The sequence below is a fragment of the Meleagris gallopavo genome, chromosome 22 (assembly GCF_905368555.1).
Source record: "Meleagris gallopavo chromosome 22, MGAL_WU_HG_1.1, whole genome shotgun sequence".
NCBI classification, from domain to species: Eukaryota; Metazoa; Chordata; class Aves; order Galliformes; family Phasianidae; genus Meleagris; species Meleagris gallopavo.
This window is the reverse complement of record NC_139425.1, coordinates 13,993,123-14,135,799: the sequence shown is the minus strand read 5'-3', so window position 1 is coordinate 14,135,799 and position 142,677 is coordinate 13,993,123. Positions and strand designations below refer to the sequence as shown.

Below are 142,677 nucleotides of genomic sequence, written 5' to 3'. Positions count from 1 at the left end.
AGTGCAGCACAAATTTTTTCAAATACCCACCCCACCGTCCCCACATGATTCCCCAGGCTTTTTTTCCCCCTTTGCTTTGGTTTCAGGGGCTGTTGGGGCTGTGCTCTATCTCCACATTCCCCCAAACCTCACTTGGGGCCAATTTGGGGACGTTCTTTCCCTTTGGGAATGTTGGGGGCAATGCAATTGGAACTGCCCTGTTTGGAAAAAACCAAACCCTTTTGGGACCATTCTTCTCTTTGTGCTCTTTTTTTTTGTTGTTTTTTTTTTTTTTTTTTTTTTTAATGATGCTAAAAAAATTTACATCAAATCGCTCTTAAAAAGTGTAAATTAAAAATTTGTTTAAATTGCCCCTTTTTTTTATTTCTAAAGGGTTTTAATCCAAGAAGGTTTACATAAGGCATCCCTCATCTTAGTCCCGATTCTGTAAGAATGTGGGATCATGATTTGTGAAGTTGTTCCGTTCCCCAGCGAGAAGCTTTTTTTGATTTAATCATGCATATTTAATCAGTAGTGCCCTTGGAAAAGGAATATATTTCTTCATGTTTGTATTTCTTGCAGACAGTGTGAAGCGTATGGGGGGATCCACCCCCTGTTCTGCACAACCCCTGGCGACAGGTCGCGCTCCGGACACAATCCCCGCCATCCCCATTTAGCGAAGGGTTAAGGGGGGTTTTGTGGAAGAGATTATAACGTGGTGAACATGAGTGGTTTCCATATTTGGTATTTAAAGCACTGGCAGGAGTCAGCTGTGGACAGGCTGTCTCAGACACCTACGGGAAGATGAAGGACATTGGTCAGCTTAGCAACTTGAATGGAACCTGACGCTTTGGGCTGGCCCCACCGCCTCTGGGAATCCCTTGCCCCCCCCTTGCTCTGCAGCATGGGGTGTGACTGTCTCACCCCCCCTTTCCCGGTCAGTCTTTAGGTTTAAAACATGTATACATCATTTTTATGGACTTCCCCAACTTAAAGGGAAAAAAATTTTGGGGGTTTTTTTAAATTTTTATTTATACAAAGCCCTTGTGATATTTTAAACTCAAAGTAAAATTTAACTTTTTCTTACTGCATTCTTTCCTTAGGGTTCCTTCTGTTAAGTTTTTCATTCTTTCTTGGATTGATCCCCTACCATCGCTGTGGGATGCCCGCCCAAGCATTCCCAACCGTACTGGAAAAGAGGGTTTGAAAACAAATTTGGTGTCAGACTAACTGGCCACATTGAGGACAGCGAGTCCCCTTTAAAATGCGATGTTTGGAAAACCCTTTGTTTAAAACCTTTGAATTTACTGGGCTTTCAAGCATTCCCGGGGGTTCGCAGGTATTTATGCAAGGTGGGATTTTTTTTAGGGCAATATCAAAAAAGACTTCCTTTTAATCTTGATCTCAATTCACTACCCTTTTCAGATGAAAAACCCTTTTGCCCTGCCCCCCTTTTTTTAAACTTGAGAATGCTAAAATTCTTTGTTTTAATGGTGCTTCAAACAAGGAATGTATTTCAATTGTCTACTTTTACTACTGCGGAAAACTGTGTTGTTTATAGGTTTAACACTTTGTTGAATCCTCACCTTTTTAATCCCCTCCCTTGCACCTTATATTGAACCAATGAGATTTACCCCCTTTCTCAAAAATCACGTACAGTTGCATAAATTTCCCTTTTCCCCTTGCAAAAACCCTTTATATTTTTTTTCTATTGATTGAATTTTCCCTTATTTTAAAAATGTGGAATACCTTAAAATGGCACTGTTAATCTTTTTGGATAGTCGATATTTATAGTAAAGGGAACTGTTAAAAAACATACTGTCAACCCTTCTGTTTTGTAAAAATTTCGTATCAAGAGAACTTTTTCAAAATGGGATGAATCCCAAAGAAACTACTTGTTTATCCTTTTCCCTTTCACTATCACGTCCCCTGGGGGCAGGCCTTTCAAAGCGACTTCTTTTTAATTAAAACCATAAATTTAATTTGCGAAGATTAATTTTTTTTCTATTTAAACCCCATTGCTAGGGGAAAGGGACGTTGGGAACACCCACAATGGTCACCACCAGCAAGGTGGTTTAGACAAGCGTGTCCCCTTTTTTCATTGCTCTAGACTTTTTTGACTTACTTTTTGTTTTTTAAAGGTCCGGGGGGATTTTTTTCACTGAAAACTAAGTTTTTAAAATACCCCCAACCACAAACACACACACAACCCCAAAAAGCAATCCTTTTGTTATTACATTTATTTACCCATGTCTTTGTACATTTTTTATTTGTTAAAATTTTGAATGATCTTTTTTTTTCTTTTTTTTTTTTTTCTTTTCAGTAAAAAAATACATATTCAGAACAAACCGGCATGGTTCTTGATTTTGGGATTGGGGTGAGCGAGTATGGGGAGGGGGGGGGCGAGGTTCCGGGGGGGTCTTCCCATTTAAAACTCCAAATCAATCTACCTATTAATTAACTCAAATCCAAATAAATAAATACCTCCCTTTCCCACCCCCCCCCATACCTCCCCTTCAATTCTTTCCCAATTCTTAAATAAACCCAAACCCTTCCCCACATCTCTAAATCCCTCTAATCCTCCCCCTCCCATAATCCAATCCCCCAAAATAAAATTCCTTTCACCTCTTTCAAACCAATCCAAAATTTATTTAAATCCCTCCACCCCATCATTATACATTACCCACAATAACCATTTCACATACTTCATTATCACCCAAAAACCAAAACATTAAACACAATAAACCCATACCCCCATACAATCCCCTAACAATCCCCTATATATATCTCAAACCCATAACAATCCATAATTCAATAATACAAATAACCCACCCCACCTAAAATTCAAATACATCCACATATAACCCCCCAAACATCAATACCCATCCACTATCATAAACACACCATATCCACATCAACACCTCTTTAAATTTAACTTTAACTTTAATTTAACTTTAAATACTTTAACTTTAACTTTAACTTTAACTTTAAATTTACTTAAATTTAACTTTAACTTTAACTTTAATTTAACTTTAACTTTAACTTTAAATTTAACTTTAACTTTAACTTTAACTTTTAACTTTAATTTAACTTTTAAATTTAATATTTAACTTTAACTTTAATTTTAACTTTAACTTTAACTTTAACTTTAACTTTTAACTTTAAATTTAACTTTAACTTAACTTTAAACTTTAACTTTAAATTTAACTTTAATTTATTTAACTTTATTTAATTTAAATTTATTTACTTTAACTTTAACTTTAAATTTAAATTTAATTTATTAAACTTTAATTACTTTAAATTTAAATTTAATTTAACTTTAACTTTCTTTACTATTTAATTTTACTTTAACTTTAACTTTTAACTTAACTTTAACTTTAACTTTACATTTAACTTTTAACTTTAACTTTAATTTAATTTAATTTAATTTTAAACTTTAAATTTAACTTTTAATTAACTTTAACTTTAAATTTAAATTTTAATTTAATTTAACTTTAACTTTAATTTACTTTAATTAATTTAATTTAAATTTAACTTTAATTTAACTTTACTTTAATTTAACTTTAATTTAATTTACTTTAACTTTTTAATTTTAACTTTAATTTTAATTTAACTTTAAATTATTTAATTTTACTAATTAATTTAACTTTAATTTACTTTAATTTAACTTTAATTTTAACTTTAACTTTTAATTTAATTTAATTTAAATTTAAATTAACTTTAATTTAACTTTAATATTAACTTTAAATTTAACTTTTAAATTTAATTTAATTTAACTTTTAATTTAATTTAACTTAATTTAACTTTTATTTAACTTTAATTTAATTTAATTTAATTTATTAACTTTAAATTTAACTTTAATTTAATTAACTTTATTAACTTTAACTTTAATTTAATTTATTAACTTTAACTTTAAATTTAATTTTAATTTAATTTAACTTTAACTTTAATTTAATTTAATTAATTAACTTTAACTTAATTTAACTTTAACTTTAATTAATTTAATTTAACTTTAATTTAACTTTAATTTAACTTTAATTATTAACTTTAACTTTAAATTTAATTTAACTTTAAATTTAATTAATTTAACTTTAATTTAACTTTAATTTAACTTATTTAATTTAACTTTAATTTAAACTTAACTTTAATTTAAATTTAAATTTAATTAACTTAATTTAATTTTATTTAACTTAACTTTAATTTAATTTAAATTTAAATTTAACTTTAATTAATTTAATTAATTTAATTTAACTTTACTTTAATTTAATATTTAACTTTAACTTTAATTTAACTTTAATTAATTTAACTTTAATTTAACTTTAATTTAAATTTTTTAATTTAACTTTAACTTTAATTTAACTTTAACTTACTTTAATTTAATTTAAATTTAACTTTAAATTTAACTTTAATTTAACTTTAATTTAACTTTAAATTTAACTTTAACTTTAACTTTAATTTAACTTTAATTTAATTATAACTTTAACTTATTTAACTTAATTTAATTTAACTTTACTTATTAATTTAAACTTTAATTTAACTTTAACTTTAACTTTAACTTTAAATTTATTACTTAATTTAATTTAACTTAATTTAATTTAACTTTATTTAATTTTACTTAACTTTAACTTTATTTAACTTTAAATTTATTAATTTAATTTAAATTTAACTTTAATTTAACTTTAATTTAACTTTAATTTAATTTAACTTTAATTAAATTTAACTTTAAATTTATAACTTTAATTTAACTTTACTTTAATTTAATTTAACTTTAACTTTAATTAATTTAACTTTAATTTAATTTAATTTACTTTAACTTTAATTTAATTTACTTTAATTTAAATTTAAATTTAATTTTAATTAACTTTAATATAACTTTAATTTATTTAATTAACTTAACTTTAATTTAAATTAACTTTAACTTAACTTTAACTTTATACTTTAATTTATTAAATTATTATTATTTATTACTTATTTAAATTATTTAATTTAAATTTTTTAATTTTAATTTATTATTAATTATTAATTATATTATTAATTATTTAATTTAACTTTAATTTTATTTAATTATTTATTTATTAATTTAATTACTTAATTTAATTTAATTTATTAATATAATTTAATAATTTATATTAATTTATTTAATTTAATTAATTTAATTTATTTATTATTTATTAACTTATTATTAAATTAATTAATTTATTATTTAATTTAACTTTATTATTACTTTAATTAATTTAATTAATTAATTTAATATTAATTAATTATTTATTATTATTACTTAATTATTTAATTTATTAATTTAATTTAATTTATTTATTTAATATTTACTTATTTATTTAATTAAATTATTTAATTAATTAATTAATTAATTTAACTTTAATTTAATTTAACTAATTTAATTTATTATTTAATTTATTATTTAATTATTTATTAAATTTAATAATTTAATTATTTAATTTTTTAATTTAATTTATTTAATTTAATTTAATTTAATTTAATTTAATTTAACTTATTTAATTATTAATTTATTATTAATTTATTAATTTAATTAATTAATTAATTAATTTATTAATTTAACTTTAATTTATTTAATTTATTAATAATTATTTATTTAATTTAATTTAAAATTTAATTTAATATTAATTTAATTTAACTTAATTTAATTTATTAATTACTTAATTTATTTATTAATTTAATTTAATTTATTTAATTTAATTACTTTAATTTAACTTTAATTATTTATTTAATTAATTTAATTATTTAAATTTAATTAATTTATTTAATTTAATTTTATTAATTTTATTATATTTAACTTTATTTTATTTAATTTAATTAATTAATTAATTTAATTTAATTTAAATTAATTAATTAATTTAATTATTTATTTATATTAATTATTTATTAATTTAATTTAATTTAACTTTATTTATTTAACTTTAAATTTAATTAATTTAATTTATTAACTTTAACTTTAACTTTAATTTAATTTATATTTAATTTAAATTTAACTTTATTTAAATTAAATTTAACTTTAATTTAACTTTAACTTTAACTTTAATTTTAACTTTAACTTTAATTTTAATTTAATACTTTAAATTTAATTTACTTTAATTTAACTTTAAATTTAACTTTAACTTTTAATTTAAATTTAACTTTAACTTTAACTTTAATTTAACTTTAAATTTAAACTTTAATTTTAAATTAACTTTAATTTAATTTTAAATTTAATTTAACTTTAACTTTAACTTTAATTTAACTTTAATTTAATTTATTTAACTTTAATTAATTTAATTTAACTTTAAACTTTAAATTTAATTTAATTTAATTATAATTTAAATTTAACTTTAATTAATTTAACTTTAACTTTAACTTTAACTTTAAATTTAATTTTTTAAACTTTAACTTTAATTTAACTTTAATTAATTTAACTTTATAACTTTAACTTTAATTTAATTTAATTTAATTTAATTTAACTTTAACTTAACTTTAACTTTAACTTTAATTTAACTTTAATTTTTAACTTTAAATTTAATTTTTTATTTAACTTTAACTTTAATTTAATTTAACTTTAATTTAACTTTAACTTTAATTTAACTTTTAATTTAACTTTAATTTAAACAACCCCCACCCCACACCAAACCCCAAACCACACCAACCCCAACACCCACCAAAACCACACCCAACAACCACACACCCCAACCAAAACAACCAACACCACACACCCACCCCAAACCCCACACACACAAAACCCACAACAAACACCACAAACACCACCATCACCACAACCACCCCAACAACCCACAAAAAACACAACCAACCACACAACACAAACCAACCCACCAACACCACCACACCCAACAACCACACCACCACCCCCCACCAAACCCACACAACCAACACACCCACCCACAACACCACCCACCCACCACCAAACCCACACCACACCCACCACACCCACAACCCCCACACCAACCAAACACCCAACACCACCCAACAACCACACCACCACCCACACCACACCCAAACACCACACACCCACCACCCAACACCAACCCTACCAACCACCCCCACACCACCACCACCCACCCAACCACCACACCCAACCCCAACCAACACACCCACACCACCCAACCCCAACAACAAACCCCCAACCACACCCCACCCCAACCACCCAACAACCACCACACCCACACAACAACCACAACCACCAACACACACCACCACCCCAACACCCACCCACCCCACCCACCAACACCAACACCCACCCAACACCCCCCCACCACCCCACCACACCCACCCACACACCCCAACACACAACAACCACCAAAACCCACACAAACACCAAACACACCCCCACCACCACCCAACCACACCCACCCACCACAAACACACAACCCACACCACCACACACACCCACAACACACCACACCCCACACACCACCCCACACACACACCCAACCACCACCCCCCCCCCCCCCCCCCCCCCCCCCCCCCCCCCCCCCCCCCCCCCCCCCCCCCCCCCCCCCCCCCCCCCCCCCCCCCCCCCCCCCCCCCCCCCCCCCCCCCCCCCCCCCCCAAAAAAAAAAAAAAAAAAAAAAAAAAAAAAAAAAAAAAAAAAAAAAAAAAAAAAAAAAAAAAAAAAAAAAAAAAAAAAAAAAAAAAAAAAAAAAAAAAAAAAAAAAAAAAAAAAAAAAAAAAAAAAAAAAAAAAAAAAAAAAAAAAAAAAAAAAAAAAAAAAAAAAAAAAAAAAAAAAAAAAAAAAAAAAAAAAAAAAAAAAAAAAAAAAAAAAAAAAAAAAAAAAAAAAAAAAAAAACCCAAAAAAAAACCCCCCCACACCCCCCCCACAACCAACCCACACCCCCCACACCAAAACAACAACCCCACCCCAACCCAAACACCCCCACCCACACACCCCACACAAACACCAACACCACAAAAACACAACCAAAAACCACACACACAACACCCCCAACCCCCCCACAAACAACAAAAAACACCAACACCCACCAAAACCCCCCACACACAAACCCCACACACACACAACACAAACCCAACCACACCAACCCACCCACAAAACCACCCAACAACAACTCACCCACAAACCCAACCAACCCACCCACCCACCCACCACACCCAAACCAACCCAACCCCACAAAAACCCCAACCCACACCACCAACACCCCACAACCAAACCACCCCACCCACCAACCCACAACCACCACCCCACCCCCAACCACCACCCACCAACCACCAACCCCCAACCCCAACCCCCCCCCCCCCCCCCCCCCCCCCCCCCCCCCCCCCCCCCCCCCCCCCCCCCCCCCCCCCCCCCCCCCCCCCCCCCCCCCCCCCCCCCCCCCCCCCCCCCCCCCCCCCCCCCCCCCCCCCCCCCCCCCCCCCCCCCCCCCCCCCCCCCCCCCCCCCCCCCCCCCCCCCCCCCCCCCCCCCCCCCCCCCCCCCCCCCCCCCCCCCCCCCCCCCCCCCCCCCCCCCCCCCCCCCCCCCCCCCCCCCCCCCCCCCCCCCCCCCCCCCCCCCCCCCCCCCCCCCCCCCCCCCCCCCCCCCCCCCCCCACCCAACCCCTACCCACAAACTCACCCACCCAAACCAACACACCCAACCACCCACACCACCCCCCCCCCACCCACCCCCCACAAACTCCAACCCCACCCAACCAACACCTACACCCACCACACCACACCCAACCACAAACCACACAACCACCCCACAACCCACAACCACACCCCCACCAACCCCAACCACCCCCACACCACCACCACACCACCCACACCACACAAACCACCCCACCCACCACCACCCCACAACACCAACCACCCAACCACACCACCACCCCAACCCACCACACCCAACACACCAACCCCACCACCCACACCACCAACCCCACCCACAACCAAACCACCCAACACCCAACCACACAACCACCAACCACCACCCCCACCACCACCCATAACCCACCCACCACCCCAACCAACCAACCACACACCAAAACCCCAACACCCCACCCCCAACCACACCAACCACCCCACACACACCACCCAACCCACCCACACCCAACCCAACCCACCACCCCACACCAACCCACCCCACCACCCCACCAACCACACCAACCCCCAACCCACACCCACCACCAACCCACCACCACCCACCCAACCCACACCCACCACCACCCACCCACCACCCCACCACCCAACAACCACACCCACCACCACACACACCACAAACCCAACACACCACCACACAACCACCCACCACCCAACCCACCAACCACAACCACCAACCCCACACCCCCCCAACCACCACACACCACCACACCCCAACCAACAACCCACCCAACCAAACCACCACACACACACCCCACAACCCAACCAACCAACACCCAACCCAACCCAACACACACCACCCCCACCACACCCACACACCCAACCCACCCACACACACCCACACCACCAACCCAACCCCAAAACCAACCCACCCACACCACCCCCCCACCACCCACCCCAACACACCACAACCCCACCACCCAACCAACACCCAACCAACACACCACCAACACCAACCCAACCCCCCCACCCCCAACCCCAACCCCAACAAACCCACCAACCACCCCCAACCCACCCAAACAACCACCCCCACCCCCACACCAACACCAAACCCACCACCCAACCCAACCACCACCCACAACACCCCACCCCCACACAACCCACACCCCACACAACCACCACCCCACCCCCACCCACACAACCCCACCACCACCACCACCACACACCCAACACACACCACCACCACCAAACACCACCCCAACCACCACCACACCCAACCCACCCCCCACACACCCCACCCACCCACACACCACCACCCTAACCCTAACCCTAACCCTAACCCTAACCCTAACCCTAACCCTAACCCTAACCCTAACCCTAACCCTAACCCTAACCTAACCCTAACCCTAACCCTAACCCTAAACCCTAACCCTAACCCTAACCCTAACCCTAACCCTAACCCTAACCCTAACCCTAACCCTAACCCTAACCCTAAACCCTAACCCTAACCCTAACCCTAACCCTAACCCTAACCCTAACCCTAACCTAACCCTAACCCTAACCCTAACCCTAACCCTAACCCTAACCCTAACCCTAACCCTAACCCTAACCCTAACCCTAACCCTAACCCTAACCCTAACCCTAACCCTAACCCTAACCCTACCCTAACCCTAACCCTAACCCTAACCTAACCCTAACCCTAACCCTAACCCTAACCCTAACCCTAACCCTAACCCTAAACCCTAACCCTAACCCTAACCCTAACCCTAACCCTAACCCTAACCCTAACCCTAACCCTAACCCTAACCCTAACCCTAACCCTAAACCCTAACCCTAACCCTAACCCTAACCCTAACCCTAACCCTAACCCTAAACCCTAACCCTAACCCTAACCCTAACCCTAACCCTAACCCTAACCCTACCCTAACCCTAACCCTAACCCTAACCCTAACCCTAACCCTAACCCTAAACCCTAACCCTAACCCTAACCCTAACCCTAACCCTAACCCTAACCCTAATACCCTAACCCTAACCCTAACCCTCTAACCCTACCCCTAACCCTAACCCTAACCCTAACCCTAACCTAACTAACCCTAACCCAAACCCTAACCCTAACCCTAACCCTAACCCTAACCCTAACCCTAACCCTAACCCTAACCCTAACCTAACCCTAACCCTAACCCTAACCTAACCCTAGCCCTAGCTCTAACCCTACCCTGGTCTAATCCTAGCCTGCTCTAACCCTAGCCCTAACCCTAGCCCTGCGTCTAATTCCCTACCCTAACCCTAATTCCCTAGCCCTGCGTCTAATACCCTAGCCCTACTACTGCCTGCTACCTGACCAACTTCACTGAGTCCCTCTGAGTCTACCGCTGTCCACTTACCTTCGACACCTACCTTCTTCTGTTCCCAGTCCTGACGGTGACAATGCAAGACACAACACAGTAAAATGACGCGAGTATTTTATTGCAGCATTATTTCCACAAGACATGACTCTTAGAAGCATATGCACAATATAACAACAGCAACTAGGCATTTACAAGCAGAACATGGTACACATATTCATTACAATTCCAAAACTTAGTTGATGAACAGCATACACATTCCATACATGGCAGGATACAATTTAAAGGCGCAGCACACACTTTTTCAATACACTTGCAAGACATTTTTACAGGTAACAGATAAACCAGGAAAAGATCACCAGGCCTACATATCCCATGAACAAGATTACATTACACCAGCATTTTATACTGCAACCCACCTCAAAAGCAATGAAGGTCTCAGCCCGTCCAAAACAAAATGCAATTCTCATTTCGGCTGCAACTCGGTGCAACTCTCAGAGTGGCCGGAAGAAGACAAATCGCCTCCAATGGCCCTCAAGCCTTGCTTACAGGGTTGGGTTAGCCCTGCGGTACAAACAAACAAAGCAAAGCTAACCCAACCCCGTAAGCAAGGCAAAGCTAAAACCAATTTGGTTTACATAAATTCAATGCAAAGCTAAAGCCAATTTCGTGGAGATAAATTGAATTCACATGCTGAAAACAGCACAATTCTGAAAATGGCCACAAAGGGGCACGAGTCTCAGACTGGCCAGGAAAGAACACAAATCGCCTCCAACGGCCCTTGGGCCTTGCTTACGGGGCTGGGTTAGCCCTGCGGTACAAACAAACAAAGCAAAGCTAACCCAACCCCGTAAGCAAGGCAAAGCTCAAGCCAATTTGGTTTACATTAACTGAATGCAAAGCCCAAGTCAATTTGGTTAATGCAAAGTAACTGCAAAGCTGAAGACTATTTTGAATAGATAAATTGAATACGCGTGCTTAAATCAGCGCAATTCTCCAAATGGCCACAAAGGGGCATGAATCTCAGACTGGCCGGGAAGGAACACAAATCGCCTCCAACGGCGCTTAGGCCTTACTTATGGGGTTGGGTTAGCCCTGCGGTACAAACAAACAAAGCAAAGCTAACCCAACCCCATAAGCAAGGCAAAGCTAAAACCAATTTGGTTCACATGAATTGATTGCGAAACTGAAACCAATTTAATTGAAATAACTTGGATGCACGCAGTGAAATCACTGCAATTCTCAGAAAGGCCACAAAGGGGCACGAGGCTAGAAATGGCCGGGCAAGAACACAAATTGCATAAATAAGAAGCTTTCATTGGCCTGACAGTAGAAGGGCCCAAAGGAGCGGAGTGGATGGGATCGCTGAGCTGAGGTCATTGAATGAACTACAGTGAGACTCAGTGCCACAAATCACACGTTGCCTGTGCCGACCTTGGACGGTGACAGGAGCTTCTGGAAGACTGAAAGGAAGACTAAGCAAAGGGAACAGACCGGGAAATACGGGTAACTGCTCAACTGAACCGAGCTGGTGGTCAGTGTGTCAGACCTGAAAAGCTGATGCGGTCCCAGCAGGGAAATCATCAACTGGAAATGTGGAAGACATCTTCACCTGTAATACAGAGAGACACGGTTTACAAGGAGGAATGCCGACACAAACAACACTCACCGTAAGCCCACCACCACAAAACATGGAAGCCAAACGCCACCCCAAGAAATGGCTTCACAGTAAGATCAGCAGTACTGGAACAAGGAAGCTATAGGATTTTTCTTAGACTTACAAAGGAGATTACACATGGCTTTAGTGCCCAATTAAAGGGTAGGTTCAAGGTTAATTTGGACGGTTACTACAATTATCTATACAGTCATGCTTACAATTAGCACTGCATTTGAGATTCAGAGCTCATTAGGATGAAGGTATTAGCCTTAGGTATATTAGGATTACGCTCAGAGTGACTGTTAGGAAGGCCAGGGAAAAGCAAGACCGAAAGTCAAAGGGAACTGCAGAGGGAACACAAAAAAAGAGGAAAAAGGCATAGACGACACACAATGGAAGGCAACATCAAAGGCAAAGGAATAGCAAAAGCAGGCTGAACGCCAAAGAAAAGGCCTCGTCAAAGGTCAGGCCCTAAGAGAAGGCCGCAGAGAACGCCAGAACAGAGACTAAAGAGAACACGCAAAGGAGGCCAAAATGGAGGGCGAAGTCCATGAGAATGCTACATGGAAGGCCAATGCAGAAGTTCAAGGGCAAAGGCCAAAGAGAACACGGCACAGAAGGCCAAAACCAAAGGCCAAAAAGAAAGCCGTAAGGGATGCCAAAACAAGAGGCCGAAGGGAAGGGGGCAAAGAAGGCCGGGAGCAATGGCGAAAGAGAACGTTGAAGGGAACGCCAAAACCGAGGCCAAAGAGAACATAACAGGGAAGGCCAGAACGAGGGGGCAAAGACAACGCTGTAGGGAATGCAAAAACAAGAGCCAAAGACAACGTGGCAAAGAAGGCCAAGGGCAATGGCCAAAGAGAACGCGGCCAGGAATACCAAAACTGAATGCCAAAAAGAACGTCGCGTGGAACGCTAGAAGGGAAAGCCAAAGGGAACGTTGCAAAGGCCAAGACTAATGGCCAAAGAGAAGATGGAAGGGAACGCCAAAACCAAAGGCCAAACAGAATGTCGTGGGTAACCGGACGCAGACAGAACGTGTCAAAGAAGGCTAAGGACAAAGGGCAAGAGAATGCCATAGGGAACGCCAAAACAGAAAAACAAGAGAACACAGCAAGGAAAGGGCAAAGGCACGGAGAATGCACGAAGAGTAAGACAAGCAACATTCGAGGCACCACGAAATGTAGAAATGAGCTCTGGAAACGCTACCTTGTGTCTAACTAAATAATAACTAAACACCGGTGGGTGTGCATTGCCCTTACCTGTTGAGCAGACAATTACCAATCAGCTAATAGAGTTCCGAGGCATTCCAGGAAATGCAGATTCCGGTTCCTTGCTGTTCCCATGAAGACCCACACATCTCCGTGCAGTCGTTACGGCACTCTGGAACACCGCAGCTCGGCTGCCACCTGTTGGACACAAAACAAAAATGAAGGCACTGCCCCACATACAAAGAGCTGCATCCTCCATATGTGGCTCCAACAATGGCACAAGACAGTGCTGTGGATATAATTAACGCTATTCATAGGGTTGAACTTACAGTTAGTTTAACAAAGTGTTCTGCATTACAATGACAAGGTTCCTTTGACAGAAAACATGGGGCATGATTTTTAATGCAGCATTTAGGGGAACAGACATTTTTAACATTGGGTAAAGAGTTTGGTTTACAGATACGCTGCGGGTTAACAAAATTATCATTAAAAATCCCATTCAGCTATGGGTTCAGGTCAAGCTTAACATGAACGCTGCCTCCCAGCCAATCCCAAAGAGCCAGAGGCAAACAGAAGCGCAACTCCCACGGAAAACCAAGCTAAATGCAACGCAAACAGCCGAGCTAACGCAAGGGCAAAAGCAAACAGAGCACCCAATGGAAAGCCAAGATGAGGGCAAGGGCAAGGAGAACTCAACAGAAAAGGGCAAAATATACATCCAAAAAGACCGCAGCAGGAAAGGCCAAGGGCAAAAGCTGAGAAAACGCATCAAGAAACGGCACAATGGAAGGCCAAGGGAACATAGGATGGAAGCCCAGGCAAGGGTAAGAGAAAACATGGTAGGAATCTGCCAAAATAGGAGGCGAAAGACAAGAAGGCAAAGAAGGCCAATGCAAAAGGTGGCCGATAGACCAAAACAAGAAGTCAAAGAGAATGCTGCTGGGAACGCCAAAACTGAATGCTGAAGACAATGTGGCAAAATAAAGCCAAGGATAAAGGCCAAGAGAATGTGGCATGGAATGCAAGAACAGGAAGGCAAGGGAATGCCCAGGCAAGCGCAAGGCCAAGAGAACGTGGAAGGAAATGCCAAGGATGATGGCCAAGAGAACACGGCACGGAATGCCAAAACTGAACGCTGAAATCAATGTGGCAAAAGAAAGCCAAGGGCGACGGTCAAGACAATGTGGCAAGGAACGCAAAAACAGGAGGGCAAGGGAATGCGCAGGCAAAGACAACGGCCAAGAGAAAGTGAAAGGAAATACAAAGGGCGATGGCCAAGACTACGCGGAAGGATACGCCAAAGCAGGAGGGCAAGAGAACGCGGCAGGGAACGCCAAAACTGAGTGCTGAAGTGAATGCGGCAAAGAAAGCCAAGGGCAATGGCCAAGAGAATGTGGCATGGAACGCAAAAACAGGAGGACAAGACAATGCAGAAGGGAACACAGAGGACAAAAAAAAGGAAAACGCTACAGCGAAAAGCCAGAGACAAGGAGAATGCAGAAAGAAAAGAACAGGCAGCCTTCCGAGCACCACTAAGTGCAATTCAGAGCTCTGGGAGCACCATGTTGTGCCATGCTATGGAATGGATAAACACTGGTGGCTGTGCATTGCTCTTACCTGTTGGGCAGACAATTACCAGCCAGCAAAGTGAGCTTCCGGGGCATTCCAGGAAATGCAGATTCCGGTTCCTTGCTGTTCCCATGAAAATCCACACATCTCCATGCAGTCGTTACGGCACCCGGAAGCACCGCAGCTCTGCTGCCACCTGTTGGACACAACAAATTAATGAAGGCACTGCCCTGCTTATGTAGGGCTGCACCCCCCACATGTTGCTCTACTAACAACACAAGGGAGCATTAGGGATATAATTAATGCTATTGATAGGGTTGAAATTACAGTTAGTTTAACAGCAGTGTTCCGCACTACAAGTACAACTAGGAGCACTTTGAAAGAAAACATGGCATTAATTTAATGACAGCATTTAGGATAAAGACATTTATAATATTGGCTTCACGGTTCGATTTACAAGTACGCTCCAGGTTAAAGTAATTATCATCAGAGCTCCCATTAAGCTATGGCTTCAGGCCAAGGTTAACATTAACGCTGTCTCCCAGCCAATTCCAGAGAGCCAAAGTCAAGCAGAATACCCACAGTAAACCACAGCAAAGGCAAAGCAAAGCAGGCAGCTGAGGCAATGGAAGGGCAAAAGCAAAGGGAAAGCACAAGCAAAGCAACGGCAAGGAGAGGGCAACTGGGAAGGCCAAAACAGGAGGCCAACAGAACGCAGCTGGGAAGGCCAAAGAGAACAGAGCACAGAAATAAAGGGCGATGGCCGAAGAAAACATGGAAGGGAACGCCAAAACTGAATGCTGAAGAGAACGACGCAAAAGAAAGCCAAGGGCAGTGGCCAAGAGAACATGGAAGGGAACGCCAAAACCGAATGCTAAAGAGAATGTGGCAAAAGAAAGCCGATGGTAATGGCCAAGAGAATTTGGTGGGGAAGACAAAAACAGGAGGGCAAGTGAATGCGCAGGCAAGGACAACGGCCAAGAGAAAGTGAAAAGAAATGCAAAGGGCGATGGCCAAGACTACGCGGAAGGATATGCCAAAGCAGGAGGGCAAGAGAACGCGGCAGGGAACGCCAAAACTGAGTGCTGAAGTGAATGCGGCAAAGAAAGCCAAGGGCAATGGCCAAGAGAATGTGGCATGGAACGCAAAAACAGGAAGACAAGACAATGCAGAAGGGAACACAGAGGACAAAAAAAAGGTAAACGCTACAGCGAAAAGCCAGAGACAAGGAGAATGCAGAAAGAAAAGAACAGGCAGCCTTCCGGGCACCACGAAGTGCAATTCAGAGCTCTGGGAGCACCATGTTGTGCCATGCTATGGAATGGGTAAACACTGGTGGCTGTGCATTGCCCTTACCTGTTGGGCAGACAATTACCAGTCAGCAAAGTGAGCTTCCGGGGCATTCCAGGAAATGCAGATTCCGGTTCCTTGCTGTTCCCATGGAAATCCACACATCTCCATGCAGTCGTTACGGCACTCGGGAGCACCGCAGCTCTGCTGCCACCTGTTGGACACAACAAATTAATGAAGGCACTGCCCGACATATGTACCTCTTACACAAAGCTGCGCTCCTATCTCAAGCAACGTGGCTGCACTCTGTGCACGATGCTGCTTACCACCAGAGAAGGCTCAAGTACCCAACAACATTTTTGCTTTCATCTTCTTTGGTAACTGCTCACTATACACTGCCCTCACCTTTGGTTTGGTAGGTGGGGATTGAGGAAGCGATGCCAGTCCCACAGACCCCTGCCCATCCCACTCTATGATGGGAGATCAGGTTCTAGACCACCTGAGGACCCGAACATTTGGGTCCTGACGAGATGAATCCCACAATTCCAAGACAATTCACCGCTGCAGTCACTGAGCCACTCTCAATGGTATTTCAGAAGTGGAGGCAGTCAGGTGAAGTCCCTGATAACTAGTAAAAAGGTGACAGCACACCAGATATTAAGGATAAAAAGTGTGACCCTGGCAACTACCACCATGTCAGTCTCACCCCTGTGCTGGGCGTGATCACGGAGCAGATCCTCCTGGAAGTGACTCTAAAGCACACGTTCCAGTGAGTCAGCACCCTCTGTACAAAAAGCTTCCTCCTAATAACCAACCTAAACCTCCCTGTCTCCGTTTAAAACCATTCCCCTTGTCGTATCGCTATCCACCCTCATAAACAGCCATCCCCCCTCCTGCTTATGTACTTCCTTTGAGTATTGTAAGGCTGTGATGAGGTCTCCCCAGAGCTTTCTCTTCTCCAAGAAAAACAACCCCAGTTTCCTCAAACTTTCTTCATAGGAGAAGTGCTCCAGCCCTCTGATCATCTTAGTCAGGCCTCACCTGCAGTGCTGCACCCAGACATGGGGTCCTCAGTGCAGACAGACACGGAGCAGTGGGAGCACATCTAGAGTACAGCCACAAACGTGAACCTAAGGATGGAACACCTCTGCTTTAAGAAGGGAGAGCTGGACTGTTCAGCCTGGAAAAGTAAAGGCTCCAAGGTGACCTGGTAACAGCCTTTCAATAGCTAAAGGAAAGAACAAGGGAAAATTGAGGTTAAATCTAAAGAAAATGTCTTCCACAGAGAGGGTGGTGAGGCAGTGGAACAGGTTGCCAGAGACGTAGTGGATGCGCTGCCTCTTTCAAGGCAAGACTGGGTCAGACTCTGAGCAACGTGATCCAGCTGTGGATGTTCACTGTGGGGGAGTCGGACCGCATCGCAAACCTACCTGCGTACAAGCCGTGTACCAACATAGGGCTCATGGTGTTCGTTACCTGCCGCACAGATCTCACACCGCTGATTGGAGGAGCCCAGGTAATCATTAAACCCCATCATGCTGCAAAATGAAATCAGAAGAGACACAGAACGTAATGAGAACAGTACAAAGATGCACAGAATGCCCTTAAAAAACACTGCATAGATGCAATAAACACAAAGCACTATTAATTACAGCCATGAAGTGGGAATACAGAGAAATAGAAAGAACATATTTGAAGCCCAGATGGGAGATTATGACCTGAGAACCACTGAAAAGGAAACAACACACATAGCTAAAACAGCTGCTCTAACCCAGCTTGAGATCCCCCAGAAAATCAGAGTTCACAGCTCTGAAATAAAGCAAGAATCTCTCAACCCTTTCTAAGTGCTCACCCCACACCCCAAAGGAAGCAGTCTCCAGATTCAGATGCTGTTCTTACAGCTACCAGCCCTTCAAAGGAATTAGGATCCCCCAAAAAGAGGAGATGAGAACCCTGAAATAAAAAAAGAAACCACTTACCCCATTCCAAGGACCAACACTCACCCACACTCTGAAGTGAAGGAAGCAGCTTCCAGGTACAAACGGCTACCACCCCCTAAGTACAGACAGGATTCCCTGCCAAAAAAGAGAAAACAGCTACAAAATAGAGAAAAAAAAAAATCACTCACCCCATCCCTAAGAGCAAGGCACACTCCAAAGGAAGCACTCCGCAGGCTCAGATGCTGCCCCTGCCCTTCCCAGCCCTTAAATGGGATCAAGGAGGGGTGGAGCCTGGCTCTGCCCCACCCACAGACAAATTGCCCCCAGCTGTGCTGCAGGGCCACACCCCTCCCCAGGTGTTCCATCACAGCTTCAGGTGGGCCCTTAAAGTGCCGGTACAGCCATAGGGCAAAGAAAATGAATAACGTGAAAGGCTGCCAAGGGAGGTTTATAGCTGGAGGACCTGCGATAACCCACATATTTTAATCCCAGTCTGTCCCTGATGCCAATTGGTGACTGTATGAAAACTGCTGAGTCATGGCCTGAAGCTCTGATTGATCACCTGAGGCAGCGATGAGTCAGCACGGAGCACAGCTGAAGGCAATCAACCGGTGCTGCCAGAAGGGCGGAGTCTGGCTCCGCCCCTCCTGGACCCATTTAAAAACTGACCAGCAGTGGGGAACAATCTTTTCTGGAAATCTACTGTGATAGAGTTTGATAATGAAGGCCAGCATATGGGTAAGTTTGCTACCTATTCTCTTTTTGTAATTATAATCTTCTTTGCCTGACTCTCTTGTTTATAATTGTAGCATCTTAATATTAATTAAGATATGCTTGGCAAGTACAGCAGACCAAATATACTAAAATTTATAACGTCTCTTTTCTTCGCAATTTCTATAAATGGGTCAAGGGAGAAAACACTGCACCCCTAGATAAAATGATTCCTGGGCAGGTCCCAGGACTTATGAAATCTCACTGTTCTGAACTAACAGTTAACATTGAAAAATGAGGTCCCCTACATGTTATGGGAAATATTTTTCCCAATACTGTTAAGTAGATTACTTTCATAGACTAAGCAAAGATACATTGATTACAAAAGAAAGACAATTACCTGCCTCCACAATGGCATGACCACTATTAAATACTTTAAATCATGCTGAAACGAGGAATAATACTTTAAAGAATGAAAACCAGCTTTTGAAAAACAATATTGAAATGTTAGAGCAAGAAGTTGGCATCTTAACAGGGAAGAACCCAATTCTACATATTCCAGTAAGTCAAGTTTGTAACATGTCAATACACGATGACCAGAATCCTGAATCAACAGACTGCGTTGACCAGGAAAATAAAAAAATCTAAATTAGATCTCGAATTTGCAATTTCAACAGATCCGCTACAAGTCTGTCCTGTCGTAACTCAGAAAACAAAAAAAGTACAGGACAGACCGGCAGAGCTGCTGCCTGATCAGTGGCCCCCTGCCCTCACGCATTTCCATGCAACAGCCCAGGCGTACACAGCAATGGAATTGATGGGTTGGGTACAGGGATTTTGGCAGAAGCTGTAGAAACTGTACCAGCTTGGTTATGAAGACGTGGCATTCTGGGGCAGAAAGTTTTTGGGTGAATGGCCAGAAAGTAAACAAGCTGGCCACCGTGACTGTGCATCCTGCTCTCAGGCAGAGGTTATATGCAGATAATCAATATCTTAAGGAAAACCGTCTATAACAGAATGGTTAACGGCACGCTGCCATACGGAATGGCCAAAAAAGTCCGATATACCTCTACATACAGGGATGTCATCCTTCATGAAGGACTGTATGGAAACTGCTGAGTCATGGCCTGATCCTCTGATTGATCACCTGAGGTGACTGATGAGTCATCCACGGGACCACAGGTGAAGGCAATCAACCTGTGCTGGTGAAATGGGCGGAGCCAGGCACCAACCTCCTGGATCCACTTAAGAGCTGACCACCTGTGGTGAATGATCACTTCTGGAGATCTGCTCAGCTGGAATTTGGTAAACGAGCCCAAGATACGGGTAAGCTTTCTATCTATTCTCTTTTTGTTATTATAACCTTCTTTGCCTGACTCTCTTGAGTATTTCATAATTGCAACACTTTAATACCCTAGGCAACTTAGGCAAGCCAAATATACATCATATCTTTTCTTTGAAATTTCTATAAATGGGTAAAAGGCGGAGAACGCTGTCCCCCTAAATAAAATGACTCCTGGACAAATCCCAGGATTTGTGGAACTTCCCTATTATGAATAAGCAGACATCACTGAAAAACAGGGTCCCTTACGTGTTATGGGAAATATTTCCCTGTACTATGTGGCAGATTACTTTTAGGGAGTTAACAAAGATATACTGATCACAAAAGAAAGACAATTGGCTGCCTCCACAATGGCCTGACCGCTATTAAATACTTGAAATCGTGCTAAAATGAGGAATAATACTTGAGAGAATGAAAAACAACTTGTCAAAAACCATATAGACAACATAGACTAAGAAATGGGCATATTAACAAGAAAGAAACCAATTCTACATCTTCTAATAGGTCAAGTTTATAACATTTCAATACACGATGACCAGAATCCTGAATCAACAGACTGCATTCACCAGGAAAATAAAAAAATCTAAATTAGATCTCGAATTTGCAATTTCAACAGATCCGCTACAAGTCTGTCCTGTCATAACTCAGAAAACAAAACAAAAAAAAAACACAGGACAGACAGGCAAAGGTGGCTCCTGATCAGTGGCCCCCTGTCCTCACGCATTTGCACGTAACAGCCCGGCCGTACACGGCAATGGAACTGATGGATTGGGTACAGCGATTCTTGGCAGAAGCCTACAGAAACAGTACCACCTTGGTTATTAAGACTGTGAGATTCTGAGGCAGAAAGTGTTTTGGTGAATGGCCCAAAAATACCCAAGCAGGCCACCGTGACTGTGCATCCTGCTCTCAGGCAGAGGTTATATGCAGGTAATCAATATTTGAAGGAAAACCAGTCTATAATAGAATGGTTAACAGCAGCCTGCCATATGGAATGCACAAATAAATCCGATATACCTCTACATACAGGGATGTCATCCTCCATGTAGGACTGTATGGAAACTGCTCAGTCATGGCCTGAACCGCTGATTGGTCACCTGAGGTGACCGATGAGTCATCCACAGGACCACAGGTGAAGGCAATCAACCTGTGCTGGTGAAATGGGCGGAGCCAGGCTCCAACCCTCCTGGATCCACTTAAGAGCTGACCACCTGTGGTGAAGGATCACTTCTGAAGATCCGTTCCGCTGCAGTTTGGTAAATGAGCCAAGGATACAAGGAAGCTTTCTATCTATTCTCTTTCTGTTATTATCAACTGCTTTGCCTAACTCTCTTCTTTATTTCATAATTGCAACATCTTAATATTCATTGATTATAAAGGAATCATGAGAGACTAAACACGATGGGCCAACAAATTAAGACGTGCCTCCAAGCCCGGCAAGCCTGGAAGGAATTGGAATGTTCTTTGACAGACCTTTAAAATAGTCACAAAGGGGGTAGGGGTTTAACCACGATAACTAGAATGGAACCTCTAGATAAGCTACCTGTCCTTGTAGGAGAGGGAAGAGCTGGTGAGAATCCACACTCTTGCATCTCAGTGAAGCGGGAGGAAGAATGCGGCGATTGCTGTGACGTTAGTAATTGTGGTAACACCTGAACATGCTCAAGACACTATTAGGGCTGCTGACAATCGAAAGGAAACCCGGCTCAACTGCCTATACTCTAACACATGCAACATAGGTAATAAAAAAGATGAACTAGAGGCCATTGTGCAATCAGAAAGCTGTAATATGATTGACATGAGGAATAACTGCAGCACCTGAAGTTCTGTGACGGATAGCTACACACTTGCCAAAAGGAACAACAAAGAAAGAAAGGCGGTGGTGCAGCCCTGTACGGTAGAAAAGTATGTGAATGTATGGAAATCAATGTCAGCGATGATAGGCTTGAGAACTCATGGGCCAGAATAGAAACAAAGATTGATAACACTTCTGGTATTGTGGGTGTCTGCTACAAGCCAGGGTGAGACGCTTTATAGACAGCTGGTACAGTCTCAAGCTCTCTCCCTCTTCTTCTTGTGGAGAACTTCAACTTCCCAAACGTGTGCTGCATTCATTATATGGCAGATACAGAACAGTCCCAGGCATTTCTAAAGAACCCAAGAAATAACTTCCAAATGCAGCCAGTGAAAGAACCAAAGAAAGCAATGAAAATCCTGGACACTGCTTGTTAATAAAGAAGTACTCGAGGGGGACATAAAAATTGGATGCCATCTGGGCCGTAACGACACAGAAATGCTAGATTTCTTGATCCTTCTCGATCCACGTTGGGGACAGCGGAACTGCTGCCTCAGACTTCTGAAGGGCAGGCTTTAACCTCCTTAGGATCATAATTGGGACAGTCCCTTCGGTGGTACTTTTGGAGAGCGTAGGAGCCCAGGAAGCTTGGGAATACTTAAAGTAAACTATTTTTAAGTTGGGAGAGCTGACAGTCCCAAGTCACAGAAGATGAGCCGACGGGCGAGGAGGGCACATGGGCTGAACGGAGACCTTTGGCTGCAATTCAAAAACGAAACCAAAGTTTACGTTCTCTGGAAAAGTGGGCGAGCTACTTATAATGATTACAGGTACATAGGGAAGCTGTACAGGGAGAAAATTACAGAGGCCAAAGCCAAGATGAACGTGAACTTGGCCGCTAAGGTTAACGAAAACACAAAATGTTTCTATAAATACATCAACAGCAGGAGGAGGACTATACAGCATCTCCATCCCTCGTTGAACACCAAGGGCAACTTGCTGACTGAGGATCAGAATAATACTAAGGCTCTTAATGCCTTCTTTGCCTCAATCTTACTATTCAAGACTTCGTACTCCCTGGCCACACAGCTGCCTACTTTGGTAAATTGGCATGTACAACAGAACAGGCCCTGCGTGATATATGATGAGACTGTTTCGGACCTCCTCTGAAAACTGGATGCCAGCAAGTCCGTGGGGCCTGACAGGTCTCACCCTGGACTGCTGATGAAATGGGCAGACATCAATGCCAACCTGCTCTTCCTCGTTCTTCAGTGGTCCACGCTAACCAGAAATGTTCCGATAGTTTGGAGACTGGCAAATGGGACGCCCAACTTTGAAAACGGACATAAAGGAGATCATGGTAGCTGCCTACCTATTAGTCTCGCCTTGCTGCCTGGAAACTGATGGAACAGATCTCGGTAGCCATTGTGCACTGCTAAAGGTCAACCGGGGTATTGGGCCCAGTCATTATAGGGATACGAATGGTAAATCCCAACTATAAACCTGATTACATTCTATAAAACCCAAGTATTAAGACACACTAACAGAAACACGATAACAGAACCCAGATCTTCAATGCATATCACATTTGCACAAAACATAGCAGTACACAGTCGAGTCACCATAGTGCACAAGACAAGTCAAAGGAAAGACATAAGACAAACTCCGTGTAAAAGTTTTCACCAACAGCACCCAATAACTACATACAGCGCAATCCTTTCACAAAGCAATAACAGTAAAGAAAAAACACATAGCGACAGTCATTACAAAACCTGAATCCGATTCTCCGCCTTGTGATGAGCTACTATCTGTACGATTGCCATCACAAATACTATGAAACGAGACAGTATTTGTTATTACAGAATGTAAGGTAACTTCCATAGGATCCAGAAAGCTGCACAACACACGCACAGAACAACGCAAAAATCTATAGGGAAGAATGAAGAAGAAATCACAGAGTCTTTTTCCTCTCAAGAATCTAATTCCACATGCACTTCATCATCGAGAAATTAACCTGTAATTCTGTTGACAGCAAAACTGCCTCGCTATCTAACTGCTGAAAAATCTAGTCAGTGTTCACGGATTCCTCTTAGTCAGCAAAGGAACAAATAACAGACTGCAGCAGCAGCTCCTCCCCTTCAGGCAAGAGAGCAATTTCTGCAGCAGGAAACACGAAACAAAACAAGAAAAGTTGGTGAAACCAAACTGAGCGCAAGAGAAAACTGAAACCAAGCCGACAGGACCTCAGCAAGCGCAAACACAAACACAGGGATCAACATAGCATGCCAATCAAAAAGAGGAGTAAATATTGCTGACGGTCGATCTCATATGTCTCCAAAACTATGGAACAAGAGCCCAAATGGAAGATGCACATTGCTCGGTCAAGGCGCACCTCTACACTTCAACGTCTTCAATACAAAGCAAAATTATTAATGATCACCATCAACTCATAATGAAGTAATAATTTAGCCTTCACGAGGATAACGAGACATGCAATACAACAATACGGCAAACAAAAAAGGCCAACGCCATCGATCACCAAAAACAGAAAGGAAAGAAAAAACCTTAACATATGGTATAGAAAAACATTACTGGGGGACAGGACTGGTCATTAAACCATCCTGAATTAATGGACAGCACTCAGCAGAAGAATCTTTTGAAACCTACCTCTTCTTTTGACATCACAATTAGCCAAGACGTTGCACTTAGAAGAAGGAAAATCCAAAGGCCCTACAGTCAACATGGAAAACGAGAACCAATAACAAAAACAGTACAAATACTAACAAAATGCCGTTGAACCCAAACAGAAAAGACAACATTGACAGATGGCACTGACATCCCATCAGAACTAGAGAGACCAGAAGATGGGGAAAGGAAGAACACCCAGTGAAAGCAACGTGAGCACGAGGGACATCCGACACCAAGCCCAGAGGACCTCAGCGAGCGTGTTAAACAGGACACATCAGGGATCAACGTACGCTGGCACAGAGACTAAGCATTGAAAATTGGCATCCACCTCCGGCTGTGGTTTCCTGCTTCGTCCACCAAGATCCTGCCTAAAGTCCTCACACCGCTCGCGAGGGCCGCAGTTCCACGCTGCAAGCGTTTGGGCACAGGACAAGGAAAGCGCAGACCGCCTTCCGGTAGGGACAGCCATGTCACTTACCCCGCTCCAAGGATCAGGGCACAGCCAATACAGCAAATCAGGGCCCAGAAGGCCAACAACATGTGGCGCTGGACTCAGCACATCTGGAGGAGTGACGAGAACAATTCTGTGATTCTGAACTTCTTGTCTAGTAACGTCCACACCTTTCCGAGGAACAGGACACGTTCAACGCGGGAACTCAGGCAGCCCAAAACACCTACAGCATGTGGTGGTGGAGGCGCCAATCCTAGAAAGAAAGAAGAAAGTCTCACATGCAGTACGGAACAGGGTCGCGCAGAAAAGCTTACTGGTGAATCCAAAAACCCCTGGCATGTCAGTAGTAGATAAGAGTAGGTGACACCCAAGAGAGGCAGTAACGAAGTAGAGACACTATAAGTAGAAGTGTAGGATGCAATAAATTTGCCATTTTTCAGCATGCCACATTGAGTCTGGTTGTGCTGTTATTGGCCCCTGAGCCGGGATAGGCCAGGTTCGCTGAGAAGAGCCACACTCATCGGTATCCGATGCAACAGGGGGTAATGTTGGGGTATTGCTGGAGGGGTGACATCAGAGAGAGATATTGGATGGAGACACTGGGGTGACTTGGTGTGATGCTGGGGGTGTGACGCTGGGGGTGTGACGCTGGGGTTCAACATCAAAGAGTGATGCTGAGGAGTGATACTGTTGGAATGTCAGTGAGGGTTAATACTGCTGAGACACTGGAGCAATACTGTGGTGATGTTTCAGAGTGATAGCGAGCATGTGCCCGACTGCTTAAAAACAGCAACTGTTTATGCTAAGCGTAAGTACTCCATTCAATACTACGCATGCGCCGATCTCGACTCAGCAATATGCATGCGCCAGCCTCGGAGCTGCACTGCGCATGCCCCGATCTCCGTATAACACTACGCATGCGCTTATCTCAAAAGTACAATACGCATGCGCTGGTAACGGAACTACACATGCGCCGATCTCGACTCTGCAATACGCATGCACAAGTCTCGACACACCGCTACGCATGCGCTAGTAGCTGAGCTATATTACACATGCGCCCATTTCTAATCATCACTACGCATGCGTCAATCTGGGCTCAGCACTACGCATGCGTCGATCTCGATTCAACACTACTCGTGCGCTCATCTCAAAACTGCAATACGCTTGCGCTGTCTAGTAACTACACTACGCATGCGCCGATCCCGACGCAGCAGTACGCATGCGCTTGTCTCAACCCTACAATACGCATGCGCTTGTCTCGGAATTGCACTACGCATGCACCAGGTTTACGCATGCGCCAGTCTTAGAACTGAAGAATGCATGTGCCCATCTGGAGATATCACTACGCATGCGCCTCGTCCGACATTGCTATATGCATGCACCTTTTTCGGAACGGCGCTACGCATGCGCCGATCTCGATACAATACTACGCATGCGCTTGTCTCAAAACTACAATACGCATGCGTCCGTCTTAGACTTGAGGTACGCATGCGCTTACGTCGACACTGCACCACGCATGCACCGATCTCGACTCAATATACGCATGCGCTCGTCTCGGCGCTGCACTACGCATGCGGCAGTACGCACGCGCCGTTTCTGGAGAAAGCACTACGCATGCAGCACTGTCAGGAGTGTACTACGCATGCGCTCTTCTGGAAACAGCACTACGCGTGCGCTTCGCCCGATACTGCTATACGCATGCGCTTCTCTCGGAACTGCACTACGCATGCTCTGGTCTCCACACAACCCTACGCATGCGCTAGTCTCGAAGCTGCAGTGCGCTTGCACCTGTCTTAAATTTGCACTACGCATGCGTCAGTCTCGATACCGCACTACGCATGCACAAATCTCTACATCACACTACGCTTGCGCCCAATCTCGACGAATGCGCCGTTCTCGACTGGACACTACTCATGCGCGTCCCGACACTGCACTGCGCATGCGCCGGTCCAGGCGGAATGACGCCACTTGCGGCAGCCGAGACACAACAGTACGCAGGCGCCAGACTCAGAACTGCACTGCGCATGCGCTCCTCCCGACACGGCGCTATGCTTGCGCTATGCCCTCATTACGCATACGACGGGCGCAGGCACCGCTGGGATCTAAAAAGGTCCATTTCCGGTACGGGCTGGGGTGTATAACCGCCCGAGGGAATGGACAAGTTGCATACTTGATTGTAAGGCAGGAAAAAATGGCCGAGCCGGCGGTCGAGCTCACCTGTACATTTGTGAATTTTAGAAACTAGTCCTATTTCAGTATTTCTCTGGCGCGTGCGTACTACAGCCTGGCGGATCGAGGATAATAAAGATTGGTGGATTCGATGCGCAGAGCTGCGAGAACGTACGCAACACGCTTCCGCGTGGCTGCGCGCATGCATCGTGCTGCTCGCGGCACCAAACGGACGCAGTTCCACGGATTGGCCACGCGATGGCAGCAGGGACCGCGGAAACAACATCAACAGCGGGCGTGCTGGGGAACTGCCAATCTGGAAAACTTCCGCAAACCCAGCAAACCTGTGCTAAGTGTTTATGAACGTCTGTGAATAAATAAATAAATGATCAAATCGATGTTGCCAGGCTCTTTTTTTTTTTTCCATTGTCTCTGGTGATGAAAAAATCTGGTATCAATTGGACAGATGCGTGCAGTGAAGCCAGTGTTTGGAACAATTAACAGAGCAACCCAAATGAACTTAGCGACTTTTACGTAAGCAAATTACTAATAGCTTTCGTACCTGGCCTCACCACTCTGAGATTTCTACCTTCAAGCTCAGCATGTCCAACCGCAACCTAACCATACTACCCTAACAACCCACCGCTCTAGCACATCCCTGAGCACCACACCCAAATTTCTACTTCCTGCAACATATTACTCCAGCCATGTTTGTAGCTGGTGTCCCCTGGCAGCCAGGAGACAGTTTCAGGGTTCAGTGAGGCACAAGCTCTCCTTTCTGGCAAAGCCAAGCCAGGGCTGCAAATCACCCCCCCCACACACACACTCCTACAAGCTTCAGGGGGTGACCAATGGTGGAAGGAGCCCCCCACCAAGCAGCCCTCCCAGCACCACAGGGAGGAGATCGTTTCCCCGAAAGCTGAGAGCTAAACAAAGGCAAGGCTTGGAACAAACAAATTTTTTCTAGCAGAGCAGGAAGAAGATAATTTAAAGCTTATAAGGAAGCTCATTGCCTGATCGTAAATGCAATGTCTCTGTCAGCTCCAATGCTAAGAGAACAGGGTAGCAGCTGCCTCCACTCCAATCCAGACCTCAGCAGCTGGGAACAACCCTGCATGCTGCAGAAGACCACCCCTGGAACCTCTGCCCTCCCCCTGCACCACTCACTGCGCTCAGCCCAATACCAAAACTCAGAAGAAGCCACTGCCAGCGTTGTTCTTGAATATGTATTTTTTTACTGAAAAGAAAAAAAAAAAAAAGAAAAAAAAAAGATCATTCATAAATTAACAAATACAAAAATGTACAAAGACATGGGTAAATAAATGTAATAACATAAAGGATTGCTTTGCTGAGAATTGTGTGTGTGTGTGTGTGTGTGTGTGTGTGTGTGTGTGTGTGTGTGTCTGTGTGTATTTTAAAACACTTAGTCTTCAGTGCAAAAAATGTCCCCCGGCACCTCTTAAAAACATAACAGTAAGCTCAATAAGCTCTAGAGCAATGACAGGAAAGACACGCTATAGTCTGAAGCCACCTCTGCTGGTGAGTGACTTCAGCTTGTGGGTGTTGCTCAGACAGTACCTTCCCTAGACAAGTAGGGCTTTACAAATAGCAAACCAAAAATAAATACTTCTGCAAATTAAACTCCTATGGCTTATTAAAAATGAAGTCAGCATTGAACATGGCCTGCCCTCCATGGGACTGTGATACTGTGGTAACATGGAAAGGATGAACAAGTAGTTTCATTGGATTTCAGCTGCCATAATATGTACAAGTTCTCTTTGATACGAGAATTTCTACATAACAGCACATGCGCTTGACAGTATGTTTTTAACAGTTACACTTACTATAAAGTATCTGACATATCCAATAAGATTAACAGTGCACATTTTAAGGTATTCCACATTTTAAAATAAGGGAAAAATTCAATGCAATTAGAACAAAAACTATGAACAGGGATGTTGCTAAGGCGAAACGGATTCTTATGCCAACTGTACAGTGCATTTCTGAGCAGAGGTAACATCTCACTTGGTTCAATATAAGGTGCAATGGAGGTCAGGTACACTTCAAAGGCTGAGGATTCAAACAAAGGTAGTTAAACACCTACTCACACACACATGCATGATTTCCTGCAGTAGTGAACGTAGACAAGTTGAAATACATTCCTTGTTTGAAGCACCATTAAACAAAGAAATTTCTAGCAATGTCTCAAGATTAAAGAAAAGAGGGTCAGGGCAACACAGGTTTATCATCTGAAAAGGATCACGTGAATTAGAGATCAAGATTCAGAAATGGAAGTCTTTATTGCTATATGTGTCATAAAAAGCAAATCCTCACCTCTGCCTATAAATAACCATGCTGAATCCCCTCGGGAAGTGACTTGAAAGCACATGTAAATTCAAAGGCTTTAAACCTAAGGTTCCAAACTATCGGCACTTTTCAAGGGCAGGCTCGCTGTCCTCTCATGCTGGCCAGTTAGATCTGCACCACCAGAACTCTGTTTTCTAACCCTCATTTTCCAGATACAGGTTAGGAATGCTCTGGGCAGTCACTCCCACAGCAGATGCGTATGGGGATCACACGTCCAAGAAAAGAATGTAAACTATGAACAGGAAGGAAGCCTAAGGTAAAGAATGCAGTAAGAAGAAAGTTAAAGTACTTCTGAGATTAAATACTCACAAGTGCTTTGTATAAATATAATTTAAAACACAACCCCCAATATATTTACCTTTAAGTTGGGGAAGTCCAGTAAAAATGACTGTATACATGCTGTGTAACCTACAGACTGACTCAGGGCAAGAGGGGGTGAGACAGTCACAGCCCAGCCTGCTGCAGAGCAAGGATGGGGGCACAGGATTCCAGAGGCTGGATGGGGCACCAGACCAAGCTGTCAGGTTCCTAGTCCTCAAGCTTGCATAAGCTGAACTCACATGTCCTTCATCTATCCCGTACTGGTGTCTGCAGACAGCCTGTCCACCAGCTGCACTCCTGCCAGTGCTTTCAAGTAGCCAATAGTGGCAACCACATCACTGGATTCACTCACTGCTTACCTAATTCTCTTCCACAGAACAACCCTCTAATCCCTTCTGCTCAACATGAGGATGGCAGGGACTTGGTGAGCTCCCAGGAGCTGCAGAGCCATGTCTGCCATTGGGTTGTGCAGAACAGGTGGTGGATCCCATCCCATACAGCTTCACACTGATCTGCACAGTACATCACAAACATGATAGAAATATTATTCTCTCTTCTCGGAAGGAGCTACCTACATGATTAATGCATATGCATAGATTAAATCATACAAGCATTCTCGCTGGTGGAACAGGGAACAACTTGCACAAATACAGTGATGCACACACAAGTGCTTACAGAACTCAGGACTAAGATGAGTGAGTGACCTTATGTAAACCTCTAGCTTGGATTCAAACCTTAGAAGATAATAAAAATGGGCAATTTAAACACAGCATATTTACATTTACACTTCTTTAAGAAGCGATTCTGATGTATATACTTTTAGCAGGTCATTTAAAAAAAAAAAAACAAAAAACAACAACAAAAAAAAAGCCAGCACAAATGTAGAAGAATGGTACCAGAAGCTGTCTGGTCTTCCACCAGGGCAGTTCCAATTGCATTGCTCCCAACACTTGCCAGAGGAAAGAACGTGCCCTAATTGAGCCCAGAGCTGAGGATTGCTGGAGGAATGTGGAGATGAGAGCAGCAGCTCCAACAGCTGTCCTGAAAACCAGAAAGCAAATGGCAGGGAACAAAAAAGCCTGTGGAACTCACTGCATGAGGACTGGGTAGGGCTAGGTCAGTTGAGACAATTTGTGCGTGCACTTTCAGCCTTATACTCCAAAATACTGTGATCCTTCATTAGACAACGTATCTTGTCCTCGACAACCCTTGGAAAAGAAAATCAGGTGTGATGTTCTCTTGGTGAAGAGCAGAACAAAATTATTTTCTCCACTTAATATTCAGTTACCAGAGCCAGCTCTGGTGTCAGGTTGACAGTGATGTTCTTATACAAGGCGTCATATGTGACATTAGGAAAGTAGTTCAAATTATTGAGGCCATCCAGGGCTTGCCTTTCTTTTGACTTTCTCAGCAAGGCGTACCTGTTCAGAGAGAAGCAGAGGCCCATGGAACACCTCCACATCACCTTCTGTAGATTTCTGGCATGCAGGCATCCCCAGCACCACCAAAGTACACAAAATTCTACAGTTTAATAAAGATGCTGTTTGCTCTCCAGTTCTTGCCCAAAGCCTGCCTGGGCTCAGGGAAAGCTCCTGGCTCAGGGCCGGCCAAAGCATCCCAGAGAAAAGCAGTGATGGTGAGGAAGTCCTCACCATTTTTAGGAAGCTGAATCATGCACAAAAGCAGAAGTAAGGGTGTTAGTCTGAGTGATGAGAAAGGAGATGAATTGTATTTTGGGGAAGAAAACTGTAGCTGCATAAGAGCAGCCTCAATCAAATTTAGAGGTAGCATGATAAAAAAAAAAATAATAATAACAGCAGCAGTCTGGTGGCAGGATAGGACCCAACCTCCACCCTGCAGCACAGCCATGTTGACACCTAGCTGCTCTCAGGGCAAGGGGAAGCCAAGGGGAGTTGGAGCAGGAAAAGCACTAAGAAACAGATAGGCCAGGAGGAAGAGGGAGGCTCTGGGTCACAGCAAAGGAGGATGAACGTAAGCTAGCTTCAAAAACCTGACAGCATCAGGAAATGTCAGCGTAACAAATGTTTCCATGGGAAAGTGGTAAGGTCACCCTGCTTAGGTGGGCAACACTATGGCAGAAAGCAGGAAGGGCAGTCTTCAGAGGAGCTGCAAGCACACTAGGATCCCCTTGCCTTCACATTAATGTGCCAGCGCAGTCCCAGCAGCAGCAGTTTGTCTCTCGTCTTCTTCACAGCTTACAATTGTTATTGCCCTTTAATAGCTGCAGTGAGCCCTGTACATACTTGAAATTTTGTTAAGGTCTCAGATTTCTTAAAAGTAATAATAAAAATCACTTGCCTTCCTAGGAACTGCACTTCTCCTCGATGATGGTGGGGAATTGATTTGTATCTCCCTGTGTCTCCTTCTGGTCGAGTCACTGAATAGCCTGCATACTGCACTCTGTATTGGAAAGGGGAAGAAAAAAGTCTACTGTTGCACATGCTGTGCTGTGAACACTGCCAGCATGCACAATCAGTGCACTCGTGGCTTCCATAGCAGCTTTGTATTTCCACCAGGCAGATAAGCTGTGCAAACCCCCAAACTCTGCCCACACTGTGCCAATCTCAGCACCTCAAGGTACCCACAAATCAGATGGGGATTGTTTGACATCGCCACCATGGAAAACTGCACACAAAGCTCATTATTTCACAGCCAGTCTTCCTCAGTTTGTTTTCTATCTGTAGCCTGCAGTGTCACCCACCTGGACCTATGTCACCTTCAGCCAGGCTGGCTCTGCCCAGCCCAGCTGAGCACAGCACAGCAAGGATACAACAATGCTATAAGTCTGAGGCTGCTCCTAGCACCATGTTCAGAAATTTGAATTTCTCTGCTCCACAGAGCTGGCGGCAGCAGCGTGTTGCACGAAGCTCTGGTGCTACCCCATTACAGGGTTGCAGGACACAGACAGAAACATACCTGTTCCATAAGTCGTCATCCTCACCACCCCAGCCCCAGAAGGCATTGGGGAAACCATTGATCTTCCAGAACTGCTCAACAGTCAGGCCGCTCACCCCACCGAAGAACTCATTATAGGGAAGCCTAAGCAGGAGAGAGAGGTCAGGAGCAAGGCATCAGCCACCACATAGCCACTGCCAGAGCTATGAGAATACTCTCCCCCATTCTCCTTTTAATATTTTACTTTACACTCCTGCCTTTGATAAGAAAATCTAACACTGCTCCTTATCTATTACTGCAGTGCAGAGGAAGAACAGTGCTTACAGGTACATGTACTTGTCCAGTTTGGCTGCAAAGTGTCTCGGCATCTGTCCACATCCGTAATAGTTGCGGTCATTTTCAGGTATGTGGTCCACATCATGGAAAATGAGACAGTCCCAGTCCAAGTCCTTCATCGCTTCCCGAAAGCCAACATTGAAGAGCATGGCACGGTTGAAGGGCTGAGTACCAGCCTAAAGGAGAACAGAGCAGAGGCACTTTCAAAGGGAGTCCCAGGCCATGCAAGGGCATTCCCACACAGACTGAGGGAGCTGAAGAGCAGTCCACTCCCCAGTCCACTGCTCAGAAAGAAGTGATATCTTGGAACAGATAGATTAGTGGGATTAACCAAAGCTTACATACCAGGAGTGTACAACAGCAAAAATAAAGATGTGAGAATTATTAGTCAGATACTTGAAAAAAAATTTTTTTTGAACAATCTTCACTGGCTACTACCCAGAAGAGCAAAGACAACTAAACAAGAAGGCATGTCTACAGGGTGGATGAAGCCATGTAGCTCAAGCGACAGGTTCATACACACATCAAATTACAGCCTGATGTTCCAAATTGGTGAAAACCTCCCAAAGATCACATGGACCAGAGCTGAGCACATCCCTGAGGCCCAGAAGATGCCACAGACTCACAAAGGTAATGTGGAAACTGAAAATACCTGCTTCAAAGATGTCTTAAAAAAAAAAAAATAATAATAACAATCTCCTCCAGTGTAGTATTTTCAAGAAATTTGAATGTCTACTTTATTTTTTAGATTAAAAGCAGTCATTTTGGGGCAACATCTTTGCCAATTTTAAGATGGGACAATTTAAACACTGCAACATTAACACCAGAGATTCAGAAGTTCAGATCTAGCAGGGAGCTCCCTCAGGACACAAAACAGAGCTGTGCTGGCAAGCTGCTGCTGCACTGACACCAGAGCATACTCACCAGTGCTGCCCATCATGACCACTTACTTGTTCCACGACATAAAATGCAAACTGTAAACGCTGACGCTGCAGCATTGGAATAAGGTGCCTGAAAAGGACTGGAAGATGCTCATAGCGATTGCGGAATGGGATCAGGATCGCCACCTGAGGAAGAAAAAAGCTCATGCTGCAACCCAAGAGCAGCTCCCTGCAGACCCCAAACCAAGGAGATGCCTGCTGGCACAGCATCAGCATTGTTCTTCCCTGTATGAATGAGTTGACTCTCATGTAGGGCTGGGTAGCCTGAATGCCTTCCCACCCCCATGTCAGGGCTCTGGTATTCACTTCTTGGGGGAATTCTTGCCGATCCTGCAAAGCCTGCAGCCCCCATCCCTGTGCCCCTACCAAGCAGCACAGATGCAGCAGCAGGGCAGCTACACTGCGCTGTGCCACCCCCTCTGGGTGGATTCCCTGTCACCACTCCTCCCCAGGGAAACTCCTTCCCATACAGGACAGGAACAAGATGGGCAAGTTCCTTGCAGCCTCTTTACCGCCCTTGCAGAAATCCAAAGCTGACTCATGTGTCATTAACACAGCCATCATCAGCAGCATTTCTTCCGCAGCTGCTGTAGTTCCACCTCCCAAGAATCCTCGCACCCACCACTCTGCAGCACATCAGATATGTAAATTCTAGCATTCCCAGTACCCCGTTGCCCTGAGGTGCTCCTCAGTGCCCATTCACCTTCCAGCGAGGCAGGCAGTCGCTCGGCTTCCAGTGGCCTCCCAGCTTGATGGAAGGGTCTTTGGAGAAGAACTGGTGGATGTCCTCCATCGTAATCTCGCTCATATTTACATCAATGGGGCCCTCTGGGGAGGTGGCAGGAGGAGGGGGGTCAGGAGCCATGCGGTGCCTGCCTGGCCCTGCCATATCCTCAGCACCAAGCACAGGTGGCTTCTTCTGTCCCAAGACACTGGGGACAACTAAGGAGCCATTTTCCCCTTTTCAGAAACATCTACCTTGCAAATGTTAATTTTCCAATTAATTTTCCAATTAATATTACCTGTGCAGGAGCATTGCTCCTGGCTGCACCTTGCAGCCTGTGCCCAGTTTGGAGTTAGGGAACTGGAAAAGGGCTGCCCAGCTTCCTAACCACATAGCAGCACACAATTCCCCTTTTGTTCATGTTTACCAAGCAATAGGCAAGCTTCAGGAGGGAGGCACGCCTCCAGTGTAGCAGGAATTAATATGTGCAATTGGGTAAAAAAAGACTTCGCAGGAAGGGACAGTTCAGAGCAGCGCTGTCATTCATCCCTGGAGCACTGTGGGAGAGGTGGGACAGAGTTGAACCAGGGTGCTGCAGAGTGCTAGTGTGCTGCGCCACAATAGGTAAGGGGCACGGAGCTGCTGGGCACACAGAGTACTCACTCATAGAAGGGAGCCTCTCAGGACAGGTGTGGTTGGGGAAGTACGTAAAATCTTCAGGAAGAAAAGTTGTAGCTTGCAGAAAGGTTTCATTGTGATTCAAGTCAAGAGGATAATCTGGGGAAGCAGGGAAAAAAGGAAAAGAAAGTCTACACCAATTTGCCTGTCCACCATAAGTCAAACCCCAACACCTGCGCACATTCCTAGTGTCACAGGGGCATCCTCATGAGGCACAAGCCCCTGGTTTGGCACAATGACCCAGTACCACAGGTGCAGCCCCAGTGCCTTGGGTGAAGCCACGCGAGAGAAACTGTCAGCTTCTTGGTTAGACAGTTGCTTTCAGGCATCACAGACAGGTCAAGGCAAAGGGGTGCAGTAAAGGAGGAGCTATTGCATCTTGCAGAGCTCAGGAGTACAGGGCCAGCATGGAGCCAGATGCAGATCACAGGGTTCATGCTGGGCTTCTACACCCCAGCAGGCCACAGCCCATTTCTCAAGCACTTCCTCCACTTCCTTTCACCTTCTGGTGAAAGCCCCTGAACTGCTGGCACCTCCAGCTGCTTTACATCTTTGCATAGCTATGAAATTCTGCTTTCTACATCTACCCAGTCATCAGCTTTGCATATGCAGCTCCAGCCCACCACAACTTATGTTTCCAGCACAAGAGAAGTTCCCTTTCTGTAGTAATGCATCAGCTGCCATGTGAGGATGCTGCCTCTCCACTGGCTCAGCCCTCTCCAAGGGCTTTGTCCCTGCAGCAACTACCTCATCCCAGGCAGCCCCATATTCCAAGCCCACTGGGACAATGGAGTTCATCACCTCCAATTCCTGCCCTCTCCTCCCTACATGTTAGTGATACTGCTCTAGATTTTAATAAACAGATTCCCATTAAGCTCATACCACTAGAACATGCTCTCAATGCTTGATTTCACTGACAGAGTTGAAACTCAGCTCTCCTTCCTTGCATGGAGTGCTGCCTCCTTTTGTTGCTGAAACACAGACAAGATCCTCCTGGCTCACTCTCACAGGAAATTTATTAATGCATCTACTATAAAATGCTTAAGAAGTCATAAATTACTTCCTCATTTTAATAATGGGGCAAAAAATACAGCAAAGCATGAATATAGCAGGCAAGGCAGAAGGACTTTGTGCTTGCAGCTGACCACTCTGTGCTCTGTCACCTTGCCATTCAGGACCAAACACCACATTTAAGCCACCTGCCTAGAAATTAAAGCTGCAGGGGCTGGAGGGCACACACTTCCACAAGCCAGCTCTGTACAGAGATGCTGTCTTTCATCGCCTCACTGGGGATGCTCAAAGAATATTAGTAGCTTCCTGCTCACTGGCTGCTGGGGCAACCAGGAAGGAGCCAGTCTCCTCATGCCCTGAAGCCTCTGCTGCCTCCTGATGGCTTATTTCCCAGGTGGCCTGCACGCATGGTTTGGGTCCCTCAGCTCTCACACAACAGGAAGATTTATATCACCAGATATGTAGCATGTCCATAGAGATCATGCTGAGGGCTCTGAAAACACTCAGAGAGGAAGATGCTGACCCAGTGTTAGTACCGTAGTTGTTGTCACAGGGCCACATGCCTGACAGATGCTGCCACCACCACCTGCTCTAACCTCACAGCCAGGGGAGAGTCACCCAAGGCTGGCGTATAGCAGAGCAGGCAGGTTGTCCATCCACATCTGCACAGCTGATGTCTGGGCACAGCTAGTTCTTTCGGCAGCAGCATTTCACTGCCCACTTCACAGAGTTGATGGTCAACTTCAGAGGCTCGGAACCCATGACAGCCCACCAAAGCACCCAGTCTCCTCTCTAGTTCACAACAAGCTTCTTCCTCAACAGGCATCTTCTTCAGTTGACATTTCCAGCCCTAAACTGAGCAGGAGGGACACAGCATTTTATCAATAATAATAAGAAACACAAACCAGGAAGCCATCTTGACCTCTAAAGCTCCCATAGCTCTAGTGACACATTGCAGACTCATGCTGCAGCTCAGCACATGCAGCCAGCAGCAACATGACTGTGGGTGACATGTGGGTGCCAGGAACGCATCCTCAGTGTCACACCTGCTAGCCCCAGTTCTGGAGCAATGCCTCATACCATGTCGTATACAAACAGTACACTTCTGTTGCTGCACTGTATTTATAGCAACACTTGGAAGCCTTTCATTAACTGTATGTTAGGGGTGGGAATGGCCTGGGATCCAATGCTGCCTCTTGGATCCCAGTGCTCTATCCACAGCCTGATCAAGGGCTGGTGGCAGGGTCTCCAGCTAAGTCACTGCAGTTCACCCTGTATTGGAGGAATGAAGCTGATGAGCACAGGCTCCTCCATGTGTGATGCCAGGGCACTGTGAGCCTATGTGAGCCCAAAAGTTGTTTGTTTTTTGTTTTGTTTTTAAATCTGAAACCTGATCATAAAATCATAGAATGGTTTGGGTTGGAAGGGACCTTTAAGATCACCTAGTCCCAACCCCCCTGCTAAAGGGGCTGAGTTTAAGTGTTTATTCTCAGAGTGATTGAATCTAACATGCTGATATGCCTGGAAAGCAAAGAGGCTTTCAGTTCAATATCCACTCATTTGAGACCTATCAAAACTTCTACCCTTTATTTAAGTGAAACATTTGAACTAAAATACACACACACATATATAAATACATATATAAAACAGTCAAAACTCCCACCCTGCATTTATCAATATAAATTCCTTCAAGGAAGAGAAGTTGAGTTCAACCTTATTTCCAATGGAAATGGAAGTTTAACAATAATTGTTAAAGAAATACCGGAGTCATTCACACTGCTGTTCCTCTTGGCATAGGCACTGCGGACCACCTGCTCGTACACCTGAGCTCCTATTGTTCTCATGTTTTCACGAATCATGATACCTTGGGCTTGCATCATGAAGAGGTAGGTGTTCACTGCAAGAAAAACAAATATATTTCCATGAGCATCACCTGTTGCAGGCAAGAGAAACACAAAACTTTTAAATGCTTTCCTACTGCCCTGAAGTTCTCTGCTGCTGGCACACCTCTAGACCACACACGCTGAGGTGACACCAGCACAGCAGTGAGCAGGAGCTGAACCTCCAGTTGAGGAGCAGCACAAGGACCAGCAAGGCACAGCTCCAGCTTAGCCATCACAGCAAGGATTCAAGGCTTGCCATTTCTCTTTCCAAACCTCCAAAGAAAAAATCACAAGACAGGGTATGACCTCTCCTTGTTTGCTCAGGCAGCCAGAGGGTAGTTGGAGCTGCTGGAGATCTGTACCAGCACCAGGCTGCGATAACAGCAGCAGGGCCCCACCAGGTTTGTACTTCCCAGCTCACACAGGGCCAGAGTCAGTGCAAGGAACACCTTGCTGATGCTGAACAAGTCATTTAGCTTTCTACTCCACTATGCCTTCTATTCACTGCATAAAATGACATAGGATTAGGTGAAGCATAAAAGAATGAGAGAGACACAAATCAGCATCCAGTCCCCATCTAATTTAAGGAACAGGGAGGTTTGTCTGGTGCTGAATGTAGTGTTTGTTTTCCCCATTCCCTAACAGGAGAGATGAAGCATGGCCTCACAGGAGCCATATGACATGACTTGCTCATTTTGACTTTCATGAAATCGCAGTGGGAATCCTTAACAGACTGTCACAGCCATTACCACCCCCAGGGGAACTCAAGTGAAAACAAGCCTGTCTTTGTTCCAGGCAGCACTGCCTCCTCCCATGTTAACTGCTTTGCTAAGAGGGCCAGGAGCCATGCACCAAACAAAGACCCCCCCAGGACCTCACTTCCCCAGATGATGCCGTGGATCCCTTACTATGACCCGGTGCCATTATACATGCTCATTCCTATGTCCCAGGAAATCACATTTAAAATGCATTATTTATAACATTTCGCTCTTTATTACCCGCACAGTGCCCAAATCAGCTCGGTGCAGCTGCCAGGGCTGTACTCAAACCCACGCAGGCCCACACTTCCCTTGGCTTTTGATTGTAGTGGGAACAGGCTATAACTGCGTAACACACAATTCAGCTGCCTCCAAGGCCAGAGTCACAGTGCCATCAGCATCATTGTCATCGTTGGCTGTGACCACAGCCCCTGCTCTGGGAGCAATGTGCATGGCTGAGCCAGGTTTCAGCCAGAAAACAGTTCTCTGCAATGTGAGATATGGCTAACATAATCACATAAGATCACGTGGGAAATTATACTAGCATTCTCTGTATTCAATTTGAGCACACAGCACTTCAGAGTACATCCACAGCGTGTTCGCAGCCAGGCTACATCACGAACAGTTGCACAAGGACAGGAGGGGATCTCAACCACCATCAGGAACTTTTTTGGGTTTGTTTTCCCCTCAATGCACTTCCAGAAGATCCTCATTACCAAATAGAAAACAAGCAAAATTCAAAAATCTGTTTGCCCAAGTGATTGAGGTAACATTATTCCCATTAATTTAAGGGACAAGCCAATCTTGCTGGGATGACACATGAGAATGCAGCACCAGGGTCACAGCAGCACCCAGAGACCTGCACCCTCCAACCCACACCTCAGCAAGCATACAGAAGAGGTGGGGGAGAAAACAGGTACTTAACAACACTGAGGCAGCAACACGGATCAGAAGTCCAATTACAGAAATAAACACTCATTTATTAGCTAATATTTTCAGAGCACTTCTAATTAAGAAACAGCTGGTTCCCTCGTGGAAAATTAATTTAACTGTGATAACACATACAAGAAATGACAGTAGAGCAATTTCTAGCACAGCAGTTTGTTTGGGAGAGTGCTGAGCATGACCCAAGCCAGCTGCCAACACAAGAGGGGCTCAAACCTAATGCATCCTGTTCCTGACTCCAAAGGACCAGACTGTCCCCAGCTCAAGGACAGCAAGGTCCCAGGAATAGGGACCAGATGGATGCCAGCACCGTGCCTCCGTAGTGGTATGAGCACCCAGGCTTTGAGGAAGAAGCAGTGCATCTGTCTCTGTAAGGAGATTTACAGTTTTTCTGTCACACTGTCAGCATCGAAGAGTTGCTCAGGGGTTCCTTTCCCTCCGGATGTAACAAAACATATGGTCAGCCTGGGCTCTGCCCTTGGAGCAGGTGCTGGAACAACAAAGCAATAAATCCTAACCACACACACAGCTCATTTGGCACGAAGAGAGCACATAAAGCAGTGGATTCATACAGCATCAGACACTGGAGATGTGAAGGAAGATCTGGAAGGCCCCAGGGCACTGTCACAAAGCTCCTCCAGCAAATCCCAACACAGCCTCATCAGCAACATAAAGTAGTTTTCAAACCACACTCACCTTAGACTCAGCCTCCAAGGAAAAGATAGTTATGATAGACAGAAGCTGTAAACACATTAATGAGGAAGATGGGCAGCACAGCATCCCATAGATAACACACCAGGAGACCTAAGGCTCCATTAGCCTTCCTGTGCAGCAGCACTGTATTCCCAAGAATACAGTGCCAGGACAATTAAATAAGAGGCTCTGATTAGGTAATATTAAATTATACAAAACACCAACACTGCAACTTATCCCTTTGCCTATAAATAGCACAGTTACTTGATAAGTTAAATGGCTTAAGAATTAGCAGGGCAGCAGTACCTATCCGGTAATTACAGAGCAGTGTTCGCAACCTGACTGGTTATCAGCCCTCACATGCACCAGGCAAGGCGGAAGATCAGAAACTGCAGTGGTGTTTGACCCAATGTTAGGAGTTTGCATCATGAAGCGGTAAGGAAAAATTTTAAAAATTGTGAAGCATGGGGAAGCCAGATTATTCTAACACTCCCTAGGTTCTTAATCTAGGCATTAAGAGGGCAGCTTTATCGGTAGAGCCTCAGGCCACTGTTCAGTGCCTGCTCTCTGCGCACACACTCCATGGGATCCACTCCTTGTTGACTGTGGGACAGCCTGTACAGCTGGCCCTCATTTTCTAAGGACACTGATAACCTAAAGCATTTGTTAGCTTATCAAGAATGAGGTAGCCTTGGAATACCAAAGATGTTTGATATTGTTTCTTTCCAAGAGAATGACCTCATTAAAAGTATTTCATCCTGCTATCCATTAACTTACTGAAAGCTCACCAGAGCCATCCCATCATATGCGTGGCCTGTGTGATGCTTTCCTGGCTACCAGCAGGGTGCAGAACATAGGAGTCAGTTTGGTGAGCCTTGTCATATACTCCTAATAAAGATCAGCATTTGTCACCCACTCCTGTACTGCCCTCTGTAGTGCCCTAACACCCAGGAACATCACACTTGCCAGCAGCAGTGCTGCTCCGACAGCATCCTGAGAAACTCCAAAACCTTAGCCCAGCAGCAATATGAATTAAGTGCCCCAGTATCATAAACCAAGTTTATACTACCCTTCAGTGTTGGGAGCAATGCTCTGTAACGAAGTTACATTTTAATCTCAGTTAAGCAGCAACTATGCTGTTGTTCTGCTTATGAAGCAGCAAAATTGCTTCTTCACAGTTTTTCTGGACATACCAGGTAAAGTATTTGCAGTTAGACCAACAGTCATATACAGACTAAAGAACTTAACTCATCCAACTGGTGAAGGAGATCTCTGGCTATGAAGCACTCCCTCACAAAAAGTAGCCTAGGTCAAAGAGATGTCCCCTCTTCAGTGGCTAGGCCTTATACAAGCCCAGGGTAGCTCCACCCCTTCTGGGCCCATGGGGAGCACAGGCATAAGCAATTTGCTTGTGCTCCCTGGGCCAGAAACACCCCTTCACCAGATGCTCAGCCATCAGTTCAAGCAGTGACCTACAGCTGTTCAGTGAGTGAGGATAACAAATAAGGAATATAGGGGATAATAAGGGATAAAGGGGGCCTGGTTCAGAATCAAGCAAGGGGCAATGGGAACATCACCTACAGGCAAAATCTCAGCCTGTGAGGGACAGGGAGATTACAGCTGCCACAATCCCATCCCAACAGGTTTTCCTCTTCTATACCAACAGGAAAAAGAACTGACACAAGCTCAGCCTGGGGCACACACTGTGGATGAGCTTCCCATAATCCCAAGGAGTCACCCTGCCTGTCCTACACTGTGACCACCCCTCATCATCTGGTGACTCTTTAGTTGCCAAGAAATTGCAGAGTACAGCTCCACAGACCAAATGACCACAGAGAGTGAGCACTGGGAGTGACACAGAACTATCATCCCTCTTTCCCCACAGAAACTTGAAGAAGGTCACACAACAGCAGCAGGTGTTTCTGCAAGGCACACACCTGTTTACCAGGGATCTGAACACTTATTAGTTAATATAGGAAGCAAGGCTGCAAAACAAACAAGACACACAGGCTAAGGCAGCCTCCCCACCATACTCCTGCTCTCCCCTCTTCAGCACTTCCAAGCTCCATGCTGTGAGGGAGCAACCTAAGAGCTGTCCAAAAGGGATCAGCAGAGGCTTACCAGCTAGCTAGCAAGCCTGCTGAGTACCTTGAAACACCAGAAGTAGCCTGAAGTAGCTTGCATGGAATTACAGATACAAGATATGCAGTGTGCTTGCACTGGAAGAGAACCAGGAGCACAGGCATCCGCTATGTGAGAACAGTGCAAGTCAATTCACCTCAAAGCAGAAGCAAGCAGTATCTCCTTCCTCCATAGTAGCCATCAACTCACCTCCATGCTGCCTACTTTCTACCTCTCAGATCATGCTCATGGTCACATTTACAGAGCTGGAGCCATGCACCTGCAGCTGCCTCCCTTCTGCAGAACAGCAGGATGGAGAGAGGTTACTGGAATATACATATATATTTTTCTTAATAAGAGGGAAGATTATTTGAATAGCTGGTCTATTGTAAATAGTTTGCTTAACACAGTTGGGATACCTTCTCCCACGGTGAAAGCAGCACACACATTTACAGCAATGATTGCACACACAGGTACAAAGCAGCTAAGAGCACTGACACCTCCTGGAACAACAAAAAGATAACCTTGCAAGAAAGGGACAGTTATGTATCCAGAACCCCTTCCCCTGCTGGTCCAGAGAGACCCTGAGTGCACAACAGTCTATCCAACAGAGGATGGAAAAAAAGGCACCAAACATGCTTCTCTATCCACTTGTGTCAAAATTCCATCCTTCCCTGCCTGCACAGAAATAAATGCTGCATGGTAGGCTTGATGCTAGCATTGCATCCGACACTGTGCTACTGCCAGGGACCTGGTGCAAGTACAGGCCCTTGGGCACTCCAACACTTTCAGTTCCCAATTCACAGTAGTTAGTTTTGGTGGGGCTGCCTGTGAAAGCACTGAAGAATGTTATCTGCCACAAGGACACAGCAAGCTCACAACAAATATCAGCTGCTCGTGTAGAAGGTAGAAGCCTGCGTGCCAGCAGTCTGCAAGCATGGAGCTTCACATATGGGAAAATAGTTCCAAACTGAAAGTGAGAAAAGGAAAACACCTCCCCTAAAGTTCATCACAACACTGAACAATTGTCATCTCCATGCCCCTGCATCCCTATCACTGGGAACTTTTCCTGTCTGATTTCACATTTGGTCAGTGCCTGCTGAGCTACCGGGTTTCTGAAACAGAAGCAACAGCGCCATAGACATATGATGGTCTTGCTCAGTAGCTGGTCACCAGCACATTCAAGGGCTTTGATCCATTTCAAATAAGCAATGAGCTTAGCACTTCATTAAACATAGCATAATCCACCCAAATCTCATTAGCCAAGAAACCCAGGGCTTGTCTCACTAGCTGCAGGTGACATTCCATCTGTGAGCACAGCCCCGCTAGCACCAAGCATGGGGCATAATGTTCACCTCTGCTGCTCCAGCACTGTCTCATGAACTCAGGGCACAGACATTCATAGGCTCCTTTTGCAAGGCTCCCCCAGTAATGAGGGGGAGCAGCCCTGAGAGGTGACTGCAGGACAACCAGCAAAGCCCCAAACCCCAGCATTGCCCTGGCAGGAGATACCACTGACCTCAACCACAGGAGGAAGAAGAAAACAAAACACACCATGGCGTGGGCTAGGGGGGACCTGCTCCTGAGGACACAGCATGTTTTTATTTGAGCCAACAGAAAGTAAATAACATGGGAATCAGCACAGCTACCACCTATCCCAGACAGGGATACAGGACACTCAGCAGCAGGGCTGACCCCAGAACAGCAGCCACTGCTGAGTCCGTCAGATCCCTGCTGCATCTGTGGCTCCCAGGCTGCATGCAGCAGCAGCATGCTCCCACAGCCATAGTAAATTAACCCACGCAGACACATCACGGGGCTTCTGTCAGCACTGTTACCTTAAGAAGCTCAGGCATGGATCCTGAAGAAATGCAAAGGATTAAAAAAAAAAAAAAGCTTAACAATTTATGAGGAAAGGAAAAGAATAGTGGCTTTAGACACAGTCCTAAAGCATGTTCTCAGGCAATGTGAAAAAAAAAAAAAAAAAGCCTTCACAGGATTTCTAAAACAGAAGCAGCAGCAAATGTGAGATCTCCTTTAATCAAATGCTACACAGGAAGGCTCAGCAGAGAAAATCTGTTCTTGAGCATGTGGTGCAGTAGAAGTCATCTTTTTGGCATTTGTATCCTCAACCAGAATCAAGAAAGAGCTGCCCGCAGAGTAACTGCATGATAAATGACATGCAGTTGAGCATTGCAGGGGCATTTCACTGCTTCAGAGGCTGCTGCTATAACAATCTTCTCTGACTCAGCAGCTGAAAGGGATGCTGGGAAGGAAGCACCTTAAAAAAAAAGTCATGCATTATTAATATGGATGCTGGCAGCAAGATACCAGTTGGAAAAACACTGAAGGAGAAAAACATGACTGCAGAATAAGAGACAGAGCTGAATGTGTTGGAGCATTTCACACCACCCCAGCAGTGGGCTCTGGTCAGGTTGGATGCCACTCCCTCTACACATGCTGCTGGAGCCGGTGCCAAACATTCTCCCTCAGCTCCTTAAGACTGGGAGTTTGGGAGAGGGACCTCATGTGCACAATCCCCTCCAGATGGTTGCTGCAGTCCCAGATGAAGAAGAGCAAACACAGCAAACCTTGGACATAGCCCAGGTGACCTGACACTTCAGTTTGGGTTTACTTGCTCTGGCACATGGCCCTTCTATCTGCGGTTCATGCATTAGCCAGTACCTTCTCTCATTTGTTTTCTGGGTTGTTGACTTGCTCTGACTAAACCCCAAGCCCTGCCACCCACATCAAGTCAGCAGCAGTGACACAGGACAAGGGGTCCTGGTGTAACATGCCCAGCTGTTTGCATGACACCACACAGCTCAAGCCCAGTGGCCCACTGACATCCCAGGCACCATGTGCAGGAGCACTGCAATGCTTTCCTGCTTTCAGAAGCCAGGTGAGGAAACAAAATCAGTTCATTCCTGCCCACCTGTTGCACTGCAGTATTTGTTTTCCTGGTTTATTCTGTATGCTTTGTTGATTTTTTGGTCACCGTTGTTTAAGAGCCCAGAGGCACCTTGCAAACATTAGCAACCGTGAAGTTAATTCCAAATCCTTGTGCAGGAGGCAGCATACTCACAGCCACTGGTGAAAGAAGGCCCTACACCCAAGAATTGCACAATTCTGAGGGCAGACACTGTGCCTGCATGATAACCCACTAGTCCTTTAGCAGGAGTCAGCATGTCAGAGCATTTAAAGTTCTGGTGCAGCTCAGTCTTCAGCCTCCTCAAAGCAAAGGAGGCAGGCAGTGCAGCACCAGGATTGAAGAGATCCTTCTGACTATTTATTTGCTAATAGTTTTCAAGCGAAACCAATCAGTAAGTTTGCCATAAAACTCCCTAGATATGTAAACAAGCCCTGGCAGAAGAACAACGCCCACACCACAGCATGACAGCAGCACAAAGGATTTTTCCACCACGTTTGCTTTTTTCTGTTATCAAATGTGCAGAGACACTCTCCATGCAGAAATACTCCAGTCTTTACATCTCGGATCAAGAAGGCAGAGAGAGAGGAGAATACAGCTCTGCAGGCATTGCATAGCATCAGGACAGCAGCGTCTTCCCCTTGCCAGGCAGGGGGATTCAGTCCCAAACCAGCACCAATGGCTGCATCCCCACTCAGCAAAGTGCTTCCAGCCAAAACACAGTTAAAGCAGCTACTAACCCCCCCCAAACCAGGCTATCATACAGCTGCAGTGCTATTTACAAGGGGTGCCACAACAGATTACTACGGCTCTGACTTCATAGAAAGTGTCCAGTCATTACAAACACAACAAGCCTGCCACAGCTCACTTGATCAGTATAGGTTTAAACAACACCAGAAAGCCCCAGAAAACTCCTTTTGTAAGTGAACACAGGGCTCTGTACTCTCCCCGTCACTCCTGCCTTGTGCCCAAGCCCACAAGTGCATTCCCCACTCTTCCTGGGCCCAGTCAAGCAGCAGATAGGATGGCTCTGGAGACATTCTCTTGTCAGGCACTTACAGCACCCTCCAGATTTCTGATCTACCTTTCCTCTGAAAATAACAGCAGCTCTGAAGCAATGCTAAACCCCCTGTGTACAGCTGGAAGAGTAGCACGGTTAGGATGGTACTTCACAGGTATCATCATTGGAAAGATTATCGTGGTGATAAAGAAACAATCAAGGAAGTAATGCTTAACTATACCCGAGGATCTAGGCTCACAGTGGAAAACTCTAAAAAGGAGGGATCTCCAGAAAAAAAGATCCTTCCCCAGAGGTAGTCAGCCCTTAAATGGGGTCTAGGAGGGGTGGAGCCTGATGATCACACAGGTGAATTGCCTTCATCTGGGCTCCCACAGCTGACCCAGTCCTTCCCTCAGGTGATTAATCAGTGGTTCAGGCCATGACTCAAGAGTTCCCATACACTCTGCCATTTTTCAAAGTGCTAGATTTCACAATCACAATTTAACATTCTCTGTTAAAACATATCTCCAAGATTTTAATTTTTAAGAAGAGGTAAGAGCCTCAAAACAAACATTAACCACACTAACACGCTGATGCTCGCAGCGCTGCCAGACAAAAATACAGTCAGAACAACCCGAACACAAAGAAAAGCTAACATGGAAATAAACTTCACAAAAATAAACGAGCACAGTTTTTGTCAAAGTAAACACATCCTATTGCAATAATACTGCTTTAAAAACAAAGCTGGTGAGGAAGAGGTTTCCTTTGCCCTGTGGAGATTTTCTCCTGAGTTTGCAGTCTCAGCACTACTACAGTAGGGTTCTGCAGAGCTGATGCCATGGGGTCCCCCTTGAGGCCCCCATGAGTTCAGTGCATGCAAAGACCTCATCACTGTGTGGATATTAAAATGCACCAACACTGACAGCACTGACAAGCAAGAGACACATAACTCCCCACAGCCTCAACTCCACTCCCCAGGGGAACACCACGTCCTGGGGGATGCTGGCAGAATTAATACAATTAAAGAGCACACCTGAGCCAGCAGCTCAAGGTACAACGCAACAGGACCAGAGCTCTCCTCTCCATCCTGAAGCTACCTGAGATGACTTGGAGCCTGTTGAAACTAGATGGCTTCCCAAGCCCACAGAGATCAGGTTTCCTGGAAATCCAGGCTGGCAGCACTGATGTTTTTGTTCTAAGTGTTGGTCCGCTGCCTATCACTGAAGTTCTGACGCAATTAATTTACAGGAATTAACCTAGAAGGCTTTGTGACTTTCACAAGTAGCAATTGGACATATCAATACAATGGGAAGGGCGTTACAATAGAGATGTGATGACAGAAGGACAGCATGATAAAAAGGTGCTATAAAGGAAGGGAAGAAGATTACTCACCTGAATCAGAAGGATTCTAGGTTCATAGGGGAAAGCTTCGCTAACAAGGGATCTCCAGAAAGAAATCCTTCCCCAGTGGCAGTGAGCCCTTAGATGAGGTTTAAGAGAGGTGCAGTCACGCTCTACCCTTTCTGTTCACACAGCTGAAGTGTCTTTATGTGTGCTCCCAGGACTGACCGGGTCTTTTCCCCAGATGCTCAATCAGTGGTTCAAGCTGGGACTCAACAGTTCCCACACACTCACAGAGACAAACCACTGAAATGTGAACTACTCATGTTCTTCCTGCAGTTGCAATACCAAGAAAGCCACCAGAAAAATAACTCAAACCAGAAGCACCTGACAGACAACATGAACTACTGCCTCAGGTGTTTAATAGTGAAGAAAACCCAGTAACTCACCTGCTCCAGAAAGACCTTGCCATTCCCCAGCTATGACCTGCAAGCCCCCGACAAAGCCTCCTGGCTGCACCTGCATTTGGAAAAACCCTGTCCTGGACACTGCCAGCAATAAAACAGGGGCTATTTCCTCTCACTGAATGAATGCAGGAGATGCAGAGATACTGAGCTCTAGTGTCAAGGAGGATTTCTTACTGCTCGCAGCTGCTGTTGTGTTCAATGCATGCAGAAAGCTATAGTGTAACACCGTAAGAAACTGGTTTAGGCTGTAAAGTTCTGCCAGACAGATTTCTTAGGGATGGGAGAGCAGGGTGAGGGAGGCAGCATGGCCAGCACTCACAGCAACACACTGCCTTTCCCCATGCAGCAGAAGGAAAGCTAAGGAAGTAGTAGCCAGAACTGCCACAGCACAAGCCTCACTTCCCCCCACAGGGCCATACCTTCATCCAGTTCTCAACTGCTATGCCAAGCCTAGAACCACATGGCCCTTCCTGTTGCTGCAGGGCTCCAAGTGAAACCCAAGAGTGGAGAGAAATCAAATCCATCCTCCAGCAGCTGCTGACCCTGATCACAGCTTCTTCTGCCAGCATTTCCATGAAAAATGCATAGCAGGCAGAACAAGCAGCTCTTCATCCTCATGTCACCCTGCAGATGTCCCTGCAGAGCCATTTGCCCAGCCCCAGAGACACACCTGCCACCACTCCTCCTTGTCCATGGCAGACCCATGGCATCCTGCAGCCAGCCTAGAGTCATGCTGGCTCCAAAAAGTCAGCAGTAGCAAAATATTTAGCTATGTTCAGACCTGGCACTACTATTAGGTATGACAGTTTGCCAGGATGATGCATGAAATAATCAACTTGGAGCAACTGAGTATAGGAGAATGTTATTTCTACCAAGCAAGATGTACAGAAATGCTATGCCTTTGCTCTCCATGGTATCATGCTGCTGGCCACCAAAATGCAGTGCAAAGGAATAGCACTTAAAAGCAATGTGACTAACCATAAAAACCACTCTTGCATAGCAGATTTAATCCAGGCCCAAAGCTATTGACTCGTGCCCTGCACAACGGGTCTGGAGCAATTCCTGATAAGCTTGGAGGAAGTAAAGCCCAAGGGAATTACAGCTTACCTACAAAGGTAACAAACTTTCACTCAATTTAAATTCTCTGCATTATTTTCCTACAACAGATTTGAGCAAGAAAGATACCTGTACAGACCAAAGCTCAAAAAGATTTTAATAAATAAATTAAAATAGAGGCCCCAACTTCTGAAGAAGGAAAAATTAGAAGCAGCCATCCATGTACCAGGCCTCAGACCTTCCTCTTTCCAGGCATCTGGTGATTACCTGCTAAGGGTATTAAGGGCATGGTTTAAGAAGTTCCTACTGGTGATGTGAGAGTTATCAAGATGAAAGAGAAGCACAAGCATCTTGGAAGAGTCTTGCACCTGAAAGTAGTAATATAGAATTTCCTTGCTTTCCTGGTTCCTGTTGTACAAGCACAAGGCCAACAAGGAAAGATACTTTTAGTAGATTCATATGGGTCAACTGTGATGTGAAAAGCCGTGACAGCCAGAGATTCTTACCACAGCTCTTTGAAGCACCAGCAGCCCTCTGAATGAATTCCAGGAGCACACGCCTCCCAAATTCAATTAAGGAGAAGCAGCTTCTAGAGGTCGCCTGTGTGGCAGCCACCACTTGCACCTGCATCCTTCCAGCCCAACCTCTGGGCTGCAGGCAGAATTATGGAGCAGGCTGATCCCTGTCAGATCTCAGGGAGGCCTTACTTATTCCAAAGATTATTTCAGTGCAACTGCTTGTAACTAAATCAAAACCTGCTCCCAGCCCCATGCAGCTTACAGCCCCCCACATCAGACAGGCTGCAGCATGAGGAGCAGGCTCCAGTCAGAGGCACAGTAGCAGCCTGCTGCCACTGTATCTGGAACAGCCCTGCCTGGCCCTGGCCTCAGCCTAGAGCAGAACAGCTGGTGCCTCAGAGCTCGCAACAGCCATGATGAGACAGACCCACATAATAACCCCATATGCACCAGGAACTAAAGCTTGTGGGCACCAAGGAACAGTGTGGGGCAAAAGGGAGCCTGGCTGCCTCTGTGCAAGCCACTCAGTGCCCAATGGCTTCCTAAGGGGACACTGTAGGCCCAGAACCAAGGACACGAGTTCTTGCAGTGCAGCTTGAAGGAGGAAACACTCAAGCATTTTATTTGTGTTCTATTTTTTGTTCTGTTTTATTTGTGTTATCTGTGAATAAGGAGATGCTGAATGCTTACATTGGATTGCTCTGTAAAAGTCTGTGGTGACAAAATATTTCGACTTCATAGGTGAAGCTTTGCTTAGGGACGTAAGTGAGGAGACACCCCAAGCACAAAACTAGCCAGAGACACACAAACAGTCCCAAAAGCTCTAGGCTCCCAGTAGGTGCCAAGTGTAGCTCCTGCCCACAGATGCTGAGCTCTCCCACTCATGCCCTCAATGATTCCAAACAAAATTCTTCCTCATGTTTCCATCATGCACAGCAAAAACTCAAGCAGTCAAGAGTAGGCCACTGCCACTCAGCCTGGGGCACAGGACAGCACCAGGTAATGCTGATGGGGAAGTGGCATCTGAGCCAGGCTTTACCTACAGAGCACCAAGAGCCATTTTACTGCTTCTCCAGCCATCAAGCATCTCCCTCCATCAAGCTCCTCATCAATATGCTGAGATAGCGCCCAGAAGTGCCCAGCACCCAGTTTTCTCCTGGCACTGTGACACAAGTGCTCCAACACAAGCCTCAGCAACTCCATAGCAATTTCTCCCAAATCATCCCCATCCAGAGCCTGTACCAGATGTTATGGACACCTCTGCTCTCTGCCAAGGTGACTGTGTCCTCACACAGAGATACCTGCACATCCATCCATCACAGCCGTTAGTCCCCACCTGGGCCTAGGACAGATTGCCCTCAGCTGAAAGCCCCTCAGGTCCTCCTGCTCTTCCACAAGCCAAGGGTTGCTGTAGTAGCACTTTTTTCATCAGCTTTAATCTTAGAACAGATTAAAGACCCTTAAGGCTGGTTCAAAGTCATACAGAGTTTCCTCAGCTTCATGTCCCATTTATTTGGGCTTTTTATTTTTTTAAACTAAGGTATGACCAAGAAGTGGGATTAATCACTTCTCAGCCTGCACTGGGCTCTCTGCAGACAGCCGTCCCAGGGCTAAAGCCTCATACCATGTCTGGCACTTCCCCCTCACATATCATTTGCTTAATTTATTGAGGTCTGCAGCACTGCTCATGTCTTATGAGGACAAATAGCTTCTCTTTCAAGTTCTCTTTACCATACTGGCCTAAAAATCAAGCTGCCTGCAAAAGAAGCAGGATGATGAGCACAACTGCCCCAAGAACACTGGTCTGAGCTCTCATGACAGACTGTTTTTGGCTGAAAGTTGGAGGGGGGTGCGGGGAGAGGAACAAACAGGAACCAGATTTTCTGTCACCTGACAGGGAGATAGATGAGTCAGAACAGCACTAACATCCACATGGACCACCTTCATGTCTCTACTTCATCCCTTAGCATCTCAGATGGTAAAAGCACAGGGTGGAATGTGACTGTGCTAGCTGTGATCCAAGCAGAGAAAAGCTCTGAGAATACAGCTGATTTTACACCAAATTTTATATCCAATGGCATCTCCAGGAACACTGCTCAACCAGAACAGTACAAAGTGGACGAGACGATGTAACACCACAGCTCTCAGGAGAGACATCTGTATGCCCTGCACAGGACCAGGGGATGCATCTGATACAGCTAGCACTGGCAGCATGGCCACAGAAGCACCAAGCAGCACTTGGGGTGGGCACATGACAGCACCTGTACAATAGCACCCTCAGTCAAATGCATGAGAGCCATTTGACCACTCTAAGGCCAATCCACATGACAGCTGCCAGTGCATAAGGATAGCAAAAGTCCTGGGTCACCAAGCCTCGGGCCCGGGACAGTGGTCCCAGTCAGGTCATCCTGAGAATTAGCATCCCTGCTCACATACTTCACATACTAACAGCACCCCACTCTGCCCTGCAAAAGGCTCCCAGAACCCAGGGACACCAGTGGGACATGCTCTCTAAATAACTACCACGTAAGCCACATAGAGAAGCATGCACGAGTCTCCCAATAATGTCCAAACTCAGGATGACAAGAGCAATATCAATGACATTTCAAGGAGAAAATTCCATTTGCAGGAGTTTTATTTCTTTTAAAATAAAGACCCTTTCAAAAGAATCGTTACTAAACGCTGAGTTGAAGGCCACGCTGACCGTGAGCCTTGGCTTCTCTCAGAAACGCGATACACAGTGCAAACACAACAGTTGCTTTCCCAGGCATCAGTAGCCCCGCCCCCCACGAACAGGCACAGTCCTGCAGGCAGCGGAGCGCGGTGCTGGCCATTTCAGTAGGCAGCCGTTCCATCCACCCTTCAATTACTGTATACAGAAAAATACAGCGACGAGTACCCATCCTTCTAAAATACGTAACTCTCATCTTTCTGTTTCACACACACACACACAAAAAAAAAAGAGTAGGGAGTTTTGATCGCGAACACTCAGACGTCTAACACAGTGCCTCTTCCCAATTATGAGGCAACCCGTGGGCTTGGGGCTATCTTCCCAGCTCCAAGGAGATCAGCACGCTCGGATCGGGCTCCGTCCGCCAGCCCAGGACGACCAGCCCCGGCCCGCACCTCCCGTGAGTCACGGGAACGGCCGCGCGCGCCCGCGGCGGAGGAACGAGCCCGCTCCCACGCACGATCGCATCCAACGCGATCCGGGGGAACCCCTCCCCCGATCTGGGCTTTTTCCAACGCCACCGGCAAGCGGGGGCGTGTAGCCCGGCGCCAGGGCAGCGCAGAGTGGGGTACCAAGAGTACAGCACCCCGCTCCGGGCCTCGAGGAATGTTGCAGCAGCCGTTCCGCATTACTCAGCACTTCGAACGGAGAAGCTACCTCGGCTCCACCACTTACCGATGCCCGGCGCCACATAGACGAAGTAGAGGAAGGAGGAGGAGAGCGAGAAAAGGAAGAGCACGGCCAGCAGCGAGCGCCGGGGCAGCAGCCGCCAGGCACCGCGGGGGCCGCGGGGCCACCGCATGGCCGATGTCCCGCCGCCCTGCCGCTCACATGCGCCGAGGCCCGGCGGGAAGCGCTGCACCGCAGCCGCTCCGAGCCACCGCCCGCGCCCAGCGCCGCCGCATGAAGGAGCCACAGCGGCGCGGGGCGGGGCGGGGCGGGGCGAGGACCGGCTGCAAACTCCGGCCCCCTCTGCAGAGTACGCTGCTGGGAAGGCTCCTCGGCAAGGAACGACGTGCGCCGCCCGTCCCTCGCTCGGTTCCCACCAATAGCTTCCCCGGGGAAACAGAGGTGGCCCTGGGACAGTCCGTAGGAGTCCCACGACACCCGAGCACGACGCTGGAAGGCTCAGCGGTGGCCTCAGGATGCTAGAGCTGGCCTTGAGGCAGACAGTAATGGTCTTGAGGCACCATAGTGGGGTTCTGGGACACAAGATGATGACACCCAAACACCAGTGATGACCATGGAACAACTGGTGATAGCCTTAGGATGCCTAGACATGGTCCAGGGATACAGGGATGGCCTCAGAATATGCAGGCATTGTTCTGGGATGCACAGTAATGGCTCCAGAAAATCTGAGGTGGCCTTTGAACACCTGGGCATAGCCCTGGGATGCCACTGATGGTATCAAGATACAGCACTGGCTTTGGATGTACACCTATACCCCTGGAACATCCAGCAATGGCCACGTGATATCCGGTAATAGAGCTAGGGCACCTAGCAGCAGGAGAGTGAGGGCTGAGCACCCAGCTCACCATCCTGCAGGAGTGGACAAGTGCCAGGTGCTGTACAGACAGTGCGATGGGACACAGCAACTCCTCAGTCTGCAGCCTGGGCAGAGGCAATGGTCACAGATGGGCAAAAGGGAAGAGCAGGCAAAGACAACACGGTCAGTGCAGCAATCAGCATTAGCAGCAGTTGGCAGAGTGGTTTGTTGAAGAGTAATTAAGTACTTTTGCACATATTTGTAGCAGCTCCTCCACTGTTTGTAGGAGGAATTGGAAAGAGACACAGAGATGCCTGGAAATGAGAAAAGGGGAAAGAAGTGTTCCATTCCCATCTGGGTAGTCAGGAGAAGTAGCTGCCAGGGCCCAACCCAGCCCACAGCACAGACCAGCCTGTGCTGAGTGGTGGGAGCTGTGTCCACATTTGTCTCCACATCCTGGTCATGAGCTTCTCTCTGGCAGGAAACAGGGGCTGCTTATCTCAACTTCTGACTTTCAGGCCTGACCATGATTGCCTGGATGTAGGCTGTGCAGGCAGTGGTAGGGACAGGCGCTGGAACTGGAGATTCTGTGGGTGCGGCTGTCCCCTACCGGGAAGGATTCACCTCCCTTCCAATAACATGTACAAAAGGCAAAGAAAGAAAACAGTTCCCATGTGGGACAAATGTGAGAGAAATACCTTCATGTTAAGATGAATGAATTCACAGAGGAGGGAGTAGATAAAAAAAAAGAAGATAAAGTAAAAATGAGTTGGATTAGCAGAAAAATATATGGAAATCTCTCTTTAAAAGATGAGGCATTAATTTTCTTCATGTGACAAGGCCCAGGAGAAACTTGAACACAGGGGATCTCCCAGGGATAGGAGCCTGAGAAGGTAAGTAGGGATTTCCCTGAAGAAGCTGCAGGAGCTATATGAACTTTGGGAATAAGGAAACCCACACTCCTTGTTTTCCAGAATCACCACCTTCACTAAAATAAATTAAGTCCTGAGCCCTGTTAGTTACTGGGAGCCCACAGTATTGCAGCAGGACCACATTGCTGAGTGCTGGCTGGATCTGCTGTTCTCTAAACAGCTTTCATCCAGCTCTTAAAAGGATGCCTCAGGAAAGGAAACCTAAGAAGATTTATTAGGCTTTTTTTTTTTTTTTTAATTTGTCTGAAGCAGATATAGACAAAAGTGAGGTGTTGTCACAGTCCATAACCTAACCTTGTGATTGTATTTAACTAACATTGACATTGCTGGAGGAGCCAACCAGAAACTGGCTCTAGGCACAGCTGCTGGAAGCTCAGGAAGGGAAGAAGTCAGAGCCCTGCAGCTCTGCCTGCCCCTCATGCCTTTTCCCAGTCTGCCTGGACCCAGGTCAGCCCTATCAATCCACACAATTTCTCCTTCTTCCCAGCTCTTTTCCCTCTTCCTATCCCAGCCCTTCCTCTCTTGTTCAGCCTATCTGCTGAATGCCAGCCCAGTGGTTGCAAACACCAGCCAAGGCCATTCCCCCCGCCTTCTCCCCACTGCCAACAAAATCAAACCAAATGGGAGGAGGGTTTTTAAAGATTAGATTGTTCCATTGGGTGGTCCAGTACAAAGGCAGAGAGGAAGGAGCTGTATGTTGGAAGGGGTCTGTATGGGAGCAGATGATGGTAGTGGGCTGGGAATGCATGGGGACACAAGGTGGCTCCTGTCCCACTGCTACCTCCTGCAGCACCACTTCTGCTCTACCATCAGCAAACTATTCTGCAGAGAAAGCGCCATCAGGTCCTTCTGGGTGCAGGCAGGGCTGGCAACATTATGTTCCTATAGGGAACATAATCACTGAGCCTCAATTTTGTGGTTTGAAATATTCAGTAAAGTGCTGTTCCACTCTGATAACACATCCATTATTATCAGCTGCTGACAGCTGTCACAAAGAGAAAGTGATCCAAAGCAACAATTTTCTTCTGCTGCTTCTGCAGAAGGATAGATTGCAGAAAGGGAGTCACGGTTCTCTGGTGCTTGGAAGGATGTGTCACTTGCTGCTGCTGGAGCTTCTGCACCTTCAGCCCAATGGTAAAGACTTCACAGAAGAAAGCCTCAATCCTATGATCAGGAAAATGTCTCCACTTATAAAGGTCAATACAGTCAGCACCTCACCATGCTGGCCACACAGCTTCTCAATAGTGTTGCATTTGCTTGAGATGTTCCCAGGAGTTTCAGCTGCCAGATATTTTGTGAGTGAAGCAGAGTCTGAGCTGTGCCACTCAGGCAGACCAAAATGCTGCATGGGCTGGATGCTGAGCAGCTCTCAGAACTGCAAGCCCTGGGCAAAAGAAATATGCTCCCTCTGGAGCAACACAGGGCTTGCTGCAAATCCACTCAGTGACATCAGTGTCATCACTGGCTGTGAGAAGGAGGAGGGCAGAGAGGATGCATGCACAGTGAGAATGTAAATATTTTCTCCATGCACATAGTCACAGAGTCACAGAGTATACAGTAAATACTCATGCAACATATCATCTGCTGGGCACCAGATCATTGACATAATTATTGATGCAACAGGTTTTTTAAAAGATACAACAGGGAGTGTACTTCATTTGGTAATAAGAGCACACCTAAGTGGTCCTGGCTTTTTAGGCTAGGTATCAGATCACTGCCACCCACATGTGTTGCTGTTTCATCTGACATCAGTGTGTTGGCAGTAACAGAAAGGAAACTGAAGATAGATATTTGTTTATTAAAATGAAGGAACTCCACTGAATGCTGCAAGGTGCTGCTGACAAGCAGGATTGCTCTACCCCCGTTCTTGGATTATGTCACCCACTGAACTTTCTAATAATGCTGTTAGAGCTCTGATCTTAGCACTCACTCATGCGCGTGCCTAACCATAGGGCTCTTTCATTCTAAGCAAAGTCAACAGATGTGTTGGAGCTCCCAAAAGGAGACAACAGCAACAGAAATGATTTTGCAGAGCTCCATGTTCACTTGGAAGGTTGTTGTCATCAGAACAGTGGGTTAAAATATTAAAATTGTCATTGCACTTTTCAGAAGTTCAACTGATGTTATTACCTCTGAGTCAGCCCTTCACAGAATGCTGATGATCTGAACCCCATCAACATGCCCAGCTTACCAAAAACAAGTAAAATGACTTTGAGCTAAATATTTTAGCTGGAGAATATGCCAGGAGGTACTTTCCAAAATTTCCCAAAAAAGGAAACTTCAGCAGACAACATAAAAGTATTGTGTAATTTTCCACAAGTGTAACTCATCCAGATATTAAAATACCTCTTGACAGAATTCCTTGCAAAAAAAGCTGTGACTATAGCTGAGCTGAAATACTGCCAAGCAGCCAAATCTGTCTGCAAGTCCGAAAATGAACAATATTCAGAATATTCATTGCATCATGAGGTTGGGACTGGGATACCAGGAGATTCTCCATTCAAGCCACTCTTGTTCACAGATACTGTGGAGGTGCACTGCTTTATTCCTGGTCCAGGAGGAACTGCACAGACATCTGCATGGCAGAGCAGGAATAGGCAGGACCCAGCCTCTTGCTCCTGGAGCTCGTGGATGGAAAAGAAACTCTTGGACTATTCAGACACAGAGCTGGATTTGAAAATGAACACTGTAGGCAAAAAAAAGTGGGATGACTTCTGCCTCTACTCAAGCCACCAGTGGAAAAGATTTTAGAACTTCACAACCTGCAGAAATGTGACCATCTTCCAGAAGGGCAGGACAACAAGGAACAAAAAACATTTCAGAGAAAATTGCTTTCTATTAGCTCATAATTACATAAAGCAGAATTAGCTCATGGAAGCCAACAGCTTAATTGGATTTCCAACTGCAAAAGAAATCAGTGTTGTGAATTAGAACCTTCCCTCGCCCTACTGAATCTAGTGTCTCCCCAAGTGCAGAGGCACTGTCACAGGCATGCACAGCCCCATGTTTCAGCACAGCATTCCTAGAGCTGCTGAACAGATGCTGCCTTTAGTGGGGCTGAGGTATGTTTTACACTCATGGCCAAGGAGCATCTGCCCCATCAGAGTGATCTGTCAGAACAATTAGCATTGCCCACTAGGTTATCTCCTCCCGTCTTAATTACTGCCTGCTCTTGGCACCAATACCATTTGTGCCACATGTTTTTATTTTTCCCAAGAAGACCATTTGCACCTTTGATATATTTGTTTTATTCTGAGAAATCCAATGTTTTTCTTTCATGCTTCATTTTGCTCCTGTTTGCAGGGGGACTCCTGCTGTTGTTCTATAAATATCCCATCCTTGTGTCTCTGTAGGAGCAAGCATGGCTGAGAGCAGAAAAGGTGAAGTCAAGCTCAAGAGGCCTTCACCAGTGCTAAAAACAGCTGCTGCTGATGCTGCAAATGATTTATACCTCATCTGGAGAACAATAGCACAGAGCCCAGAACTGGTGCCTCCTGTGATTTATTTGGCTGTGCTTGAGCTTGGCAACATACTATATAATATTTTTTTTGCATGGAAATGTCACTCTAAGAGAGGTTTAATTGCTTTCACCATGGATGGTGATGAGAATCCCTTGGAAAAGCCATTTGCATTCATTTTCTAAAACACCAAATGTGTAACTTCCTTCCAGCTCAGGCACTCTGAGTAAGCTTTGCTGGATTCTTCTGAAAATTTAGCAACCAGAAATTCTCTGGCATGGAGCAGAAAGTAACACCCAGTGTCAGTTGGCTCAGGTGTGGAATTATTTGCACCAGCTAAACAGACTTTGAATACATGGTTGCAAGCTACAAGCACCCACAGCCCTGGTCCCACAGATTCGAGTGCTGCTTGCAGCCTCACAGAAGCCCAGTGTGAAGAAAGAGCTCCCAGGTACTGGTATGGCTTGCCAAACACAGAAAGCAAATGAAATATTTCAGCAGTCCAGGATCAGAGTCAGAAAGCTGGCCTGCCACCAACAGTAGGGCACACACCTGCTTGGCACAGCACTGCAACTCTCCTGCTGCAACTCTCCACCCGCACCCAGGGTTATCACTGCAGTGACCTTCACACAAGGCCACACACAAATTCCTTTTCCTTCTTCCCTCACAGGCTTCGAGGGCAGAGTATCTCTTGAGTGGCCTTGGGGATTTCCACAGCATCAGTCATGGCAATGTGGCCTGAAAAGCTCCTTGCTTCTGCACACAGTTCAACCTTCAGAGTGGTTCATTTTGGCTCTTACCAAATACTTTAAAGCTTCAGCTGCGGACATAAGCAGGATCTGCCTATAGGAGTGCAGTAATATTGATTTAATGTCTCCCCATGTGAGGGGATACTAGGGCATCTGGAAGTGGCTTCTTTTGGAGCTGCAGCCATTCTTGTAGGCAAGCTGCCTGGATGTCTGCATTTCCCCAAAGTTGCGCTTTTTCTGCCTAGCTGCTTTACCTGGGGAGGAGTTACTTGCAGCAGCCCCAGACCCTCTGCCACACACAACAAACAACAGGAGGAAAAAGCACAGGAGTTTTCTGTCCATAATTCACTGAATGTGCTGCAGAACCAACAGCTTCTGGAAGCATCAGATTTGTTGTGGAGATGCTGAAAAGTTGCATACATGTATGTGATGGATCAGTACTTTTCAAGTATGGGAGACAGTGTCAAAGGCTTTGCTGAAGTCTAGGTAGACTATGTCTGCAGGGTGTGAAGAGAAGGACCCGGGGGTCCTGATGGATGAAAAACTTAACATGAGCCAGTAGCTCTTGTAGCTCAGAAAGAAAATGGTATCCTGGGCTCCATCAGAAGAGAGGTGGCCAGCAGGGACAGGGAGGTGATTGTCCCTCTCTGCTCTTGTGAGGAGTACTGTGTCCAGGTCTGGAGCCCCCAGTACAAGAAAGACAGAGAGCTGTTGGAGAGGGTCCAGAGAAGACCCACAAAGATGATCAGGGGACTGGACCACCTCCCCTACAAAGACAGGCTGAGGGAGCTAGGCTTGTTCAGCCTGGAGAAAAGAAGGCTGCGGGGTGACCTCATTGCAGCCTTTCAGTACCTAAAGGGAGCCTACAAACAGGAGGGGAGTCAACTTTTTGAAAGGGTAGATAACAGCAGGACAAGGGGAAATCATTTTAAGTTGAGGGAGGGAAGATTTAGGTTGGATGTCATGGGGAAGTTCTTTACTATGAGAGTGGTGAGGTGTTGGAACAGCTGCCCAGAGAGGTTGTGGATGCCCCGTCCATCCCTGGAGGTGTTCAAAGCCAGACTGATGCGGCCCTGGGCAGCTTGGTCTAGTATTAAATGTGGAGGTTGATGGCCAAGTCTGTGGTGGAGGCAGTTGGAGATTCATGATCCTTCAGGTTCCTTCCAACCTGGGCCGTTCTGTGATTCTGTGACTCTGTGTACAAACCATCTGCCCAGGAACACCACAAAGGAAGGCACAGTTTCCAGTCCCCACAGAGAATAATAGAATAATAGAGTCATCAAGGTTGGAAAAGACCACTGAGATCATCCAGTCCAAGCATCCACCTATCACAAATACTTTTCATTATCCATGTCCCTCAGTACAACATCTAAACATTTCTTGAATCTCCAGGGATAGTGACTCCACCACTCCCTGGACAGCCCATTCCAGTGCCTGACCACTCTGTTGGAGAAAAAGTATTTCCTCAAATCTAACCTGAATCTCCCCTGGCACAACTTGAGGCCATTCCCTCTAGTCCTATCTCTAGTTATGTGGGAGAAGAGGTTGACTGCCACCTCACCACAACCTCACTTCAGGTAGTTGTAGAAGTAATAAGATTACCCTTGAGCCTCCTCTTCTCCAGACTGAACAATCCCAGCTCCCTCAGTTGCTTCTCATAAGGCTTGTGCTCCAGACTCCTCACCAGCTTAGCTGCTCTTCTCTGGACACGCTACAGGGCCTCGATGTCTTTCTTGTAGTGAGGGGCCCAAAACTGAACACAGTTCTTGAGGTACAGCCTCTCCTGAGGCTGAGCATAGAGGGATGATCACTTCCCTGCTCCTGCTGGCAACACTATTTCCGATATGAGCCAAGATGTCATTGGCCTTCTTGGCCATCTGGGCACACTGCTGGCTCATGTTCAGCCAAGCTTCAACTGATACCCCCAGGTCCGTTTGCACCACACATTCTTCCAGCCACTCTGCCTCAAGCCTGTAGCATTGCCTGGGGTTGTTGTGGCCAAAGTGCAGGACTCGGCAGTTGGACTTGTTGAACTTCATCCCATTGGCTTCAGCCCAGCTATCCAGCCTGTCCAGATCCTTCTGTACGGCCTTTCTACCCCCAGCCAGATTGACATGTCTTCCCAACTTGGCATCATCTGCAAACTTACTGAGGGCGTACTCAATGTCCACATCCAGGTCATCAATAAAGATACTGAACAGGACAGGCCTCAATACTGACCCCTGGAGAACACCACTCGTGACTGGTCGCCAGCTGGATATGACTTCATTTACCACCACTCTCTGGGCCTGTCCATCCAGCCTGTTTTCTTTACCCAGCAAAGAATGTATCTGTCCAAGAAACAGGCTGCCAGCTTCCTCAGGAGAATACTGTGGGATACAGTGTTGAAGGCTTTGCTGAAGTCTAGGTAAACTATGTCAGTAGCCTTTCCGTCATCCACCAGACGGGTCACCCAATCACAGAAGGAGATCAGGTTGGCCAAGTAGGACCTGCCTGTCATGAACCCATGCTGGCTAGGCCTGATCCCCTGGTTGTCCTAAACATGCTGCGTAATCTCCCTGAAGGTGATCTGCTCCACAACCTTTCCTGGCACTGAGGTCAGGCTGACAGGGAGTAATGCTGGCAAGCCACCAGTTCTCTAGGGCCTCTCCAGTTGACCAGGAACAGAGGATGAACATTGGTCCTGCTCATCCATGGGGAAAGATGTCATCATGTCCAGTAGGGCATTTCCCATTGGAGATGGCATTTCTGGTGTGAGTGCCCTTCTTGCCTTTCTTCATCTTGGGATACTGCACTGTGGCACTGCTTGTGCTGCCAGCAAGCTCAGGGATCACAGCAGGGCTCAGGAGCAGGTTTTGGGACAGCAGTGCCTCCCTGCCATGTCTCTACCTGTTGGCCTGGCTGTGACTAGCAAGATTTAGCTGTAAGTGAATGGTGCAGAGCTGTGTTTGTGCTGTGTACCTGTCTGAACACCACAGATGAAGGGTTTGGTCCATGGCCAGGCTGAACATGCTCTGTCACCTCTTCCAGGAAGCCCAGCAGCCCAGCCCAGAGCAGGTCTTGTGGCTCATGGGGAGGGAGCAGGGCAGAGCAGAGAAGTAGTGCCACCAGCTCCACAGAGCCAGTGGGAGCTGTGGCAAAGCAGAATCACCTGACATGGGATTTAAAGATGATGCCAGGGCTCATAATTTGTTAGGAGCAAGCAGGATGACTACGTAGTGTAACCACAGCCAGAAAGACTCCAGCTATATATCAGGCTGAATTTTGTCACAACAGAAGTGGAAGTGAGAGCTTCTTCATTCCCTGATGTAACACAGATAAAGCAGCATAACTCTCTCTGAGTTCTGTGTCAAACACTCTTCTGGAGCATAGGCTGTGGGGTTCAGTGTTTGGTTTTACAGATGATATATGTGACATAGAGTAGCCAGTTTCAGCGACCTAATGGGCTCTACTGGCCCATTGTCCCAAACTGTCACTGCCTCATGATTCAGAGGGTGCAAGGTACTCTCTGCATTACAAGCATGACAGTGTGTTTCAGTCAGGTTCACAGTTTTTGATCTTACACAACTTCCAGCAGCTCTCCACAACAGCTGAATGAGGCTACCTGGAAAGTCTGCCAGGAACAGTGCCTGACTGCTTTGCCAACAATGTATTTTTCTCAGATAAACTTAGAAAAACTTAGTGCAGTTCACTGTACAAAACCTGGATTTAAGCTGTTTCATTTGTAAGGGTATTCTGAACTAAACAAACAGCTTTTTGTTTACATTTTCACTAGCACTTCAGATTTCAGGGTTTAGAGCAGCTCTAGTCACTTTGAGCCAGCACCGCTCTGTGGGAACAGAGAGAAGGGACAATGTAATCACCAGCTCAACTCTGAGACCACACCATCACTTTTCTCTCAGTTCTCCTGAGACTGACTGCAGTCAGTGCAAGCTGAAGTGCCGCGCCCTGATGCCCACCACCTTTCAGGGCAGGGCAGCTGCTGCCACAGCCTAACCTCTGCTGGGAACAGAGCAGGTCATCAGCATGGCAATGGACAAGGTGGGTCACCAGCACAATGGCAACAGCCAAGGCACCCTTTTTCATTTTGTGTGCTGTGAGAAAAGGAGTGGCTAGAAAGGGGAGACACTGCGGAGATGCAGAGGCTGCCAGAGCTGATTTCTTCCTGGAAAGAGAGGAGGATCCTAAGAGAATAGCCTTTCCAAGGAAAGAAACAATTCCCTTGCCCTCAGCTCTGTCTCTTTCTTAACCAGCCCCTCCTCCCCAAGCGCTGTCAGCTCAAACACTTTGCTCTCAAGCTGGCTCTGGCTGGCACGGAGTGAACCTTCTTCATGCTGTGTTTTAGGTTTGTGACAGGAACAGTGCTGGAAGCACAGCAGCATTTTAGCTACTCCTGAATAGAGTCTGCACAGTATCTAGCCTTTCCTCTTCCCACTCTGTCTACATCAATATAAAGCCAGGAAAGTGTCCCACCATGCTATGCTCACCCACAGAAGCCCAAAAAACTCAGGAGAAAGGGGACAGTCTGGGTCATAGCATTGCCTTCCCAAGTAAACACTGTGCTTCCCCAGAGATGTCTGAGCACCCCCCTGCTGATGGGAAGAAGTGAATTCCTGATTTCTCTTCAGGCTTGCTTCCATTCTTCCTATGCTGCTCTTTTGTTACTTATCACCTCTGGCCTATGAGACAGTTACTGTCCTTGCCAGCGCTACATCTTTGTTATTGTTACTACTCCACTTTTCCTAACACCCTGTCTCTTATCGCTGCTCCAGGCCACAGAACAGCTCTATCTGGGCCAAAGAAGTCCAGATGGCTGCAGGGAGGGATGCCTCTCTGTACAAAATGGGGTCTGCGCATTATGTATTAGAACTGATTTATGGAGAAGGCATGAACAGGAGCTATGTTTTATTAACAGCAATTTCCATCCTGATGACGAATTACAGAGATAACAGAAGTAGCAGAGCACTCCTCCTGGGAGACACTTCAGAGGAATGCCTATAAAACCACCAGCAGCTGCTTCCAAAGGAGAGGAGCCATGAGAGAAGACAGAGCAGGAGTCAGCACATAAATTTTTTGTTTGGCTTTCTGCTGTGTGCTTTGCTGGATGCCAAACTAGATGCCTATTTCATTTCAATTGTGAAACTTCTCTCCCTCAGCAAGGGCACCATGGGCAGTATAATGGATTGTGCCCCCAAACCAAGTCTTTGGTTTTCCCAAAGATCTGCTCAGCAGCGCTTGACAACCCTTTCTGCCTGGCAGCATCAGCAGATGCCATCAGCTCACACTCCTGGTGCCATACTGTGTCCCCACTGCATTTGCTTGCCACCGCATCACTGGCAAATAGCAGAGGAGACAGCCATCCTTCTTGCAAAACCCTGGCATTGCCTTCAGCAAGTGTGGGCAGGTTTTAGAGGCAGTTTGAGGGCATAGGGCAAAAAGTCCTGGGAGTGCCCAGCAGCTCCAGTCTACATCTATGAGCAATAAGCGTCATCATTTGCACAGTTGTTCTTCTCTCTTCCCATTGCTATTTGTTTGTGAACAAGTCACAGCAGATGCTTCCCACTGGTACAATGGATACTAAGATTCATTTGGAGCTGGTACCAGTAACTAATCCAGTTAACAAAACACTCTGTTTGACACAGAGCTGTCACAGAGATTTCTTAATTCCCATTGACAGGAGGGCATTCAAGTTACAGTGTAATAAGGAAGGAGGAAGAATTTTTTCTCATCTGGCAGGAAGAATGCAGTCCATAGAACAACTAATCACTGCCCTCAACGACAACAAAAAAGCATTTAGGAGTCAGAGCAGTCCCTCTCCTTGTGGGGCAGGCAACAGCAGACTGTTTCATGAGAGCAGAAAGCTGGGCCAGGTCAGGCTAGGCTAGGCTTCCTGCAGCTGGCATTCGGGTTTCACCTCATGCATGATAAATGGCTTCTGTATGGGGAACAGCTGCCACATGCACACCAAGGGCCAACTCAAACACATCACTTGTGATTCCTCCTAGCACATGATGGGTGTCTGAGGAAGCTGGCAGCGGCCACGTCCAGAGCAGAGAGCAAGGGTGGCCCTGCACAGTGCAGAGAGAAGAAACAGGTACTAAAACTTCCATAGTTTCAGTGTGCTGAGCAGCACTGGGGGGGCTGCCTGGGAGCCAGGCTGCCTTGGCTTATACTGCTTTTTGTCTTTAAAGTGTCTGCTCATGGCCTCTCATTGGCTATTTGTAGAGGAAGGGGTGGTTGTGGTCTTTTAAACTCTAATGCTAGCCTGACCAGAACTGATTTTTCCATTCTTGGTTATTTAGGATTAGGGACATACGGACGGTTCCTACCGATGGCACCTTTCTTCTTGTTATTGTTTTCATATAAACACACATGCAAAGCATCAAATTCACCAAATGCATAGATACACTCCAGAAATCTCACCTGTTACAAGGTGCAGAAGGCTTGAACTCACAATGCTTATTTGAAATTAAGCAATGAACAGCCACTTATGAAACAAACTAGAATGCCTTGCGGAAGACGTGCAGGAAGAAATGGGAAAGGCAGTACTTTGTCACCACTGTCCTCTGACACGTCATTTTTGGAGTGTGCTGAAACACTTGGAGGCTGCTGCTGGAAGGAAGACAGGCAGCTTGCAGGACGTGTGGGCCCAAAGTGATTCAGCTGTGTCCCTGGGCCTGGCAGATAACACAGCTGTGGAGTTGCATCATGTTGGGCTCTTGCCCGCTTGTGCAGGAAGACTGATAAGGAAGCGATGTTAGCGAGAGCTGTCTGCACTGGGAGCTAAACAGAAACCTGTGTATAGAAAATTAAAGTGAAAAGGTGGGAGCAAAGCTCCCCATTATTCAGGTGAAGTTGTAGGTATCTAGTGCTGTTCAGAAAGCTGGTGACCATCTCAGACCCTGTGACGTTTGCTCCCCTGCTCAGCTGTGGGTTTCAGGAGCATTTCTCTGGCCTTTCCTAGTCTCAGCTTAGTCATCTGTAAAACAGTAACTGCCTCCTGCCAAAGTCTGTCACTAAGTATAATCAGCTCATGCTGAGACACATAGCCCCATCCAATTGTTGCTTGGGTGGCTCATGTGAGTCACAGCATGCAAGCGCAATGCCAGCTTGGAAATAGAGTGCTTGAAAGTTCAGTGCAAAAATATTCACTGTTTAAAAGCAGAACTGAGTGAGGACTATCCTTCCGTGTCCTGTCTCTGAGGCAGCACTACTTTTACTCACTTGCCAACACCTGAACCATTCACCAAGCACAGCCTGGCTATTGAGTTGTAAGCTCTCTGCAACAGTTTCCTCCTTGTGCCTGCCCACTGGACAGAGCAGTTCATGGTGCCCAGCAGGGAATGGAGACTGGGGACAGGTAGGCTGCACTTCCCCAGAGGGCAAACAGGGCTAGAGAAGTCAGTCATCAGCCCTCAAGAAGGTGATCCCTACCCCAGCCCCATGCCCAAGCAAGGGAGGAGCTCAGTTTGTTGGCCCACTTGGCTAGCATTGCCAGCAGGTGATATGACAGGGTTCCTGGGAACAATTCCTCCCGGAGCCCTTCAGGGCCCTCTTTACAAAGGCTGACCCACTTGTTTGCATTTCAGCCTGATTGCAACCCCAGGACATCACCCATGGCAGCATATGTTGCCAGGTACTGAATACCACCTGAACGCATGACGTACTTCTGCCACTGCTTCCTCCAGGATTAACTCCAGATTTATCATGTCAAAAAAAGACAAAACATGAAATAAAAAGCAAACAAACCGCTCAGCTCAAACACTGATTTGTTTCAAATAGCAAATACCAAAGCAACAGGAAATACATTTGCATTTGTATACTTCCTTATACGTAAAAGTATGTATATATCTGTATGCACATGTGCATACACCTACTATGTATATCTAAAAAGAAAAAGCATAAGACACTATTATACTAAGATATATTAAGAAGGTATAAAAAAATCTCCATAAAGAAGAGTTTAAAATAATTTTCAGCATTTCATCAGTCAGCCTAAGAGAATCCTTCCCATTTGCTCAAAAGCAATAAAATTGCATGGCAGACTCCATACTTAGCAGCATGCTTAACTTCACATATTAAATAGATGTTCTGGGTTTGATTACAAAGATCATTCATCACACCTTTTAAACCACTCTCTTAATCCCACACTGGAATGCAGGAAAACAAAGAAAAGGAAGTCAGAGGAGATGATCTTTTCACAGAGGCTGTATTCAGACCATTGCAGCTCCACAGCACTCATACCTGCTGTCATCAGCCTGCCAACACTTTCAGCAGCTGCTGTGGAACTGGTCCCGGAAGGTGATGAAGACTCCAAACTTTTCCAAGCAGTAAATGTACCATTAGCACTTTGGTGCCATAGCAATAGGCATTTCCTCACTCATGGGCTACAAATAATGGCATTTTATGGACAAAGATGATTTTTGCATTCTGATTTTGCCTGATGTCTCTGAAACCCCATGTTCCTCTCATTGTTTGCCCTATACCTTGTTCCATACCAGAATCAGAAACTGTCCCTAGGTGAGCTTAGACCATAACGCCTCTCCATATCCAGGAAAACATTTTACTTTTACACTAAAGCCAAAATATAAAGAAGATGGGCATATTTAGGTATCTGTAGAATCTGTAGAATAGTTCTACAGCACATGTGGTAAAGGCACTGCTATCTTCTCTCCAACACCTGGCAGACCCTGACCATGCAACCAGAGCACTGCAGGAAGAACTGTGCTCTCTATTTTAGCCAAAAGGGCTAAACAAGTGTGTTTGACCCACCTGGGAGCACAGTGTTTGTAGGTAATCTGAAAGGCAAACTCAGATCTCTTCAGGGCCAAAGACTAGCTCAACTGCTGAACCGGCTCCTCCCTAGTGTGAACCTCTTACCCTTGTTCTCTAGAACTTACAGCCTGCATGTGCGACAGTATAAGAGAGGTCAAAGTCTTATGCCCATAAATAGACTCCTGTGCTCACTCATAAATTAGAGCCTTCCCCAAGGTCTCCAGCATGAGGTTACAGCTGGTCACTTCCTCATGTGTGTCTGCCTTCTATGTTCCACATAACTATTGATTTAGGACATTCTGTATAATTTAAGAATTTAAACCGAACATTATGTTATCTTACAGTCACCCTTGATATGCTTCAACAACTCTGAGATACTTGCAATCTATTAGAAGAAACAGTTGTAACACACATTAACTAGTAGAAGCTCAGTGGCTGTGCATCAGAAAACCACGAGTGAGTGGCAGGTTGAAAGGCCTTCTGCCAAACTGATTACTTTCTGCTGTGACCACACTCTCAGATCATGAGAAGCACAACAGTGGAGTGGTGCTTGGTTTGTGTCAGTAAGCCTCACTGTCCCCTTTTCAGTGGCCAAGCCAGTAGAGACATTTTCTGCTGACGGGAGAAGGCATGAAACCACCAGTTCTTAGAACAGTACTTTTTATATGTTATAATTTGATCTCCCCTATGGCTATCTCACCCAGGGTACTCTTCTCTGAGTGATGACACTTGATTTCAATGGAAATGGGACAGTTCACATAAGCTGAGTAATGACATCTCTGGGTTCATCAGACTTTCTGTTTGCACTCAGTCACCTAACCAAGTGGCCCTTAGTCCATTCAGCCACCGGATGCTCCACCTTGTACAGAGGTCACTGAGACCCTTGTCTCTCAGTTCTTCTTTTAACTTTTTCTCTTCCCCCACTCCCACCCCTCCCTCTTTCAGATCCGAGCTTTGGTGAAGTTCAGCCCTGGTGTGTGTTTCTCTCTGCTCCCTGGCCTCTGTTGCCCTGGCTCCTTCCCTGCAAGTCTCTTACTAAATCCTTCACATGGTCACTAAAACGAATCTGTGGACCACCCCTGGCCTAAGCCAGCAGGGAAGTGTAGAGCTCAGGTCACATCCTGAAGAGTTACATCTGCAGTGTTCCTTTTCTACACCAATCTCTCACAGTTCAAAGCACACGATAGCTACAAGGCCAGTAAAATAAAACAAGGGTGGAATTTCCATGTCATTTAAAGATTTAAGAAACAAAAACAATTCTTGTGAGGCCCCATCTGGAGTACTGTGTCCAGGTCTGGAGCCCCCAGTACAAGAAAGACAGAGAGCTGTTGGAGAGGGTCCAGAGAAGACCCACAAAGATGATCAGGGGGCTGGACCACCTCCCCTACAAAGACAGGCTGAGGGAGCTAGGCTTGTTCAGCCTGGAGAAAAGAAGGCTGCGGGGTGACCTCATTGCAGCCTTTCAATACCTAAAGGGAGCCTACAAACAGGAGGGGAGTCAATTCTTTGAAAGGGTAGATAACAGCAGGACAAAGGGAAATCATTTTAAGTTGAGGGAGGGAAGATTTAGGTTGGATGTCATGGGGAAGTTCTTTACTATGAGAGTGGTGAGGTGTTGGAACAGCTGCCCAGAGAGGTTGTGGATGCCCCGTCCATCCCTGGAGGTGTTCAAGGCTGATGCGGCCCTGGGCAGCCTGGTCTAGTATTAAATGTGGAGGTTAGTGGCCCTGCATGTGGCGGGGGGGGAGTTGGAGATTCATGATCCTTGAGGTTCCTTCCAGCCTGGGCCATTCTGTAATTCTGTGATACGATTCAGCTCTTGCTGAGCAGTGCACAGTGAGGCAAGGACTTCCCAGTTTCTCACGCTGCTGTGCACATGGTGGGGCACATGGAGCTGGGGCCACATAGCTAGGATAGTTGATCCCAACTTTCCAAAAGGATGTCCCACATACTATGGTGTCATGCTGAACAATAAAGGGGGGCCGGCTGTGGGAACTGACCCCGCTCAGGGTCCAGCTGGGCACTGGTCAACAGGTGGCGGGCAATTGCGATGCCAGGGCCCGCGGCTGAAGTACAAGGAGCACTGCAAGATGGCGACTGAGGGCCGAGGCGCCACAGGGTCGTGTCAGCACAGCGCCGAGTTCAACGCCAGCCCCGCGAGACACGAGGACACCGAGGCACTCCGCCCGCAACTGACCTCACTGTACAGCTCAGGGCTGCAACATCACGGCGTCGCTACGCAACAGACAGCGGACGTCGGCGTAGCCCGCGAACCCAGCCTCACTATCACGTGACACTCCCTCCCCGGATGGGCAGCTGCCCCATACGCACGCGCACACTTATCCCCACGGATCACTTCCTTTCCTGCCATAGAGTTCGGAGGGATGCTAGCTAGTCTGCGCGTCGGCGAGAACCCCGGAAGTGGCTGCGTTTGGGGCGGCTCCTCGCGAAGGTGGTTTTAGGCGGCGGGCGGCAAGATGGCGGAGTGAGTGATGCGGCGGCCGGGCAGCGGGGACGGGTCTCCTGGGCTGGGGCCTGCAGTGGGGTCCTGCGGGGCGCTGAGGGAACGTATTGCCCGCGGAAGGGGCTGGCCCCGAGGGGCACAGGGGCACGTGCGGCCCAGAGTCTCGGTGGTGGCGCTGCGTAATTGCTTACTGTGTCATCCCGACAGGTTTGCCAACGCAACCCGTGAGGTCGTCAATGTCACCCTCCGCACCACTCTGGCTGCTACCACCAAGCTGGTGATGCCTACACCTGCCAAACCCATTTTTCCCGTTCAGACTGGAGTCCAGGCACAGCAAGAGGAGCAATCCAGTGGAATGACCATTTTTTTTAGTCTTCTTGTATTAGGTGAATGATGAGCTGAAAGTTTTTTAATCACTCTTAAGCATGCTCTACAAAGGAGGATATAGGCTGACTTTAAAAATCATGCTGTTCTGTTTCTACTCTGCTTTTCTGTCAGTGAAATGGAGTATTGCTCAGGCACAGGGATTTAGAAAAGCTGGGTGTATGTATACCTTTGACTAACTGACCTACCCAAGCCCATGGAAAGGACCATTGTAGACCTTTTCACATTGATCTCAAAGTGCAAACAATATGTTTAATTGGCTTCATGTTCCTAATCAAGTATGTGGTATGTGTTCATGTATGGGAGTGATGCTGTCAGAATGCTTTATGACACTTGGATCTGTTTTTGAGGAGAGATTTCAAGTCTGATTATTTCTAGACTGTGCTCAGATACTTTGTTACGTAAAGTAATATGGTACTGTGGGATTTACATACTCATGTGCTAAAGGTCAGCATCTATTTTTTCTGTCTCCTAGGATTCTAACATTTTTACAAGTGCATGGTTACCTGCAGATTGCCATAATTATGTTAACATTTATACATATCCTATCTATCTATCTATACACACACACACACAGGCATTTTGAATGGCAGATACACACCCAACTTTTCTGTAAGCCTAGGCTGTCATCTTTCATTTTCTTAGTAGAATATAGCTGTCCTACAGTCTGCTTAGAGCAATGTAGTAGTCAAAACTGTAACAATAATGGAACTTTCACAGACAGTTAGGACTCTGTTTTCTTTTGTGCGTATATATACTTGGTTTCTCCTAAGTAGTCTTCGAAGTGATCGCTCTTTCTTGTACAAATGGGAAATAAAAAACAGCTGTGGAGTTGATAGCAATGCAAAAACTTCAAATCATTTTGGAGATAAAAAGAATACTTTCTTTTTTTTCTCCTACAAATTACTGTTATTAACTGCAGCAAAAATGGAAAGCATCTACCTATTTCTGAAGTGTGTGTTTGTCTTCAGAGAGGATTAATGTTTTCCCCATGGTCAATGGCATATATGAATTTGAATAAAAACAAAAGATAAACCAAAGCAAAATGCAGTAGATCAAAAAACTTGCAAGGTTAAAATAGATTTTCTGAATATGTGCACCTTGTAGGTTTTAAAAGGATCATTCATGATAAAATTTTATTCCTAGGACTTAAAAACAGAGCTGTGATTTTTTTTGACTGTGTTCCAGCCTGTTTATGCCCATGTAATAGCTTAATGAATCTTGAAAGTGTCATCCTCAGGATACATTAATTACTTGAACAAAATAGAAAACAGTATGAAAGCTTATTGTTCATAGTTTTTCCCATTCATAATCTCTCATTTAAGAGTGTAGGAAGGATGAAAATGAATGTGTGTGCAATACTGTTACCTCTGGTGTTGTGAGCTATCAAAAAGTTTTCAAAATGTTCTAAAGTGGAGTAGACTCAGAAGCAGATCTATTCAAAGCTGTATAGTAATAGTAATAAATAATAATACCAGTGCAAGCAGTAATAGTTTATATCTCAGGCCACTGCTGAAATATTTGTTAATGAATAGAATGAAATACACATGTTGTAGATGTGCAGACCAGATGGAATTTTTTTTGTCAGACTTTGTTGAACTTGATTAAAACGGGAGAAGAATTGTGGTAGTTTCAACACACGGGAGACTTTATTTCCTATGGATAAAATACATTACCATAGTACAGAACTGAATATTGAATAAGTAGCTGCCTCATCACATAAAAATTTTCAGTTTTTAACTTCAAGCCAATGTTTTTTTCTATTTTTTTATACTGGCCCTTTGCCTATACTGCTGTAACTTTTAGCAGTGCCCACTGGTAAATATATCCACTGTTTTGGGTAAGAACTTGGATGATCTCTGTACTGACAGATATTTAAGCAGTTACCCATCCTGCCACCTCATAGCCCTACTATTCATGAGCAATGAAGAATATAGAACAAGACCTATTTGTCCAAAACATCAAGAAGCAGCCACGAAACTGCTGAAGAATTGGAACAAGCATCCAGAGGGGATACAACATCTTTGCTTTGGAAGATTTCCCCACTTGGCTGAACAATGCCCTGGATAAATTCCTTGATTTTTAAATTAGCACTGTTGAGGAAGATGGACTAGATGACCTTGAGATATCCCTTCTGGTGTAATTTTTTCTAATATTTTGATTAATCATTTGGGTAAAGTCCATCTCCTTAAAGAGAGTCAGATGTGGAAGAGTGTAGCTTTGAAATTTTGATCAGGGTTATTGTAGTGGAGATGCTGAGACAGGGCCTGAAGCAGTGATGGAGCACCTGGTGGGAAGGCAGGGCCAGCCCAGAGGAGCTCAGGTGCATGCAATGTATTGAGTGATGGAAGGGCTGGAGCCAGGATCCACCCCTTGCCAGCCCTCATTTGACAGTGTAGGTGAGGGTATCTCTTGCCAGAGATCCTTGCCTGCCTGAGGCCTTCCAAAGGTAAGTAGTGCTTTTCCTTTGTTTCTGTGGCTGTTGCATTTGGGCTCGTTCTTGTTTGCTGTAGCCAAAGGCTTTGTCATTCTGCTATTATCGTGGTACTTTTCATCTCATTATAATATTATAGTTATGTGTATGTGTGCGTATATTTTTTTTACTCCAAAAATATAGAGATGTTTAAAAAAGAGGTAGATATTAAAACAGTGTATTCTGTACGACTGTCATTTTTCACATCTATTTTCAGAGAAAACTTTTTGTAAATGGAGTCAGCTTCAGAAGGTAGTAATAATTTCTTAAAAAGTAAATTTTAGGACATAAAATTATCTTTGTTATTTTCTGTCATTTGTGGATTAATTTAAGTGCTCTGGCGAGAATCAGAAACCTAAGTTTTGGTTATTTCCATCAGTGGATTCCTACTAAATCACTGGAAAAAATTTTCTGCATGTATTTTTGAAATACTACTTAAAAGTCTATTTTATATTCTGCTATAACTTCTAAGTTTTCTACTTTTTTATTCTCTCATAGCTATCTGCATCATATTGGTGCATTTACTGATAAAATACCGACTTCATTTTTTACCAGAAAGTGTAGCTGTTGTTTCCTTAGGTGAGTAACTGTGATATTTTTGTATTGGTTTTGTGTTAATTCAGGGGCAGTCAGTATTATGTAATTGAATTATGCACAACTGCGTGTCAGTTATTACTAGAAAAGTGGCGGAGTGAATGCAGTGAAGAAAACAACTAACTCAAGGAATTGTTGTTTTGTGTTGTTTATACTTTTAAAATCTTGTTGACTGAGTTAATGGGAGCATTAATATGTTTTGTGATTATTTAAGAATATTATCTTCTTTCTTTCTTAGGTATCCTTATGGGAGCTTTTATAAAAATCATAGAGGCTCAGAAGCTGGCCAACTGGAAGGTAAATTTGAAGCAGTTAATTTTTAATTGCAGAACAGTCTTTAATGTTTAATATAAGACTATTAGTAATATTATTTTCTTTTGATGCTGCTTCCGAAATTTAGTATTTTATGCTCTACTTGGAGTTTTTAAAATAATAATACAACTGAATGTTTGATGTCTTGATCTTGCTATTTATTTTCAATGCATTTTTTTTTTTTCCCTCCAAAATAATGCTTTTAATGGTACCAAATCTATCCCTGTTAGATCCCCCTTGTAAAAGAGGATACTGCACATCTTGTATTATGGAACTAGAGATAGTAGGAAAAAATCTTCAGTTCGGTTATATATACTTATTGACTAGACGTAGTTCTTTTCATCTTTAGGGAGTTAGTTTTGGAGAATTTGGCTGGATAAAGCCTGCGGTACCCCAAGTTGATTAGAGTTGGCCCTGCTTGGATTATAGACCTCCAGAGGTCACTTCCAACCTGACTTGATGTATGATGCTATGAGGTCTTCCTTGTGTCTGTGTGGAGCTACAGGGGCTTCCCCAGGGAGCCAGGATCCTGGCAGAAGCCTCTCCAAGAGATAGTCTATAGTGAAACAAGAGTTTCGCCACCTGTGGTTTATCCACATCATCGATGAACATTCATTTAAGCAATTAAATGATTCAGGAAGCACACTGTGATATTTCATTTTTACATGTTTACTCACTACAAGCAACGGCTGGTGCAGTAGTTAATGTGGTTTAATTCCTAATTTGTGCCAGCTAGATTTGGCTTAAAATAGAAAAGCAGTTAAACATCCAGAAATGCAGCATTTTAAAATAACTTTGTTTTGGTTGAATAACATAATTTGAAGGAGGTCACATACATAGGAAGGAAAAAGGAAGCTCAAGGTGTGCTCTCCTTCGAGCGCTGTTTCTACAAGCACAGGGAGTGTTGATCGTAGCCAGTGATTACCTAGTTATTTCTGGTCAGCTCTGATCTGTAGAAGCAATGGGTATGCTGCAACTAGTTACTTGTTTCATCAGCTAAGGTAACGGGTTACAGATGACATTATTGTTACCTTATTTAAATTACTTTTAACTGTATTAAACAACCAGCAATTATCACCTTTTATATAATCTATTATTATTTTTAAATTTTAACAGAATTATTGATATGATTTGATATATTATTTTGATAATATTTGATATGGAAATAACTGCAGGCTGTATCTATGTAAAATGCATTTTGCAGATCATATCCCTGCCCTAAGAACTTCTTAATGCAATTTTTTGATTGCATTATGATGAAAAGATTCATCATGTTTGCTGTTGACTCTTAATAGCTAATATGACTGGTAATGGTAGTCCTCATGTTTTACTTCCATGTTCTCTCTACTTTGCATTTTTGATGAATTAGTTCATCATTTGTCTCCTCTTTGTCCTTTGCTGTTAGGAGCGTTTAATTATCAGGAATGAGGATGTCTTGGGTTGTTATTTTTTTGGGGGGGGGGAGAAAGGGGGGAGAAGGAGTTGTTTTGTTTTTGTTTCTTAAGCCTATTATGGTTACTGAATTAACAAAAACAGTGTGTGCATGCAGAGTAATGGACTAGAGCATTTTAGTACAGTGGATGAGTTTTATTTTCTAAGTTCCCCAAGGGTTATTATGTCTGGTACATATATGAATGAGATTTGTAAGAGATGAGTGCTGCTTTTTTGAAAGCTAGTGTTTTAACAGAAGAATCAATCAGCTACTTAACCTGGATTTAAACAAGTTAATTGCTGCTTGTAGAAGTGACAAGTTCTGCTATATTCAGAACTGAGTGGACCAGGAGGAAACCTGATGAGTAAAGGGAGGCACTAAAATCAGCTGCCTTCTTACTCTGACAGCAGAAAGAAAAACCATGCCACTTTAGCAGAATAACTCCATAAAGCAATGTTAGCCAAGTGGTGAGGTGGATGACAGAGAATGAGGTTACCGAAAATACCATCTTACTTCATGTTAGGTTTCATTTACATCATTCTGATGACAAAAGGGAATTGCAATAGTACCACTAAACTACAGGCATAAATTACATTTGTCAAGAAAAATCAAGCCTCTGACTTCTAACAGTGGCATATATCTTGAGCCTGTTCACATGTATGTGTACTACGATGATGATCTGATTTGTTCTTGTCTATTGATTCACTTTCTAATGAAACTGTACTTATAATGTAGTTACATCAATTTAGTAGTCAAGCGGTCACTGTTCCTTGACAGTGCCTAATGTGTTGAGAAGGTGAGGTAAAATGGGAATACTTTCTGAAAGTGCTGAAAAAGCACATCTCCTTTGTCAGTAGTAGTCAGCTTTATACACAGCTTATTTGAAAAGAGTAAGTTAAAACAAGTAACACCTGGATTTCTATCACTGGATAAAAGTAATTAAAGAAGCAGCCCTGGAATAGTTTACTATTATGCAGCCTTTTATTTTGTGCTAAGAAATGAGAAAGGTTAATGCAATTTTCATTTTCCAACAGTTTTGTTTTTTTTTAAATAATATTGTATTTGTGAAGGTTCAATATTATTTTAATAATCACGATATCCTTCAAATTATGCTTCACTTTTGTTTTGCAGGAGGAAGAAATGTTTCGTCCGAATATGTTTTTTCTGCTTTTGCTTCCACCTATTATATTTGAATCTGGTTATTCATTGCACAAGGTAAGCCTTTGCCAGACACTCACATGCTGAGGTCTTGTTTGGAACAGATTCTGCTTTCAGTTGTCATAATGAAATCTAGAACAATTGCACTAAATTCTACCATATTCATTATCAGGCAACTGAGAATATGAAATTTAAGCTTCTTCAACCCAGAATGCAGAGAATGTTAAATTAATATTGGCAAGGTGACAGGTATTGCACAGAAGTTGTTCTCCTTGGTTGAAGAGGTTTCTTACCTCAGTGGGCTGTATAAGGGCTGATGTGAAGAAGGAACACTGGGAAGGAAAGGGATCAGAAGTGGGAAAGGTGGGGTTGCTGGGGTTATGTAAAGAAGGGGAAAAGTGAATATGTTTCCATGAACATTCCTCACAGTGCTAGTTCTGGCAAGAACAGCTCACGCCTGCCCTGTGTGCTGTCTTTCTATTTAAATTGTGCTGTGGAAGAGGGAGAAAGCTGTGGGTGATAGTAATGATGTGAATTGCTACTGTCACTGAAGATGTTTCTTATTCAAAATTGCAAACTAATAAGTGGACTAGCTATTGGGTTGTATAAAAGCCTTTTTCAGATGCTCTTTTTACAAAAGAGGGATTAATTTTCAGCTCTATCAAGTGAGCAGTGTGTATAAGTGCTTGTGAATATTCAACTGGTTGTCTAGGATTTGGTTTGTTGTTCCATTACCACACTGAGGTGGTGCCTGGGATATCGGAGGTTGTCCTTGAGAGAGCAGATAGTGTGTGTATTTATGCCCTGTCCTGGGATAGCTGGAACTGAACTAGTGAAGTTTTCCTCTTTGAAACCCAGCTGTGAATCAGAATCTAATTTACACACAAACATGAAACATGACTTTGGCCTCAGTTCATTTCCAGTAATTTATTTACTGTTACTGTGTTCCAGGGCAATTTTTTTCAGAACATAGGCTCCATCACACTATTTTCTGTATTTGGCACAGCAATATCAGCTTTCATAGTAGGTGGAGGAATTTATTTCCTGGGCCAGGTAAGAATAACTACTGTGAAGCACTTACATTTATCCAACTTACTTATTGAAAGTCCATTTTTCATGAACAGGCAAACGCAGTGAAAGTAAATTCTTGGATCATGAAGTCCATTTCTCTGCTGTCATGCTAACACAGAGGCAATGTTATCATACAATCATAGAATCGCTCAGGTTGGAAAAGACCTTTTAAGATCGAGTTCAACCATGACCTTACCATACTACCCTAACTCTAACAACCCTCCTCTAAATCATAGAATCACCAAGGTTGGAAAAGACCCACAAGATCACCCAGTCCAACCATCCACCCTCACCAATAGTTCTCACTAAACCATGTCCCTCAACACAATGTCCAAATGTTCCTTGAACACCTCCCGGGTCGGTGACTTCACCACCTCCCTGGGCAGCCCATTGCAGTGCGCTATATAATTCCTTATGTTTTTCATGTTAGAAGTAATTAAGACTTGAACCGAGTTTTACTTTCTTTTAATTACTTGATCTTCCCATTAGATGGCTGTACCTGAACCTGCCTTCTGTAACAGCCATCTTCTAATTTCCACTATTAAGCTTATTTTTTCTTCTGTTGACGGCTTTCTTTAACTTCTCTGCTTTGGTGTTTCCCCTTTCATTAGCTACAGGCATAGGTAATTATGTATTCTCTGAGACTTCATTCAGTTATGCCAAGTAGTCCTTGCTATTATCTTTGCCTCTCACATTTCCATTCCTGTGAATGCCTTAGTTACTTGTATCTGTTCCAGTTTCATCTGGCCTTTCCTGATTTTTTTGAGTGACCAGAATTGTAACAGGGTAGTGTTAGGTAACATAATTTATGGTTTATGATTAGTAATTGTGGTGTGATTAGTTTTTTTTTTTTTTGAGATTAGTTTAAGATTTGATTAATACTTTAATTTGTAAAAATAGCAGCAAAACACAGTTGATTGTGATTTTTTTTATTATTTTTATTTTGCCTATTCTTTCAGGCTGATGTAATTTATAAACTCAACATGACAGACAGGTAAGCTCTTGGAGAAATGGTGCAGTATATGAAGTTAAGCACTCATCAAGATAATGCTAGAAAATGTACTGTAGTTGGTCAGCTCTTCCAGTTTCAGTTTGGATTGCTTATATTCAATATTGTGTATTACACCAACAAATCAGATGCTTTTAAACTCTATTCTGATACTCTTATTTCCAAATAATATTCTTATGCTTATTTATTATCCTGTTTTCCAAATAGGAAATGTACTGCTTTTTAACCAACCCTTAAAGTGAAAATATGTAAGCTTTGATTAGTTGGCATGATTAATAATATGTGAAAAAGGAACTTCCTTGTCCAAACAGGGTCTCAAAAGGGATAATGAGTTTTTCAGTATCAATAGTATAGATTTATCAAGGAGTTGGCAAAAAAAATCTGTGAGTTCATACCTCCCTACACTTAATTAGAGTTCATTCCTGTATTAATTACTTATTTTGTTCCTGTATTCATTGTTAAGCCAAGTACAAGAGTTTTTGGTTAAAATCTATAATTAAGTCAAATAGCAGGTAGGAAATGAGACAAGTAAAACATGCACAAACAACAGAAACCTTCGTTACTGGTACCAATGTTTTTTGTGCAGCTAAGCAGTCCCATTGCCTCTGCATTGTCTATCTTGCAGTTATTCCATTTAGATGTTGCTTTTTAATACTCCTAAGCTGAGTAACACTATGCATATATGATATATGGTTTAGGTAGTGTCTTGTTTTTTCAAACTTAGTTGTAGTAAGGCATTGGTACTTGTTGAGAGCTCGGAGATAATGTATTTCTCAAACTTCCATCTGGACAACAACTTTTCCCTTTGAAAAAGAAAATAATCTCTTTTGCCACTTCAAAAAACTGGGAAGAAAGCATGACTTTTCATTATGTGTAAACATTGAGACGTATTTGTTACTAACTGTTAATGTAATCTTATTAGATACCTTTTTTTCATCAACTTTTCTTTTTTGTTGTTTTATGTTCTCCCAGTTTTGCATTCGGCTCTTTAATATCTGCAGTTGATCCTGTGGCTACTATTGCCATTTTTAATGCCCTCAATGTGGATCCTGTACTTAACATGCTGGTTTTTGGAGAAAGCATTCTCAATGATGCAGTCTCTATCGTCTTGACCAAGTAAGTGCATTTTCAAATGTGCTACAGGTATATGGAAACAACAGCCACTCTTTTTGCTCTTAATTGGATATTGAGATACATGGGAATTCTTCCATCTGCTTTTGGAACAAATAATGTGTTTTTGGTATAATGCTGTGGTTTTTTTTTTGTTTGTTTGTTTGTTTGTTTTTTTTTTTTTTTTTTTGCGCTAAAAGAAATCTGTCACACAGACTGCATAGGCAGAAGAAAACAAATGGCTGTCTTTTTGCAACTCCTTCAATGCCTCATCAAATTGACCCCAGATAACTGTTTTTAACTGCAAGTTTATCAGCTATCATTCCATCTTAGGGTCTTGACAACAGAAAGCTACTGTGGGTCCTTTCAGGCTTGCTCAGAAAATATTTATCTTGCCAAACTTTCAGCTGTATCTCCTTTATCATTGGCTTCTATCCAGAATCACATTTCAATCTGTAGGCTTACATTAACATCCATGCAGTAGGAACTTAATTTCATATGCGTTGGAGTTCTCAGAGAAAGAGGGAATTATTTATCCTTTACCCATGGTGGTTACACTCAGAGAGTTGAGGTCAACAGCTCAGCGTAGAGGAGAGACTGGTGATGAGTGGTGTTCCTCAGGGACTGATGCTATTTAACGTCTTTGTAGGTTATAGGGACAGTGGGATCAAGTGCACCCTCAGCAAGTTTGCAGATGATGCCAAACTGAGCAGTGTGGTTGACACACTAGAGGGAAGGGATGCCATCCAGAGGATCCTGGATGGGCTTGAAAGGTGGGCACTTGCCAACGTTATGAAGTTCTACAAGGCCATGTGCAAGGTCCCACACCTGAGTTGGGGCAATCCGAAGCACAAATACAGGCTGGGCAGAGAATGGCTTGAGAGCAGCCCTGAAGAGAGGGATTTTGGAGTGTCAGCTGATGAAAGACTCAACATGAGCCAGCAATGTTTGCTTGCAACCCAGAAAGCCAACTGTATCCTGAGTTGCATTAAGAGAAGCATGACAGCAGGTCAAGGGAGATGATTCTGCCCCTTAACTCTGCTCTTGTGAGATCCCATCTTGAGTACTGCATCCAGTTCTGGAGCCCCCAACACAAGAAGGACATAGAGCTTTTGAAGAGGGTCCAGAGGAGGGTCACAAAGATGATCACAGGGCTGGAGCACCTCTCCTGTGAGAACAGGCTGAGAGAGTTGGGGCTCTTCAGCCTGGAGGAGAGAAGGCTTTGGGGGGGACCTTATAGCAGTCTTACAGTGCCTGAAGAGACTGAGGAAAGCTTGGGACAGACTTTTTATAAGGGCAAGTAGTGACAGGAGGAGGGCAGTCTTTTTTCAATGAACTAATAGCTTTAAATATGGCCATGGTCTCTTTATGGAAGACTAAGAGCAGTCAAATGGAACCGCATCTTTTTATTGATGATTTTATGAAAGTCTATGAAAAATATTCCTGAAATTCAAAGACATTTCATATCTTTCCTCTTAAGTGGTTCTTTGTTTTCCTCCAGTGACCTTCTTGACTCTTATTCACACCTAAGTATTTGATGAGAGTTCTCCCTGCTCATTTTTCTTCTCTGAGGATCACGTGATCTGTCTTTTTCTTTTCTCTTTCATACCTAAAGTTTCTACTGTGGCAAAATGTGCTTTCATAGTTTGAAAACTGTTTTGTAATATTGGGCATTGTCATGGCCTGTTTACACCAATCTGAGAATTCTTAAGGAGAGCAATTCTGGATTTTCAGAAGTAGCTTTCCCTTTGGGGATTACAGTAAGATTTGAAGTAACATCTTTTGACATTCCTCTTGCTATGTGTATCACAGTAAAAGCCTTTTAAGAGTGGTAGCAACAAAGAAATAAAGCCTTTTTTGTTATTCCCAAAAGCTGTTTGGCTTTTCTTTTGAGTCGAGGCTTACAATTTACAACTACTTCTTTTGTATTATTATTATTTTTTTTATTATATCCAGCACTGCAGAAGGTTTGACAAGAGAAAATATGTCAGATGTAAGTGGATGGCAAACTTTTCTACAGGCGCTGGGATACTTTCTTAAGATGTTCTTTGGCTCTGCAGCACTTGGAACACTTACTGGCCTTATTTCTGCATTGATATCCTTTTTTAACACGCACATAAATTGATGAACTCCAACATTCAAATAGTATTTCCTCTCCTGTGTTCTCCTGCATTCCTTAGGGGATACTTCTTAATAAAGACTGCTTTTTTGGTTGAGGATTTCTCATGCTTATTTTATTCTTACATTATTGAGCATGGGTATGAACATTAAGAAGTTGCGTTAGATTTTTATGAACATAATTAAGATCTGAAATGCTGTATTGTAGCTTATATTATGTGCAGCATGTGGAGTATAATAAAATATGGTCACAGTTTTGTAAATTCAAAGTAATTTAATTCAGTTTCAGTATTGAAACGAATGTGGCTCCTCATTTACATATGTAAAACAGTTAGTTAAAAATAAAAATGCTCCTTTTCCCAATGGTTTTTGAGTCAGACCAGCTCACTTGTCTGTATGTATTCAGTTAGCTGAAGATGAATACTGTTCTATTTGGTTTAATGTTGAGTTTTATTTTGCTCTTTCCACTTGCATGAACTGGTTGCCAAATAACCCAGAACCTTCTCTGCTGAAACTAGGAGTGATGTTTATTTAAGTTGGGCACTCCTGTTGAGAGCTTGCTTTAATGATAACGCTGCATTCACTGTAGGTAACTTTCTTTTCTAGGCTCGTGCAACAGCTACTCATGTCATTTGGAAGACATTGTTAAGCGCTTTGTTTGTAAATAACAAGAACAGAGTGTCTGATTAAATACAGATACGTTTCTTCTTTTGGTTCTCTGGCCTGATTCCATGAAGTTTTAAACTACTCCTTAAATCACAACAAAAGAGGATGACAGATGTTTAATATTTCTTTCACTGATACAGAAATGATACCAAGAGAAAAGAAAAAGCAGCCCATTTGCCTTATTATAGGTTTGTGCCTCAGAATATTAGATTCCCCACAGATGTGCAAAATTTCAATGTAGCAAAAGAAATCTCTTAGTAGTTGCCAGCAAATAAACACAATTGAAGGTTGTTGCTGGTTCATGACTATATTCCTCCTGTGAACATCCATGTCACAGCTGTGTTAGCCGCTGAATTTTAGTGCAGATAACACGAAGCCAAATTTGCAGCCCTAGACTAATGTCCACACTTCTGACTTACAAATGTAAGTTTTAAATACTTCATATATCAAAAGGATATTATGAGTTAAAAAAAAAAAAAAAAGGCAAAAAAAACTTCCTTACTATTTTACTTTTATTTCATACCTCTACTCTGTTTTTTGGAAAGCCTTTACTACTTAACAGTTCTCTGTTTTACTACTTAACAGTTCTCTGTGGTACATTTACAGTAGTCTAGAAGAAATTTCAAAGACTGAATGTGTAGAGAAAGGTTCCTTCTGGATGTTTGGCATGCTGTTGTCAATACTGTATTGGTAGCATAGTAGCAGAACTTTTCTAGGTCTGTCCATTCTGATAGACTTCTACGAGCTGTAGGTTCTATCAAAAACACTCCTTGTAAGAAACTATTAATCTTTACATGCTTGAGTCATGGGGCAACTTGTTGGCTTTGTTAGCTATTCAGCAGATAAGTACATTAAGCACCCCGCTGTTTATAATGGAATGATATAAATTTAAAAAATATATATAAAGAAAAATTTTTGCTTACCTTTTCCATAACACTGTTGTGTGCACGTGCTAAAGCACATTGATCTAAGAAAGACGCCCTCTTTAGAGTTTGGGATGATGATTATCTTTGCTTACCTTCCTTATGGACTTGCAGAAGGTATCTCACTCTCAGGTGAGTAGTAAAGCAATTATTTGCAGATTTCTCTGATAAGTTTGAGTATTTGTTACTTGTGTCTAAGAGGGTCTCTATTTTGTTATTGTTTGTTTTTTAATGTTTTCTCATTTAACCTGTGCTCCTACTTTTGACCTTGCCTTACTTTAGGGAAACATGTCTCATTAAATGTTACAGATGCATAGAAAAGATAACTGAAGCTTTCATAGGTATTAGCTATTCAACATAAGTAGAAGTTTACAACTTAATCTGTATTTGATTACTGCATTTTATTTACAGGTATCATGGCAATCCTATTCTCTGGCATTGTGATGTCCCACTATACACACCATAACCTCTCCCCTGTTACACAGATATTAATGCAGCAGACACTGAGAACCGTTGCTTTCATGTGTGGTACGTGCTACCTATGGTATATCTAATATAGTTTAAAAATTGATTTGCTTAAAACGGTGATTCCAAAGGGAGCAGGAGAGATGAGTTTTCCTCCTGCCTTTCATGTGTTAGCGGTACATGTCTTTAAGAGAAAGCTTCTTAGTAGTAGATGCTGGAAGGCAGTCAAAAATCACCTTTCTTGACGTACTGGATAAAACATCCAGTAAATCTTCACCTCCCATTCTGCAGGTACCTGCTAAGATTGCAGCAAGGCTGATAGCCAAGGAGAGGTCTCTGACTCCCATGTTCCTCTGCAAAAAGACTCCCTTTTTTTTTTTGTGTGTGTGTGCATTGGAAAGTCAGAAAATATTTATTTTATGCTCTGTATATAGTAACTTATAATGGGAATACAAAAGGTTTCACAGAATTGTATATTTAAAATGTGACTTCTCTTTTTCAGAAACGTGTGTTTTTGCATTTCTTGGCCTATCTATTTTTAGTTTTCCTCACAAGTTTGAGATGTCCTTCGTCATCTGGTGCATAGTAGGTATTTCTTTCAAAAATGTCTAGGTATTTTTCTGTGGTGTTTGTGGAGAAAAATAAAACCTTGCACTTAAAATATTTTAAGCTATTTGTTAGATTTTATAGTTTTTTTTAAATGAAAGATACTATTATAATTGTATTTGTTGCACGGAGTTAGTTCTTACTGATAAGCATGAACTTCCTCTTTCTGTTCTTAGTGCTGTGGTGTATGCATACATCAGCCTGATTTAAAGGATTCCAGTTTACTGTTATTTTGAAACACTAATAAGGAAAAGAACCTTGCTTATTTTGCTTTATTAAGATAATCTCAGAAGTCATTTCCCTCAGGAAAACAATCCTGCGGTTCCTATGCATTTTTAGCATCATGAAGGATTTGTGTGAATTTAGTCCATGCACTACTTCTTCACTCTGTGAAGAAGTGACACGATGAAAAAGCTCTCCTTCTTCAGAGGGAGTACTTTCTCAAAACTTCTTTAATGTCTGCTCATTCTTTTATTCTATTCTCAATTCCTTCATTTTGTATTTCAGTGTAGCTTTTGTTTCACATGGAACTTATCTACATATTTTGCTACTGTAATTATTTAACTGAAACACAAAAAATGCATTCTCTTTGCAGGTTGTAAAGAGGGAAATTTCTAGTCATGTACCTCAATGCACACTAGTTTGTTTTAGCTCATGGTCCAAGGAAAGAATTGTTTTCTACAATCTACAGATAATTTTATCAGCATGGAGAACTGCTCTCACCGCATTACACATATGTACCCAACTTCCTTACCTAATATATATCTAAGGTGTGACACTTCCTTCTAGCACTGCCTTCACAGCCATAATGCAAATTGACTAATTTTGGGGTGATTCATAAAGGAAAACAGCAGAGGCCTTCAAGAATCCTGCTGACTAATTCTAGTATATTTACCTTGTCAAGGTATGCTTGTTGTGGAGTTTACAAAGTAGCACCATTGTGAGTAATTGTTTTTCTGAGTTAATTTTCACTGTATTCACTGATTATCTGTCGTTAAAGCAACAGTACTTTTAGTTGCTTAGATGTTTGGTGTATTTTACAGCCATATCCAGTAAAGGGCTAGGAAACTGAACTGCATGCTATTTATTTGGCTTCTGGCCTTTTTCAATGAGGAACTGGTCCATGGGAGGCGATAGAAACATTGCTTTGGCTGTTAGCAGCTGTGCCAAAAGAACAATTAAAGGAACTGAACTGCAGGAAACATACCCAAAATAATTCTTGGTCTCCCTGGAATGCCTTCTGGATTTCATTTGTTTATCAGAAGTAAAATAGAGTCTGGTCAGTGACGAGTCTGGTTTAAATTCAGTTAAGCAGGCAAAATGTTTAAATTAACTGATGCTGACAAGTTTGTGGGGATTTTTTGGTTGATTTAGCAGCTCACCTATTTATGAGACTTATGGGTGGGAAGGGTGTATTACTGTTAGCTGGTACAAGCTAAATGAAATGCAATTTGGGCCTATGTGACCATAACACATCAAGTGGTCTTTTGCTTTGGTTTTTGTTTTTCAGGTACTTGTTCTGTTTGGTAGAGCAGTGAATATTTTCCCCCTTTCCTACCTACTCAACTTTTTCCGTGATCATAAAATCACCCCTAAAATGATGTTTATCATGTGGTTTAGTGGTAAGTTACAACTTAAACTGTGAAGGACTGGAAAAAATGTTTTATCTCTCTTTCCTTGTGTGGGCAGGTTTGGGAGGAACTAGTTTTCCATCCATGGAAAACTTAAAACTTGCACCGTTCTCAAACCCAAGTGCAACTGATACGTTCTCTTTCCCTTTTGTTTAGGAAAACAATGCAGTATAGATCCCAAATAAAACTTTTCTTCAAAGAATCTAGTTTTCTAAAAATCAAACAGCTCAGTTTGAAAAGCAGTACATATGATTCATTTTAAGATTATAACCAAGTAATAGATAAATGAGCACAGAATAGGATCATAATCATGAAAGTGGAGGATTCCTGTTAAGAGTGCTAGGGACCAACACTGGTGCTGATTCACTCTTCACCGATTTATTGTTCTCTCTGCAGGTTTACGTGGTGCAATTCCCTATGCACTCAGCCTCCATTTGGGCTTGGAACCAATAGAGAAGCGTCAGCTCATTGGAACAACTACAATCATCATAGTGCTGTTCACAGTGTTGCTGCTGGGAGGAGGAACTATGCCCCTTATCAGACTGATTGACATTGAAGACTCCAAAGCACGCAAGAGGAACAAAAAGGACATTAATCTTAGCAAGACAGAGAAAATGGTATGTTGTTGTTTTATTCAGACAATTATTTTTTTTCATTTTCAAAGAAGACTAGTATGATTTTTTTTCACTAAAAAGTAAAACGAAATTAGTGGAAGCGTGAAAGCCAAATAGGATTTAAAGTATCCCAAAGAGCTTGGTTAGCATGTACACAAGTAACTGCTTAGACAGAGGTGAGAAGCTTTGTCTCTCAACTCATTTTAATTATAAATGAACCCATACAAATGAAAGTAACCTTAAAACATAAGGCAAATGTTACAGGATAGATTGAGTCACAGACAGAAAGGAGCTAGTATATTGTGAGTCAGTAATTAATAATAGAAGGCAGATTTTGAAAAAGTCAAAGCAAAGGCCTCAATAAGTTGGTAACAACGGCACCACTGTGACTGGGTTTTATTTTAAGGCAGATTCTGGCTTTAAAATAATTAGAAATACTGAAGAAAACTAATGTCCAGTCTGAAAACTCATCGGTTGAAAACAGGAGTACACGAAGTATCATGAAGCATTTTCCTCTTTTGGTCCCAAGCCATAAAACAGTGCATGCAGAGAATTGTTCTGTGGATCTGAAAAACAACTTCTCTTGGAATGAGGCTTTATAATGTTTTCAGTCTTCAGAATTAGCTTACTTTGTCTATGCAGGCGAGTGTGTGTAGGAAGAGTGCAGGTAGCTTGGTGTGCTCTGATATAGGGCTTTTTTTTTTTTTCAGTGAGACGATGACACAAAAGTGTTGTTTGCTATATGTGCTCATTACCTAAATCATACGAGGAAGCTTACACACTAGAAATCCCTTAGCAATAGCAACAGTACAAAACTATGGAGTGTTTTAAGTCTTTTGGCATGAAAAAGGAAGGTAAGTGACTCTGGGAATCAACAGCTGGACAGATTAATGCAGCTGTAAGCCCTGGTAGGCTGAGGTGATTATTTCCATTTTGTTCTAGCATGGGAATTGACTGTGAAAAAGGAGACAGCGGAAGGTGGTGAAGCAAGTTGGAGGAAATAACTTTTTTTTCTCAGGTTATTGCAATATTTGTGATGTTTCTAGGGAAATACCATAGAATCCGAGCATTTATCAGAGCTCACAGAGGAGGAATATGAAGCCCAGTACATAAAACGCCAGGACCTCAAAGGGTTTATGTGGCTTGATGCTAAGTATTTGAATCCTTTTTTCACCAGAAGACTCACACAAGAAGTAAGTCTGTCTTGTTTTCTTGAAGCAAAACTGTGGTAGAGGAGGCTCTCATTTCACTCTGTAACATTCAGGGGTCATAGTACAACTATACAACTTTTACACAAGGGGTAGTGAGCCATCTAATGCCTTACTTGTGCATATGTAGAGTAGCTGTAATTAAAAGCTGCACTGCACAATTGCTGGTTGGATTAAATGGAATTTTCTGCCTAGCACAGCTTTTTGCTTGGAACTATGGCTAAAAATTGGCCATTCTGTGAAATCACAACCTTCATATATTTTTTTTTTTTTAATATTTCTTCACTATGGCATGAAGAGTCTGAAGCTGCAAATGCAAAATGACACCTGGCTGAACACACAGCTTAACACTGAGTAGCTCTGAGAGGTGTGAATACTATGCTATTTTCACTCCAGGCCTCAGACACCTGATATTCCTTGGCTACATAATTCACTTTTTCCTCTCCAATTTGAATTAAACATTTTTGCTGTGAGATTAAAGACTTTGTGTATGTATATTCCATTTTCCTAGTCTGTTCAAACACATAATTTTTCTGATACTTTGTAGTTTCAAAAGAACTCTTTGAGCACTTTTCCACAAAAGCAGAAGGGTTTTAATTTTTTTTTTATTTTGCAAAACAAGGAATGAATCAAGAAATCAAGAAATGGCATTTGATTTGTAAGTGGTAGCGAAAAACACAGGCTGCTGTCAAGACTGCAACCAAATGGTAGAAAAGTATGTGAATTGCAAAAGCAGGTCACAAGCTTCCTGCTGTCTCTGAGAAATGTTGAGAGGAGTGAGATTCAAAAACATTGCCTTCTAGACAACTCTGTAATTGTTGAAATCCACAGAGGAAGACTGTGTAGAAAACAAAAATCTCTCAAAGTATCATCCCTGGAAGTAATTAATGACTGATTGAGCATTTGACATGTTTTGTACACTTGGAGACCACAAGCAGATTATTTCATGAGGAGTACACTTAACTCATCATTCTGTTTTGCTCTCTGACAAACAACTTGTGTTGTAGCTCAGTGATAATGTTTTCTTGTGCCTTAGGACTTGCATCATGGGCGCATACAGATGAAAACTCTCACAAACAAATGGTATGAAGAGGTACGACAAGGACCCTCGGGCTCTGAAGATGATGAGCAAGAGCTGCTGTAGCAGACCGGGGAAGAAGCACAGGGAGTTTATCATTAGACTTTAGAAAGTGAATTTAACTATCAAGAGCGCAACTGCACAAAAGCTTCTGATTTTGGGCATATCTTGTGCTGTATGTTTAAACATCAAAAAGCAGACCTACTTTGCTTGGTATTATTAGTCAGTGACTGGTGGCCACTTAAGTGTCAGACTCTGGACTGAATGAAGAACTTTCCAGCTTTTACATCACAGCAAATTTAATGCAGCCTGTGAAGAATGTGGAAGCATCTGCCATGAAATTGTTTAATTGTTTAATTTTAATTGTTGTTTAATGTGGGTCCTATTATAAAGCCTGCTGTGAATGTTTGAAGTGCAGAGCCATCATATGACTGCAAGATAGGATGAGTTGCAGCTTTTTTTTTTTTCTTTTAAAATATGTACCGATTCACATGGAGAGGCTTAACAGTTCAAACTATGAATTTTTTTCAGCACTAGTAAGGGAGTCTGGCTGGGATAAATCCTTGATTTATGATACTTACAGGATCAAAGAATGATTTGGGTTGGAAGAGACCTTAGAGATCATCCAGTTCCAACCTCCTCTGCCTTGGGGACATAGAAGACCTCAGATTTGCACATTTTGAATCCAGAGAAGATCACTGCCTTGACTAATAGCAGATGCTGCACACAGAAAAAGAACCTCTTAATACCTCCATATTTTTGTCATTAAAATTGTCTTGGTATCTATCTAATGGGATGCTTTATTTTTATATTCTGAGATGTCGTCCTAATCAGTACTGTGGGTTAGACATGACTTGCAAGAGGTGGGGATAGTATGACATTAAAACTGCAATTTCAAATGCAGTTCTGTAATGCTTTTTTATTTTGCTAAATGCAGTTGCAGTTGGTTTTTCTCTAGTTGGTTGTTGCTCCTTGCCAGCACAGTGAATTCAAGTCTAAGAAAGCAATAGCTTTTCTTTTGCCTAAATTCAAGAAGCATTCCTAACACTCTGGAACTCACTAGCAGACTTCTTGAGTTCTAGTGGAATCAAAAGCAACTTTTTCCCTGTTGTTGGTTTGATGAATTAAGTGTGTACATGGGGAAGAAGGAGTCTACAAAAATCTAATGTAGATATGAAAGAGTCATTTTTGGTCTGGTTTTGTTATTAGGCTTTTTTTAAATCAACTGCTTACCAGCTGGGAAAATGAAAGACTTTGGAATCCTAAACCTGTGCTAAGCAGTTCTCCAGAATAACATGTTATGACATGTTTTTCCTTATTATTACTGTTATTTTGAAGAACTGTGCTCATCCTAGAGCTGGAAAACACACTGGCCAAAGTCTGAATGAGACACAAAATCCCCTTCTGGTATAGACCAGAAATGAATTAATGCTTGGTTTTCTCTTTAGAAGAGGATCTGTATTTTTCCTTCATCCTTCTAGATGACAGTGGATTTAATTACATTTCAGTTACCCATCAGTTTTAAAATAGAGAGATCAAGGAAGGTGCACAAATCCAAGTTACAGTGCTGTGAAGGGTGTGAATATGTGTTCAGGTTCTGCATTATGTTTGTTCAGTGCAATGAGGACTGTTTAAAAAAATCTGCTCAGTGAGAATCTCTGTGCTATCAGTGCCAGTGGACTGAAGCCGCCAACTTTTGAGACTTGTTTGTCTGCTGCAGGCAAGCATGTGTTATCTGTCTTGTCTTTTTTTTTTGTCCTGTACCAGCTGAGAACTTACACGTGCAAGGCAGAATGGGGAGCTGGTAAAGTTGTGCTGTCATCAGGCTGACACTGACCTGTGCAGATTCTTATTCCTGCCCAGACCAGGAGGTTCTCTTGTCTGCAGGAGCTGTACTTGAGTTTAATGTTCCTGATGCTATTACACTAGGCATGGTGCTATATCATAATCGTACTGAAATAGCAAACATGCTCTAATTTCTATTATTCTGAAACGAGGCACCTGCAAAAGAAGCGAGGTCTGTACCAGCACGTCAAGCATTTGCGATTTCCATCGAGGTAAAGTGATCGTTACTGCCCTCTGTTGGCAGTCAGCGGTAACAGCGTGACATCTCATGATCGTATGCTGAGAGTAGGTTTTATAAATTAAATGGAAGCAATGAATTGATACAGCTAGAAGGAATAAAATCGCTCCGAAGCAAATAAATCGAAGAAAACCTTGGGTCTTTTCATTAAAAGAAACTATCCTGAAATTTAAGAAGCTTAGATTTGTCAGAGCTTAGAATGAAGGTAAGTTTGTCTTCCCTTCAACAAAATATGCACTAACTTCCATACTTTTGAGCCAGTAGAAGAAAATTTTGCCATTATTTCAGTGACTGATTCCTATATTTATCAATGCATTTACTTACGCCAGCCATTTCCAAGTTAGGATTTCTTCATTTTCTTGTGTAAGTATGTTGCTTCATCTTCCTTACTCAATTGCCCTGCAGTTACCTTAGATCTTTTCCTATGATATCAGAACAATAGGAGACTCTAGTCTTCTTTCCACAAGGACCAGCAGCCCCATCCTAACTTGGCCTTACCTGTGAGTTTGTTCAAGGATATGTTTTTCTTCTTTATTCAGTGCAGAATAACCAGAAAATATGTAGGATGCAGATGTTACTAATTACAGATACTGAAGTTCTGTCAGTCTGGTGGAACCTGCCACCACTCCCAAGCAGTGCTGTGTCCTAGGGCAGCTACGTGACCATCCCAAGTGGCAGACTGACACCGCCCTGCCATCAGACCCTGGCCCCTGCACTGACTCACAGCAAGCACCTCCAGCTTTCCCAGCCACTGTGATCATTTCATTGTTATTTTTAACTTGGCCACACCAAGGAACACTCATTCATTTTAATCTTTAAAGCATATGCAGGCTGTTTCTACAGCCTAATCTAAAAGATGCCATAAAAAGAGAAGAGAGCACTAGTAATTATCTGCAGCTCAGGAGCTTATCTTTTGGAAAGAACTGAGCTCCGAGCTATGCTTTCTAAGTACCCTTAGCTTTTTCTAAACGATTGTGCAGTGTGTGTGAGATCAGCCACTGCAACTGGGCTTCCTCCACTTGACCTGAGTTTAAAGGGCACAAGTGGCACAGCAGCAATATCCCCACCTGCGCAAGATGGTTTGCACGAGTTACTTCGTGGCAGAGCTGGATATGGAATCATAAGAGATTGGGTGAAACCCATGACACATCACCACCATTTTGAAGCTGCCATTATCCCTCTGACAACCTGCTTTACAAAAAATTTCTCAAAGTGAGGAATTTTACTGCAACTTTTCTTTGGGTTTTTAACCAATATGCATTATTTCAGCAGTTGAGCAGTAGAGCACTTGCCTCCGCAACTCCAATGTCCAGCAGAACATGGAGCACAGCAGTTACTGAGACAGAAGCTGTCCCTGGGAAGGATTGGGAGTTCCATCACTCAGCATCTGCAGCCCATCTACTGCTCAGCCCTCACTGCATGGGCACCAAACCCTGTCAAAGCCCCTGGGACAGCTCCAGCTCTGCAGCAGCAGTAGCAGGCTCCAGCTAAGCCACAGCACAATCCAGGTATGCCAAATCCTCCCAACGGGGAGGGGGAACTTTTTCCTGCCCGTCGTTCACCTCTGGACCCAAGGCAGGGTCCAGCCCCCCTAACCCACAATTACAACTGGATACTTCCAGAAGCAACAGTGAGTGGCAAGAAGCCTGACCAACTCTGGCAGGCACTGGGGCTGCCCACAGCTGGGGGAGAGCTGTAAGAGGTATCTGGCCTTACCACAGAGGAAGTAGAGCATGCCAGAAATCAGATCTTCCCTCTCTCATAACATAGAGAAGAGCAGGGAGGCACTGCATTTCCCATCTGCAAAGCAGCATTCAAATACAATAAGAGTATCCAGTAAATGTGATTTTAAATTAAACGTCAATTCCATCTTATTGCTAAACTCAGAAGTTTTCAGGAAGCTGGACAGTGCAATAGCCTCCTTCCCCAGTGCATTTATTGGATTTTGGTGATGAGAAAGAGATATAGTGCAGTTCGAAGCACTCCACCCATTCATGTAACAACAGCAGGTCTCTCAGTCTTTCTCTACCTTCTGTCAGATCTCGTCCATGGCTTCAACTCTTCTCCATATTATTCCATGATTCATGAAGAACAGTGGGGCATGCTCAAGCTTTGTTTAAAGTCTTCTGACTCATTTTATCTTAAGAAGGAGCAGCAATAGTGAATCTGGGCTTCAGTGGGAGACAGCTGGCTGCAAAAACGCAGGCAAGGATCTGAAGCTCTAGCTGAAGGGAGCAGGTGGAACTGACAGAATGCTGCAGAATTTGTTAAATATGGAAAGAAATCTGAGAGCTCTGAGCAATCCCTGCTTTTAAAAATTCTTCACAGTGATCCTTTTCCCTCCCTCCTTGTTCTTTCAGTGCCTGTTTGTTAGCCTCTGATGTTTCAGTCTCAACAATTAGACTAGACAATAAGTCCAGACCGATGACTAGAAAAGTTCCCTGGCAACCCAGTTTCTCCCTTTCTCAGGCCACTTTCTAAAAGGTTTGTGAAGAAAATGCGTGCTTTACTTCTCTTTAACACATGCAAGGACAGGGAGAGAACAGCCCCCTGACACATATTCATAACTGCTTCAAAATATTTAATTTCACAGCTAACAAAAATCCAGTCTCCATCTGCTTTCTGTGATGGATGTCCTGCAAAGCCCACTTCTCCCTTCCTTCTGTGCCAAAGCATTTTAATTGATGCTAAGACTAAATTTATTAAAAACCAACCAAGTAATTGGGCCCACATTATGGATATGGGAAGGAGGAAGGAGATTTTGTCACATATTCATTGATTTCTAAGTTTCCCTTGGGAATTTCTTGAGAAAGCAATTCTTTCTTAGCCAGAAACACATTAAAAAATGGACAAAGCTCCCGCAGCTCATTTTATATGTGCACATTAAAAGCCTACGCATTTGGGATAAATGCACATCACGCTGGTAGTTAGCTCTGTTTGGGCACTGAGTTACAGCACTTGCCCATACCCATGCTTTCAGCACTGCCTGTAGCTCTGACCACCCCTGCGCACATCTCAGTAAATGTCCTCAACTGCTGAGTGGTGACTGGGAGTCCTGGGAGCAAATCTGGGACAGAGAGCAAGCCCAGCAGGAGCAGAGGCTGCTGAGCACCCACTCACAGAGCACCATGGGTGCTCAGTGCTTCTAAGTGCAGTGAAAATCATCTCCTTCACTCTCCTATGCTCTTTAGATGGCTCTGAGTGCCCATAGTAAAGGAACAAGTGAGTTACGCCCACCAGTACCAGACTGAGTGACTGTCCATTACAATAACACCTTTTGTTAACCTAATGGGAAACAATACTTAGGGCTGAGCAATTAATTCCTGTAATTCTCATAATTTGCAGCTCTTCTCCAGGCCATAATTCTGTCTTCCTCCAGAGCATATGTGAGAAAGCAGCTGGACAGGTACACTGCCTGGCTGAGATGCTTCAGCAGAACACACTCTTGGAATATGACATGCTGCTGGGAGAAAGGGGAGACCAATATCACACAGCTGTGCTAGTGACAAAACAGGGCTTAGCCTCATGCAGTCTAGAAGGAATTGTTCCTGCTCCTCAGAGTGAGTGCACCCTGCAACAAGGGAAGGAGAGAGTCCTGCAGGCACTGCAGGTTCTATCTCCTTCAGACATGGGCAGGTCTCCATCTCATAGCACAACAGGGAGCTGCAGGGGTCCTGTGAGATTAAGCTGGTAAACAGTAACAAATATCCAGGGGCGATGAACTTCTATTTCTGATACATTGCTTGAGATAGACTTGACTTATTTATAAAGCACCACATCTCTCATACAGAAAGTGGTTAAAAAACATCCCTTGCACTGATGGATATGCTGAAGTTGTTGACACACAGATCATGTGCGAATAGGGTTCAACAGGAATACAGAGAGCTATCATTTTTGTATCTGAAAATAATTAATAATCTAGATCCTATAAACTCAGCTATGCACAGCGCACAGGCAAGTTAAACTAGGATCAGCACAAAAACTACTGCAAAACCTTCAGGCTTTCCCATTTCGTCAGGAGGTCATAAAGCTCTTTCTCTCCAGATGTGCTGAAAGTGGAAAATTGTCCATGCCCATTTATGTGGGGTGCAGGGACCTGGCCCCAAGTTTGCCCACAGGGGTCTTCTTGAAGCAGAGTGGGGTTTTCCTTGCTCCCTGACAATGCTACACATTGCTCTGGTTTAAAGTGCTCCCCAGCAACCTGCACTAAGACATTGCATTGTCTGGGAATTGCCTTCCGGTGGGTATGTGACAGGGAAGCTTACAGAACCCAGTGCCTGTGCTGTCACATTTAGCAGTCACCAACCACAGAATGATCAGCATGGGTACCAAACGCATCCACGCACATTTCTGAAAGAAACAACTGCTGGAGTTTTGTTCCAGCTCAAAAAGGCTCAAAAGTCATGTGAATGCTCAATCATTACTCGATTTCTGCCTCCTGTGGGAGGGCTTTCAGACAAGAACATCTCCTTGGGGCTGCCTGGCCACATGATGCAGCCCTTTAGGACCAGTCTGCTCAGCCACACAGTCGCTGGGCATACAAAGCTGCTGCTGGATTTAAAATCTATTGCACTGAGACTGACTGTGAGAGCTCTTTTCCCCTTAATTTAATCAGACTTCAAAATGAGATTAAGTTTAATTAATAAATTATTCTCTTAATGAGATTAAGATTTAAGATTAAGCTGCCACAGGTACTTTATTGGGAAGCCCTCATATTCTGCACCCAGACCTCATTCTTGCTTTTATAGAAAGGTTGAGGATTAAACCTATATTGCAGACTTATATTGGGCATTTGGGCGTATGAGAGCACGGCTAAACGGTCCCACACACCCCTGCTGTTAGCCTGAAAATTCATACACTGTATTGAAAAGGGCAAGAGCAATAACCACATTCCTTTTCAACCTTTGGCACTTACTTTTTTTTCAGGCCACAAGTCAAAGCCTTTCTTAGAAAGGAGGAGGAAACCTGATGGGCTTGAAAACTCAGCCGACCTCCAGTCTCTTTCAGTAGTAAATGACAGGAATCATTCCTGGCATGGTAGAAGCTTAGATTCTGCCCCCTGCCTAGAAAATAAAGCAAGCCACCAAATAAATAAATAAATAACTGAAGAGCAAAAAGTACAGCTGAGCAATTGCTCAGTATCTGAAGGACAGATTGCAGAGTGGGAAGAAAGACAGCCCTGCACCTCCCACACAAAATCATTCCATAGGTTACAGAGTTTTCTTGTGCCAGGGCTGCCTGCCCCATTGCTTATACACATCTGCTTTCTGCCTCCCTCTTGTTACCTACCCAGTACACCTGCATAAAGAGGAGCAACCCCATGCATACTCCAAATCTCTCAGCAGACAAGCTGAGACAAGCACCAGCACCCGAGGCCGGTGCTGCCCCTGCCAGCTCCCATCCCACCCGGGAATCTGTCTGCTTCTGAGCTCTAGCACTTCGCCTGCAGGGTGGGACTGGGGACCCTCAGGGGTGCTCAAGGGGACCGTACCCTCCCCACGCTCGAGGAAGCGCTGGTGGCCCCGTGTCCCGCTCGGGGACGCCGCAACCCGGCGAGCTCCCTCCTTACCTTTCCGCAGGAGCCGTCCCGCTCCCCGCCGCCGGGAACTTGCTCTTGGCAGCTCCGCGACGCGGGGCGCGGGTTCAGCGCCGGCGGTTCAGTACCGGCTACGGCGGACAGCTCCGCTCCCCTCTCACCGCGCCGGGCCACCGGCCGCAGCGCCGCGCAGCTCCGGGACACGCGCAGATAGCAGCCTTCCTCGCGCATCCTTCCTCAGCACCCTCCTCCCCAGAGGGCCCTCGCACCGCTGCTTTCACAGCGAGGGAGAGTGAGGGATGGAGAGCGCCGCTCGAAGCACATTCCCGCGACTTCAACACCCGCAGGCTTTCCCTTCCCTCCCGCCGGACCCCCGCGTTCACCTCTACGGGTTCGGGCTGCTGCCCGCTTATTTCTCCCCGAAGTCCCGCCTGACACCCGCTCCATACTGCCGTGCTGCGAGGGGCTCCAAGGACAGCCCTGGATTAACAAGCAGGGGCGAGCGGGGAGGAGTGCTGTGCAGTGCGCTGTCAATTGGAGCTGGGGTTTGTTTGCCATCTAAATCACTTGACCTGGCTCTGTTTGGCAAGACGAGTCACAGGTGTTCCTTAGCCACATACTGTGTCCATTCTCTCCACACTAAAACCTTGTCCTTGGTGGCCAGTTAGAAAGAGTTCCAAAAGGTCTAACATTCATTTTGTGAGCTCCAGGTGTTACCAGGGCTGCTGCTCAGATTGGATTTGGGTGCTTGAATTTCCTTCAGAAAAGAGCCCTAGAGCTGGAGAAACACACAGCATTTCCTCTGGAATGTTAGGAGCTCTTTTTCCTTGACAAAAGCCTTTCTTCCCACTGCCTTCTTCCAGCCTCCTGTATTGTCCTGCCCACTGTACAGCAAGCCACAGAGCCTACCAAACACAACAGGGACAGCAGGAGGGCTGTAAACTGCAACCTCTGCTGTCGAACTGCTTTGAAATTTCAGGCAAGCGATTGAAATTCTCTTGTTACCTCCACCGTGCAAGACTGGTAATGCTTCTTTTCTAGCTCATGACTGGGGGCCATAACTCTGATGACTAAGAGAGATCAATACAAATCCCCACTGTACTTTTTTCTGTTAGAGATAAAACCTCCCACTGACAGAGTCTCTTGTGCAAACCCTACTATTAAATCCATTTAGGTCTTCAAGCAAGCCCACTGCAGCTGGAGCACTCAGAACACAAGGACATTTCATTTTAGCCTTGATATCAGTTGTGTTCATAAGCAGACAGCAGGCTAAGCTTCAGAGGAACACAGAGCTACAATACAATCAACAAGGCAAAAGTTATTTCCTGGAAAGCATGCTTCTAATACTTGACTTCAATAACAACAGGGTTGAAAGGTAAGAAATGCTTCCAGATAGTAGAGATCAGATTCTTAAAGACAAGAGAACCACCACAAACAGACACAGAAGAAAATTCTGAAACCAAACTGCCTGAAGATGAAGTCATTGGCAGCTGATGTTTTCCATAAATCCCCATACCATCTCCCAGTCCACACCATTACATGTCTAAGACTGGAGGTCTTGGCATGTCATGCTAACAAAATGAAACTGGAAAGTTTTAGGTCCAGTTTCAGTGCTCTCACTCTTGACAAATCATGTCCTCTCCTTGGGTCTCTTTTGTGCTGTCTGCAAATAGCATTAATAATATTTATTATGCACACAGAGTGGTATGAGATTTCACATATTACCTGTCAGCGCACAGCTCTGAAATGCTCACAATGAGTTTTTCAGCATGCCAGTCACACTTTCCCCTTTGGAACTCCCAGGCACATTTCATACCTTCTAAACCCATGTATCAATCTGTTGGGCCTCACTGTGCCAGATGCCCTACAGCTGCCTGTGTCCCTCACTGGCATCACTAAGCACACCTTTGCTGAAGAAGCAGCTCAGCAGCTTTGCAAGTACCTTAAGGATGAATTTGATGGGTAACATCATATAAGAAGCAATGCTAGGTGATGGCATTTATTTAAGATAGATCTATGCTATGAGCAACACATACTGTTGCCCAACTTTTCACCATCTGTACAAGCTTTTAGCCTTATGTTAAATAGACATTAATCCCTTGCTTGTATACTTAGATGGATGCATAACACATATGTTGTTCTTGAGATGCATCTCCCCCCTCACAATTTGTGCTTGCAACTGTAATGGAACTATATATTAAAATACACATTCCAGTTCTTGTGTTTGGCTCTTCAGTGCCACACAATTCCCAGTGCCTGTGAGTTCTGGTTTCTCACATCCCACTTGTCCACTGTACTTCAAATGTTGCCTGCTACTTGCAATGCAGCTGGCCAGAGCTTAACTCTCAGCTTCCAAACCCCTCTTCCTTGACCTGCCCACCTGTCTAGCTCCACATAAGACATTGCTGTGTCCCCAGGAATGTGCTGGGTGCTTTCTTCGACCATGGTGCCTCCTTTATGCCACGTACTTGCCTTGTGTCCCAAGGGAAGAGAACAGCACAATTTAAGGACACCATAATACACTGAACACATTTGGTTTACAAGCCTCATTTTCTGCAAAATCTCTACAAGCACGCAGACATGCTATAACATTCACAGTGTCTCATACTTGCACTGCAAAGCAAAATTAGTGCACTTAACATTGGCAGATAGGTGCATGCCTCAAGGTCCTCAATATATAGAAGCAGCAGCCCCTATGTATGAAAATGGAAGTGCACAGAAGTCTACATGCCATAGTTTTGCAAAAAGGCTCTGCATGATTGAAATGACCTGGCAATAAACACAGCTTCTGCAGTGGCATATAAATTGGTGAAGATGGCACAAATCAAATACAGCTCTTAGGACACAGCTAAGTGACACAAAAGGATACTATACAGTAGCTAACTAAAGGCCACTGGAAATCCAAGCAAGAGGCAAACATGTAACCAGAAAATTGGCTACTGTTGAGTCCTCCCCTCCCAGCCACAAACCATACACAAATGCCCCAAGAATCATCTCTTTTCTTTGAATGCCACATGGTTGTGTTCTTCCCAGCCCTACCTCCTCCTTTCTCAAGGACTAAAAGTTAGCTGCCAGCTTAACAAAAATCACTGTAAATCATTGCAGTCCTTAGCATACCACTTGCCTTATCCACATGTTAACAGTCAACAGAAGTATGAGTATCCACTACCAGAAGGATCAGCTACTAAGAACATTAGAGAAGGACACAATACAATAAACTCCTCCTAACAGCTCTGTTTCCCAGCCCTAGGTAGCCTGGCTCAGGCACAGTCTCACAACAGGCAGCAGCCCCATGCCACAGCCCACTCTGGAGTGAGTTCCTTTGATTATTTATTTCTTCTGATGTTCAAAGTCTACTTTGAGCACACACAGACTTAGTATCTTACAAAGTTATTTTTGGAAAGCACATGACAGATGAATTTCCATTAGAAATGCATCAATTTAAATAGATTTTTGGCTAGACTTTTGAATTGTTCCTAATTAATATTCCTTTTGAAATCTATCAACTCACTTTGCCATTGCCTCGCTTTCTGTGTTGGACTATAAAAATGTATTGTTTCAAAGGAAGAGTCACTTTTGCACAGAGCCATTAGATACCACTTCATTATCTAGTTCAATTTTTAAACTATTTTTTCTCTGCTCTTCTTTATAGGATTGCCAGGGCAATAACTTTCTCCCTTTATCTTCCTATTCATACAGCTCTTGTGTGTTCTTTCCCATGTTCCCATGGCTTCATAGATTTTAATAAGCCTGTGGTCGTATCTGCTATTAATTCTGTACTCTCAGTTCCTATCCTAGCGATAAGCTACAGGCAGAAAGAGTAGGATTAAACTAGCATCAAAGCAGCATTCCCTCCCAAGATGTGTGCAGCTTCATTTGCCTTGAATTCAGTAGAAGTTATCTTGCCAAAAGCTTTGGACCAGTGGAAAAATCACAGAATCACAGAATTGTAGGGGTTGGAAGGGACCTGTAGAGATCATCGAGACCAACCCCCCTGCCAAAGCAGGTTCCCTACACCACGTCGCACAGGTAGGCGTCCAGGCGAGACTTGAATATCTCCAGAGAAGGAGACTCCACAACCTCCCTGGGCAGCCTGTTCCAGTGCTCCGTCACCTCACCGTGAAGAAGTTCTTACGCACATTCGTGCGAAACTTCCTGTGCTGCAGCTGATGTCCGTTTCCCCTCGTCCTGTCTCCACGTACCACTGAAAAGAGCCTGGCCTCACCGCTATGGCCGCCACACCTCAGATATTTATAAACCTGGATCAGGTCCCCTCTCAGTCTTCTTTTCTCAAGGCTAAACAGAAAAGGGGAAATAGGAAGTACAACAAAAAAATGATTCTCAAATCATGTTCTGAAAGCTACCAAATGATGCTTACACGCTGTCCTGAGACTACAAACTTGGGAAGTTCCAAGTAGCAAAATACAATAATGATGCTCGTTTTGATCATTTCCAGCAGGCAGAGCTCCTGATGACAAAGTCCTGAAGATTCTGCACCACTGCAGCTATAACCCAGACTTTCTGAACTGGACAGCACCATGGTCCCCAGTTCCTATCCTTAGGACCCAGAAAGTCTTGGGAGACACTGATTGAAACATCTCCTTAAATGAGGTACAAGCAAGCAGTTTCCTTAAGCCTAATCAACATGGGTCATCCCATCCACACTGAAGCACTGCCTGCAGCAGAAAACAGTATTCTTGTAACACAAAGCTTCACTTCTGCTACTCCTACCCTTAATTATTACCCACACCACACATTCACTGCTGAAGTTACACAGGAATGTTATTGCAGAAGCTGGGCAAGTTGTTTTACACTCCAGAGCCAGTCTTGGGCTGTGTCCTCCTAAAATGAGAACAGCAGGTGCAGGCTCAGTACACACATCACCTACTTTCCCTCCTAGCACTGGGAACGGTGCCTCTCAGAGAACCTTCTGTGATTAAGGTCTAGAGAATAGGAGAATTTAATCACAACAAAAGCTGTAACACTGGTTGTCCTAGAAGGACTTCTGCAATATGATGCACAGCATGGGGAATTAAGCCCCTTTCCCCCACAGTGGAAAGGCAGACCATATACATCCAGCCTACTGCTTTTTGCCAAGGAGACCCAAAGCCAGCATGCACCATAGGCTTGTTACAGATAGAAGAATCTCTCTCCTCTAATACCATCTAAAAAGATGCTGGAACAGATTTCCATTTTCAGGTCCAGGAACCAAGCATAAAGCAGAGCTGGAAATGCCATCTCCTCACTGCATGCTGGGCCACCTCATCCCAAAGGGGCCAAAGTTACAGGAGGTGGCTCACAGCAGCACTAAGCTGCTTGGCATGGCTGACCCCCAGCAACGCAGTGCGAGGAAACAGGCCTTGAAAAGGTGATGCAGCAGATGGAGTCCTTGTCCCCTTCTGCTACTGAATGGAGCCATGCTAGCTGCAGCTAGTAAATTGGTGCAGCTGTCCTTCTGCTCGGCATACCCAAGCTCTGCCAGCACAGAGGGAGCATGCAGCAGCTCTCTATCATCCCCTCCAACCTTTTAGAGTCACAATACATCACTCCCCCTGTAACTATTACAAACTGAATGCTTCGCTGTAGCCAAGAATACATCCAAAAAAACCTAGCTGAAGGAAAACCCTCAGTCAGCCAATCCAGTCCGAACATTGCAGATAAGCAGGCAAAACTGTCAGGTAGCTGGTAGCTTCTGGTGGCAGAGAGGGCTGAGTAAGGGAAGGGCAGCTTTTTTATGGGGCTGAATTTAACATTCCCACCCAGCCACACACCAGTCTTTGCCACTCAGCTCCTCAGTAGACCTAGTGTGCTAACTAATGCAGGTTTCCAACACGTTTCCTCTCCACCCTTTAAAGAACCACAAAGATTCCCATTATTAGCCAGTAGGTTCCTAGGAGCTCCTGTGAACACATGCACACCCACAGCTCCCCTCCCCATAGCAGAGCAGCCCGTGCAAAGGTTCATCAAGAACACACCAGTTTGTATAATTGCACTGAAGCATATAACACGGTGCTCCTTCTTAGACTTGCTTGTTGGCATTTTTTTTTTTTTTTTGATTAATGGTTAATTTAGTAGGGTTTGGGATCTGCATGTCATTAGCAGGGATCCACAATTGAGGCACTACAGAAGTGGTCTGGCCCATCTGGAAAGCAAACAGAATTCACACATGCAGCAATAGGGAGATGTACAATGACTGCAGCTAGGTAGTAATAGTTCACCAGTACTGTTATACTTCAAAAATAAATTGCTAGTCTGTGAAAAGTTTGGATGAAGCAGTTAAATATGCTGCACACAGATCAAGCTACCAAACAGATTTCACTTACTCTAGGGAAAAGCAGTATTTTTTCACTAAGGACTTGATGAACAGTTGTGCACTGATTTTTTTTTTTTTTTTAAACATGTAGATGATGAAAAATCTCAGCAGTATGACTATCATGAGAATGATTTCTAAAGCAGGAAGCATGACAGCCCCACACCCACAACAGCAGAAGTAGCAGCCACATGCAAGTTGTCAGCTACATGCTGCAGGTCTAAGCTTACATTCAAGTTATGGTTTGACACTGTCTTCAATGCAGTGAATTGCACAACATGGAATAGAGTGAAAGCTCAGTATAGAGCAAAAATGACAAATGGCAATGCTACCCAAGTCAGAAAGCAGTTCACATCCTTGCTGCAATGCACTGAAACAAAATCATAGAGCCTGTATAATCAATGAATACAAAGATGTTATAATTATGAAATAAACAAGAGAGTTTGGCAAAGCAGATTATAATAACAAAAAGAGAATAGATAGAAAGCTTACCTGTGTCCTGGGCTCGCTGCAAAACTCCAGTAGAGTGGATCTCCAGAAGAGATCCTTCCCCACTGGCAGTCAGCTCTTAAATGGGCCCAGGAGGGGTGCAGCCAGGCTCCACCCCTTCCTGCAGCACAGGCAAATTGCCTTCACCTGTGCTCCCAGGGCTGACTCACTGCTTGCCTCAGGTGGTCAATCAGAGGTTCAGGCCATAATTTAGCAGTTCCCATACAGTGCCCAACCTGAAGAAGAGTACCATGACCACCAAAACCTGCATTCACAATCTGCAGCACTAATAAAGAATCCCACCAATAAGGAATACTAGTAATAAAAGCCTTCAACCTCCTCTAAAGTTCCCTGTAACATGAATTCAGTGCCTCTCAGATTCTGAATGCTGAGAGATAAATTTATCATTGATGCTGGGGGGAGGGGGATAAAAAGAGCAGGTTGCTTCATGTTTTTCTGGAACATTTCCACTTGCCCACCTCTTTTCTGCACCAAGCCTTTCCAAGTTCAGTAGAAGCCACGCCTGGCTTTAATCACAGACAACTTAGAATGCTGCTCAGTGTCAGAAGGATTGTCATAGTCCCTCTGCCTCTGTTACTGTAGTGGAAAAGCAGGAGCTACCTGGCAGTATCTCATTCTCTTCAGGCAGGGCAATGTCTCCCTGTTTGCAGGGATTCCTAATAACTTAGGATCCCCTTCCTTCTGCAGAGGTCAGGATAGCAAGGCAGCTGTTTCCCTCTCCCAATAAAATAACAACAAACCAGCATATAGCCAGAGTTCCCATAGCTCTGTGGAAGGAGAAGGGCAGTGCCAGAAGTGAAAGAAGAAAAGGGATGATGTCACTTCGGACTCTGTGTTCTAATTCTCTGGTTACAGGTCAGTTGTCCTACAATTCTATATGCACAGCTGGGTATTACAGTCACCTTTTCTGACTCCTATCCATCAGCACACCATCACCTCTGACTGCTCTGCATGTGATGTAGTAGCAAGATTCTAGATTCCTGCCAGAACCAAAGGGCCATTACACAGTATAAAATATTTTAGCATATTTTCAACGCAGACAGCTTTCAGCACTGTGAGGAACAGACTTGCTTTCTGCACATTAGCACACCAAACATCCTGCCAAACAAAGGAGCTGCTCTCTGGCTCTCCTACACTTCTCAAATGGAAGAGCTTCAATAATGCAGCATGTCTGCAGGATTTTAGAGTTACAAGAGCTGCTGCCATGTCATACATTTTAACCTTTTGCCTTCCTTCAGGCAGTAAGATCCAACACACTGGTCTTTGCCCTGTATGGCTCAATGCTCCAGGCTGCCCTAATCACAGCAGGGCTTTACATAAAGTACAAAACCAGAAAGCTACTTTAAGTATTTATTCCCTGCCTCTAAACTTTCAAACTGGCAAGACTCATTATAAAAAATATTGTCTAAGGGAATATGGTCAACTGTAGAAAAAAAGTAATAGAAAACAACTGCAATGCCCAATTTTGCTTAATTTTATACAAGAGATCTAAGACATTTCATAGGCTATCCCAAGTTAAAAAGGACTCCTAAGGGTCATAGAAACCAACTCCTGGCTCCACACAGGACCACCCATTTACATGATTATGTTTGTCTAAACAGTTAATAAGCATGATTTTCAGAAGGAACTGTGGAATATCCTTCACAAGGAATAGCCAGGTAGATTTGTAGTCACACAGATAGTAACGACCATGCTAAAAGGCCTAGTTAGCTCCCAATGACCTCAAAGTACCTGTTTTCAATTCCACCACCTTAGAACTGAAGCACCTCCTACTTTTCTCTCACTCTGGCAGTGTTACAATGATCATATTACTCAGGCTCTCTCCCTTTCTAAGCACATAACAGAAAGGGAAACCTCTCCCCCTAACAAGACACTACAGCATGATTAGATACAAAACTAAATGCTTGGAATCCAAAACTGTTGTCCAAAAAAGGTAAGTTTAAAGAGCTGCCAGCTCAAATTGTCAAGTTCAAGCTACGTGATGATGCATGGAACCTTTAAACTTCTGTTCAGAGCAAAAGACGCAGCAGACACGTATAATAGGTCTGTCATCAGAAACATCAGACCAGTCAGAACAGTCAGCACTGACTTGTTTAAAATGTGCCAGAAGTACATTAGCACAAACAGCACAGAGGTGTAAGACAAGACTTCCTGAAGTAATACTTCTGTCATCTTGAGCCTGATTTTTACAAACATCCCAAATACTTCCAGGAACCCCAACAGATCAGAAGATTGTGTAAATGGAACTTGAGGCTTTTTAAACATTCACCTGATATTCAGGTGATGTGCTCCAAAACAGAGAACCAGAGGAAAAACAGTCTAGTTTGGGACTTGAGAAATTATCCAGCTCTGGAGCTAGAAGGATGCAAGAGCAGCCACTAGGCCTGCGTCGAGTGCCAAAAAGTACCTCAGCAGTATCACATATCTTCTGTGAGATCTAGCATCAGGAAGCTTTGTCAGAAAATCTGCAAATTATATCAAGAGTCAAGGCTGGAAAACAATGTAGGTCAGCTTTACATCGCACATGAAACCTGCTTACTGCCCCACGTTAGTCCGACTGCTGCAGACATGTTCTTATGGAACAAACAGGCATGCTGCTAAGCCTTGAAAATTAACTTTAAAAAAAAAAAATACTAAATTCTGCAGGCACTCCATCCAGTCTCATACAACTGAGGCTCATGACACATACACACTTGCCCATTTCACCCCCAAGATTACCTCTGTGCACCAACTCACTTCTGCATGCAAAACACAGTTGAGAAACAGACAGCTACATACACTCAACCTTAAGAAAAGAGTTAAGCCTTTTCTTAAAGGCCTCTTTACTTTTCAATTCCTTCGAGCATAAATTAGTTTAAACAAATCAGATGCAAAACACCTGCATTTTCAATTAGCATATATTTTACTGTATCAATCACAGCAACCTCATACAGTAAGGTACACAAAAATAGAGCATGGTATCACTTCAATTCAACACAGTTTTGTACTACAGTATTCCATGACATATATACAGAGGACTTTTCTATCTCAAAGCAAGTATTGTCCCTGCTGTGTTCACCGTAAGAATTACGTGGCGTCACAGTTTTAGTTGGAGTAGCCATATGGAAATTGAACTAGCAAACTAGAAGATACACTGTGCAACAGCCATACAGGCATGACACTTCAGAAGATGAACAAAACTAAAATAATCACTGAAATGAGAACAACCTTTAGACTGTATTTTAATAGTAAAATTGTTTTTAAATCCCTCATTATATACACAATGTATCTACATTTGTTATATTTATATACATATATACATTTATAAAAAAACATGAGATTCTGAAAACCTTAACATCATTCACCTAAACAACATTTACCCCAACCTTCAGGGTCAGAAAGGCAATACTTGCCTATAACATAATACTCAGTTGCAGTCGCTTGCTTCCAAAATTTTCCTGATTGCTAAACACACACCATTCACCTTGTCTCTTAATGGAAACCATACAGTAACTTATTGTTCTCAGCCCTCTGCAAGATTCAGGTTTCATTTTATTTTCATAATATTTCTGAGACCCACTTACAGCTAAAATTATTTCAGCTATTTTATGTTATTAGCCTATATGCCTCCCCCTACACCTACACCTCAAGTCCTCTACCCACTCCCCCCAAAAATTAAGAAAAATGATCTTTCATGCACACCTCTGTCACACAGGGATCAACGTTCACATTTCAAAGCCTAGACTCTAACAGCGTTTAAAAAAACCCAAGTGAATAACTTTACTGCAAAGTGGACTACGTAGTTTACAATTTAGCTAGAGGTTTTTGTTTGTTTTTAAACAGATATTTTAAAGACATTTAACTTTGCACATCAGATTGGTTTGCCTGATATTTTGTTCTAACTAATTTGAATATAAGAAGCTAGGAGTATTATTGTGGATTCTCCTTTATGCAAAAAGAAAGGAAAAGGCCCTACAGCCCACTAATAACTGGGTGTTGTTTGGGGGCAAAACTGTACAGAGCCTAGCACAAGGGTTCCTATGTGCTACAGTAACACAGATAAATATCATTACCAGATTCACATCTGTAATTGTTAGGTTTACTTTAATAGTAAACAAAGGATACACAAATGAGCTCCGATTTTTGATCAGGCCAGCACTTTACCCGCTGACTACACTACAAACTCTGCAGGGAATTTGGACACAAGTGTAAGATTTATACTTATGTTCCTATATCCACAAAGGAAAAGCGTGCACTGAGAACCAAAATCTTGCAGTTTTTAGACAAGACTCCACCTAGTTTAGTGGTAGCCTAAGCAGAAGAAAAAAGAAAAAACTGGATTAAAAAAGAAACTGATCACAGTAAATAATGTCAGCCTGCCACAGCAACTACAACAAGCTATGAAGTACAGTACAAGTAGAAACAAAAAGTCACCTGAACAAATAACCCAGAGAGACTTTATAATAACCCAGAACCTGAACAAATAACCCAGAGAGTTATAATGATTTTACCACCTTTAAGAACTCAACATATTAAATATTTATTAAAAATAAACTGTTTCCAAATTACCTGTTTACAGTACAAAGAACAGCATTTAATACATGTGCAACAGAAAGTGAAGAGAGTACTCATCAGGAAGGACAACACTAGGCAAAATTTAAGTGACACGAATACAAGTTCACCTTTTTAAAATGCCAAACAGTAAAAAAAAAAAAAAAAAACCAGCAGGATGATATTGGCAAATCTAGAAAATAAAGCACACATTGTTTAGATTATATAAGTTCGAGATAAACAACTGGGTCATAAGGAAAGAAGGAAGAAACGAAGATGAAAAGAGATGCTGTGGTGTTTGCATTTTGGAGATCAACAAAAGGCAGACGCTTTGAAAAATAGTCCTTGTTGGCAAAACAAGCTATTCACATGTTTCTTGCACATTTGAGAGTCATACTTTACCAAGAAGCGGCAGTAGTTCAACACCCACAGAAAATGTGAATCTTAATTCTCAGAGCCTCACGTGGCTTCATTCGGGCAAAGAGAAGACTAAAATGGTGTGAAATGCGCGATGTCACTTTTCTATAATGCAACAGCTGCCAAGATATTATTTTTAAAAAAGTGCTCTTTTCCCTCATTTAAATTGAGAATTAATTATGATTTAGGAGTTACCTAAATAATAGCAGCATGAAATCATATCTGCAGCATTTATTAAGCCACAAAAATCAAGTACTGGCACCTGATCACTGAACCATGTTCCAAATATTTGGGCATGTCAATTTTGTAAGAGGTCAGTGTTTTTCTTCTCATCAGTGGCATCAGAACATTAAGTAGCCCTTTCCCTTCCCCTTCAAAATGGACCAATCAAGTCTACCTATAAACAACATGGGACAGTTGGGTTGATTTATAGTTTAACTGATTGTTAGGCATGAATCTGTGAAGCTCACTTTTTCTACAGCAGGGATCATAGTAGTAAGCATTGAGGCAAGCGTCACATGAGACTTTTGAACAAAACATGCAAGTATTTGCAGCTCCCGATCGGTTACAAAAGCCACAGCGTGAGGTGCTTGCAGGTTTGGATTTTAAGCTGAATTGAGAGGCTCTCTCTTGACTTTGAGTCTGTGATGTGTACTGAGGTTTCTCTCTTAAAGCAGAGGCAGGAGATAAGCCATCATTTGGAAGTGGTTTGATGGAATAGGTGCTCTGTTTCACTACTGGGTAGTCCTGCCTGGAGTTGAACAGATTGTCACACTTCTGGCAAACAGAAGCCCCGCAAGGTACGCCACAGTTTTGGCACTTGAGGGAAGCTGTCTCTTTGGCTAGGTGGGTGCGTTTGTGGTAAACAGGGTTGGCATCATTTTTTAACAGCCACACATCAGGCTTAATAGTTTCCTGCCTTTTAAAATTTAACACACTTCTAGTATCAGGATCAGTATATAAATCTAAGTCCTCTTGAGCAGAAAAATAGGAGCTGTAAGGGACATTTGTTCTTAACATGCCATTAGGATGAGATGAAGTTGGCAAGAATTCATCTGAACATGCATGTGGAGAGCTTGACATGGTCAGAAGAGAGGCTGATGGACGAATAATTTCATCTTTGATGTCATCTTCCGCATCAACTAAGATTGGCTCTTTCCTGAGACTCAGTGAGCTCATCAATGGTGGTTTCTTATTTTCCCAATAATTGTCATATGTGTCTACTGATTTAGAAGGCTTGCTCACTTTTGGCTTGAAATAATCCTTAGAGGCCCGTTCACTAGCTGATTTCTGAAGTACCATTCGTGCCATGGAAGTATTTAAGCTTTCTTTGCATTCTGCCCGCCGTTTCATAGCTTCTGAGCAGCCTCTAGTATCTTCGTTGCTATTTTTTCGTTCATTTATGACATCAATCTCCAAATAGCCTTTATCTTTCACTTGTAAGTGAATTTCAAGAAGCTGCTCACATTCCACTTTGGCCAAAAAGAGTTCAAATGAAACCATTTTCACTTGAATAGCATCAATCTGCTCTTTCAGCTTATACATTGTTCCCACTTCTTGGACATAGCCCATGTAGTTCAGAATCTGCCTTACATCATCTTCAATGAGGGCAGACTTTACATAATATACAAAGGGTCCGGTGTAGGTCTAAGAAGGTGGGGGGAATAAAAGGAAAACTAGGTTACAAATTCAGCGGAAGACTAGATTTTCAGAAAATTCAGTGACAGATACTACAGAATTAAATACAATAATTACAGAGAAGACATGCAACTCCCATAGCAAGATGAACTCCATTTCTGTAGCCCTCCTGTTTCAGCAGATGCAAATTCTGCTTGAAGCAAGTTCCAAATAGGAGAATTTTCATTCCAGTTGAAGTTCTGATTAGCATGGTATCCTTCTTGTTGGGTTGAATCGTTATTGCATACAATGACATTAACTTTTATATGCACCAGACGTGTGTGTTTGCAAGTCTAACACTAAAGCAAAAAGGCAGAGATTTCATATATTCCTCCTGGACAAGAAGCAGCTGAACATAACAGGAAGATGGTATTACTGCAAAAGCACTAAAGTCTTCTCCAACGCACGTTTAACTACATTCAGGGGCATTTTATTTTGTGCAGAATAGGGTGTACAATTACTACACAACTCCAATGCCTGTTTTCTTTAGTATTAGTTCAAGAGCTTCCAATAACAAAGCCCCAAAACAATTATGATTTTGTTTAAATTGCAGTTCCCTTGGCATCTGGCACACCTGAAGTATACTCTTAACACAGGCCAAATTGCTTCTGATTGCACGGAGGAATGCCTTGGCCATTATATATTTGTCCAGAACAAGTACTGGATCCACAGCACACAACCAAAGCCAATATTAGCAGTGCACTGAGATATCCTGGGTGGATCAGCAAGCATTCCAAAAGGCCAAAACTTAAGTGTAGTGACACAGACGCACTGAGAGATCTAGTATGAAGTAAGGGTTTTCCCTTAGGAGAAGGACTCTCAATCATCCCTGCCTGTAGCAAGGAGGTTAGACCTTTAGATCTTTAAGGTCTCTTTTAACCCAAACCACCCTATGATTCTATGAAATGCACCATTCACATTAAAATTCTCTGCTAAACTGTGAAATAACTGTCTTTTAAGAAAAAGAGAAATGCCCATCACTAGCACACACAACCTGCAAAAGCCTTCAGACATACACCAGAAATAATATTTCTACCTAAGTCTCAGAAACATTCAAGTCACCTGCAGCGCTTATTGTTGAAATGCTACAGCAGCTTTGAATAGGAAAATAGGGACAACAAAAAATAAAATTGAAAACTGACAGCAGACATCTCATTAGCAAACTTGCAGTACTCAAGTCAAGCAACACACAAATTTATACTGTTCACTGTGAGGTCATAGCATAGATGAATAATTTGAAAATGCATTAGAATCAAAATTACATGATTCAAAATTACAAGCAAGTACAGTACATTCTAGAAGCAACTATTTCAGTGAGTCCTTCAACATCATGCATAACTTACGGGAACCTCAGCAAAGCACCTGCTTAAAACCACACATTGACCAATAGTACTTGTGCTACAGTAATAGTAATATAGTATATTACTATACTATATAGTAATATAGTAATACAGTAATAAAAGGCTATGAATTTAAACACAATGTAGTTACTCACTGATATTAAAGCACCTCCAAGTAGAAATTAAGCACACTAGGAGAAAAGGTGAACAAGAACCTTAAATAAGCTCTTCCTATATTTTATGGTTACTTTAGAAATGCATACAGTACTTGTACTTCTCTTGGGTAGTCTCACCATCACACACTTCATGTACTTCACCTCTGGTGGTTTCTATTTACCAGCTATATATAGTCACATTATCCATCATTCTAACATATAGGAAAAAAAAGTTGTCACAAGCTAAATGCATGACATGTTTAAAGAAAAAAGTAAATTATGTCTTCAAATATAAATGTCTTACCTTAATATGTTTGAACTCCTTTTTCCAGGGATATAGAAAGAGATTAATTCCAAGAGTCTCGAGCATGCTGAATGCATTATGCAGAGAATGTAAACTTGAGGATTTCAGAGATCTCAGTGAGTTTTCAGCCATCTCATAAAATTTTATCAACCGGAATCTATAAAAGGGATCAATTTTGGGAAGGCAAAATAAGGCTGACGCTGCCACACGCAAATATTCATCATTAATAGGAGGCTGTTTGCTGTCAGAGACACTCAGTTTGCATTCATGGAACTGTACATACTTTCTAAATAAATCGTCTTTATATTTTGTATCCATTGAAATTAGTGTTTGTCTCAGGCTTGGGAAGCTACTTTGTCTCTTCCATGGTTATTGGGCAGTAGGTTGATTATCTGGTATTAAGAATCTTCGGAAATGGCAACTCTTCTGGAATAAAAATTGAAAACAAAGACAAGTCATCACAGTTGCATAAATCCCAGATATCCATAGCATGTATTTACTTCACAGGATTCTATAAAATGGAACCCAAGGAGGTTGAAAGGTGGTTTTGGGAGCTACTCTGCTGTGAAACCACCTTTCAACCTCCTTGGGTTTCTGGAAAAGCACATATATCAACAGAAGTGCTAGTATCCTGCTTTCCCATTATTCTCCTCTTCGTTTTCAATTTATCTGAATATAACAGAGCACAACAAACCTAAATCAAACAAGGCACTAGGAATTTGATAAAAGAAAGTCCATGTAGGCTCATGTCCAGATTGAGGATTCCTTGGGTCAGGCAACCATGGTCAAAGTAACTCATAGCTACAGACTGAAAGGGAAAGCATGAGCTCTCATGATCTTGTTTTATTTTACTGTTTCAGATCAACCAACTTACACAATCGTGATTTTAATCAGATATTGTGATTTATTTTGTATGCACTAATAACTATTCCCACATTACACAGAAATAGCTGATGCCAAAACAAGCCTCTCCGTGTTAATTCCCCAAAGCCATGTAATGAGGAATCTAGCAGACTATCTTGACAACCTGAAGAACTTGTGATTAAAAAGTAGACCATAGTCTTTGTTTTTTATAAGAGTACAATCTAGCACTTCTCAACTGTGAAACAAAATGGAGAGGGGGATCAACCAAAAGACAAAGCATTAGTTCAGCTGCAGAGACACTGAAGCAACACTTCAGAAAACACTTTCTATTGATTCCAGCTGCTAGGATATTGATCTATGCCACCATATGCTCCTGTTAAAATGCAAATCACCAATAAGGTCAAAATTAAGTCCATGAGAGTAGCCATTACACAGAAAAAAAAAGCCTTACAAGAAAAAAAAAGCCACAAAAAAAGCTGCATGCCACAGGAGGCCAAGAAAAACAAGCAAGCCAACAGCTTAACAGCTAATGTTACTTGAGGAAAGGATGTGCTTAATGACCATGGCATGAGAAAAGTTCACTGTTTTAACTTCTGCTTAAAGGCATACAGCTCATTGTTTCCCCAGCCAGAATTTGCACTAATGTCAAAAGAAGAAGCCATGAATCGCAGTGTCAAGTTCTCTATTTGCATCTCAGTGTAAGGGACAGAGAAGAAAAAACATAATTCAGCCCTTTCCACAAATAGTTCACTCTTCCCTCCCACTTCTTTCCTCAGGTTGGGCAAGATCAAGTTCATACACAAAACTAACCTGATTACTTTTACTTAGCAAGAAGAGTTCAGCGAATGAGACAGATCCCAGTCTGATTAGTATATTAGTAACATATCCTTAGCAGAAATAATGGCTTAGGCAGGTAAGAAGTTGGATCAAGTATTAACGTTCTTCCATGTCCAGCATTAATAACTGCCTAACAAAAGAGCTCCATTACACATGTGAAAGCTCAGGATTAAAAAAGTATCTACGGGAAAGGACTTCAGCGAGACCCTATGAACTGTGATATTCACAACCACTACCAGCCCCAGCTCTGACTTGATGTTTATGCATATGCCAGAGCTCAGGCAACTGAGAGCAACAAATCAAGGCAGCCCCTGCAGGGTTCCTCCTCTACTCACACACACACAGCTATCCCAGAAGCAAAAGCTCCTGGGAAAAACACCACAGGTCCTTATTGTCACCAACGCCAATAAAATCAGAGACCTAAGGCTTTCACCAAACGCTCGAAAATAGAAATAGCATTAATAAAAAGCTAACCGGAATCAAAGAACAATTCAAAGAACTAAGAGCACACACAAAGCCCACCACACGCAGGACAAGCACCGAACTCAGCACACGCGAGCACTTTTCCTCCTGGCACTCACCTGCTGCAAACCTTCCCCCAGCCGGGACACCGAGGGCAGCCGCGGAGAACAGAGCCGCCCAGCACTGCCGGATCGCCGCCTGCACACCTCAGCGCGGTCGGGCGCGGCCCTGGCCTGGCACCGAACCCTCGGCAGCCCGTGGGATCGCCTCCTACCGCTGAAGGTCACGGCACCTCATTCCGCGGGCCGCGCCTGTCCCTCCCTGCTCTGCGGCCCGCCGTCGCTCAGCCGGAAGCATCCGGTGACCCGGATGCGGGTGAGGAGCCCCGCAGACACCGCCCCTACACCGCCCTAGCGGCAAACAGCCCCAAAAAGGGTTTACCAGCAGAGGCGCGGGCACCTCCAGCCTCAGGGCACGACCCGCGGACGGTGTGAGCGGCAGGGGGCAGCTGACAGCGGCGCCCCGGAAGTAGATGGTGGAGAGCGGAAAGGCACCGCCTCCTCCCGTGGGGGCACTTCCGGTTAGTGACGTCAGAAGGGTTGCAGGGCGGGGTCGTCGCGTGGCCCCTCCCCCCAGGGCAGGTCGCACCCTCTCCCCCCCCAGCGCCCGCGCGCTTCCCAGCGCGACTCCGCCCCCTCGGGGCCCGGCGTTGGGGTGGGGCTGCGGTTGCGTAGGAGCCGCTTCCTGGTTGGCGGCAGGAAGATGGCGGTGGCGGGTGGTGGGGATGGTGGTTTGCGCTCTCCCGAGCCGTGGCCAGACCTGCTGGCGCGCCTCACCTGCCCCGTGTGCCTTGAGGTGTTCGACAGTCCCGTCCGGGTGCCCTGCGGACACGTGTGAGCGGCCTAGGGAGGAATGCGGGCGAGGAGGGAGGCCGCGCGGGGCCCTCTCGGCCCGTAGGGCTGCGGGCAGCGCACGGGACCGCCGGTCCGTACCGCACGGAAAAGGCGCGGGACCCCGGGCTGTTCTCATTGTGTCCTCGTTCTGCGCAGGTTCTGCACACCGTGTCTGCAGGAGTGCTTGAAGCCGAAGAAGCCTGCGTGTGGCGTGTGCCGCGGCGCGCTGACAGCGGGCAGCAGGGCGCTGGACCTGGAGCAGCTGATAGAGAGCACCGAGACTGCCTGCAGCGGCTGCGGCAAGAAGGTGGGACCCGGCGAGGAGCTGGGAGGGCGCGATGTGCTGTCACTGCGCCCTGCGGGGATGCGGATCCTGCTCTGTTTTCCATAGGTTCTTCAAAGCTTCCCAAAGTGTTTGGTTTGGTAGCCGATACTGAGGCGTGGCATTAATTTCACTATTTCTGGATAGTGCTGTTTCCATCATTGCAGCTGATAGAAAGTGGTAGTACCTCGATTACCAATTGTTAAGTCCTGCTAACGAAAGTTCAAATCGATAAGGAAGTCTCTGTTTAAACCTATGTCACAGTATGTACAGAAAGCTAAATTATTTCCCATGTCATCTCTTCTCAGTAAGAAAAGAAGCTGGCTTCATATAAGAATATTTTCTGGTACTGGAGTATAGGTTAAGATAAGCGCAATGGAACAGTGTTGTATTTGTAAAATATTACAGGCAGCAGTTATACATTAACTAATTTGTAATCTCAAAGCTTTCCAGCTCACCAGCTGAAACGTGTGTTTCTTCCTGTGTTAGCACTGGCTGCACAAAACTTAGTGTGTAGTCCTGCTGCAAATAGTTTAACTGCTGTGTGATTGTTGTCTAAGCAGATGTTCCTCTCAAAGATGCGCAGCCATGCAGCCTCCTGTTCAAAGTACCAGAATTACATAATGGAAGGCGTGAAAGCTGTAACTAAAGAACCACTTCACAACACCAGGTAAGTAGCTCTTCTCTGGAAATACTCATATTTAGGATCAAAAAAAGAGGACTATTACCAAATAATCCATAAAAAATCTCAAATTTGATTCTACTTCTGAGAAGAGGCCTTTTATTTAAACAAACAAAGAGACAAAAGTTTTGTGTTATCGTGTTTTATGCAAGCTATAATTTTGCTGTAAAAGCAGACTTTCCATCATTCCGTAGTTTGTTTATTAACATTTCACACTGTAGAAATAAGCCATAATCCTGCAACTGACTGTACATAAACTATTCTCCTTCTCTATGCAGTCTTTGCACAAGACAAGATTGGAGTACTTGATAAAAGCAGCTCCTTATTTAATGATAGCTGTTTTTCTGTCTCTTGATTGTAATAACTTATAACAAGGAATGTGGAGCTGACTGCATTGCACTGATCTGATTTAGCATTCTGGGTGATTGATACCTGTGCATTTAAAAACGTAAGAAATATAAGAAGGTGATAAATGGTATTTATAGCATTTTTTGAAGAAATACCTTTGTGTAAAAGTTTACGATGTGAAGATTTCCTTAAGATGCCATTAAGAATTTAAAAGATGACTCTTTAAGCTTGTTTGTCTTGATTGCATGGAACAAAACTATGGTTTTTAAAATTTTTTATTCTTAGTCTCTAGTAAGATAACTTCCAAGTAGCAAATCCAGAACCTTTTATACTATTTTAAAACAATAGATTTTTTTTGGTGCTTTTAACTTAAAAAAATATGACAGTATATCTCATCTTTTTTCCCCTCAACCAGGAACTTCCCAAATCGCTTTACCTTTCCTTGTCCATACTGCAGTGAGAAAAACTTTGATCAAGAAGGACTAGTTGAACACTGCAAAACATTGCACAGCATGGATGCAAGACAAGTGGTAATAAAGTCTTGGTGCAAGAATTGTCACGAAGTCTAACCTTAATTCCCCTTGAAATAGTGAATTAAAGACTTACTGCTTGAAGTTAAGTACTGTACAGTCAACAAATATAAAGATGTTATTGTTATAATTATGAAATAAACAAGAGAGTTCAGCAAAGCAGATTATAATAACAAAAAGAGAATAGATAGAAAGCTTACCTGTGTCCTGGGCTCGCTGCAAAACTCCAGTGGAGTGGATCTCCAGAAGAGATCCTTCCCCATTGGCAGTCAGCTCTTAAATGGGCCCAGGAGGGGTGCAGCCAGGCTCCACCCCTTCCTGCAGCACAGGCAAATTGCCTTTGCCTGTGCTCCCAGGGCTGACTCACTGCTCGCCTCAGGTGGTCAATCAGAGGTTCAGGCCATAATTTAGCAGTTCCCATACAAGCACATATTTATACTTGCTTCTATTAAAGTAAATTTACATTTACTTCACATCCACCTCATATTTGAAAAATGGTAGATAGTCAAAGTACATTAGGCACAATAACAGAGATAAAATTAATGCAATGTATTTAAAAAAAAAAAAAAAGCATTAGTTTCCCCTCTGCTATTCTTGGCAATTAAATATTATAAACCATTGTGAATATTGATTGGGGAAAAAAAAAAGTATCTATTTTTGGTAGCTTTTATCTCCAAATATTCTCCAAATTATACTCCTATATTTCCTATAAAAAGGTATTGCAAAACTTGGAACTGAATTAGAAACCTTCATTTTTTTTTTAAAGTTCTTAGGAATTTGGAATTTATTTAGGAAAAAAAAATCTTGGGGAGAAGTGATCTTTGTGAAGGTGATCAAGGAAACTTCTTTGTTATTGATTAATGGAGTTTGAGATCTTCTGAAGCAAACAGCAGTGATTGATTCTCATCAAAAGTAGGTAGAGAGAAGAATAAACCATTCTCATCCAGAGGCACAGCCTCTGCTAAATAAAAATAAATAAAAGCCTCTGCTAAACCTGAATGTTGAATGGCCCAGCAAAGTATTTGACATCACTTTACTTAGAGAATAGTGATCGTTACAAATCTGACTTCAGTCTTCCACATTCCCTCTCTTCTGCCCTTCATAGTATAAATGTTAACACATTTAACTGTTGGGGCCTAACTGACTTCTAATTTTTTCTTCAAGGTTTGCCCAATTTGTGCCTCAATGCCATGGGGAGATCCAAATTACAGGAGTGCTAACTTCATGGAGCACCTTCAAAGACGACACCGGTTTTCATATGATACTTTTGTGGTATGTGTTTTCTCACCCTTGGAGTACATGAGCCTAATGACTTTTAAAACACAACTTTTTACATAGTCACTACTATGAAATCCAATTTATGCAGATGGTATCATGAGACAAATTGGATTATTGGCAAGTTAGAAGATGAGGCAGCTGTTTTCTGTTTTTATTTTGTGTTACATTAACCACTATGGCTGTTGCAGTAAAAGAATTTCTGTACCTTTTGTTCATAGGATTATGATGCTGATGAAGATGATATGATGGCACAGGTTTTGATGCGTTCTTTGCGGGATAAATAAAATTTTAAAATGTGAAAGACTAACTGTCAAACCAAGCTTCCATGGGAGGAAGCGCCCAGCATCCTTGCACTTCTCCCTGTACATCCCAAGATGAGCTCAGGCATCCAGAAATATGGAAGACTTTTTAGTCTGTCTTGGTTTCAAATTTCTGTTTGATATGTTTGTATCATTGGGTCTTCTGTTAACCACATAAATTTAATTTTCTTATTTGCTTCACACAAAGCTTAATTGTAGGTCAGCATGGAGGAGACTTCTTTCCCTTCACACATGCCTGTTTTCTGATGAGTTATTTTTTCCAGTTGTGTTCATTTGACTCGAAAAGCAGAAATATTCCAGACTGAATGGTCCAAGCTAGTTGGTAAATTTCACCTCCTAACGTTGTTTACATTTCTTAAGTGATAGTATAAGAGGTGTATTTGTATGTATTTTTCTGAAATGAGACCTCTAGGTGCTAGCTGTCAGATCAGTTCTCATTCAGAGTGGCCTCTGCCTGTGATTTCATGTTTAGCAGTATTTGAACTCTTACAGGCATTCTCTCAGTTAAATGGAAAACAAGTTTTTAGTATGAGTCTTCAAACTACAGTTTTCCTTAGCAGATGTTTGCAGCTATGTAAGAAACTAGTTCAAAGTATTTTAGTTCTACGCCTGATTATTATTTTGTTCCACACTTTGACCATAATTTCAAGCCTGGAAAATAAATCTTTTGCGTTAGTTCAACTGCTGTAGCAAATATTAATCATATCTGCTGGCTTTGTGACTCAATTAGTGTTGTTAGAAATTGGTTTTCTAGGTTTCTTAAGCATTATGCTCATAAGAGAATTCAGAAAAAAAACCAATATCTCCGCCTTATATGAAAATTTTGTTTAAATGTATTTATTTTTAGTTGTTCCATCCCTCAAGGCAAAGTGGAAGTAAAACTTAGATTCCATGGCATTTGCACAGCTCTACCTTTCCGCATTACAGATTTTAAGAAGAATTTTGGATTTATGTTCTTCATTTAAATGTTGCTAAAGCTGTGCTTAGATTGTGTTTTCCATGTATTATATATATAGTATGCAGGTATAGCTTTCAAAGAAAAAGTAAAATATAAACAAGAAAGCAGGATGACTGTTCCCTTACATGGAAAATGGATACTTGATATTCAATTATACACTTTCACTATAGAGCTTCCTTTTAACACTTTAACTGCACAATCATGATGCTGAGTCCTAGCAATCTGAGACACCTGAGCAGAAGCTGTAAACCAGAGTAGTATTGATGTCTTGTGTAATTCAACTTGGCATACTTAACTGGAGCAGTGGACCTGTACCACCACAGAATGGAGTACTAATTAATTTCTTTGACAAATAATATCTTCATATTCTGCAGACCACAGCGTAGCCTTATCCTTATTAAATGTACCCCAGCTAAAATCTCTTGATTAAACCCTGTGTTCAGCAAGACCTCTAACACATTTAGCTTGTTTTTAGTATGTTTTCCCAAACTTGGAACAGGCTACTTACAGACTCAGCCTTAAGTATCTGCTTGGTGAACAGAATTTCAGTCTTAGCAAAAATAGTCATGGCACTGTGGGAAAAAGTACTTTGTTTTGGAGTTGGTTATTTCTAATGCTTGATCTCTGAAAAGATGACCATGTTGGTGGTTGAGTGGAGATTTCTAGGTTCTGGCTAGGATGGAGCTTTGTGGTGCAAATTGACCTAAAATCTAGATTTCTGCTGCTATTTGAAGTGCACTTCCATGCAATTTAGATTAAATGTTTAAGGAGCAGTTAGAAGCTTCTGAGCAATTACTTTGTTGTGTTTTTTGAATTTTGAAGACAAGTTATAAATAAAGTTCATTTAATTTATAAAATTCTATCTTTATGTCAGCTTTTGTCATTTCTTCCTCATGATCTGTACACTTTGTTTCAGCATCTCTCTAAAACAGTTCTTAATGCTATGTAGAGCTCCAGGGAGCATGCCAGAAACTGGGGAAGAAACAGAGAGACTTCAGCTTTGTTTCCATTGCCTGTGAAACAGGAAGGTTGGGACTGTCATGCAGCCCTTAAGGTTGAGAAATGTCTTCTCAGGCCTTATGATCATACCTTGTCTGTACAGACCTGCTCATTGACTGTGCATCTTGGCTTTGATTTGCTTCAACTTACAAGGAATTATTTCACGCATGGGACAAACCCAAACTGGAAAATGCACACCAGATCTACTTGAATTTTGATTAAATTTGTGTATGAATAAGGAGTGAAGTTCTGGCACCTCCTAGCTTGGTAACAGTGGAATTTATAGCACTGCTATCTGTGCAGTGATAAGCATCCATACAGGCACTCAGAGAGAAGTTGAGCTGTAGTTTTCCACTTAAGTGCTGATGAGCTTAGTATCTCTGTGCTGCTGACTTCATCAACTTAACAAATACGAACTTGTTTACAAACAGTGATATGTCTCAGTGGTATTTGCTCATTAATTTGAAGACACTGGTGAGAGACACGTGCTCAATTTTGATTTATCTCATCTGTATGCAGAAACTCATCATTTAAGAAAGGATTACTACAGAACAAGCTAACTCTGGTTTCAGAACCTGGTAAAGTACCACTGCAGGAGAGTGAAACACTGCCAGAGGGGCTGCTGCCACCTTGTCAGCAGCTGATCTTGCAGCTGCAGCAAGACCCACTGCCAGTGGCCCACTGTTAGTGATAATGCAGTCGGACTGCCTTCAACCTGTGAAATTCCTAGTGTCTAGCACTGGGAAATAGGGAAATCAGCACATAGAAAGGGGGACAGAATGGGCAGAGACAAGCATGTGTTGTAAGGTTTGTTGTTGGTTTTTGTTTTGTTTTTGCTATGAATCTGTCTCTGGTCAAAGACTGGCCTTAATCAGGCAGATAAATTGATGTCAGTATTAATTGCCTAAAGCAATTGGCATAACTTCACCTGGAATTACAGCAGTCGATCCCATCTTGTAAAGGACTCTGTAATAATGCATTAACTGTGGGTTAATGCTGAGTACTCCTGGTGCCTGCTTGGCAATAACTGTCCTGAGTTCTCGAAGCAAAGCCCAGCGGATTTATGGCAGGGACTTTGACAGGTATGGATGCTCCCTGGCGAGGTGGATGTAAGAAGGATTAATTTCTCGTGATCAGAAGTTTGGGGTCTATGCAGGTATTTCTTGCCAGCTCCAGGCAGTTGGCAGCCTTCAGAAACTTTCAGAAGCTGTTGTTTTCAAAGTTGTTTTCTTATGCTTGTTTGCATCAAAAGACTTGAGAAGATAAAAAGGATTGAGGCAAGCGGGGTCAGGAGAATAAAAATTTGTTTTCTGAAGCAGCCGCAAAGCAGCGCGGTAGCACGTGAGTGGCAGCCAGCTGAGCGATGGCCTCCTCCCCCGATTGTCGGTGGCTGTGACTTTTTATGCGAAGAGGCCGTCGGGGAGCACCTTCGGGCGCTACTTCGCGCGGGTCGCGGCTGGGGGCTGCGCGTCACCCGCGGTCCGCCCTGGCTGCCGGCAGGGGGAGAACTCGGCCCGCCGAGAGGCAGCGCCCGGCCGATCTGGGCTGTCAGCGCCGGCTCCGGCCCTGGGGAGCACGTTCACCCCGCTTCGGGGGGAGGTGGGGAGAAGCGCCTGCGGGCAGCCCGCGACGACGATGTGCAGCAAAGGAGGAACGTGGCAGGGCTGGGCCGCGCAGCGCGGGGCTCGGAGGATTCGCCAACCGCCTCCTCTCGAGACGGGGAGCGGCCGCCCCCGAGCTGCAGCCGCGGGCCGTACTGCCGCGCTTCCCACTTCTGCGTTCGAGGAGGGTTGCGGCCAAGCAGGCTGGCACCGAGCGGGTGCGTGGAGCCGAGCCCCCCGCGGAAGAGCTCCGCCCACCTCTGCGCACCCTGGGGTCCGCTGGCAACGCCGGGGAGGTGAAGGCGGCTGTGAGCCCATGAGGACGGAGCGGTGGGGTAGGAGCGGGAGAGCTCCGGACCCCTTTCCAGCAGACGCTCCCCAGCCGGCAGCTGCGATGCCTTGTGCCGGCACCTGTAGTCTGCCCGCCCCTCCCGCCCCATTGGCTGCGGGCACGGGGGGCGGCCCCGCACCGCCCTCCTCGCCCCCCTGTACAGCCCGGGCCCATATTAACTGACGCTGAGAGGTGGAGGCTCCGCAGCGGGCGGTGGCGCTGGGCCAGCACGATGCCGCGGTCGTTCCTGGTGAAGAAGCACTTCTCGGCCAGCAAGAAGCCCAACTACAGCGAGCTGGAGAGCCAGACCGGTGCGTGCCGAGCCGTCTCGTGGGCGGGGGCTGCCCTTCTTCCCTCTCTCCCTCCCGCAGCGGAGCGGTGCGCTGCCCTTCCGCGCGGCTGTAGGATTTTTAGTTCGTTTCGCTCTTAGCGCGAGGAGCGTGAGGTGGGCGGAGGAGCAGAGCGGCTGCGTAGTGCCCCGGGGTAGGCAGAGACCCTTGGGGTGAGTGGTGACCTTTCCGCCGTCCTCGGCTCTGGAGTGAGCGGGGCGCCGCACTTTCTGCGGTGATTCCGTGTTGCTCCGGGGTGGGCAGCGAGTGCTCCGCAGGGTGGGCTTGGGATTCGGTTTGGGGTCCCCGTGTCCCTCTGGCTCCGAGGTGTGCTGGGGCATGGGATGGCTGTGGGATGCAGTTGAGTCCCTTTGCCTTGGGCTGGGGTATGTAGCCTCACGGTGTGGGATTGAGCACCCTGTTCCCGTGGGCCCAGAGCCCACTGTGGGGTGGGTTGAGGTCCCCGTGTACCCCCATTCCCATTGGGGTGAGTTGGTGCCCTCCATTTTCAGTGGGACAAACTAGGATTCCTTTGCCCCCCATTCCTAATGTGACAGATTGGAGTCCCCTTGTTACTAGCGGGGTGGGTTGGGGTCCTTACGCCCCTTGTTTTTATGGGGTGAGTGCTCCACTGAGTGCTGCCTATTGCCTACAGTGTTTGCTGCCCCGCTGCTGTATGAGACGTGTGCGCTGTCCGTCATCCCTCCACCCGAAGTGCTGGGCCCTGGGGCCTATTACCCGCCACTGGTGTGGGATGCTGGTCTGCTCTCTAGCCTTTTCCCAGCTGGTCTGGGCACCGAGGCAGAGGCAGCAGGTGGTGCGGCACCAGCCCTGGACCTGACGACACTCTCTAGTGAAGAGGATGAGGGCAAGAGCTCAGGGCCACCCAGCCCAGCCTCAGCCCCTGCTGCTGCTGAGCGGTTCCGCTGTGCCCAGTGCGCCAAGGCCTACTCCACCTTCGCTGGGCTCTCCAAGCACAAGCAATTGCACTGCGATGCTCAGACCAGGAAATCCTTCAGCTGCAAGTACTGCGAGAAGGAGTACGTGAGCCTGGGGGCTCTCAAGATGCACATCCGGAGCCACACACTGCCCTGTGTCTGCAAGATGTGCGGCAAGGCATTCTCCCGGCCCTGGTTGCTGCAGGGCCACATCCGCACGCACACTGGTAACAATGCTACTCAGCCTCCTCCCACCGTTATCGATTCCCTGCTCCTAGCCCAAAGCAAATCAGTTGCCAGGCTGTTATCTTGGAAGATATGGGTTTCCCAAACTCTCTTGGCACATCTCTTTAAATGTTCTACTAGGAACTGACTGTGGAGTAAAGACACAGCTTGGGGATGTGTGCCTGGAAGCTGGGGCTGTTATGCTGTGCTGGGATGTTTGGTCCTGTGCAACTCCATGCTCAGAGACCTGCTGCCCACCGCCACGGCACCTGGCATCACCCGTAGCTCTGCACCTCATCTTCCCAGAGTTACAGGCAGGTGTTGGCAGCTGCCTCGTGCACCTGTTGTTTGGGGCAGTGCGCAGCTGCAGCTCATGCCCACAAAGCATCTCTCGAGCATCTTTTATGGTGCTATTGGGATGGTGTAATGGTTCCTTGGCACTAATTTCGTACCCTCTCAGTGTACTAAAGATGATGGCTGAAGGAAGCTGGCAAGACTTGATTGTGCTTTCCAAATTGAGCATGCACATTCGTTTCCTCCAAAAGAGTCTGAGAGGAATTCAGCCTGGCCAGGGCCTTTCAGTGTGTCCAGGAAGGAGAAGGGGGAGTACAGGGTTTGGGGGAGGAAACGGCTGTGCTCAGCCCTAACGCTGTGACACCGTGGCAGGGCCTCGCCGTGCGGGAGCTGCCCTGCTTCTCACAGATAGTTCTGGCGTCATTGCTCAAGGAGAGATTTTTTTGAGTAGGAAATTCCCAAACTGGAGGTGTTGCTCAGTGGATGCCGGCCTTCCCATGCCGCTTTCCATCCCAATAATGCTGAGAGCACTCCTTTTCACACGGTTGCTGGCTAATGAATGGCTCGCTCTTTGATATTCCCCATGTGTTGATGCAGTGGTTAATTGGGAACGTTTCTCTTTGTCTCATAGGTGAAAAGCCCTTTTCCTGTACACATTGCAACCGGGCCTTTGCTGACCGCTCTAATCTGCGCGCCCACCTGCAGACCCATTCAGATGTAAAGAAGTACCAGTGCAAAACCTGCTCCCGGACTTTCTCCCGAATGTCGCTGCTGCACAAGCACGAAGAGACGGGTTGCTCAGGGGCACGCTGAGGACCAGCACTCCTTTCCCGTGCAGATACATGTATCGTACCTAGTGTTTGTAGGAGTTAGTTCCCTCCGTGCTGCCGTTGCCATGCACCTCGGACTGTACGCAGCCACAAGACATGCACGCTTCTTGTCCTGTGCTCCTGTGCAACCCCAAGGCCCAATTTGGACGTCTTTGGGTGCAGGGTGGACTCCCATGAGAGGCATCATGAGGCCTGGAGCATAGCAGCACCTCGCAGGTGGCACTGCATCCTGGCGTGCCACCAGTGTTGGGCATTGCAGCTGTGTAGCTCTGGGGGTTGCTTTTCTTTTTATTTTATTTTATTTTTACTTTTTTTTTTTTTTTTTTTTTTTTTTTTTGCCATAACCACTTGGTAATTTCTAAGAACCAATATTTTCTGTAATGAAAGACAAAGTGTTAATACAACCTCTTTCCCTCTGTCTCGATTGTATATAAGCTGCAAGTAGAAGGTGTAACTATGCAATAATACAGTATCACATTAGTTGTGAAGCAGCTGCTTCTTCCCAGCACAATGACAATTTGCAATGCCTACAAGATTAACGGTGTCCATAAAAGGCATTGGTAGCTATTTCAAACAAGAATCCTGTTTACAGAGCAGCTATGCACTCAAGCACCTGTTAATATGACTCTTAACAACTGCTTTTCAAAGAGGACTGTGACTAATAGCCGGCACTTGTCAGCGATACAATGGTGGCCTGTCCAAAGGCTGCCCACCGACAGGTGTGTGCCAGAAGGGCTATTTATGGTTTTTGACAGGTGCCTCCTGAATGCGTCTCTTTGGACATTGTTTTTACAGAATCATAACAAAGAGGATGTTTACGTTTCAAAGGTACACTGGTATTTATATTTTTGTGCCATGATTTTGTACTGATAAAACTTTTATATAATTATATACAGTTTATTGATATTCAATAAAATGGTTAATTTATAATCTGGTTCTGTGTGTGCTTGGATGAATGCATAGCTGAGCTGAGCACGGTTTGGGGAGTGGGGTGCGGGGCCCCAGCAGTTCTCCTGCTCCTCATGCTGGCTGCAGGTGAACCACAAGTGCTGCTGCACGGCAGGGGCTGTGGCACAGCCGTTTCTTGGGGAAGGAAAAGGTAGGCTGAGTCAGTTCCTGCAGCCGTGTGGGGCTGGGGGGAAGGGGGCAGCTGCGAAGAGACATGGGCAGGTAGAGGGCTGCTGGTGAGACTGCAGTGGGGAGTACCTGATATGCCTTGAGACTCCCCATGGGAACAGTGCTAGGGACCAACAGGACATAGGCGGATGACGGTGACCCAGCACAGGTGGTCTGGCCATGGGGCTGGCACATCCTGTTGTCACACAGAGCCTTTGGATGGGGCTCTCCCAGGTGGGGTGAGGTGCACTAAGGACACTCCTGGTGCCCACCTCTGCTATTTTCCACAACAAAGCCTTTCCTGTGCTCAGCCCCCTCCCAGAGCTGAGAATTTGGGGCACGTAGCCTCACAACCCTTCCCAGTACCTCCCCAGGGGGCTGAGTGTTGGTCCTTTCACCCCCACACCGCCTTGGTGCCATCTCCAGGACATGGCTGCCAGCAGGGCACTGAGCAGCCATCCCCTTGTGCTGGAGGCAGTGCCCACATTACTTGTGCCCAGCTCTCAAAGGCTGTGGTGGAGCTAGAAGATGTGTGGGGCTGTAAAATGGAGCAGAACTGCTACTTAGCCCTTCTTTAATTAAGAGATCGCCCAGTGTAAATCGACTTTCCCAGCCATGTTCGACTCATTACTTTATTATTAAGCAGGGCAGGAAGTTTTGGGTTTTGTTCTCGGGTGTGCTTTTTTCTTCCTTTTCCCAACAGGAAACGGGGGAAGGGCACTAATTACTTTCAGCTTTCCATCCATAAAATCTTGGGTTTGCAAAAGCAGCTAAACAGTTTAAAAAAAGACCAATTTGGAGCAAGGACCACCTGCAGGAGCTGGGAAGGAGGGGTCAGAGGCTGACAACCAGGGAGCGTGGAGCTACAGGGCCCTTCCTGCAGTCATGAGGCTACACTGTGAGCTCTGCATATCTTTCACTGGGCCAAATCCTTCTGTTTCTGTTCTCCGGCAGCATGCATCTGGCCACACCATGTGGTCCTCGCTTAGATGTGCCTCGCTGGGGCTGGATGCAGGGAGTCCTGCCAGCCCTGCTTCAGTGGGGTGCGATGAATATTGGTTGAGCAGGCAATGGGGTTGTGGCCAGCCTCCTCCTTAGTTTTACTACTTCCAGTTTTGCTTTGTCTGGAGGCTGGCTGGGATGCCAGGATTTCAGAGAAAAGGTATGAAACAGAAGGACAGCCTAGGCTCCCACCAGCAAATCCTGCTGGCTTTCAAACATGGCCTTAAAACATGGGGGAAAAATGTACCGCTGCCTGCTCTGAATCATAAAAGAGAAGCATGCCAGCACTGGGGTTGAGGCTGTGTCTGCCCTGTCTGTCTGCTTTAGCCAAGCTGCTCCTGCTCCAGGGTCCTGCAGCGTGGGGCTACTCCATGTACGTAGGGGTGTGCCTGGATCTGTGACCCCTCTGCATTGCAAGGTTTCATGATGAAGAATTGCCCCTGGAACTGGGTGTTATGATGAGCTGCAATTTTCTATTTCACTTTCAGGAGGAAGCCCTCTGAGCAGCAGCCCCAGCTGCAGTAATGTGCAGCAGCAGCAGCAGCAGCAGCATTATCCCTGCCCTCCATCCCTGCCCCTGTCCTGTGTGTTCTCCTGGGCAGCACGTGGTAAAGCCAAAGGGTTCATGACAAAGCCTCAGCAGTTTTCCCTGTTGTTTCCCCACTCTGTTTTAATGCTACAGGAAATAAACACACTTTAAAGTTGCATCCCATGCAGGTAGAGCTGGCTGCACGCAGCATTTGGTGGCCATGCTGTGCGACCATCTGCAATGCATTACGGTGTCCATGATTCCAGAGCCAAGATTCAGGCAGCCTCTCCTGCACTGGCGCACAGGGCTCAGCCTGCTGGCTCCACACACCCAGCAGGGCAACATGCTGCCACCATCACATGTCTAAACTCCTCCTTTTCATTTCCATGGGGGACCTCTGAACAAGCACGTACAATACTGCGGCTGGTGGAGTCCATTCAAAGGTTCAAGGGAAACCACAAAGCGTGTGTGCTTCCCCAGTTTTCCCCTCTCTCTGACCTGGTGCTGACTTAGGAGTTGTAGGAAAGGCACCGTGGGAGGGGCCAGAGAGTGACCAGAAGTACGGCAGGACTCGGGGAAAGGCTAATAGTGGAATCATGGCTGTGTGGCTGGTGTGGATTTGAGGAACGAATAAGCAGGAGCTGTGCAGAAGCCAGGACAGTTCAGGGGCAGTCAGCAGGTACCTCAGGTAGCAGATGATTCCAGGGATGGGTGATCTTTGCTCTTGCAGATATAACAGAAAGACAACAGGTGCAGGGTTGGGGGATCACAGCTCCTCATGTCAGGATGTAGAGGCGTAACAGCCTCCGTCCATTAATTGTTCACAATGATGAGGGCATTCATAAGCAAGCTGCAGGTGTAGCTATTGTTTTTCTGGCTCTGGGCTATTGACATGAGCAATTGTATCAAATTAATCTTTAATCAGATGATAAACCGATAGCATGGGGCTGGAGAGGTGCAGGTCGTCCCAGAGAAACAAAGAGTGTGGTGAATGCAAAGACAGCAGGAGAGCCCTGAGTGGGAAGCAAACCCATTGGGTTCTCTGCAATTTCTTCATCTGAGGATTCCCAGCTCAACATGAGGGGAAAAGCACGAACACAGAGCTCTTCTCCTTCCCGCAGGGATCAGTGTGCGCTTTACTGGCCCAAGACTGCAGCTCCACAATAGCGATGCTGTGCTGTAACACACTGGAGATCTGCCCAGAAAATCATCAGAAAGTATTTTAAACCCATCATAGCATACATATTTATGGATCACCTCTGTTTTGCTGGGCTCACTGAAAGCACTGTGAGGCCTGTTTGACTTTCCTTCATAAAAAGTCTCATGTTTCACATGGGAAGAGATTGGCGTCTCCCGAGCTAATTGCTATGGGTTTCCCTCCACCTCCACATTTTCCACGCAGGGTTATGCTGGCGACACATTGTCTGTTGCCCCCATGAAGCTGCTGTGTTGCACATGAGTCTCAGTGAGCAGGAGACACCATGGGCCATAGTGAGGAAGTGGCAGTGCACAGCAGCAGAGTCACGGCCGCTATAAAGAGCTCGAAGGGCTTGCATTATGTCATTACTCAATTAGCCTGTTGGTAATAGCACTTCATTAGAGAGAGAGTTCCTATTCACTGGCCTTAATCCGCTTTCTAAAGCAGGCCAGCAGCCATTGAGAGCTTTTCCTACATTGCCGGAGAGGCAGAAAGGGGTTTTGGATCGTGGCCCTGCAATGCGCAGCTGGGAGCACCTCTGCAGCAGTGATACCCTGTGCACACTGCACCCCGAAACGCTGCCCAGCCCACAGGGAGCAGAGCACCTGCTGCTCACCTGTCCTCAACACTGGCTGTCTGCACTCGGGGAGAGGTGTTGCTTTGGGGTCACAGCATGGATGACTGCAGCTGGGGACATGGCACTGCTTCACCCCAAATGAGGAAACCATATAACAGTACCAGGGATATCAATAGGGAGCAGAACCCCTTGCTCTTGCCTTGCCCAGCACACTGCCGCATGTTCTGCTGCTTTGTTTGCCCTCTACCTGCTGTGCAGTGCCTCTCACCAAAGCGTGTGGGCTGCAATGCTGGAACCACCAGCACGCATCTGCCAACCTGGTCTTATAGAAAACCCTCCTCTCTTTCTTTTTCTTTTCATTTTTTCCCTGCATTTTGTTCTGTGAACTGCACCATAGATATTAACTGGGGGTAGGAAGTAGCGTGAGAGTGGTGTGCAGGAAACCAATGTGTGTCAGGAAAGGATGTCAGCGCTGGGCAGCACAGCCGGGGGTGAGCGCCCAGCACGGGAACTCCCCAACTGCCTTGCCTGGGTGATGCGCAGTTTAGAGGGGCAGGAAGCAGAGCAGAGCCCTTCGCTTGCTGTTAGTGCAGGCAGCTGCTTTGATTCATGGGGGTCACTGCAGGCAGCAAAGGAGCACAGAGCTCTCAACTGCTGCCACGACCCCATGGCTGGAGATCCCATATTCTCAGTCTTCCACATCCCAAACGTTCCATATCCTGAGTGTCCTGTATCCTCAGTGTCCCACGCCCTGAGTGTCTCATGTCATGCCCCCTCAGCCTTCAGAGCCCCAAAGTTCCTCAGGCCCTACGCTGTGAGCACCAGAGCATTCTCAGCCAATTCCACATTCCTCAGCCTGGGGTATCCATCTGCCAAACATTGTCTTGTGCAGGGGGAATGGAGCTGGGGTTATCTCTTTCCCATAAAGAACAGCCATGGCTCACACCTTAGAGAGGTGCAGCCTAAGCACAGGAGTTATTTTAGGTCAAGAGAAGTACCTGGGTAGAAATTTGCACTAACGTGGTTGTAGAGCTGCTGTCTGTGATCAGTAGTATTCAAACATCACTATTTTCCAAAATGAACTCAATTTACAGCAGTAGATTTCCACCTCTACTTCTTACAAGGCTGGAGGACAGCAGTATGGGGCTTCCATTTACTGGACCCATTATTGTATGAATTATCTCTTTTTCCGACAGGCTGCTCAGAGAAGTTCTAGGTGCTTTGTCCCTAAAGTCATTCAAGGGCAGGCTGAATGGGGCCCTGGGCAGCCTGATCTAGTCTGGTCTGGCTGTTGGCAACTCTGCCTGTGGAAATGGATGATCTTTGAGGTCCAACGCAAGCAATTCTGTGATTCTATGATTCTGTGATTCTATGATTCTATGATTTTCCCTCTGTCTCTGCTGCTGGCAAATTAACAGCTTTATGACAAAGCTGTCTACAGTTTATTCCCCAGAGCACAAGTTTCATTCTCAGTCTGCATGGAGGAAACTCAAAGTAACTGCAGAAAATATTCTGCAAAAGCTCCAGCGGCAGAGAGCCAAACAAAGGGGACCATGTGTACCACGTGCACCAGGCATGCCACACGAGGATGCTCTCATACTTTAGCTGTGGCAGGCTTGGTTGCTTTGCTTTGCTTTGCCTTCTCACAAGCCCCCAGCCCTTCTCGCACATGCCATCCAGGAAAGGCACCTACAGGTCTCTCTCTGGTGCTGGGCACAGCTGTAGGCCCATGCCATCATCAGGACTCAGCATGTCCCTGAGCCATCACCATAAGCAGAGCTTTCTGAAAATATCCCCTTGCATCCCATCCGTCCATGTGCCATCTGTACCGGACAGTCCTGAGATGCGTTATCAGCTGCTGGCTGCTCCATGCTCACCCTGCTTCTTGCTCCCTGCCCATCCCATCCCACTCTACCTGCCTGGAGTGCTACAACCCTGCAGCACAGTGCGGCCCTGCATGTAAAATTAGCACCATGGCAGGAGGCAGCAGGAGGAGAGCAGCCCTGGGGCCGCAATGGGAAGCAGATGGTCACTGATTGAGCCCACATGTGGTGGTGGGAATGCTCAGCAATGGTGCCCAGCCCAAGGAGAAGGATGCTGTGTGCATTTGAAAGGGGGAAGTCCCCACTTATCTTCTGCCCTCTCCAGCCCCACAAATTTGATTTCTCGAACTTCGCCATAAGGTATGGTCATTTCTGTTTCTTCTCAAGGCAATTTTCCACCCACTCTCTCTGGCCCTGATGGGAATTGTCAGCTCTGAGATAATGGGGAGGATGAATGGTTAGCACAGGATGCTGCATGAAGCCCAAGTGCTATTTGCAGGCAATTTTAATAAGTAATAATAAAGAAAGAGGACTCCAAAGGAAGTAACTTGGTACAGCAGACAAGTCAGATTTATCAAGGCAGAGAGGAAATACTCCCCAGAAATGAATCTGGCATGAGTTCCTGCACACCAGTCCCACGATCCTGTCTGCCACTACAGGCAGCTCTTATCTGAAACAGTCTAGTGTTTAAAATAGACTGGAAAATAAATAGTCCTCCAACACAACTGATCCACCAGAGCCTGCAGTTCATCCCAGCAGCATTTATGGTTTTCTCTGGAGTGTTTCTGACATGCACTTCAAGGCCTTCCAGCTCTCTCTTCCTCCCTTGCTTGTGACATTAATGAACCTTAAGGGATTCTTAAAGCACATTTCATGGGCATGTATTTTTAAGCAGGAGAAAGAGAGCACAGTTCTCAGCCTCAGTGGGGTGGAGATGTCTCTGCGAGCCATGTTCCAGGCAGGAATCCATCACACACCAGTTCGGAGCGCTGCTGCAGCCGCTCTGCTGGGTGTGTGGTGCTTCACGATCATTGTTCACCACTGTGTCATCTTACTAGAGTATTTTACTGTTTTTCCAGTCGTACCTAAAACTATCATTCATTATCCTGCCTGTCCAGTGAGTGCCTTGCCATTAATGGATGACACAGTGCCCAGCTCAGAGTTTCCAGTGCTTTTGCCCTGGTGGGGCTGGCTTCGCTCTGCTGTGGTGCTGCCAGGATGTGCAGCCACTGCTTGAGGTGACATTGCCTGGGGACGAGCTGATGGAGCCAGGTGGTGGCTCCCAGCCATCAGGGCCATTGGAGCCATCCTGCTTCCCAAGGATAGGGCACTGGTGGCAATTGCTGTGCTCTGATTGAATCAATCATGTGTCTCACGGCATAGGTGGGAACATCCTACAACACTTCCCAGCCAACTCAGGGTGCTGGGGTGTATTTGACTGGAAATGCCTTTTTGGCCAGCAGAGGCAATGCTCCAAGAACTGAGATGGCTCAGCAGGACCATCCTGTGTCCATGCTCCATGCCCCATGTCCCTCACCACATGCCTCATGTCCTATGCGTGCCCCATGCCCCATGTCCCATATCCTAATTGAGTCCCATGCCTGTGTCCCCATCCCACCATGGCCCAACTGGGACACTTCTGTTCTGCAGCTCCCTGCAGCCCCTGCCGCGTAGTACTTGGGGATGACTATGAACGGTTGTTGCTTTTTTTTTTTTTTTTTTGCTGGAAAAGGCCCTTTCTGCAGGTGGGGAAATCTCTGTTACTCAGTGTAAGTCCTGACAGACTCTTTACAATAGTTAAAAGGAACAGCATTAAGGAAAAAGAACTTAAACAACCCCAAAGTGAAGGGCCTATAATTTATTTACTCTCCCCAGTGAATGCTGGTTGCAAATCATTTTGTGTAAAAATAACTCCTTTCTTCAACTTTTGATCTCTGATATTCCTGTGTTTCCCTTGGGAAAATGAAATCTATGAACTTATTACTAATGTTTCCTGTCCCTGACAGTGGAGCCAGTTGATATTTTACTTGAGAAGCTGAGGAGAGGGAAAAAAAAAAGCTGCATAAACTTAATGACTGTAGACTGTTTCCAATCTTAGTTTCACTTTTTCAGATGGAGACTTTCCATCTTACAATGGGGATAGGAAGATTTTTAAATAAAACATGATTTAACCTCAGCCAAACTTCCTCCCAGTGTTTACGCTTTTGGCTCAGGGCTTGATCCATTTAAAGCCGGTTCCTTTTGAAGCAGCCCCGACACATTGCTGTGCAATGATTGTAAATCATCTGTTCCACTTCTGTGCCATAATTCCCACTGTCCCCTGTCCCGTCACTGCCCAGGGACATCCCTGGCTCAACTCACCCATGCTTTTTCCTTTCTGACAGCAATCACCTTGACACAGCTGTGGGTACACAGTGTGGTGACGCAGAGTGTCCCTGGGTCACTGCTGTCCCTACTTGCTGAGATTTGATCAGCACAGAGCTGTGTGGAGGGTTTGTGCTCCACTGCTGATGGGATGGTGTCTGGTCCTAGCCCATGAGCTTTCACTGTTGCACAGGTTTGGGAAAAAAAGCTGCAAACTTTCAGAATTGTCTAATTTTGTCATGTTCCTCCCAAACTAAGCACATTGTGAGCTCACAGCAGACTTTCCTTAGAAATGAAAGTTCTCCAAAACCAGGAAAGCTAAACAACACTGAAAGAAAATGTTTTGGAGTGATGAAATCAGGATGTTTTTCTCAGCCTGCACTATTCCTGTCTGTAGTCGCAGGCCAGATAGTGCAGTGCACTGTCTTTGCAGGGCTTTCCAATTTTTTTCCTATTTTGGAATAGAAAAAGAAATCCCAAGAAAACTTGGCAGCCCAAGCAGGTGCCAGCAGAGCACTCAGCTTCATCCTCTCTCCCTGCCTCCTGTCCTGGCCCTACAGCATATCCTCTACATAACACTGCCCTGGGGGGACCCATGGAGTTCAGGAAGGACGTGGAGTTGCAGGTGGAGTAGGGCAGCTCGGCTGTGAGCAGCAGCTCTGATGCCATTCCTGGAAGCCAGCTCCCACAGGAGCAATTCAGACACTGTTTTAATGTCAGCCAAAATGCAGGGAATAAAAGGAACTTTAATGGGGTCTAAATTCAGCTACGCACCCTGGAGGATTCCTGGCTGCCCCTGTTTGTGACAGATAAATAATCCTGTGAATGCAGTAATGTTTAACATTCCCTCACATTATCTCATTGGCATCCCCAGGCTCCTCAGCTACATCTTTCTCTTCACTCCTTGTCCCACTAACCAGGTTGCAGCAGCACTTAAGATCATTTTTAAAATGCAACCTGGGAGATGCAGATCTGAGAGAGGCATCCGAGCATTGAGCTCATCTCTGCTCCTGATGCCAGCAAAGCCCTAAAACACCATCAGTTCAAGCACATCCCCAGACTGGCAGGTGAGGATGATGCTGATGGGCATTAGCAGTCAACCTGCATCCTGAAGAGGCTGTGGGAATGAAGAGTCCTTGTGTCCCATGGCCTTTGTCCCACGTCCCATGTGCACATCCCATATCCAACATCCCATGTCCTATGTCCGTGCCCCAGCTGGTGCTATGAGCCATCCCCTCTCCCTTCCTGACAAGGTTCTGATGTTTCTGGATGGACAGCTGTAAATGATGTCACTTCTGGAGATGGCCCTGGCTCTGGCTCATATGCAACAGATTGTCACAGGAAGCAGCCCCCGCTTCCCCCACCTGAACAACACCCAGGTTGTTGTCCAAAGTGCACGACTCTCTGGATCATCCAGGGCTGTTGCAAAACTGCTTTCTGTTGCTATCCAGCTACAAAAGGCACTTTATGAGCATGCATCTTGCACAACCGATGTGTCTGCTGGCAGACACTCCTAACCCAGACAAGCGCTCATTCCCTGCTTCCATCCCCTGCTCTGTGATGCAGCCCCAGGCAGATGTCTCTCCTCTCACCTCCCTGCCATGCTCCCTTCTTGCGCCATTCCACTCCAGTCCTTCTCTGTGCCACCTGTGGCAGTCCTGAAAAATGCAGACGGTGGCCGCCATCCTGCCAGACTTTCAGTCACACCAGGAACCAGCTGGAAAGACCGCAATTTTATTTTCATTTCACTTCCCTGTAGCTGCACTTCCCAGCTGCACCCGGCCATGGTGCACACATGCCAAACATTGCCACAGTCCTAAACTCAATCCCTGAGCTGTTCCTCCAAAAGTGTAAGCCCATGGGCACCTATCATGGCACTGGGGCAGGACTCAGCACCCCACAGGCACAAGCGTCCCAGCTGTCTCCTTGGTGGGGATATGGCATGGCGCTGCTTTTTGTCTGGAGCACTCACACAGTTTGGAAGATGTGTTGGGGAAGAAGAGCAGACAGGAAGATGGGAATTGCTCTGATGTAAAGCAGAAATGGGGAAGTGAGTGGGGAGCCTGAGAATGCTTCAGCCAGCAGTACAGTGCTGGAGACAGGGCGAGAAACACATTTGTGTCATTACTCATGGAGAACCTGGCAGAGAGAAGTGCAGAGATAGCTAGTCTTCCACTGGGAAGCACTGCTGGCTCTGCAAGGGTGCTCCGGAGGGAGTCAGTGGCCAATACGGTAGGATCTAGCTGAGTCTTGGAGTAGGAAGAACAGAGCCAGGGCAGAACTTGGGCAGCATACTGTGGAGGTGCTGCAAGGATGCAGGGCAACATCCCAAATCCAAGGGGATCCCACACCACATTTCCTTGGTAATGGCAGTCAGTGAAGCATGGCAGCCCCTGGTGCTCCCTTTGGCTTCCTCCAGCAGCAGGATAATGCAGCCAGGCCGCCTCTTCCAAGAACACAGAGCTGTGATGCAACTGCATGCAGGCTTGTCCCCTCAGCCCTTGTAGTCTGAAGTTTTCTTTAAGGCCATAAAGCAAGCTGGGAGCCTTATTGCATCAGTTTGGGACAGTAACTTTTTTGTTATTGGATGTCTGCAGGCCATCATCCCACATCTGACTCCTCCTTGCTCAAGGCAGATGTCTGTGTCGGGTCTGTCAGGTGCTTAGCAGGGACATGGCTGAGCAGAGGCGTTCCCAGCTGGGGAATGGAAGAGGCATGGCAGCAGGGTATCGCACAGTACAAGTGGGAAGCAGTTCTGCTCTCATGGCAGCAGGTGCATGCAGCCCACAGAGCTGGGCACATACAGCACAACCTGCCCAGAGGGAAAGTCACATCTGGAGAGGAACAGATCCAGAATTTCTCTCCAGCCTCCTCTAGCTGCACAGTGCAAGGGTGACTGGAGATGGTCCAAAACTCTGCTTTTATGCATTTGCATCACAAGCAGGGGTAAGTCCAGATGTGAAAACAGAGATAGTGGGGCTCTTCAGCAGAGCTCTCCTGGTGCCTGCCACTGTGCTGCACACCCCAGCAGGGCAGCAGTGCTTCCCAGGTTGGGGAGCAGACTTTGGGGATGCCATGGGAGTGTCTTCCCATGCTCGCACTGGAATCACTGAAAGTGATTTGTGAATGAGCCTGAGCTCAGATTTGGCAGTGCAGAGGGAACCACTCTGAGTCAGTCCTAGGATGCACAAGGCCGGCAGGGATGCATCTGACTCCAACCACCACCTCTTTACCCTTCTCATCCCCATAATGCGCCCCGGAGCTGCTGGGCCAAGTCCAAGACAGCCTGGAGGATTCAGCCTGTATCCAGATAGCCTGACAGTGCAGTCTCTTCTGGGGTGCATCCCCATCCCTGCAGGGCTCCTCATGTGCCCTAGCCCTTGCCTCGGGGCAGCCTGGAGCTCTATAGCTGTGACTCAGACATTAGTCAGAGTGTCAGGGAAGTATTCCACATACCAACATTAGTAGGAATGTTATTTACTGAGCACCGAAGAGTTCTGACAGGACAGAAAGGCTTGTGCCCAGCTCTTCCCCATGTATGGATGTGCACTGGTGTTACTCAGCAGGATATGGCACAGACAGAGGATCTGGGGCTGCGGTTGTGCTCGGGGTCCAGCAGCTTGGAAGAAGCGGCTGGGAACAGAACAGACCTGCTCCAGCAGTACCCCACACACAGACATGGGCTGTGCTGGGAAACAGGCAGCTGTCTGCTGGGATGTATGTGTTGGCATTTTGGAGGAATGGGGAGCGAGCAGCAGCAGAAAGCTGGACAGCGGATCAGCATTCTGTAAAGAAATTTAGTAATAGTGCCTCTTTCCCTTAAAAAGTCTTCTTACATGTCAGAGCAAATATTTTTATAAATGTACAATTTCACTTCCCATCTCTGATGTTTTACAAAGGCTGACAGTGAGCATTCTCAAAGACCAACACTTTCCCAAAGTTGTTGGCTTTGCTCAGGGCCAGTGATGGGGAAGTCCATGGTCCCCCAGCCCAGGGGAGACACGAGCTGCCAGGGAGATTTTCCTGACGCACAGATATGTCCCCAAGCCCCGCTGTCTGCTCAAGTACTTCAAAGGCTCCACACATGCAAACAGATGAAGCACAGTGCTGAGTCAAGGAACCACTGGTATCGTGGAGAGCTTGGGGCCACGTGCAAACAGGGTCCGTCAGGTGGGCACAGGCTATGGGACAACAGGGTTGCTTGTGCTCATCATGCACGGGCAAATGAGAAAATATGGCGCTTTTGTCCTCCTGCATCCCAAAGCCTCTCCATTTGAACCCAAGCACGCCTGCAGGGAGCCCCTGGGCACTACAAGCAGTCAGATCCCTCCCAATGATCCCAAGGCAGAGCTGGAACCACTGCAAGAGCTGGGGAGAGTCAACAGGGATTGCTCCTGAGCAAAAGGAATTTTTAGTGTGGCTTAGCACATGTGAGTGTGTTTTATGGTTCTAACTTGTCCAGGGAAATTTGCAGCATGACTCATGCGTCTTTCTGGAGTTCATGAATCACTGCATTGTGCCGAGAAGCAATGAACGTGCAGTGGCAGCGCTTGGCATAGCAAAGTCCCTGCAGCCGCAGCTCCGCACAGCGAGGCCAGGATAGGACACCGCTCCACTCCAGCACATCAGAGCCCAAGAGCTCTTTGACAGCTCCTTCAGAATGCCTCTCTTTTCCTTGGCATCTCGGAAAGCAAACAAATCCAACACGAGGTCATGCATACGTGTGTCCCTTCAGTAAACAGTAAAATAAATAAATAAATAAATAAATAAATAAAAAGGAATCAAGAGGAGTTGTTTCCCTGTGCCCCTCTGCCAGCACCACACCTCTCCCCAAATGCCGAATACACCGTTTATTTTCCTTCCCATTAAAGTCTCCCCAACAGTCTGGCTCTGGGAAACTCAATTTACGCTCAGACCTCTCGGTATATTATTCCTAACAGGAACAGAAAGGGGCAGTCAGCGAGGATCGGCTCCGGCAGCCAAACAAGCTGCCTTTGGTTTCTCACCGGCACGCAGCATAGGGACAGGAAGTCCCCGTGCAGACAGAAAGTCTGCAGCACCGCGCCGTGCCACCGCCGCGGCTGTGGGTCCTGCGAGTGCGGGGGCTGCGGGAGGAACGCAGACACAGCGGCTGGGGCGGCGGGGGGGGCGCGGGGCCGAGGGAGCTGCACTGGAGGGGCTGTGGTGAGTTCGAGGTGCTCCTCCCCCTCAGGCTGCTTGCACGCGCGGGCAGGAGGCTGAAGGTGTCACAATGGGGACAGACTTCTGGGTTAGCGCCTGGCCCGGTCCAGGCAAACTGAACACTGAGGGCTAACCGAATCCCATTACTTGTCCCTCTGCATCCCTGGTGCAGGCACAGCGCAGCCCCGTGGCACAGAGGCACCGTTCGAAACCAACGCGCTGTGCCGCACCATTAACGGTGAGGCTCGGGGAGGAGAACGAGGGAAAGGCTCTTGGTTTGTCCCTGCCAGAGCCCTCGGCACTGCTCAGAATCAATGCATAGGCAGTAGCACCGAGCTCTGGGAGTGCCACTACACCAGGTGTTTTCCAGCTGTTTCTCTCCACCAGAGCCAGACACACCCATACTGCCATACCAAAGCTGCTCCAGAGGCTCCATCTCCCTGTGCTGTGAGCATCTCATGAGCAGCATCCTGCCCCAAGACCCAGTGCTTGTCACAGGAGGTGTGTGAGGAGCTGGCTTTTCCCAGTCAGTGTAGAGTTACAGTAGCTCCTTGTTCTCTCATATCACATCCTTCATGACCACTGCACAGTGATCTCATCTTTCCATTTTTTGTGTCTCCCGAACAAAGCTGTGCTGTGCTGCTGCCCCCAACCCCGTCCCACCTCCAACTCCCGTGGGTACCAGGGGTCCCTCTCTCCTCACCCTGTCAGGGAGTTACAGCCAGAGCAAAATGCACAACCTGCAGAAGCTCTGTGGTAGTGAAGAGGCCAGCTGTGAAACCCATTTGCAGTTTTGCCATGATTTTTAACCCTTTCATCCCCACACAGACTCATTCTTCCCCACAGCACTGAGCAGCCCCATCAGCTCCTGCCCTCCTGCCCGTCCTTAGAGGGATGAGGTATCTTTGCAGGATGCAGCCCAGGGGGATCTCACCCCCACGTGTTTGTGTTAGATGCCAGACCACTGTCCTGACACGCAGATTCGGATCCAAATGTGCCCTGGCCAGGACCCAGCAGTCTGCTTCAGGAGCCCAGAGCCCAGCAGAGATGGGAAGGATTCTACTGGGTGGGGAGAATGCCCTGGAAAAGTACAAATCCACTGCGGAGCAGAAATCTAAGGAATGGGAGGGTGGGGAGCGCTCAGCATAGGCATGTTTCCCCTAGATCAGCTCCCAGAACTCCCCAGAACCCTTCAGAAAAAGACCCTAATGCTGGCCCTTATTCTAAGCCTTGCCAGCACTGGGAGGAGGTGCCCATGGGACTAGTTCAGTTGGGAGAGAAGCAAATGAAGAGCCTCAGAAAGTGATGCACTGAGGTGATTCAGCCATTCAGGGCATCTCCTGCCTGAATGCTTAAGGGCCACTTAGCATCTCTCAGTGCAACATTATTTTGGCTTGGAGACATGGCATATTGCCAGGGTGCAATGCTCTTCGCTTCTGGAGACTTTTCCCATGCCCCGACATCTGACTGGTGTGTGCAGGAGCTGGGCAGTAGCTGTGGGTGCTTCCAAGCCTCAGCTGTGAGCACTGCCACTGTGCCCTTGGCATCCATTGCTAGTGTCCAGCCTGCAGGAGCACAATAGTAAATCCCCGGAGATGTTCCCTCTCATATGCAGGGACTGTGGTTCACCAGAGGAAAGCATCTGTGGCATACAAGGACTGGTGACAAACCAGAAAGCTGTCCACAGGCATGGTGCCTGCAAGGCAGTGGCACCTGCACACCTTTTAATAGGTAATGTGCTTAGGTGAGTTCAAAGGAACTGGCTCTGTTCAGAACTTTCCATTTAAAAGTGCAGCTGAAGAGTTTTGTCCATGGTCTAGTTCTGGCTTTTTGGACGGGCCTCCCCTGGTGCCTGACCATGCTGCAGGAGAGCTGAGGAAGATGTTTTGCTGTGGGTGTAAGAGTTGGAGTGGGGCAGCACATGCCATCAGTCAGCATGAGCTCATGTCTGTGGGGAGTGGTGTGGCCTGAAGGGCCTTAAGTAGGTGTTGAAAATTAGGAGGTTCTTTCAAAAAGGTCTTTGTGTGAGAAGGCACAGTGCAGCCCAGTGCTGATGGATGGATGGCATGTGTGTAAGAGCTGGCCAGGCACTGCGTCCTACCAGGACCTCATACCAACAGCAGAATGGGGTTGGAGACTTGGGGGGCATGGCTGAGCCCCCAGCATATTGCTGGGCTGTGACAGAATGGTAGGAGAGCCCTATTCTGGTCTCACACTGGTGCCCAGTTTCCTGCAGTATTCACCTCAAAATGTCCCCCCAAGGATATGTCCAATCTTCCCAGGAGGATGCAGACACCTGAGGCCAGGGAACTACAACATGCCAAGCACAGAGGGGCGGGGACAGGGCCCAGTGCAGGGACAGGCAGCAGACTGCAGGGCTGTGAGAAGGGCAAGCCATGCCTTGGCATGGAGCAAGGACATTGCCACCCCATTATCCTGCAGCCACATGTGTGATTACAGTTTACCCTGATAAAGTTAACAAGGAATAGGCGCAGCATGCCAGCAGCTTCGGTCATGTTGGAACCTGTCCTATGGGAGCAGCTTGGGTGCACATACCACAGGTGCTCCAGGCAAGTTTTCCCAAATCCCCAGTGCCTGAGGGCAGACAGCTGTGTGGCTGTGGGGCCTGGTTCTCTCAGGTTTGCTGTAGATACTGTGGTTACAGCTTGGTGATGGGTGCTCTCGGGCCGGTATTGTGGCCAGGCAGGGCAGAAAGTGAAGGATGAGAAGTGTGGGCAGGAGCAGGCCATCCCCTAGTGCTGTAGTGTTATTCCCATGGTGCATAGCCTGCAGCTGGCACCCTAGGGTGGCGCCCATGGATGGCG

General features: G+C 44.9%; 6 protein-coding genes across 18 annotated transcripts; 3 read left to right on the top strand and 3 right to left on the bottom strand.

Annotated features, from left to right (window-relative positions):
• Positions 1-10,984: 10,984 nt before the first annotated feature.
• Positions 10,985-25,730, bottom strand: LOC116217793 (uncharacterized). 7 transcript variants are annotated; one of them, XR_014887711.1, is made up of 8 exons: positions 22,148-23,868; positions 21,622-21,850; positions 18,464-18,686; positions 18,042-18,149; positions 16,678-16,825; positions 15,370-15,517; positions 13,804-13,950; positions 10,985-12,496 (listed from the first exon to the last, which is right to left on the bottom strand). XR_014887711.1 is itself a non-coding variant. In XM_085241388.1 (7 exons), the coding sequence occupies exons 1-4, from the start codon at positions 25,625-25,627 to the stop codon at positions 16,693-16,695; spliced, it is 375 nt and encodes a 124-aa protein (XP_085097514.1). In that variant the 5' UTR covers positions 25,628-25,730; the 3' UTR covers positions 10,985-12,496; positions 13,804-13,950; positions 15,370-15,517; positions 16,678-16,692. The 7 variants fall into 7 exon arrangements, 1 of the variants encoding a protein (XP_085097514.1); XR_014887712.1 differs by having other exon boundaries at positions 18,464-18,521; positions 18,615-18,686; positions 21,622-23,860; XR_014887710.1 differs by lacking the exons at positions 21,622-21,850; positions 22,148-23,868 and adding an exon at positions 25,067-25,545.
• Positions 25,731-28,919: 3,189 nt separating this feature from the next.
• Positions 28,920-54,393, bottom strand: B4GALT5 (beta-1,4-galactosyltransferase 5). The gene is made up of 9 exons (XM_010722635.4): positions 54,119-54,393; positions 38,764-38,898; positions 35,976-36,089; positions 35,292-35,416; positions 34,598-34,714; positions 33,636-33,823; positions 33,333-33,455; positions 32,715-32,816; positions 28,920-31,816 (listed from the first exon to the last, which is right to left on the bottom strand). Exons 1-9 carry the CDS (start codon positions 54,243-54,245, stop codon positions 31,669-31,671), a joined length of 1,179 nt encoding a protein of 392 aa, XP_010720937.2. The 5' UTR covers positions 54,246-54,393; the 3' UTR covers positions 28,920-31,668.
• A 16,775-nt stretch (positions 54,394-71,168) lies between these two features.
• Positions 71,169-90,945, top strand: SLC9A8 (solute carrier family 9 member A8). Of its 4 annotated transcripts, none has more exons than XR_795799.4 (16): positions 71,169-71,328; positions 71,515-71,693; positions 74,663-74,743; positions 74,997-75,055; positions 77,634-77,717; positions 78,612-78,713; positions 79,691-79,725; positions 80,713-80,856; positions 82,807-82,945; positions 84,584-84,689; positions 84,969-85,085; positions 85,525-85,607; positions 87,139-87,250; positions 87,656-87,876; positions 88,584-88,727; positions 88,920-89,059. XR_795799.4 is itself a non-coding variant. In XM_003214219.5 (16 exons), exons 1-16 carry the CDS (start codon positions 71,321-71,323, stop codon positions 90,223-90,225), a joined length of 1,725 nt encoding a protein of 574 aa, XP_003214267.1. In that variant the 5' UTR covers positions 71,171-71,320; the 3' UTR covers positions 90,226-90,945. The 4 variants fall into 4 exon arrangements, 3 of the variants coding, with proteins under 3 accessions (XP_031412411.1, XP_003214267.1, XP_085097594.1); XM_003214219.5 differs by lacking the exon at positions 88,584-88,727 and adding an exon at positions 90,118-90,945 and having other exon boundaries at positions 71,171-71,328; positions 88,920-89,066; XM_031556551.2 differs by lacking the exons at positions 88,584-88,727; positions 88,920-89,059 and adding an exon at positions 90,118-90,945.
• A 16,536-nt stretch (positions 90,946-107,481) lies between these two features.
• Positions 107,482-115,759, bottom strand: SPATA2 (spermatogenesis associated 2). Of its 3 annotated transcripts, XM_010722520.4 has the most exons (4): positions 115,304-115,755; positions 113,305-113,447; positions 113,022-113,178; positions 107,482-111,192 (listed from the first exon to the last, which is right to left on the bottom strand). In XM_010722520.4, the coding sequence occupies exons 2-4, from the start codon at positions 113,337-113,339 to the stop codon at positions 109,939-109,941; spliced, it is 1,446 nt and encodes a 481-aa protein (XP_010720822.1). In that variant the 5' UTR covers positions 113,340-113,447; positions 115,304-115,755; the 3' UTR covers positions 107,482-109,938. The 3 variants fall into 3 exon arrangements, with proteins under 3 accessions (XP_010720822.1, XP_019477825.1, XP_010720821.1); XM_019622280.3 differs by having other exon boundaries at positions 113,022-113,447; positions 115,626-115,759; XM_010722519.4 differs by having other exon boundaries at positions 113,022-113,447.
• A 135-nt stretch (positions 115,760-115,894) lies between these two features.
• RNF114 (ring finger protein 114) lies at positions 115,895-121,377 on the top strand. 2 transcript variants are annotated; one of them, XM_085241519.1, is made up of 6 exons: positions 115,895-116,077; positions 116,234-116,384; positions 116,978-117,069; positions 117,845-117,959; positions 119,124-119,231; positions 119,456-121,377. In XM_085241519.1, the coding sequence occupies exons 1-6, from the start codon at positions 115,947-115,949 to the stop codon at positions 119,519-119,521; spliced, it is 663 nt and encodes a 220-aa protein (XP_085097645.1). In that variant the 5' UTR covers positions 115,895-115,946; the 3' UTR covers positions 119,522-121,377. The 2 variants fall into 2 exon arrangements, with proteins under 2 accessions (XP_085097645.1, XP_085097643.1); XM_085241517.1 differs by having other exon boundaries at positions 115,896-116,077; positions 116,963-117,069.
• A 2,223-nt stretch (positions 121,378-123,600) lies between these two features.
• Positions 123,601-126,996, top strand: SNAI1 (snail family transcriptional repressor 1). The gene is made up of 3 exons (XM_003212166.5): positions 123,601-123,757; positions 124,431-124,940; positions 125,864-126,996. Exons 1-3 carry the CDS (start codon positions 123,679-123,681, stop codon positions 126,043-126,045), a joined length of 771 nt encoding a protein of 256 aa, XP_003212214.1. The 5' UTR covers positions 123,601-123,678; the 3' UTR covers positions 126,046-126,996.
• Positions 126,997-142,677: the final 15,681 nt, after the last annotated feature.

Excerpts from the sequence above, each read along its gene's own strand:
- LOC116217793 (XM_085241388.1), bottom strand. The coding sequence starts at position 25,627 with ATGTTGTTGGCCTTCTGGGCCCTGATTTGCTGTATTGGCTGTGCCCTG. Across the intron at positions 18,150-18,614 it reads TCCTTCACTTCAGAGTGTGG|CATGATGGGGTTTAATGATT; the intron begins GTGAGTGTTGGT and ends TTCATTTTGCAG. Across the intron at positions 16,826-18,041 it reads GGTACACGGCTTGTACGCAG|GTGGCAGCAGAGCTGCGGTG; the intron begins GTAGGTTTGCGA and ends TGTGTCCAACAG.
- B4GALT5 (XM_010722635.4), bottom strand. The coding sequence starts at position 54,245 with ATGCGGTGGCCCCGCGGCCCCCGCGGTGCCTGGCGGCTGCTGCCCCGG. Across the intron at positions 35,417-35,975 it reads TGAGAGGCTCCCTTCTATGA|AGGGCCCCATTGATGTAAAT; the intron begins GTGAGTACTCTG and ends CCACCTCCCCAG. Across the intron at positions 33,456-33,635 it reads CTGGACAAGTACATGTACCT|GCTTCCCTATAATGAGTTCT; the intron begins GTAAGCACTGTT and ends TCTCCTGCTTAG.
- SLC9A8 (XM_003214219.5), top strand. Across the intron at positions 75,056-77,633 it reads AGAAGCTGGCCAACTGGAAG|GAGGAAGAAATGTTTCGTCC; the intron begins GTAAATTTGAAG and ends TTTGTTTTGCAG. Across the intron at positions 80,857-82,806 it reads GTCTCTATCGTCTTGACCAA|CACTGCAGAAGGTTTGACAA; the intron begins GTAAGTGCATTT and ends TATTATATCCAG.
- SPATA2 (XM_019622280.3), bottom strand. The coding sequence starts at position 113,339 with ATGGATACAAAATATAAAGACGATTTATTTAGAAAGTATGTACAGTTC. Across the intron at positions 111,193-113,021 it reads AGGAGTTCAAACATATTAAG|ACCTACACCGGACCCTTTGT; the intron begins GTAAGACATTTA and ends CCACCTTCTTAG.
- RNF114 (XM_085241517.1), top strand. The coding sequence starts at position 115,947 with ATGGCGGTGGCGGGTGGTGGGGATGGTGGTTTGCGCTCTCCCGAGCCG. Across the intron at positions 116,078-116,233 it reads CGGGTGCCCTGCGGACACGT|GTTCTGCACACCGTGTCTGC; the intron begins GTGAGCGGCCTA and ends CGTTCTGCGCAG. Across the intron at positions 116,385-116,962 it reads GCAGCGGCTGCGGCAAGAAG|ATGTTCCTCTCAAAGATGCG; the intron begins GTGGGACCCGGC and ends TTGTCTAAGCAG.
- SNAI1 (XM_003212166.5), top strand. The coding sequence starts at position 123,679 with ATGCCGCGGTCGTTCCTGGTGAAGAAGCACTTCTCGGCCAGCAAGAAG. Across the intron at positions 123,758-124,430 it reads CGAGCTGGAGAGCCAGACCG|TGTTTGCTGCCCCGCTGCTG; the intron begins GTGCGTGCCGAG and ends TATTGCCTACAG. Across the intron at positions 124,941-125,863 it reads CCACATCCGCACGCACACTG|GTGAAAAGCCCTTTTCCTGT; the intron begins GTAACAATGCTA and ends TTTGTCTCATAG.